The 133,834-nt window shown below is 40.6% G+C and overlaps 5 protein-coding genes across 12 annotated transcripts in view; 3 read left to right on the plus strand and 2 right to left on the minus strand.

Moving 5' to 3' along the window:
- fam124a (family with sequence similarity 124 member A) overlaps positions 1–20,817 on the minus strand; it is a 24,392-nt gene extending 3,575 nt beyond the window's left edge. Inside the window, exons 1-4 of one of the 4 annotated variants that reach the window (XM_076874667.1) lie at positions 20,532–20,816; positions 20,116–20,150; positions 16,001–16,032; positions 3,556–4,328 (exon numbers count right to left, since the gene is read on the minus strand). In XM_076874667.1, coding sequence (XP_076730782.1) covers positions 3,556–4,311 — 756 coding nt within the window. In that variant the 5' untranslated portion in view covers positions 4,312–4,328; positions 16,001–16,032; positions 20,116–20,150; positions 20,532–20,816. Of the gene's footprint in view, positions 1–3,555; positions 4,329–16,000; positions 16,033–20,115; positions 20,151–20,531 lie in introns of all 4 variants that reach the window. The other 3 variants (XM_014409944.2, XM_076874665.1, XM_076874666.1) reach the window with 3 other exon arrangements.
- A 1,850-nt stretch (positions 20,818–22,667) lies between these two features.
- Positions 22,668–26,065, plus strand: tsn (translin). Its single transcript, XM_004568959.4, has 6 exons — positions 22,668–22,865; positions 23,629–23,722; positions 23,808–23,904; positions 24,171–24,286; positions 24,373–24,452; positions 24,759–26,065. Exons 1-6 carry the CDS (start codon positions 22,677–22,679, stop codon positions 24,987–24,989), a joined length of 807 nt encoding a protein of 268 aa, XP_004569016.1. The 5' UTR covers positions 22,668–22,676; the 3' UTR covers positions 24,990–26,065.
- Positions 26,066–26,171: 106 nt separating this feature from the next.
- On the minus strand, positions 26,172–95,244 carry arhgef49 (Rho guanine nucleotide exchange factor 49). 5 transcript variants are annotated; one of them, XM_004568960.2, is made up of 8 exons: positions 94,961–95,244; positions 48,163–48,310; positions 42,409–44,051; positions 36,513–36,708; positions 34,935–35,145; positions 32,379–32,968; positions 29,534–29,679; positions 26,172–29,210 (listed from the first exon to the last, which is right to left on the minus strand). In XM_004568960.2, exons 3-8 carry the CDS (start codon positions 43,989–43,991, stop codon positions 28,382–28,384), a joined length of 3,555 nt encoding a protein of 1,184 aa, XP_004569017.1. In that variant the 5' UTR covers positions 43,992–44,051; positions 48,163–48,310; positions 94,961–95,244; the 3' UTR covers positions 26,172–28,381. The 5 variants fall into 5 exon arrangements, with proteins under 5 accessions (XP_004569017.1, XP_012779497.1, XP_004569018.1 ...); XM_012924043.2 differs by lacking the exon at positions 94,961–95,244 and adding an exon at positions 68,722–68,826 and having other exon boundaries at positions 36,513–36,702; XM_004568961.2 differs by lacking the exon at positions 94,961–95,244 and adding an exon at positions 68,722–68,826.
- A 7,194-nt stretch (positions 95,245–102,438) lies between these two features.
- eaf2 (ELL associated factor 2) lies at positions 102,439–109,537 on the plus strand. Its single transcript, XM_024805523.2, has 6 exons — positions 102,439–102,648; positions 103,120–103,214; positions 103,587–103,723; positions 104,745–104,914; positions 106,109–106,336; positions 108,166–109,537. Exons 1-6 carry the CDS (start codon positions 102,546–102,548, stop codon positions 108,210–108,212), a joined length of 780 nt encoding a protein of 259 aa, XP_024661291.1. The 5' UTR covers positions 102,439–102,545; the 3' UTR covers positions 108,213–109,537.
- Positions 109,538–115,735: 6,198 nt separating this feature from the next.
- On the plus strand, positions 115,736–127,045 carry cyp27a3 (cytochrome P450 family 27 subfamily A member 3). Its single transcript, XM_004568964.4, has 9 exons — positions 115,736–116,159; positions 116,647–116,837; positions 118,200–118,399; positions 120,940–121,137; positions 121,654–121,817; positions 122,995–123,161; positions 123,378–123,459; positions 123,600–123,806; positions 124,595–127,045. The coding sequence occupies exons 1-9, from the start codon at positions 115,899–115,901 to the stop codon at positions 124,751–124,753; spliced, it is 1,629 nt and encodes a 542-aa protein (XP_004569021.1). The 5' UTR covers positions 115,736–115,898; the 3' UTR covers positions 124,754–127,045.
- The last annotated feature ends 6,789 nt before the right edge of the window (positions 127,046–133,834 follow it).

A 133,834-nucleotide genomic window follows, 5' to 3' on the forward strand; every position in this document is an offset into this window, starting at 1 on the left:
GAGTCTCAGTGTGCAGATCAGCTGCACACACTCGTTATTTACTAAAACTATTTTCTATCCATGCGTGGGTGAAAGTTTCAATCCTCTGTCTACTATTAATACATGACAGCACGAGTTCAGCTTTCTGTGAGGACAAAATGCCAGTGAGGAGCCACAGCAGGACGCTGGGTAATGAGGCTGTTGACATGGTGATTATCAGACCCTAACTCTTGTAAGCTTTAGTTATCTGGGATAAGCCAGGTCAGCCGGATATATGACCTCAGGAAGGCAACACCACAACAACGGGACACTAATCCTCAACAATGCTGTGGAAAGCAACACATTTGGACTGTATTTATGTTTATAAACAAAACTCTTCACATGATGAGCTTTTGCTTATGTGTGGCAGTGTGACTGTGGTTTTCAAAACTGCGTTACTGAGGCGACGCTCTAGATGATCAAATAGGGAACCATTTTATGTTCCTGTTCCTCAGACCATGAAGAAAACAGAATCCGATTATAAGAAAGGACGATTTCTTTTCCAGACTTGCAGCATTCTGGAGGCTAAATTTACTAGAAAGCTGGAGCATTTTTGAAGCTGGCATGGTTATAAAAACTCCAGTTGATCAACAGAAACATTTAATGAGCTGGAGAATTTGTTCCTTTAATAAAAATTCATATTAATTTCATATGAATATGGAAAAGCATCTCCTATGGAGCACTTAGTGCTTTGAAGTGTCCAGTCAATAGTCATCCAAAGCAGGTTTTGTTAATGCATTAAATATTATAAGAATTTGTAATTTAGTAACAAATTGATGCCGAAAATTTGCTATGCTATGCTACTGTCTCTCAATGAAAGCAACAAACATATGTTGCATCATATGGATAAAAATAAAGAGAGAAATTAATACAGTGCTGTGCAAAGTCTGAAACCAGCCCTCATTTCTTTATATTTTGCTTCTGAGGAGCCATTGTAGCCTTGTACCTGACCATTTTCAGAGGAAGTTTTTTTGGTTGATAACCCACTCAACACTGACCTATGAATCATCTAAGTATAAAAAAGGCACTTAACTCAAGTGATGTACCAGTGTTGTATCCATGCATAACAGACACCTTAACAAAGAAGCAGTTTTAAATAGTATCTTTAGGTCCTTTGTTACCAAGCAGCCCGTCACAAAAACATAATTTGTTCCCATTTCTGTATTTCAACCTATGAAAAACACCAAAGATAAAAAACACAAAAAATTAAAAAAAATTTGAAACAAGTGATTTTGAGTATACTTTCAAAAACATTTTGTTTTGCAGAATCGGGAGGCCAAAACATTATCTACAGCAGATAAACAGTCTCTGAAAGTCCTGAGCTTAACAGGAAACAGGAAAGAAATCTCATCACTGAAGCCTCATCAGAAATGGTCTCAGTGGAGGTTTGGCTGTCAAGAAGTTAAGGAAGGGAAATGGGGAGTAAAAGCTGAGGTATGTCAAATTACACAAGAACTGGACTGGGAAAAAAATCTGTGGTAACTGGTCTGATGGAGTGAGGAATCTTAATTTTTAAACTTTGGTTCATCCTGTCATCAGTATGTATGGTGGAGGTCAGAAGAGAGGTGAGTATCTACAGCCATCCGTGGCTTCATTTTTCACCATGGCAGTGATCCCAAACACACTGCCAATGCAGCAAACGCAAACCTGGTTAGAAAAACACTGAATGGAATACTCTCAGTCATGGACTGACCTCCATAGAGTTCAGACTTCAACATTTCTGAAGCAGTGCGGGATCATCTTGACAGAGGACGGAACAAAAAGCAGCCAAATTCCAAACAAGAGCTTTGAATGTCCTTCAAGAAGCCCGGAGTAATATTCGCGTACATGTACAAACTGCTGTTGCCTTATATACTGCATTTCCATATTTGTTTACACATTTCAGTAAATTGTTGCACATATTTCCAATTTTCCCAGCAAAGTATAAAGAACTGAGGGGTGGCTTGAGACTTTTACACAGCACTAGATGCATGTGGTGATTTTTATTAGCGAGCCAATGAAAGAAAACAAAAATAGACAGAAATAAGTTTGACAGATTTTCACTATTACTCTAACACGTCAGAGTATTTATTATATACTGAAACGTTACAGCTGCATCTGTAGCTCCAGGTTCCCAGGAGGCTTGTGTTTTCTTGTTGGGAGCTGGGTGTTGCCATTATCCCAGCCTGACAAAATATACATACACTGTGCACAACTTTCTGTGAATAAAAACACTCCCTCTCTGCTTATCTCTACAAAGAGTGTTTTTACAGAATGTAGTTGATGTTTTGGGAGATAATTTATTCCTTTCATATCACTGTGCCTCTGTTTCACTTGCCTACATTTAATATATTTAATGTATTGTAGTCGCTGCAATGTGGAGGTCCATGTGACTTGATTCCAGGTGGCAGCTAAGCATCATGCATATGGCCCATTGTCATGATTTATTAGCTTATTGTTTCTCTCTGTGCCGTTCCAATCCCAGTAATGGACTGAAGCTTAATCGGCTTGAACTTTCAACACTACTTATCTCCGACCGCCTGGGCACATATCCCCCGATAGGTGATACCTTTCCAACAAGGGCCGCTTGATTCATGTCAGTCTTTATGTGGGTGTTTATATTCAAACCCACACAGGCTTTTCCAGCACCTTTCAATATGGAAAGATGGAGGAATTAAATTAAGGACCTACAATAAAATAACTGAATCCTTCTTGTCTGCTGTATGATCTTGTTATTTCTGGATTGAGAATCAGTCTGAACTGCTCTTCTTTTTCTTCCACCTATAAAACTGCCACTTTTGTCTGCTTCTCTTTTACACAATTAAACACAGATTCCAAACACTGCTGCACACCCAAGCCCATTTTCAGTGTGTTTTTCATCTTTCTTTTATTTTTTTACTCTTTTAATAGCATACAGTCGTACACAAAGGAAAGACTTGTGAATCGCTCCTTAGCATCATGTTTCAGGAGTTGAGCAACAACAAATCCTTTTACATGAGACCAGCTGGTTCCAACAACTAATTATAAACTTGCCTCATTTCATCAGATTAAACTGAAATTACTCGTGTAGGTTTTGGTGTATCTGCAGGTATAAAAACATAACACACTCTTTCAAAATAAATCACACCATGCAATTGTGTTGAGTTGTACTTTTCCTATGTTAAAGTTACAGTTCAGTGAGGGCCACTATATTCAAAAGAAGAGTAAGAAGTTCCCATTTGCAGGATTTCACCATGCCTCCATTGTGACACCTCCCCACCGTCCCAGATGCATATTTAGTGGAGACTGACTCAGCAGCTGCAAGACCCCCAGCAAAGACCACAGCAGGCATCATTAAGAGATCGATGTAACATTTATTAATACCCATACAGCACAAAAAGTGAAGGCGGGTAGCAAAGTGGTTTGCAGATGTGCAGCAACTGTGACTATGTAAATAAAGTGGTCCTTAATGAGACAGCCAAATGCGTATTTAAGCTGATGTGGGCAGGAAATTTTAAGGCACATATATATTTAAAAAAAACAAACAAACAAAAAAAAAACAGAATGAAAAACGCTTACCTGCAGTAGGATCTTATTTCCATCGTAGTCCTCCGTTTGCCAGCGCACCTCACTGATTGGGCTGCAAGGGTGTGGCAGCAGGGGCACCAGCACTCCGACGTCCCGGACCCTCACCTCCATTACTGCCGAGTCCAACACCAGGGGACTGTGGCCTCGTGGGAGTCTCTTAAAGGACAGCTGGATCTCCATATCAGGGTTGGAGTACACCACAAAGAAGCAAAAGTCATCCTTCTTTTGTGCAACCCTCCGCTGAAGCAGCAGCTTGTACAGCCGCACCATATCAACATAGTTTTCATGGCGGCAATAGACTGTGAAACGCACGATTTCCTTCCCATAATGGACCTGCCGCACGGCCCAGAGCGGCGTGCCAGGAGACAGAGTGAAAAAGTCCTGACTGCATGGGGTCAACGGTAGCATCCGCCGGCCATTGCTGACTTTTTCAGTATGGTGGTAGTGCCAGGGCGGCCGCTGCAGAGCGCGATGCAGCATCAGTATGTGCTCATCACCGCCGTAGGCCTCCTGGAGGAACAGGATGACCGCCAGGGCTGGCTGGCAGGCTGAAGCTGGGCTTCCATTTTGATGCCGCTTTGCCCGAGGTCGCTGAGAGACGGAGGCTCGCTCTGAGACCCTGAAGAGCTGCAGTTCAGGGTGAACCCACGCCAGCACGGCGTCGGCAGCATGCTGCAGGAACTTGCCCTCGCCGGGGTCAGCAATGAGGTGGATGCTGACAAGGAAGGGATCCTGGAGCTCACCCATGGATAAGTCACCTCCAACAGCACACATGGAAGACAAAGTAGAAGAAACAAGGAGGACAGGAAGAAAATTAGATAAAATGGGTATTTTTGAACTTTATATAGAAATAAGAAGGTTAAAAAAAATATGAATTCTTAAATAAAATGAATCTGTTGCTCCAAACTGTCGAGATCTATCCATCCTTCTGCTAAGCTATTCCTTGGACACTGGGAATATTTTTTCCTGACACATTCACTCTTTTCTTTGTTTACTTCTTTGTTCAAGTTTTCCCATATTTTCTCACTCGCCTTCCCCATTCCCACAGATCTCTAGATCTCAGCTCTCCATTTCACTCGTCCACATCCAACTCCATCTTTCTTACAATTCTGAGGTTTACCTTTTCTCCCCTCTCTCCCTCCCTCCTTTCTACCAGACTCATGTGGAGCAGGGCTTCTCTGTGGAGGCTCATTAGTGCCATTTAGGAGTCATTACTGAAGCCCAGAGGAATGTCCCAGACCGCAGCGGGAGCGATGCATTCAGGTGTAGCCTCTCCCTGAACCCCCGACATGGAAAAGCTCGGCACCGTGATGTAGGTGCTGCAAATCCACTTTTCCTATGCTGCCGACACATTTACGTCAATCAGTCTTTTCTTTCTTGTGTGTTACATGTAGAAACTCACACGGCTGCCTGTTATCTCCATGTACACTCACTCTTTGTTTTGCTACAGTCTTTAATCCGAGTTCTCATGGGACTTGTCCCATTTTGTTTGTGCTTTGGGAAAGGACACACAGGCTACTTTCCCTGGCACAACATACTGTTTCACCATTGCCAAAATCCCTCCGTGAAACCGAGAGGCCAAACAGGGATGGGTTTTGTCTCTCGAGTCCCACCGGCCTTTGTAAAAGGACAGTTTCAACTTGACCAAAGAAGTGACATTTTCAAAATGTCACTCTGTGGTTCCAATGGAACAGACCTAAATAATAGGTGTAGAGGTGCTATGAATGTAGCTGTTAAATATTAAAAGGTTCAGTAAAAGCAAGATGTGGTGGGAAGTATACATTTTGGTACAGTTAATTTATTTTATAACGACCTGAGGCTCGTGTCGGTGATGTTCCACCACAAAACTAATGTTGGTCCAGGCTGTGATTAGTTTTGTGGCATGTAAACACCGAGGATCTATAAGCAGATGTGAAGGCAAATTTAGTTTTAATAAAATGCAATGAAGCCTCAACTGTGACACAGAGCAGCCCTAAATGGCAGTTTGTCTACAGCGGTAATGACATCCGGATCAAGAATGTTCCACAGCAGGTTTAAGCGGGATGTCGGCGCACTGACATCCTGTAACACACATCTACGCGCCTACACAAAGAGAGACGGAACTGCTGTCATTAACGTCACCCTGATCCCTTACAATCACTGTTAACATGTAGCTGGCATTAAAACGCCAAACAAGTGGATGATAGGGCTCTTTAAGGGTATTTACTGCACAGCACATTGTGCCGACACACAGACAGCTCGACGTCTTCACACTCCTGCTGCACACAGCTCTCCTGGGATCAGTTTTCATGAGTCAGAGACCTTTGCCCCAACCATCTTATTTCTGCCTCATTAGAAAACAAACAAAAACAGCAAAAGAACCTAAAAAAAAAAAATCATCATCATAACCATTCCTTTCTTATTTAAAAAAATAAAATAAATAAAAATCTCAGTTTCTTGCTTTTACATTTGTCTTTTTTTTCCTCCATTCCCCAACCCCACACTCTTTCTTCTGCCATTTTTACACATGACAACTTTTGGGGGAATCAAGTTGGGATATTTTCCACAGTTTCCCTTTCTTTTGTAGCACGCAGCAGGAAGCAGCACGCCCCGGCCGTGTGCTCACTAATGGAAATACTGCATGTGGTTTAGGTAAGGAAGCTGGACGGAGCATGCAGGAGTCAACGTACACCGACATCCAAGCAGAGAATGGAATATTAGTCTCTCTCTGTGTTGTGTTCCTTGCACCAGTGCATAAAGCTACTAGCTACATGCTTGCAAAAATCCACTGAAAGGTCAAGATGTCTACATACTGACTTGTTCAAGGGAGACAGATTAGATCAATTAGAAAATTACTGAATAAGAAGCCGTTTATGGGTTTTTAGTCCACTGTTTAAGTTCAAAAATCAAAATGTGTTAGATTCACAGATGTCCCTGCGTTAAAAGCAGCGGAAAGATAATCTGGCAAGCTCATAGACGAGCTGTATGAGCTGCAGTGTTTTGGCCCATCTTTCTAAAATATACAATTCCAATACCTTGTACAAAGTGATACTTTTCTTGGCAATAAGGGTTAATGTGGAGCTGGAAAACAAGAGAATAAATCAGAGATTAAGTCTCCCCAATCCTGTGAAGGGAACGTAAGGCGTTTGTGAGTAAAGCTCTGGAGAAGTGTGTCTCTAAGCTCTTAATCCACTTGAGTCTTCAGGCTAACTGACTCGATTGACTACATACAACTCATGCATGTGCATATCCATCCTCAGCACAAACACAGGATAAAGTGGTGTGAAAACGTGTTTTCCTCCCTTCTTGATTTCCATGTGTTGTGCATATTTGTCAGACTTACATGTTTTAGATTATCAAACTGTTTTTTATGTTAGACAAAGATAACGCAATTAAATGCAAAATGCAGTTTTTAAATGATGGTTTCATTGATCAAGAGAGAAACGTTTCCCAAACCTAGTGGGTCCTGTGTGAAAAAGTAATTGCCCCTCTTGTTAAATCGTGAATTAACTGTGCTTAACCTTTTTTTTTTTTTTTTTTAAAGCAGAGTTCACTTTCATTAAACACACTTAGGCCTATTTATTGGCAGAGGTGTTGAATCAAGAAATCATTAAACAGAACTTGTTTGACAAAGTACAGAAAGGCTAAAAGATGTTAAAAAAAAATAAAAAAAAAGGAACACATCATGGCATGATCCATGGGAGAGTTCAAGGAGAAAACTGCTGTTGACCAGTGGTTTTCTCCTTGAATACTCATTATCAGTTTTTCCAAAAAACATCTTGATGATCCCCAAGACTTTTGGGAAAATATTCTGTGGAGTGACAAGTTTAACTTTTTGGAAGGTCTGTGTCCCATTACATCTGGTATAAAAGTAACACAGCATTTCACAAAAGGAACATCATACCAACGGTAAAGTATGGAGGTGGTAGTGTGATGGTCAGGGGCTGTTTTGTGCCTTGGGACCTGGAAGACTTGCTGTGGTAAATGGAACCATGAGTTCTGCTTTCTACCAAAACATCCAAAAGGAGAATATCCGGCCATCTGTTCTTATTCGTGTGAAGCGCACTTGGGTTCTGCAGCAGGACAATGATCCAAAACACATCAGCAGGTCCACCAAGAAAAACAAATAGAAGACTTTTGAGTGGCCTAGTCAAAGCCCTGACCTGAATCAGATTGAGATGCTGTGGCATGACCTTAAAAAGGTGGTTCAAAAGCCCTCCAATGTGGCTGAATTACAACAATTCTGCAAAGATGAGAGGGCCAAAATTCCTCTGTGGCGCTGTAAAACTGCTTAGGGCGACTCTAACCAGTTATTATGTTTAGGGAGAAATCACTTTTTCACACAGGGTAGGTTTGGATTTTTCCCCCAATTAATATCAAACAAATTCACTTAGAAAATGCATTTTTTTTTGTTTACTTGTGTTATATTTATCTAATATTTAAATTTGTTTGATGATCTGAAACATTTAAGTGTGACACATAAAAAAAAAATGGAAATCAGGAAGGGGGAAGACACTTTTGTACTCCACTGTAAAAGTGCCCATTTATAAAAAGGGACGGTCTTGTCCAGTTCTCAGAGACTTTAACCTTGTCTCTGTGGATACGTGTTAACCAGGAACACATGCTCGCTGCCGTACCCGCAGATGACGACGTGAGATAAAACAACACGCCTTCCAGCGAGCCCCCTCCACATATGAGAGTGATTAGCAGCGAAAACTCAACCTCTCCTCGATGTGTGTATGTGTGTATGTGCGCAGAAGAACTCCAGTCGCAGCTTTAGCTAGCCAGGCCTTCAGTGTAAAAACAAAACAACTGAACTTGGAAATTCAAGATGTGGGCCCCTTTTGTCGTCTGCTGAGAAAGAAAAAAAGAAAAAAAGAAGGGGGGGGGGGGGGGGGGGGGAGTTCCAAATCTCATACATCACTTTGAAATGACAGAAAAAAATAAGTCAAAGATTTATATTAGTGCGAAGACTACATTTATTATGTTTTGGCACCAGTCACTCAAGGTGTTGCTCGCACACAGAAGCTGTTCTCTCATTTAGATTCAAATATCCTTTCTCTCAAGTCTCAAATGTGTGCCGTTTTCCATTTTCTGATAACTATAGAGTACACATACAGTCACAGTGGGGGATGCTGATTTTAAACAAGGAGGTCTGTGTTTGTAAACAGAATCAAAAAGCTCTCTTTGCAACAATTTTTCAGCTCTCCATCTGTGTGACGTCAAAGAGGGTGAATATCGAGTAGCCAATCAGAAGAAAGTTCACTTAAAGGAAGGAGCTAAGAAAAGCAAAACAAAACAGTCAATTACTTGACTGGATATAATAAAGCAATTTTGTGCTCATTACTCAGTACTGCATTTTCACATCATCAATCATTACCTGTCACTTCCCAACAACAATTTGGACATTTTTAATTATAGTAAAACATCAATAAGCCAGGTACTAACTCAGGAAGTTGTTAAACCTACGTGAAACCTAATTATTATTATTAATAACTGTATTTTATTTTTTTATTTAACAAGTAGTAATTTACTTTTTTCGGCCTTGCCCACTCCACTCAGCTGCCTTTCCATCTCATTCTGTCTGCAGTTTGCTGAGTCGAGGTTTATCTGATCATGTCTGAACCAAGCTGAACATAAATGTGAACCCCTTTAACTTAAACAGTTGTTTCATATGACTCTGACAAAAAACAAAACAAAAAATAAATACCCCCACCCTTAAATTACCTAAGCAGTTCTCATACAAAGACTAAGGTAAAGTGATATATTGCTGTCTTCTGAGATAAGAGCTCAGGCTTCTGTTTGGATCTCTGCTTGTCAGCTGCATCTCACACTGTGAGCGACATACATGGGAGAAAAAGAAAAACGCCAAGTCTGCATTTCTTCATGTAATTAAATAAATTAAAGCTGCATGAGTTGACGCAGTGAGAAAGAAAACAAGCTTGTTTACTTTGTTGTCTAGAAGATACAAAAGGACCTGCTATAGAACTCCTATAGAGCAACATAAACAAAGAGCCTTAAAAAAAAAAAAAAAAAAAAAAAAAGGGAATTGCTGACTTCCTTTCCCAGAGCGGAATATACAAAGGGCTCAGTATGTGAACGCCGCCAGCCCTCAAGTTTCACAGAAGATAAAAGCAGTCAGACCAAAATGTAGAGATACTATTCCTGGCTTTAAAGTGCTGTTAGATTCAAACTTAAGAAGAAAGATAGATTGATTAGATAGTGAAGACTACACAGCCAGGATCATGGACGTCATGTGACCTTCATTGGGATGCAAGGGACAAACGGCAACTTGAAAAAGTTGCATTTCCTGCACAAATACCAGGTGAATGCTGTATAGCAGAAATCATGTGCTGAAAACAGTTGAAGAAACAGAACTGTCTGCTGAGAAAGAGGTGACGGAGCTGAACTGTCTGCTGAGAAAGAGGTGACGGAGCTGAACTGTCTGCTGAGAAAGAGGTGACGGAGCTGAACTGTCTGCTGAGAAAGAGGTGAAGGAGCTGAACTGTCTGCTGAGAAAGAGGTGAAGGAGCTGAACTGTCTGCTGAGAAAGAGGTGAAGGAGCTGAACTGTCTGCTGAGAAAGAGGTGAAGGAGCTGAACTGTCTGCTGAGAAAGAGGTGAAGGAGCTGAACTGTCTGCTGAGAAAGAGGTGACGGAGCTGAACTGTCTGCTGAGAAAGAGGTGACGGAGCTGAACTGTCTGCTGAGAAAGAGGTGACGGAGCTGAACTGTCTGCTGAGAAAGAGGTGACGGAGCTGAACTGTCTGCTGAGAAAGAGGTGAAGGAGCTGAACTGTCTGCTGAGAAAGAGGTGAAGGAGCTGAACTGTCTGCTGAGAAAGAGGTGAAGGAGCTGAACTGTCTGCTGAGAAAGAGGTGAAGGAGCTGAACTGTCTGCTGAGAAAGAGGTGAAGGAGCTGAACTGTCTGCTGAAGATGGATTTTTTTTGAAAGAGTACACTGAAGAGTGTCAAGAAAGCAGAGGGAGAACGAGCCAGGAGGATTCAAACCTGCGCCACCGCTCTCAGGGCCCCTGCTCATCTCAGTGAGCCAAAGCAACACTCATCCCAGGGATAGATGTGACGAGAGAAAAAAACGGCATCAGTTCCAGAGTTTGAAATCTTAGAGGAGGACAGATTTCCTATTCTGAAACAAACGTAATTCATGGGAAAACAGTAAATGGTATCAAAAAAATTCTTTCACCGTGAGCGTCAGGAGTGTTTGAAGATATATTGCCACAAGGCTCATGTCTTTGGAGTCCACAGTTTAGGACAGGGGTGTCAAACTCAAATACACAGTGGGCCAAAATTCAAAACTGGAACAAAGTTGCGGGCTAACGTTAATATTTATTGAAATATATTTATTCCTCCAGATAAAAGAATGAATCTTTTCTTATGGACTCAAACACGTTTTGCTGAAAAACTTAATATGGAACAAGCTAAGCTTAATACTAAACAATATATATATTAGCTGTATAATACCAGTAGCCCAGCTCTAATAGTAATTAGGTGTGGCTTCGCGGCCCAAATGTAATTAGGCTGGGCCAGAGTTTGACACCTATGGTTTAGGAGATATGATGAGTTGAAATGTTAAAGAGCTTAATATTTTAGAAAGTATATAAGTTGCGAGCAACTTTTCAGTAACTTTTGTTTGCTCTAGAGCAAGCCATATACTAATCTGAAGGTCGGTGGTTTGATCCCTGACTGCTCCAGTCTGCATGCCAAAGTATCCTTGGGCAAAATACTGAACCCTGAGTTGTTCCTGATTCGTTCATCCAAGTGTGAATTTATATGAACGAATGGGCAAATGAAGCGCGTTATATAAAGCACTTCAAATCCTCAAGTACAACAGAAAAACACTACATAAGAGCCGGTCCATTAACCATTTATACACAACAAGATTCTAATAAAAACACTGAAAAACACTCTTCGGTGTTGGTGAACATGCATTTCTAAATCTTAGTTATGTAGATCGAGCAGCATGTTAAAAGCTCAATATAGTCAGTGCAATTTTAATTCCTCACAGGTTTGAATTTCTGGACCGAGTTCAACATGGATCCATTGAAAAACATCTCAAATCTCCCAGTTCTTCCAGGATCTGGGAATAAGTTCAAAAGATGAGAAACTGCTTTTTCCTGGTTTCACTAGCCCCAAATTATAGCAAGATGACAATTTTTTTTTTTTTTTTTTTTTTTTTTAAACGTAATTTGATCTTAGATCAGAGGCAACATAATGAAGCTAACTATGAATACACTGGTATTTGCTCTCACATTGACTTAACAGATGGCTAGTACCCAGTAATAACTGTCCTACTTCACTGTGCACTCAGTCAGCACGTACATACTCACCCATTCATTATCACAAGGGCCCACAACAAGGCCGACAGACTGAACTGCTTCAATTAAGCCATTAACAAAAAAGCCGACTGCAGCACATTTAGCGCTGTTCTGGCCTCGTGGTTCAACTCTCATTCTGGAGGATGCACATTTGGTAACACTTAATCCAAGCTGCCTCAAAACAGGGCATGGATTTCATACATTCAGCTGGAGAGAAGGCACCCCAACCTTGTGTGTGTGCATTACAAGCTGGTCTGTTACGGGTGGTCCTTGGGCCATCAGGTACTATTCAAACTGACTGTGTTGAAAGTGTTTTGGCTGACATCACCACGAGTGGTTTGCCGTTAAAATGGATACTCGCCGCTGTCCCTTTGAAAGAGCAGTGTGTTTGAGCGTGAACACAAGACGGCGCAGATAAAAGGCAAAGAAGCAATAGACACCACACTCTGTTACACATGAATTTGTAACATGAATTTGTAAAATTTGAGTTAAAAAAAAAAGAAAAAAGAAAGAAACCCATATAAAATCACATACTTCAGTAATTATAGTTGAGCGAAACAAGACCAGCATGCAAGTGCCAAAAACTGCAGTTCCTTAAATGAACACACTCCAGAAGTGAGTCAGTCCCCATGTTTGCAGCCTGATGCATACAACCGTTAAGGTCTCCCTTTCATTTTATGAAGGCTTACAGTTAAGCATGATTATTGGCATGGTCGTGGCTGGGTGGGAGAAGTGGAAAGGTTCCAGACTGTCTGAGATGATATTAAATGGTAAACTTAATTTTTTAAATTCTAACTAGGCTGAAGAGAATATAAACAGACTTACAGGCTTCATACGGCTTTACTTTATAAAATAATCAATTCTTGGATTACTTTTAACTAAAGATAAAAGTTTTTAAAGCTAAAATTTTAATCTCTTGCCAGGGATCTCAGGGATCCAGACAAATGAAGAATGAAGAAACGTTACACTACAGTGATGAAAACCAAAACCACATTTTAAGAAGCAGCTGCTTGTGGCAGCAGTGGTGCTTCTGCTGTTACTTCTTTTCTCCAAATTCTTTGAAGAGTTGCCTCAGCTGGCCTTTTCCTTTTAGCTCTGAATGTATCACCGTTTCTAAAATCTGCACCAGATTATTTTTATGTAACGCACATTTCTTTTGCTTCAACCAACAGACTCATTCTCATTCACAACTGGTAACTTATTTATTCAAATTTAAATATTTTTAAAAGCTTTCATTTCGAGGCCATGCCAGGTGAAGTTGTAAGTTGCTGCTACGTGAAATCTTACTGTGAAAAAAATAAAAATAAAAAATACTGGAGGGGAAAGGATCAGTTGACAAAGAGCGAGCGAGTGAATTCGACAAAGTCGAAAGCTGATGGCAGCTCGCGGCTCTTGCTGTCGAGGTATTGATGTTGGAGGTTTAGCGGGACATCAAGGACTTAATCACCATGGACTTTATGACTAGTGTGAGCTGAGGTCAAAGGTTAGGGGTTAGGACCACCTTAGGAGAAAGTAAATGCACTTCTGTGGAGGCAAAAGACAAGAGGAGACTAAACCAGCATGCACCTCTGTGAAACGAATACATCAGTAGACACTCTGAGACAGGATGTTCCTGATTTTAGAAATTGTGCAAATGTAAGAAAACAGTTCTACACATTTGTTTAATTTGCACATTGATCAGAAAAGACTTACTGGAGGCCCAGGTAATGCCATCCAGAGCAAGTATCTGGTTAGACACCATGTTTCTAAGATTTTTAGTACAATAAGCTCAGTTTTATCTGAGTTTACAAGCAGGAAATTAGAGGTCTTTATGTTTTTAAGGCATTCCTTCAGTTTAATTAATTGATTGGTGTCATCTGGCTTCATGGATATCGATATATATAAAGCAACTTATCAGCTTTTATTGCAGTTTCCTCACTTCTTACAGTGTTACAGGGATGCTGTATGCAAAATTTTAAGAGCCATGCTAAAGATGAATCTGGACAGATGCAAAACAGGTCGTTTTTAGAACTTATACGATGTCTTATTATACAAAGTAAAAGAACAGTTTTCAGCCAATCAGAAACTATATCTTCTTAGACAAATGGTGCAAATTGTTTTACTTTAAAAAAAGGTCCTCTGGATGGATTTCAGTGTGTAAATGTATGCACGGTGTTTGCGCTCAGTAGTAGTTCCTGTCCAGCAGTGGACTTGTGAATGTGGTCACACTCTGTCCTGCAGTATGTATTTAAAGTTCTTGTGTTTTCGGACAGTGTCCCAGTGCACATTTTGTTCCAGCTCTGACCTCCAGTGATGACAATGGTGGGCAGAGGCTCATCTGACACAGCGATGACACAGGAAACAACAGGGGAAAACCAAACCAGACTCTCTCCTGGATCACTGTGTGTGTTTCACTGCTTCCTGGCTTACGGGTGCGGTTCAAGTGGGATAACGCAGCTTCCTGCAGACCAGATTAATGGGCTAATATTGGATATAATCCTCCCATTGTAAAAAAGCCTGGAGACCTGGCAACCAGACTGAGAGCAGGCCACGGCCTCTGCAAACACAGACCTTCACAATCACGTACACTTTCAAAGAAAACTATGGACACACCCACAGTGTGTAAAAAATGCCCAAGACAGGAAAATGGCCTAATGATGCGAGACAATTCTGTCCAAATTTTGATTATTTATTATCCAGATTACTTTTTTTTTTTTTCCCCATTTATTGTTATTTGTGAGACTTGGGAAAGCAGTAACATTGTTAACCCACAATGTGTAAGTTATTATCCAGATTACTTGCTGATGTTTCTCTCATGTCATGTGCACGTTGCTTCAGATTTGTCTACCATACTGGATATGATACAACCACCGGCTGCTAATGAAAAATGCATAGTCCTCCTATTGGTTGACAAGTGATTCCTACAGGTTACTGACCAATGCTTAGTGAAATCAATCAAAAAGAAGGTGCTGTACCAGAAACCTCTTTAATGTTGCTTTGGTCACTATTGGATTGCTGTGGTTGCCGATAGTGTACAACAACACTTGCCAGCTGCTAGTCAAACTGTAGTGAATATTAAGAAACTGCAACTGAGACAATCTGCTAGCATCAAAAGTAATTACACTGAAGTTTTTGCCAGCTGCTCAGGGAATACACATTTTTCCTTAGTCAACACTATTGTTACACATCCAAAATTGTGGAAAATTGACTGTCACATGGTTAGTGACCATGTGATTCATGTGCCTTTAGTTTACTACACAGGCAAAAGCGTGTTCACACAACCAACTATGCAAGTACAGGCAAATAAATGTATGCTTAAACTTGTGACTGGGGCAGCGAATGGTTGTCTTTGTCTGTGTGTTAGCCCTGCGACAGACGGGCGACCTGTCCAGCGTGTACCCCGCCTCTCGCCCTAAGACAGCTGGGATAGGCTCCAGCGCCCCCCGCGACCCTAAAAAGGATAAGTGGAAGCGAATGGATGAATGAAACTTGTGACTGGATTTCTAAGCCTTATAACATAAGCCGATGTCATAATTAATAAAAAATATGGCCAAACCTACCAAAACAAGATCCAAATATTGATGTAAAAAATACACGTATAACACATTTCTACACTTGAATAAATTTATTAGCTGACTGAAAGGTTTGGTTAGAAATGCTTCTTGTCATGGGTGAACAGTTGCTGTGTATCTTAATCGAAAATTGTTGCATAGTTTATCTCATGGGACTGTTGCTGTGTAGATTATAATGATGATGCATCTGTTTACTTACCTCCCTTTTTAGGAGGACATTAAAAGTAAGCTTTTTATGTTTTCCCTCCACTTTGGCTTCTTTACCTCACCAATACAAATGTTTCATTTATCCCTGCGACTGCTAACCATTACTAACGTGTAAAATGTAATGTGTAGCATACAAACCGAGGTGGACAGAGGAAAGAAAAATGTAATAAACAATGTTGTTGTTGCTATACAAATACTCTTCCCTAAAATCTGCTGTGGATCTTACAGGCCACTAAACACAAAGACACAAACACAATCCTTGGCCTGTGAGTGGATTTATTTAGTCAGTGTGTATTAGGGAGATAAAGACCTGAGCCTGAGCTGTGTGTGTTAGCAATACTTCATGTCACTGTTAATTTTACTTACTGCTTGTTGAGGACAAGGGACTGTAATCAGACCTGCAGAGGACAAAAGAAAACAGATTTTTTTAAAAGGCAGAGGAAATGTCGACAGAGAGGACAAGACAGAGAGAGGAGACAGAAGTTTATATTACAATATGAATTGCAATCTACATGATTTACAGGATGACACACTCCTATTTCAGATGAAGTGCTGACATCTGGCTAAACAGTAGGAGAGGTCCAGCTGGAAGGTCAGCAAAAATGCACACAGAGATTTCAGAGTGGTTTCTAACGGAAGGGATAAAAACGCAGGCATTTGCTCAAGTACTACTTCCACTACTGAGATACAGTACAGCTCCTAGCCTCTTGTATTTTACTTGAGTTCTAACTACTGCATTTTCCTAGTTAATTAACACATTAAATAAAACTTCCTGTTTTTTAGGAGCTAACAATCCCACTCAACCAGTAAAAACATCAAAAACGCTCCTTACACACTCACACATTAACAACAACAATAATAATAATAATAATAATAACTATTCTTATCCACATGATTGACATGATGCTGGAAATAAAAGGACGTGTGTGTGCCGGATTTTAATGTGTCATGAATTACTACAACCATATTGTTTCTCTTAATTATAGAATCAGTTCAGCAACAACTTCGTTGTTCCTTCCAAAAATTGGATAAAAAGATTGGTAACACATTCTACCATTAAAGTTACAAGTCATACAACTCAAACTAATGACTGTACAAGCGGAAAATATGCTCACTGAATCAGACATATTGGGAATTTATGACATTTAAAACATAGAAACTACTGAAAGTGTGAAGCCATCACTGGTATTAGCACGTAGATAAAAATAATGTTAATCACACAGTTGATTTAACTAACTTAAAAAACATACTGGTTTGGTTTCCTAGCCAAACCAAGTATGAATAACTACAAGAACTGGCATATAAAGTATGTGGCTCCAAAGCTGGTGGAAATAATGTGTAAATATGGCCAAGTTGAGATAATTTGGTTTTTCCCCTTCAATCTGCTGACAGCGTGTGCACTAGAAATACCTAGCTAGAGCCAGGAAGTGATTAGCCTAACTTAGCACAAAGACTTGAAAGAGGCTAAATTCTCCTGGCTAAATTCAAGGGAAAACTACCCACCCCTCAAAGCTCATTATTTCACTCCTGTATCTTGTTTAATATGTACACATGAGTATAACAGTTACATTTTTATGGCTGTACTTTGGCTTTCTTATAATGCTGGATTCTTTGTATATTGGTTCAAATGACAACCAGTCTCCCTGGAGAGAGGCCAAAACATTTCCAGTCCTTCTGATTTCTGTGCTATGTGAGGCTAGCCATGCCCAGGCTCCAGTGTTTTTGGTTGCACCAGTCTTTATGTAGAGTTCATTACAAGAAAGGGGGGGGTATATTTATGGTTGGGAAAATGTAATTGATGAAGTAAAGGGTCTTCACTTTTTGAAGATTTATCTGCTCTTAAGCTTCAAAGAAAAGATAGAGAATTACATTTCAGCTAATCTGATCTCCAGACAGAGTAAAATTATGACATTTTATGAAATTACATCCAAGACGTGTTTGCCCACATACAACAAGGCTGACTGAGGAGCTAACTCAAATCCTGCAATTAATAATTTGGTGAAAAGGTTGCATAACTCCAGGTTCACATATATGCATTGCAACTTGACGATATTAGTCCCACAGGAGTCCTCTGACAGCCAGAGAACACTGTTCCTCCGCACACTCTGTGAGTCCATCTCTAAACTAATAAAAGTCTCTGGAACTGCAGGAAGCAGAAGAGCAAGTCTATTTCCTGCAGCAGGAGGTTATCAATCTAACTAATGGGCATTAGCGGTGTAGAGAAAGGAATGGGTAAGAGTGAGGGAAGCAGCAGGTGTGAGGACACAAAGGTAAGAAAAGATGATGGGCTTGCAGAGGCAATATAAATATTGGGAAGAACAGGAATAAGCAGAAAATTGCAGCAAAAGGGGACAAAGTGAAAGTCATACTCTCATCTCTGAGTGCACAAAGAAAAATGACAAGGAGTGGGAAAAAAAGTAGGTTTATGACTCTTTGAAATAGAGTTGGAGGTAGTAGTGTGCGCAGTTGCACACTAGTCTGTTTATTTTGATGGCTCCTTTGGGTGTGAGCATTTGGCAGGGCTACCCCTGCAGTGCCGGCTAGCATCCCGCCTGTGGTTCCCAGTCTGGCCGCACTGCCTCGCTTCATCTCCACCCAAAGACAATAAACACAAAGTGAAGCGCAGACAGGCAGCAACCCAGTCATACGCATAAAGTATGAGCGCAGGGTGACCCAGTGGGCTTGAAACTGAGTATATATACGTATATTTAAAAAAACAAAACAAAAAAAACTTCTTTGACCCATGGAAAGCTAAAACAGATTCAGATGCAGAGCGATGAAGAGGGACTTAGGATGGCAAGAAAGGGATGAAGATGAAGGCATAAGCTAACCGAAAACGTTCGACTGTTCCAAGCGGTGACTCATGTGAGCATTTTACGGCCTATCACCTCTAAAGTCAGGCTCTGGTTATATTCAGGAAGGATCTTTATCACGGCTTAAAAGAAACCAGACATGACTGATGGTAGATGGAAAGTCTGTATTCAATAACAACATAACATTATCATCCTACTTCCCCCAGAGCAGGGGTCTATTTACACAACCGTGACGCATATATTCATGTAGGTTTGTTGGTGTTCAGGAATAAAAATTATAAGCATTCTGTTTTTCTCGTTTGACAGAACAGCAGTTATATAAGAACACGGCAGAGACAAAGTCATACACAGGACCGACTCATCTATTTATAACTCACTAATAGGGGGTTAAGATGGACTTTATGACCAACAAAATATTGTTTATTTTATTCATTTATTCAAATGCACTGGTGGAGTGAAAGCGTTCTAAATTTAGTGGATTGAAGAAGAAGAGGTGGGGGATGTGAGCAGGTGGAGGTGGACGGGCCTGGAGTTTGTCATTTAACAAGGATACTTTTCACATACAAGTACTTTTAATGTAACTGATATTTGTCTGTATTTTGTTTTTAACCATTAACAACACAAACATTGATTATAGGCTAAATTCTGAGACGCTACAAGGCTGCGAGTGGTGGCAACAATTAGGTTGGACTGCTTGATATGGTGGCCTCGTATTTTCTTAACCGTGTGCAATTACACAATCAAATGTAAAACCGTGCTTGCACTACTAGATAAACTATTTTATGTAAGCCGTGACTGAAATGAAATCCTGTAATAAGAATATATAGAGTAAATAACAATTAACCTAATTGCATACCGGGCTTTTAATCTTTCTTCCACCATACATCTCCGTGAGGGATCACAAGGATCTATATAGGCAAGGTTAATACAATGTAAAGGCATAAAGAAACCTTGATGTGTAATCTGGGAGTTCAGAGATGTGCAGTTTGCCTGTGACTAATCTGTAAGGACACCACAAGCCCTTTAGCATAGGACATCATGTGACATGGTCATGTGTACATGAATGCCTCAATCGTTCTTCTGGTTTGTCCCGCACATGGTCAGTTTGACTTCAGGGTTTTCAGACACAACAGTTTTCAGACATATGGGACACGGTTTATTCAAACACAACGAGTTATATTTACCTAGACTTAACCAAGCTGCTTTGAAATGTGAAAATAAAGAAAGAAAAGTTGACGACACTTTAACTTCATCTACAAAACAAGCCACAGCTGGACTCTAACCTCAGTCTCCATGGTGAAAGTCCTGTGTTTGGTCCATTTAACCAGCCTTTATCCTGCTGCCTCTGTAGACTTATCATAAAATAAAATAAAAATCTCACTTCATCTTCTATCAGAAAGCCTTTCTGAAAAACCCTGAAGGCAAACTTCTCACACAAACTCACTACCAATTTTACTCTTTACTTAAAACAACAACAACAACAAAAAACAAACTAATATCCCAAACACATTAAAGACATATACGATCATCACGTTTATCGTGTTAAAGCTTCAAAAAAATGAAAGTGAACCTGTCTTTTAATTTTGCGAGACATACAGAGACACAAACACGCACGGAAAACAACTAGTAAATCCTTCACAACAACACAACATCAAATCAGTGACATACCGCAGGAGACAACGAGGCACATCTTTGTTTAATGGCTGCAAAGGAGTAAACAGCGTTAACTTAACACGCTTTCCTGCCAAACAACTTTGAGTTAGATCTTTTTTTAATATTCCGCTAAAAATATTAGCATCCCAAAACAGCTTGTCCCGAGCTTAGTCTGCCTCAGTAGCAAGTGTAATATATAACATTTAAAAAATAAAATAAATAAGCCTGTGAATTTAACTGAGGATCGTCGAGACCAATAAGCCAAATCTCATTTAAAATAAAATAAAATAAAAATGTTGTGTGCTTTCTCGCTTCTTCTTAAATGAAAATGAGAATGCACGTTGGCTGTGGTTAATTTAAAATATTTCCTAATTCCAAAATCCCAAACATTTAGTGAGATATTCTGCATCTGTTGTTTCTCCTTCACTCACCCTCCAGTCTCGGCTCCTGAATCCACGCAGTCATCTTCTGTTAGGACTTTCTCCATCTCAGAGGCTCGGACGCGTAGCATTTAGCTGCATTATTTCAGTGAAAGCCACAAACTGAGCGTTCAAACGCCTGGAGAGACCACACTGAATCAGACGAACAGAAAACGCTCTAAATCCCCGCCGGTGTCTGGGTCCGCACACGAGCAGAGGGGTTTAAACTTGTTGGATCAACAAGCTGACTTTTCTGCGTCAGCGGCGGGCTGACGGGATGCCTTCAGTTGCTGTGGGAAATCTGACGACTACAAGCGAACGAGGCAAACGTTTGGATTGGAGTTTGGATTTTGTTCTCACATGTTTCAGTTTCCTGCTGCCAACATTATACCGGTATTACCGTGAACGGTATGATATGGCCCAGCCCTAATTCATAGTGTCTTCTAGACTAGTGGATCAGTTGAAGGGTCAGATGCATCTCTCAGCTCCAGTTTCAGAGCTGTGCTGAATTTTCCTCCCCTATTTCCTAAAGACATGACTTTCAGATACTGTTCATCTGCTGTAGATAGTTTTTAAGTCTGTCTACTTCTTCCACTTCTTCTTTTGTATTCCACTTGTGCAGTTTATCATAGATTCAAAGTGCCTTGAGTTAGGTGACTTTTTAAATCCTTGAATAATGCATAGGTCAGTATGATTTTTTTTTTTAAGACCAAACAAGCCTCAGAAAATGGTCCGGTGCAAGGACCAAGCTCACCCTAAGAAAGCCTGGAGAGCTATGCCTCAAGACAACTTAAAAAGTCTGACACCTTGCAAGTAAGATATAAAGAAACTGCGGGTGGCTCGAGAGTTTTGCAGTGTACTGTAGTTTAAAATACGAAATCAAAATTATAACCATAAAAATGGGGATAAATATTCTGACGTAATTGTGATTTAAACTACTACTCCAGTATTTTTGTTTTGTTTTTCATTTTAAGAGCGTTGAGCTAAAGACGTTTTTAACTCATAGTTTTTAAGACGGGTGGGTATATCTATATTTTTAGCAGTGTATGTATTTATTAGTGATGAAAATCCAAACTCTCGCACGTAATGAACGATGCACCTGGGGCTGGTAAGGCTGCGTTAACGAGCAGCACGCAAAGGCAACAGTAGCAAAAGTGCTGGTTTGGCGCCGTCAACAGGAAGGATAAGGTAATGCAGTGAGTCTGTCTTCCAGGTGGACCCACTGAGGTCAAAGAAGGGTCAAATTTCCTAACTGTAGACAAAACATTTTTTAGGCTCCCCCATATATCCCCATACTACCTTTAGCTTCCCTTACATTTAATAAGGGTTGCCTGTAAGTGCACACCTGGATTTATTAGGTAAAAATATCACTTTCATTTTTTGGTTTTTTTGTAATAACAAGCTGTTTAAATTTAAGCAACCACAGCATACACTGAAGTAATGAAATAAGCAATGAACAATTATTAATCTATATATTTAAAAAAAAACCATCTGTCTTCTACTTTTAAAACAGAAAAATGCACGATGACGCCGGCACACAGATTTGGTAGATATGGTTATTAGTGTGAGTAGGACAGAGCTCAAGAGTAAAATACGATACAAAATGAAGGAAAGGTGGCAGAAGCAATGGGAGGAAGAGAGGATAGGGCGATGGTTTTATAAGATCCAAAGGAAGGTGGGGGAAATGAGAAGTACAGGCGGAAACAGGAGAGAGGAGACGATTATATCTCGACTGAGATTCGGACACACAGGTTTAAATAGCACATTGTTTTTAATAGGTAAACACTGTACAGGGGAGTGACTGCAGTAGGGAACGGGAAACAATAGAACATGTTTTCTTGAATTGTCAGAGGTATGATATTGAAAGGAGACAACAGTTCAAAAAGCTGGACGATATGGACGTGAAGTTGGACTTGATTGATTTGTTTCGCACGACCTCTGTAAGTGAAAGTTATCGGGCTGTATTTTGGTTTTTAAGGCAGACCCATTTGTTCGAGAGGCTTTGAATTTTTTTTTATTATTTTTATTATTTTTGTCATTTCTGTCCACACTCCACACCAGTTGGTGGCGGTACTGCACCATTTTGCTGTTTGCCAACCGCCAGTAAACCCTATACAGAAGAAGAAGAAGAAGAAGAAGGCTCTGATTTATGCATTGATGACATCATCACCAGGCGCCAGCTGGAGGCGGAGATTGACCGTTCTCGTGCACGTTGATGTGTTGAATAGCTGCGGAAGGTTCATTTTCGGTATCAAGCTTACGGCTGGATTCAGAAGAGAAATGTCTGTCACCGAGATGTTCAGTTACATCCAGGGCTTCCTGAGCGCAGACCAGGACATCAGAGAGGTAAGCACGAACAGCACAGCGTTAGCTCACAGAGACTGCTAGCTAGCAGCTAACCAGAGCCGAAGACTTGTCGTTAAACGTTTAATGAAAATATTTAACCCTGGTAAATGGGACATTATGGTTTAGCTGCATCAGCTAATAAATTTAATTCAGGTCGATAACAGTTCGCAATAAATATCACTTTTACTGAAATCTAAATATCATCAAGCTCCAGTGTTTTTACCACGCTTGTAAAGCGTTTTCCCCCAACCAAAGTTAATTTAAAAATTAGTGAATTTAATGCGGGATAGCTTTAATTCCGAATATTGCTGATTGGTTGTGGCTGTATCGCCCTAAGACAGATTTTAAACCATTGAAAAATATACCCGGGTAAAATAGACAAAAAATAACATTGCCCATTAATAATGTAGAAAATATGAATGTACTGGTGAAGTACAGAGAAAGTCTTTGTGGATACAGAGAAAGCATGTGATAAAGAGGAACTGTGGCACCGTCAGGAATGGCAGAGAAGTATATGAGGGTGGTGTAGGACATGTATGAAGACAGCCAGACACAGGCGAGGTGTCCGGTAGGAGTGACAGATGAGTTCAAGGTGGGGCTGAGATTATAATAGGGATCTGGTCTGAGCTCCTTTTTGTTTGCAAGGGTGATGCACAGGTTGTAAGCATCTTAGGTATTCAAAGTGGCAAAGGTATATTGATTTTATTCGGACTTTAGTAGAAGCTTTAAACGCTTTGTTGTTCTTCATTCCCTCTTTTCACAGGATATTCGTAAGGTGGTTCAAACCTTGGAACAGACCGCCAGGGAAATACTAACAGTACTACAGAGTGTCCACCAACCAAGTGGATTCAAAGAAAGTGAGTGACCCGTGGAGCTGTAGATACTTGGATAAAATGATTTTTGAACCTCTGGTATGATAATCTTCTCTTTTCTCCCTTTTAGTTCCCAGCAAATGTGCGAAGGCGCGGGAGCTGTTCTGCACAGTCAGGACACAAATTGCTGAACTCAAAACAAAATTTCCTATGGAGCAGTATTATAGGTAGGAATGACTTTCTTCTCAACAATTACAGTTATCGCCATGATTATGCAACGCTAATGAGTTTTTGAATGTTTGTTATTTTGTTCATGAAACCAAAACTCGCAAAATTTTGCTGATGTGTTTTTAACTGTCTTGTTTTATTATTAAGTATTTTTAATTTATGTGCCTCTGGCTCCCTAAAGAAACAGGACTCACTGTGAGCAGGATATCCTTAAGAAATCAAGTGTTTTTATCTTTGTTTCTCGGCTTTCTTCTTCTCTCTTTAGGTTCCATGAACACTGGCGTTTTGTCCTGCAGCGTCTGGCCTTCTTAGCAGCGTTTGTTGTCTACCTGGAGAGCGAAACTCTTGTAAAGCGGGAAGAAGTGGCACAGATACTCGGGAGTAGGTACCACTTAATGTCATAAAGTCGAAGTCTCACTGGAGAAAGTCGGCTAATCTTTGCTTCCTCCTCTCTCTCCACCTTGTAGTCGAAGTGGTGCGAGAGAAAGGCTTCCACCTCGATGTAGAGGACTACCTGGCAGGCGTCCTGATCATGGCAAGTGAACTGGTGAGTTTACTGTTAATTGTTATGTTGCTACATGCAGTCATGTTCTATATATTAAATACATTCTAGGAATCATGAGGACAAGCACTTGATTGATTGATCATCAGCAAGTTTGAGCTCCTCTATAAAAGCAGAAGTTTTGCCAGTTTGCAGGTCTGGAGCATTCAGGTGTGTGTTTTGGGGAAGAAAGATATTATTGCAGTAATTTCTGTCCTTAAATCTGGTGGTAAGATTATTTCCAAAATGTTGTAAACAATGATTTGTTGTGTATAAGTTGACCTTAACTCACCATGCTGTTTGTCGATCCAGTCACGCTTGGCGGTAAACAGCGTCACAGCAGGAGACTACAACCGGCCCCTGCGCATCTCCAACTTCATCAACGAGCTGGACTCGGGCTTCCGCCTGCTCAACCTGAAGAACGACCCTCTGAGGAAGCGCTACGACGGCCTCAAGTACGACGTGAAGAAAATCGAAGAGGTAGTTTATGACTTGTCAATCCGCGGTCTGGCCAAGGAGCCCGAGGCCGCTGGTGAGAAGTAGAGCGGCGAGGGTGCGATTGGCAGTGGGAGAAGGAGGGCGTGGTGGCTGCCCCGCCCCCAAGCTGGGAACTCTCCATGGCTGCTGCAGATTGGAGACTTTACACCACCTGGAACATGAGAGCCAGGGATCTGCCTGAGGCCCCAGCAACCGAAGACAGACTGTGTGTGTGCGTGCTTATCGGCGTATATCTGTGCGAATGCATGTGTGAGACGTGCGTCAGGTGGATGGCAGTCTGTCGGAAAGGATGGCAGAGGCGGCGACGCCCCCCATCAGATGATTTACTATCAACGGTTTGATTTGTTGCTGGTTTTGGAAACACGTTCTCAGTCTTCTGATCCCTGTTAAACTGAGCTGGTTTTGCAGCTGTTCACTCTCTTTCGCAACAGTCAAATTTTTATTATTTCTTTACAGTGTATTGATGCTTAATTGTTTAAGATGGCTCAGAGTGAAGCGCTCCAGCCAGGCTCATTTATTCTGTCATTGTTTTTATGTGTTTACAAAGAAAAAAGAAACAAGTATTTGTGTTGTTTACCAGCATTTGATGCCCGGTGTTTCTTAGGACTCTGACTTTATTGTTTAAAAAAAACAAACAAAAAATATCTAGGAGCCTCATTTATAAAGAAGATGGTCCACTCAAACTTGAGATATTAAATCTAAAATCCATAAAGAGAGTAACAACCGATTCATACATTTTTAAAGTGTTTGAACTCAGAAGGTTTTGGATTTCCATCAGTAGCATTTATAAACGAGGCTCTGGGAGAGGACGAGCCAAAGAAAAGACAAAGATGCACTTCATATGACATAAAGCTACTGTGATGAGTCAGGTATGTTCTTTGTTTTCATACAGTAAGAAACCCTTGCAGCGCAGTGCCAACGTCTCTGTGTGTAGTACAGTGTGTCCATTTGTTTTTCATGGAGAGAAACATCTTGAAGGTTTGTTTCTGTTGTGGGCGTCCATGCTTCAGTTTGCTTCGATACTTTAATGTTGCTGAATGGTGTTTTTATATGGAAAAAAAAATCACTGTTTTCCTTCTATATTGTGATTTTGTTTCAAATAAATTGATCTCAATTGTTCAGTGTGTGTTGTTGTCTTTGAAATCCTAAAGATGATGCGAATGATTCTGAGTACACACATCTACGTTATAAAAGACTTTATACAGGAAAAAACAACAACAATAAAGGTTGTGTTTAAAATCTTTTAATATAATGCACAATATATTACACTGAGGAAATAAAACGTCAGGTCTTTCATACACAAATGAGGAAAAGAAACTTTAATGAAACTGCAGGTTTAGTTTTTTCTTTTTAAATCTGAAACTGCGTCCTCCAACAGTACAGGCGTATCGGTGTGGAGCTGAGCAGCCCTGCCCTCCAAAACACAGTGATCGTGCTACTTCATAACATAACAGCATTGGTCTTATCTGGTGGTTTTGGTTTCGATGACTGGGTCGACTTTATAGTTTCAAAGTGCTGGAATCTGCTTCGGTCGACCAGAGTCCCTCTTTTACATCAAGTATGGTCAACAGTAATGACTGTGTAACAGAGTTTTTACCAGCGGTTACACTGGAGAATATACTATTACTGAATCATAATAATAAAGTGCATCAAACAAAATAAAGCTCTCTTAAATAATAAAAAAACAAAACACACCATGAGTAGTAAAAACACAAATTAGAAGAAGACACAGAGGATCAGTCGATCACATCAGCAGTCAGGGACTGTCGAAGGAATAATTATATTGCCTGTAAATGAATCTCGGTCAAGTGACGGAGAGCAGACGAGTCTATTTCAGAGGTTAATGCTACTATGACGGATTGCAAATACTTCAGTCAGTTTTCATTTAACAGTGATCAAGTACCAAGGCACAACAGCTCATCGCTAAGTCACATAACACAGCTGAAACTGCGTCACGACGAGATGGTTTGGATGCTTTTTCTTTGAGGCGTTTGTCGTCAAGGTAGCAGGCTTTTTCAACCTTAACGCCAGAGTTTCACAACAGAACCTTTTTTTTGGTCTCTCACAGCTACACAGAGGGTGGGATGGACAAGAAATGGTGGCATAACTGAATCAGTTAAAGTATTAAAGTCATAATAGATAGTCTATTAACAGAAAGTCAGTGATTCTAAGTGGTTTGTTTACTGAAAAGTGATATTCTTAAAATCTGAATATAGTGAGTCTCCTAAGAAGACTCTTAGGAGTTACTGATGCCAGACCAAATGATTGGTTGAAGAAACAACCAGCAAATCATTCAATAATACAAAAAACTGGTTGTTGATTCTCTGTTATTACATTATTACAACTGTGCAGAGGCCAGTGGTGGTCTCCACATGAGGTCCTGAAGCTGAGGTTGGAAAAACTCTGCACTTAACACACAGGTAGTGTTTGACGTCACCCGGTTTGACAGGATGTTCCAAGAAAGAGGACTGACGAGACTCTTCACAAACTGCTTTCATGGCACTTAAATATAATGACCGTAACAGAGGCGTCCTTAGCATTAGGGAAAGCTTTAGTCGTGCCCACCGACCAATCAGACTCCAGTTAAATGTGCCACATAAAACCCAACGACACAGTAAAGCAGGATTAACACCTGAACGCCAAAAGGAAAACCTCAGGAAAACGAAATGCATATACAGTAGCTACTTACTTTGAAACTGGCAGAGATTATTGCTGTTACGTGAGTTCTCACTGAAAGACGGTGACGCGTACAGGTCTGTACAGCCCGTTTTGAGAGGCTCTACTCCACTGCTTATCTGGCAGTGAAAGATTGCCCTACCGCCAATGTACAGTAGAGGGCGGCACACGGACACAATAGGGCGGTGACGACAAACGAAAACCACCGAACAAAAAGATGTGGACGACATTTCTGCCTTGAGAAATGTTCTTACGTCACACTGTGTTGTATTAAAAAACAGAAAAGAAACTAAAAAAACAAAGATGTTACAATTTTTCCCGTTGCAGTCGGTCATGTTCAGTCATGCTGTTCAACAGACACACGTTACTTACTGAAAAACACAGCTCTGCTTCTCCGAGAGTCTTTACAGTCTTTACAATCAAGGCCGACGAGATCGACCCAAGTTTTTTTCTTTGTTATTCATTTGGTCGTCCAACAATCTGACTTTGCTCTTGTAATGTAACAGTTTCAAATTAAATCTACATACATAATATTTTATGACAGTATGGCGCACTTACAGCTTCGTAACAAAAACAAAGTGCTTCGTCGTTTTCTTGCCCTCATGAGAGTCTGAGATTTTTTCTCTCTTCCCTTTTTATTTATTGTTATTGAATTCTAATGAGTTATGACAGCGGAGTCACTCGGAAATGCTTCCTGTTGTCGGCTGATTTTTGCAGTAGGAGGTTATTTACAGTGTAACAAAGGTGAGTGGTGGTTAGTCTCAGGACCGCGTTTGGTTCGTGTTGATCATGATGTTGGGCAAAGCGTTACGTCTTTTCCTCCAGGTGCCCAAGTCCCGAGCGTACCTCTTAATCTGGTGGAACCACTGCTGGGTGCGAGATTTGTCAGAGGCGCGGAAAACGAAAGACTCCCGCCGGATGTCAAGCACCTCGAATGTGTCCTCGCAGTCAGGATCTGTCGACACCACGCAGTTCCCCAGTCGGATGGGCTCTCTCAGCACTGTGAACTTCCCGCTGCTCTTGTCCTTGATCAGAACCAGCACTCCGTCCCGAATGCTCTCTCCGCCGCTTTCCATCTGATCCCCCCGAGCCACCAGGTCGGCGCACAGTCCCTCAACCGTCCGCTGCGTCCTCACCATCAGCAGGCTCTGGACGTTCTGGAACTTGAGAGCCTTGCTGCCCTTCTTCACCCACTGACCGTCCGCCGGCTGGGACAGCTGGAGCGGCCCCTCCATGACAAATCGCGTGTTTTCCCTCGCCCACCCCACCGTCTTCATCGACACCTCTCGCATCTCGATGTTGATGACCTCCCGGTTCTTGCGGCTGTCGCGGCGGAACGAGCGCAGGGACCAGGTGACCCCGTTGCCCTCCTGCTTGGTCTTCATGTTGATGTGCTCCAGGTGGGACTCGACCCGACTCTTGGCCTCACGGAGACGCGCGTAGTCGGGGTGGCACTCGGGAGTGACCTTAATGATGCGGCTCAACAAAAGCGGGTACTTGGTCACGCGCTGGAGGGGCGCCATAAGGAAGGAGCGCAGGTTCATACGACGCAGGGCTGTGTTGTCATTCTGAGAAACATCCAGGAAGATTCTAAAGAGAGAAGTGAGACAAGAGGACGATGAGAACGGAGACATTCTTACAGTCTGTGTATGTCTTTGGGGAAACTCTTAAAAACTTGATTAATGGAATCATAAGACAGCCTGAGTCATGGGTGAGCTGCAGTTCTGTCTAAAAATATGAATCATTGCAGCTCTGCTCTTGAAATAGAACATCTTCTGAATAAGTGATAACTCGCTGTCCTTTCCATTAAGAATTACACAGCACAGCCGTGGCAGGAACAAGAGAAAGCTCCCACAGCAATTTTGCCATCACACAGAGCCACAGGAAGACCAGTCCTTGTACTTTGTGTGTACCTTAGCAGCTCTTTTTCTTTCTCCAGTGTATTCAGCATGTTGACTGAGGTGGACTGCTGCAGACAGTAGGTCTGAAAGGCGGGCAGCATGTTGACAAACTCCAGAAAGATCTCTCCTATGTACACTGTCAGCAGATCTTCATCTCCCTGAAATCAAACCACAGGAAAGCAACGGCCTTAAAAGTCATTGTCCAAAGTGGTACGTGCAGACTTTATGCTTGGCTCTCGCCTCATCACTTCACACAAGGGTACTAATTAGTGAGCATAGCAGTTATCAGGGAGTGACAGTAATACTCCCAAAAATTATTAGTCCCAGATATACCAGCTGTTTTAAGGTAAACTTGAAACAAATGGTAACTAAGTACAGTATCATACAGAGAGCATTTTAAGACTCATGCGTCTCACTGAGAGAAGCAGAAATGAAACAGAGCTAGGAGAGACACCCTTCAACTGTGATATGAGCGTTGATATTTAGAGTTCTTCCAACAGAAGACGCTTTGCAACTTCCCTGTTTGTGGCGCATGTGCTTGAACAGCATAAATATGTAAATGACTACCTACACATAACAAATGTCAGGGATTTTGTTCATGTCTTATGTGTCTGAAAGAAAGAAATGATCAGCTGATATTTCAGAATACGCACAAACAAAATAAATAAGTAATAAAAGTACCAAAAGTGGCACATATACCGTTTTCTGATGACTCTTTAGACCATAGGTGTCAAACTCTGGCCCGCGGGCCAAATTTGGCCCGCAGCCTAATTACATTTGGCTCGCGAAGCCATACCAAATTATTATTAGAGCTGGCCTACTGGTATTATACAGCTAATATATATATTGTTTAGTATTAAGCTTAGCTTGCTCCATATTCAGTTTTTCAGCAAAACTTGTTTGAGTCCATAAGAAAAGATTCATTCTTAAATCTGGAGGAAGATTTTTTTTTTCCAATAAATATTAATGTTCCAGTTTTGAATTTTGGCCCACTGTGTATTTGAGTTTGACACCCCTGCTTTAGACCTTTAGTCATTTGAAATTCAAGGTGGCTGACATTTTTTAAGAAGGCTGTTGGCTCTCCTTCTTTAAATTTCTTTTAAGAAAATTTCTTTCTTTAAAGATAAGTAGAATGATCTTAATGCTTGACCTTAAAGAAACTTATTTTAGTAATAAGAACTTTATTTATGGAGCATTTTTCAAAACCCTGTGTTACAAAGTGCTTTATGAGTCTGGAATTACTTTTTTTCTAAACAATTTGTAAACAGGGCTGTAGCAACAAAGCTTGTACTTTTGTTTCAGACACATCTCCTGGATGGACTCCTGCACTCTTCACTGTTTAACTCTCACCACTGGCTAAAGCTGGCTCAGGATCTTTCTGACCTGCTCAGAAGGTTAGCAGTTTGATCCCTGACTTCTATACTTAAAGCTTACCTGGCAAGACAATGAACTTCAAATTTCCCCTGATGCATCGACTGGAGTATTTGTGTGTGTGTGTGTGTGTATAATTAAATTGTATGTGCGAGTGTAGTGCTTTGAGATCTCAGTAGAAGCACAACAGTGCTGTATAAATATCAGTCCATCTACCTTGCGTTGTACTATATAAGGACAGAATGCAGAGGGATGATAAGTTAACTGAATTAACTTCAACTAACTCTGATTTATAAAACAGACGTTGGTGACATCATTGCTGTCAAACTTGTTGATGAGGCACTAGGTGTCTCTGTTTTGTTGTACTGTGTTATGCAGACACTAATAGGAGGGTAATAAGCTCCAAGAGCAACACCTGGGCCCAGTGAGCTGGGCTGTAAAAGCTCCCTCCCTCCTGCAGTGACCATGTGACTCCCAGGCTCGGACCAGCACAGCCACAGTGTGTGCTTCAGGTTTATTTTATTATTTGCTCTCCAGCCACCCATGCATGCTCCACACTGCTGACTTTCTGATAAACACACACACTTTTTAGTTTCATTATATTTTTGCAAGTAAATTGTAATTCCCTTCATCTTTTCTCCCTCTTGCTGCTGCAGCCAGTGAGCTGGGCTGTCAGCTAACTAATGTTACTGACTTGTTAGTGTAGTTATATTTGGCTCACAGGAAGATTGGACCAGCCAAAGGGTAAACAGTGCAGAGACACGTGTGCCAGGTTAACCGGTGATTCTAAATCAGCAGCAGGGTTTAGATGCGAGTCTGAACGATTATTTTTCACTCTTTGTTAGAGTGCCCATGGTGTACCCAACCTCTCGCCCAATGTCAACTGGGATAAGCTGTTGAAGAGGCAAATGTTTACAGTTATCAGTAGCACTAACGCTCCTTAGCTTTAATGCTAACCACTGATTTGTTATGTGTTAAGCCAAAATAAGTAAAAAGAAGACTAAAGTGCTCTGTATAGCTGAGACGATGTCCAGAATTGGTGATACTTTACTGCAGGCACTATCATCACTACACAAACAGCATACAGTCACTCATTGTTAATGTAAGCATATTCTTGAGAGCATGATTAATGGTTCCTCTCCTCTACTTGACAATAAGTGACCTTGTTTTCGTCGTCGCTGTGAGAGAAACAAACATTTTTACCTGCAATTGCTTTGAGTGTATACATGTAAATGCGTGTGCTTAAACTTGTGGTTCTGATGTTTGTACTGAATCTCTAAAGTGTACTTCTACATATATCTGAATTTGGACTCAGTAACAGTTAAAAAAAGAAACAATGGCATTTAATGACATTATAAGTGTGACCCTTAAGGTGAATTATGCAACAACAGGAGATGTTGAAATCCGTTTGTGAGCCAGAAGATGCCAACTTTGCTCATGCACAGCTGGTATTTATGTGTGTTGAGAGACAGAGAGTGTGGGTCACCTGGTCAAAGGCCTGATCGATGCTGTCCTGCAGGTGTTCGGTGAAGCGTTCATTGACATCTATCAACTCCTGAACGTTGCTGAACACCACGGCGAGCTGCTCAGCGGTCAGCAGCCCGGCACTCTGCATGGGGCAGTAAAACTCCTCTTTGATGATGCGCAGGTCCTCGCCGTAGCTCGACTCCGTGTTCAGAAACTCCAGGATGGCTTCCTTGCGTTCAATGCGCAGCTTGGAGCAACGTTCGCACATGCGCTCTCCCCGTTCTTTCGAGGCCCCGTCCCTCAGTCCACAGTCCGGACACGGTCTCTGGGCCTCCCAGGCTCTCAGAGAGGCCGACGGTCTCTTCCAGGTGCGGGACAGACCCGGCCCGATGCCGCTGTCCACTCGTTCCACGTCGGCTCCCCGGCTTCTGCGGTAACGGCGAGGCTCGTTGTCCTCTTCGTCGCGCTCATCGCTGAGGCCCACCACTCCGCTGTCTGCACTCAGGCTGCTGATGGTGCTCCAGCGGTGTTGTCCGGTTCGAGTCACGCCCAAGACTGCCTGGCGCTCCTCACCGGGAGGCTCTGAGCGACCACGAATTGCTGCGGGTGCTGGGGAGAGGGATGTGAGGATGATCAGATTCATTAGCAATCAGAATGTTTATGGATTTACCCTCCAGTTTTTGTCAATCAAATAAACGCAGGTTTCTGGGAAAAGGCCAGCAAGGTCATCATTAACATATGTCGTATTGATGGACTTCCTTTGCCCAGCACTAGTGTAATGGGTCTTCAACTGACAGGGAACATAAGCGGGTAGTTTGTGTGTGTGTGTTTGGTGGGAGGACTTGAGGACAGGGTCCAACGGCCATAATGTTCAGTGACAAGCAAGACTCCAAGTTGCATAAGGGATGTAAAAACAGAACAAATGTATTTCTTAAAAGCCTTTTTTTCTTTTTTAAAAAAAGAAAAATGGGATGGGATGTCAAATGCCAGGCTCAGCTGGAGGCTCATTCACAATTTATTTGGATTCACCTCATGGTGAGGTCAGAGGTGTAATGAGGACAAAGAGTTCTGTAAAGGTGCTGGCATTTGTTCACAGGAAGGAAGCATCAAGTCAAATCCCATCACACAGTGATGGGGTCAGTGCCATACACCATAGGAATATGTGCAATGTTTATATGTTGAGACTGTATACAAAGATAGATGACCTGAAAGTCCCCCAAAAACAAAGCCAAAACATCTCAATCACCTCTTTGTAGATGGATGAACCCCACCTGCTCCATGCTAGCAGACAGGAAATAGGCCTAAATACAAACCATCCAGCTTTGTAGGCGACTGTCACTGAAATCAACTGAGTTTACACATGAGGAGTCGTCAATGAGATGGCAAATAACTGAGAGAAACTGAGGGCTTAAATAGACTGGATAATAAGGAAGAGTTGAAACAGGTGAGAAAACATCTGGAATAAATCTAACTAATGACACAGAGGAAGTAGAACTAAACACAACGCACAGGACAAAAGACTAAAAGAATAAAACAGGAAACAGGCACAGGGAAACGAAACAATAGCAAAAGGTCCAAATTGACAACACTGGGTCAAGGATCCAGGTACCCTGACAGAGACAGCTGTAGTGGACATCACAGGCTCTGATTGCAGGTACGTCTCTAATAACCCCAAAATACACCAATCAGCAGTATTCTTTATAACTTTTGGTACAAAATCAAAGCTGAGAAAAGTGGCTACAATATACTGAAGTTCATTCACACTGTAAGGTTACCTACATAGCTTTAAAAAAAAGTTGAGAGGCCCTTTTCCCCAAATTTAAAGTGCTGTTGCCAGTTTTCTAACTAATCATAAGATAATGTTACCTGCCATTGTGCAGTTACACTCAACAACCCACAGCAGTTGAGATGTACATGATTTCTAAAAATCATTTCAAAAACACAGAACATGGACAAGATTTTAATGTCAAAGGTATTATATCTCTTAAAAGTCAAAGTGATACAGAATCCAGAAAGCTTTACTGACATGTAGGCTTCCAGCAGCCTACATGTTAAATAGCTACCTGCCCCCTGAGTTATGTTTTATTTTATTCATTAGGGTCATTCGACTCGAGCTTGGAAATATTTGTGTGGAAGCAAAGTAGAGGCAATAAATGTAAGTGTTTTACCAGTTGTGAAGAATCTCTATTTTGGTGACATTCATTAAAAATGACCTTAGTGATGTTGGCTGGAAAGTTGGATTCAAGGATGAAGGAAGCATCACGTTGATTAGTGTGTGGCTCCTGTTTGCTGAGGTAGATATTTGAGCAACACACACATATTCTTAATAGTTGCATTTTTGTTACAACCCAAACACTTCCAACCAGATTTGACGCATGGACATCCTTTGATGGAAGTTCACCAGTCTGTGTCGTTTCAGCTGCAGTGACACTGAATTTTTTGTTGAAGTCGTCCTTATTTGTGGGATTTTCTTTATCCAAAGTAGCTCCATTTAATTTAACTAAAACCTCAGCAGATTACACACTTAAAGAAGAAGAAGAAGGAACACGATGTGGCACACCTGTTATGCACTTACCACTGTCTCTGTCTCTATCGCGATCTCGACGGTGGCCGTGGAGTCGAGCGGCGGCGGCAATCTTCATCTCCAGCTGCTTGCGCTTGGAGGCGTCGGCCGGCATGGGGTCACTGTAGTGGGGTCGCAGGCGGCACTCACGCTGCGCTCTCACCGTCTCAGCCAGCTCATAGGCTGCGTCCGAGCTGGAGCGCCTGCAGCCCAGACTAGCGTGCTGCCAGTTGGAAAGACACGTGTGTCAATCAAACGGTCGTGTTGCTATAGCAACAGGTGAAAGAGGGCAAAGCTCTCTGAGGTACTAAAGGAGGCAATGACAACAAGACTGAAATTCCAGCTTGCGTGTTTCTGCGTGTGTGTGCCTGTGAGAGCAGTTACCATGCACAGTGTCACCATCTTCACTGGCATGACATCATTACATAACAAATTTTGGTTATCGCTCTGATCCCGGCTTGTAGCACTGACAAGAATCCAAATTTCACAGTCAGTCGCAGCACTAATCGTCTTCCAAGTCTCGTAAAAAGGCTGTAAATTCAGCGAGGCCACGCTTTGAAAATTCTGCTCTTATCGCAACTTCAAACCACCCAGCCTTGAAGATGAGAGATATCCTCCAGATGACAAATTCTTTAGAGGTTAAAGCAAGGAATTCCCCAAACACTGCAGCATTCAGCATGGACAAACACTCCTCGAGTGATCTCTGAAATTCTTTTAGGGTCTCTCAAGCCCCTGAGAATCAACCTGAGATATAAAGTTCAAAGGTCATACCTATAGCATCTTCCTCATCACCCCAAAGGCATCGTCAGCATCCCCTATAACATCCATATAATGGCTTTAAATTGCCCATTATCTTCCTAACCGTAGACACGAATAGAGCAACTAAATATGACTGAAAGGTGCAAGACTTCCATCGCTTCACACAGCTCGCAGCTATTGGATAAAATGAAGGAGAATAATTCATATTCTACTAAATTATCTAATAACACCCGTTTGTCTGGTAAATGCAGAGGCTGTTAATTTAAAATAAAAGAAGGCAAGAAAGAAGCAAACGCACCTCGACATCTGTTGTCTAAGCTACCTAACAGCTGCTGCAACATGCAAGCGAGGTATGACTCCATGTCAGTCCGGCTCTTCTGTTCTGGTCTGCAGATGCAGAGAGGAGCATGATGCTAGCTGCAGCTGAGCCTGGTGTCAAGCTGCAGCCAGCCAGCCAGCAGAGAGAGAGAGGAGGCACGCAGAGAGCAGGAATGGAGCGCTCAGTTACCAGCAGCAGCTCACTGCTGGAGGGGTGCTTAATCCTCCTTTTTTTTTTCTTTTACTGCATCCTCAGTCGCTGAGCTGTAGCAGGAAGACAGACCGCTGCATGCTTGTTCTCAGCAAATACCTCTGCATCAGTATATGTGAGGGATGTGCATGTGTGCGTGTCGCAGTCCCCTTGCTTGTCCCAGTCACCGATGAATACCAATAGATCAGCGCGTTTCTGCACACTGCGAGGCAACGGCAGAAAGCAGAAGCAACCTAAGGAGCGCACGGGGAACGCTGTTAAGACATGAAAAACAAAAAAAGAGAGAGAGAAAGAATCCTTACGCATTCTCCTGCTTCCTCTCTTCCTCCTTCTCCTGCAGGTGCTTCTTCGCCAGCCTTGGCTCCGCAGGCCGTTGCCGACGTTGCCATGGCAACGGCGGAGGGCTGACAGTCGGCCGAGGGGGCGGTGATGTCACAGCCTCCGTCCCGGTCACCTGACAGCCTGACGGGGGTCTCGGCGGAGATCTCTGCACTGCAGCTGGTGAAGAGAGGAGGGAGATGGACGTAGAGAGGAGGGGAGGGAGAGAGATGGGTGAAGAGAAGGGTGGGAGATTGGGAGGGTGGGGAGGGGGGGGGGGTGAAAGGGAAGGAATAGAAAGCAAAAGGATAAGGGGGATAGAAGAAAAAGAGGAGGGAACAAGACGTGTGGGAAAGGTATTGAATGAAGGAAGAGGGGGAAATTATAATTCTGGCAGAGCCCTCTTCTGCTTACAGCATCTCTGTCATTCATTACTCCTCAGTCTTCCTTCTCCAGCTCACATGCCTTTCTTCTTCCTGCTATGTCTTCTCCACCACCCACCCAACCACCACCTCCTCCTTTACCCACCCAGACTTCCAAATCAATCCCTCTCCTCTTTTTGTGGCCACCAAAGCCCACCCGCCAACCCTAAGCTCCTCCTCAGGAGCACAGTAATTAGGCCCACCAGCAGACATTAACACCTGAACCCCACGGACCACGGGGACAATGCCTTTTCGCGGCCACGCACAAACACGTGGAGGCATTATAGTTTTCTTTCATTCCTTTGTCTGACAACTGGGGATTCGTTCTTGCTGCACACAGACAGCATGAGATCTGTGACATCCCAAAAAAGCACACAGTGACAAACTGCTGCACAGGAATTTCACTACACTGGAAATTGCATATCCTTGAACACACAAACCACAAATACATGCCTGTGGGGACTTATACGAGCATTTGTAATAGCAGAAAACAAACAGACCAAAGCAAATACAAATCCACCACAAGATGTGCACCTTAAAAGTGGCCAGGGATCGTTGTTGTGATTCACTTAACGCATCAGTGAATGAGTACAATGAGTTTATTAGAGCTCGTTTACACTGAGTTTATTAGGGGACATTTACTCTACGGCCGAGCCATGCAGTAAATGTGCCCTACTCGGAGAATGGACTAAAACAACTTAAAAGCTAATTATACACAGGCGGCACAAAAGTGCCCTCCAAAAGTCGCTATAAAATCTAATGCTGAACTGCACAACTTTACGCCAGCACAAGAAGTCTGCACGTTTATGTGGTCAACCTTTTAACCTTTATAAAGGCTTAACATTCGGACTGGTAGCTGGTAGCTATCTGCAAGCTTCATAACTGGACCCACTTGTAGTTTCGGTTCCTTGTGAAACATTTTTAATATTATTATCTGACAAATAACTTTGTTTCCTGTGTGGTTAATTTTTCTAACAGTTTGTTCAAGATTAAATTTTAGTAATATTTGAATGTGCTAGCACTGATTAGCAAGTATCTGTGTCTGTCCGATACTGTCTTTGCATGCTACTTGCTAACCTAGCTAGCAAGCTAGTTAGCTGACTAGCACTTTCTCCAAATATGGTCATTTCTGGCTCAACAAAACCATCACACTGAGGCTTGGAAACAGAACTTCACAAACCAACAGGTACTTTCCTCTTTTATATACAGTCTATGTTCATTCCTGGCCTACCCTGTTTATTCCGTCCCTCTCTCTAAGTCCTTTGTGATTTCGTGAAGTCATTTAAATGAAGTGTTAATAATACAGGAAATGTTGATTTGTGGTGTTTTACATTTTGTTTATGCCATTAACTTCAGGAGAAAGAACCAACTGCTATGCTGTATATTGATTTTGTTTTTTCAGCACTGTTAAACTTAACGGTCCAGTAGCCACGTGTGGATACTACCATATTACTGCAATCATTGTAAAAAAAAATGTTGTGACATCAGTTTGACATATTTTTATATATATTTTACTCAAAATAAAGGTGTTTGTGATTTTTTTTTATTAGCTACGCGAGCTTAATTGCCCCAGGGATCACAACCCATAACGGAGTCTCGATGATGTCTGGGCCCTCACAGGGAAAGACAGGCTGTAAATTCCTGATATACTGACTTTCTTCACAAAGGCGTGTATTTGACAAGAACAGAGGATGGTTAGTCTCAAGAATTTGACCCAAGAGTTTAGTAAAACTGGCTCGAGCTTTACTGTAATGTTGAGTGAAATGTCTTCTCCATTGTGTTTTAGTAACAACAACAAAGCATCAATCAGCCACAACATTAAAACATTAACTGGTAGAATAAATAAGATTGATTATGTCGTTATACGGCAGTTTTCCTTTGGGAATCTCTGAGAAAGCTCTACACTGACCCGTCTTTTAATCTTCCCAGACTTAAATCTCTTTGAGTTTTAGGTCTGGGAAGCACAGGCTTGTTCTACACCCTGCAACCCACATCGACCAAAAAATCCCTGCCAAGGTCCTTCGACACCACAAACAGCCCAACAGTGTCTGAAAACCAACTGGTCACAAGTGAGACCCACACAGTAGGTATATCAGTGATAGCCACCACTAAACTTACATAAATAGAGTAGTCATAGTATGTATTCATTCAGCTTGTGAATGCTTCATTACTTGTTTGTTTAATCCATACATTGATGGAAAATGGTAGAAAAAATAACTCAAAGATATTAATACGGCAAATAACCAATAGAAAAATAAGAAATTCATTGGTGTTCTCGGGGCCCAGAACCAGTCGATTCATTGTTTCAGCACCAGCTCTGCTATTAAATTTCCTTTGGCTTCTCTTCAGCGTGTGTGTGCTGACTTAACACGAGGTCTTATTACTCTAATGGTTCTTACATAACAGTGTCTTTCTGAGTTCTGTCCCTCCCAAAGCAGTTAAACTGCTGAGCCCTTTCTGGACATGTCGTAAAAAAAAATGTTTTCAACGTCCTTCATATGCTGCGTGGCAGCTACGTGCGCTTCAGCTCAACTACTTTCTTCTTTGCAGATTAAATTGCATGAAACTCTGGCAACCTGCACGTTGTTTCTCAAGAAACACCAGCACAGCAGATGAAGATGTCCAAATCAAAGCGTGGCAAAAAGCCCAATACAATTAATCCCCCGGCTCTGAAGCATCCGATCGCTTTCCCGTTGAACAAACTGTCATTAAAATGCATTTCTATCACAGTATTAGCTGTCACACTCTGGATGATGCATGGGATCCAATAACCTGTAGTTTAATTTATCAGGAAACCGCTGCATGTGATAGATCAGCACTCAACACTGCACGGCGTGACACCAAAATTAGCCTGGCTGTCACCTTCACTGATCCATCTATCTCTCAAATTAATTCATTTTGAATCTGATTGGGCGAGTGCGATCAATTGAGACGAATACACAGAAAATAGATATAAATAAAAATAAAATCTCATACACGCCTTCTTCTTGACGTCTCTATATAACACTATTACTGCAGAGTGCAATTAACTCAGTGGTGCAGCTTTATGCTTCAGCCTATGAAAAAACGCTCCCAGGTGTAATAATATGAATATTACTGTAATAGCGCAGCTAAAACACAATGCCCTGCACACCTAAACAAAGAGACTCGCGACGGACGTCAGATACCTTGGGGTGCAGCGATCACACAGCATACTGTCATGTTTAATTAACTAATAAATGTCCAAGTATTAAAACATTCACAGAGCCTCGGGCTGTATTTAAATCTCAGGAGAGTGCGGGGTGTGTTGCATTATGGGTGCTTTTTTTGTACATAAAAGAAGAATCCGCTCCGGATGCTGGAGATGTGAACGGGCTTTACGAGCACTGTAATACTGCTGACAGCATCAGCTGAGTAATTGATTAGTGGACCGGGAGACAGTGAAATAGCTCTGCAACTGCTGGACTGACTGTCGGGAAATTTTGCAGGGACATTCAAACTGTTTCCTTTACTGTCACTGTGATTTTTGGGTTTTATTCAAAGCGTTCAGAATTTTTTAGGAAAGAATGCCACAAAATTTTGTTGCAAAAACCAACGTCTCTCACTTGCCTCATCTCTTCATGCTTCGTATAGCCCCATGGTCAGGTCAACGTCTCCCTAAAAGTTTGTTTAAAGAGTCTCAGATTCTCAGATTCAGCTGTTCTTTGTGTTTAGCAGTATTAAGCAAATATTCAACTAAAACCAAAAATGGATGTGAAAAACAATGCATACATAACTAAAATACATTTCAATTAAAGAGGAAATATCCTTAATTTTTGGTATTTGTTAGTTTGGCGAAATTTGTTATCACAACCTCCCCGATGAGGCTCTGATCGACGAGTTTATTGAGACTCTGGATGTCTGCAAGACTGTGAGTCAACTGCTTTCAAAAAGTTCTGCTTATATTATAATATTTATACTAATTTAACTTAAAACTTGTCTCTCGCATTGGTCATAAATACAATCATAATTCAAAAGACTCAAACTAACAAAGAATAACTATAATAGCTGTAATGCTCACAACCAGTGCGACCAAATGCAGGTCCACTGAGCTGCTAGCTAATACTGGTCTTGTTATAAAGATTAAAGGAAAAGAAACAAGCCTGCTGAAGGCATCACTTGGAGCATCTTTCACGCTTTTATAGTCTATAAAGCCTGATCGTAAAAATAAAGTAAAATAACTGTTAGTTGCAGCCTTAGACTACAGCTCTGCTCTCTTACATACTGAACATATTCTGTATCTATACAATCGCACACACGCAGCAGATATTTTTCTGCTGCCTTCATGCAGTCATCCATCATTCTTTCTAGCAGTGCAGACAAAGGAGCGACAGTGAGCGGAGAGTCCAGACTGGCAGGGAAAGATACCGTCTATCTCTCATTTAGCAAAACCAGGCAGTTGGGGGGTGGGGGGGAGTTTATATTTCTCAACTGACCTTATCAAGCAGCTCTTTGTTCGGGGTCTAATATTTACACTGCAAGAAGACCTAAATGGGTGCCCAGTGCTGTAAAACACACCCTACCCTTGTTTGTCCTTGATCAGAATGAACCACAGTGGAGTGAAGCCTGCATTTATTTAGCCAACAGATGACACTGAGAGAGGAGAACCAGGGAAACAACAAGTCTGCGTCCTCCAGTCTGTCACTGCCTCCTCATGCCAGGCTCCCGCCCACAGTCTCGTCTGCAGAGCCAACCCTGTTAGCTCCGACAGCTGTTATCACAATAACTGAGATAAATCAATAATACAACAGCACGTGCGGGCTTAAACAGATGGACGGGCATACACTGATACAACGCTGGAAGTGTACCTGCATATACTTTACAGATAAACACTTCAGCGGTTGTAAGCCCCTACAAGGATCGGATAATGTATATTGTGAGATTTAATTTCTCCATTAGAAAGATTTAACTGGATTTTAAAAGAATGTGCTTATTTGTAAGCACCACTGTATGTACAAAATACACTTTGCTGTACTAGTACTGCAAGTTAAGAGTTAATCATAAACCTGTTCCTTGAGCCCAAAGGTCTTGTGTGTGAATGTGTGTGTGAATGGGTGGATGACTGGATATGTAAAGCGCTTTGGGGTCCTTAGGGACTAGTAAAGTGCTATATAAATACAGGCCATTTACCATTTACCATTTGATCTCTAATAAATAAGGATATATTCTAGATACATTATGTATCTTTGGTTGTGATGGAGCCAATATGTGTGCAGGTGCATGCCAGACAAATAGGGAACAACTCCATAGTCATGGTTGTTCCCACCACTATTATGCAATATTATGTATTTTAACCTATAGACAGTGTTGGGAAGGTTACTTTTAAAATGTATTCCGTTACTCCCCAACACTGCCTATAGACAACATGTTAAGTTTAACTTTACAACAACTAACACATACACAGCACTCCTCTCTCTCCTGCCACGCCTCTTCCACTAACCTCTTCTTGATCAGGTCCAGTGCAGAGCCAATGAGACCATCCTTCATCTTATAGATCTTGGCTCCATAGCTAGACAGTTCGGTCCCGTCCAGCAGAAGAGCAGGGCAGCAGCTGGAGGGTCGTTCCCACTTCTCCCTGCTGGGCGGAAAGGGAACTGACCCAGCAGGTTCCAGACTGCTCCTCCTACGCTTGGCACTCCCATCATCCCCTCCTACGTTGCTGGCCTTTTCCTGGGCCGAGCCACCCTGGGGCGGCAGGGGTGAACGTGGAGAGGGCCCCGTGCGGATGGGAGAGTACGTGCTGGTGTCAGAGATGGAGGAGGGAGCGGGAGCTGCAGTGCCGTTAGCGTTCACAGTGTTGAATGTACGTTTCTCTGAGGACGTGATGGCCTCGGGATTTTCTCTCTGCTTTTCGAAATGAGGGTCTGAAAGGATTATCACACCATCTGATGCTCCTAGGTCTTGCTGAAGGTCAGCTACAGGTTTTTCAGATGGTGTAGCATCCACTGTGGACTCAAGGTTCTGCTTCCTCTCCATCTGCCGCATCCTCTTAAACTCCTCAAAAGTAGGTATATGCAAGCGTCCCAAAGGAGGTCTTCGAGGCTCTAATGTAGAGTCTGATCTGCTTCTGTTACCTGAAATACTGTCTGTTGTGTAGGATGTCTTAACTGCCTGCTGGGTGGATGGGGCGCTGTGGAGAGCCAGGTTGGGGCTACTATTCTGCCGACGGAGCTGTAAACGCCTCAAGACCTCCTGTTTTATCTCCTCTGGGCTGGTGATGCGCATTGTAGTGGGCGGCCTGGAAACAGGACCTGTTGACTTCCCGTGATACACACTCTCCCGTTCCATGGGTACAGCGCACGGGGACACCGTAGGACGCAGTGGGAGGGGCTTCAGAGGCTCAACAGCTGACCTTGCACTCTGAAGGCGGAGTTTCTCTCTTAGGCCCTTCCTCGCATCCCATTCATCCACACCACTTGGAAACAGCAACTGAGGGAAGAGTGGCAGGTCCTTCCTGGGCAGTCCGGGTCGAGGGTAAAACGCCAGGCTTTCTGGGTTGGGTGCCAGCCCATGGGAGCTGTCTGGAGACCCATCATACCAGTGGCTAGTGGAGGTGTAGCGTAAGATAAACTCACTGTCCACGCTCCTGTAGGGAGCACTGCTGAGCGAGCACAGACCAGAATCTGCCAGAGTGTTCCAGTTTAAGTTCTCCATACTCCTGTAAGGCCTGCTGCCATTGCTTCCAGTATGAATGCAGGCTGCTCCCTGACCTGGCTCCATCCCCAGACCGCCCTGTTGGCCGGAACAGTACCTGAGCCCCAAGTTTGTAAGCAAGGTGCTGCTGTTACACCGGGCCATGAGGGGAAAAGGTGGACCATGAAACCCTGGATAGTGAGGGACGCTGGTTCTGTGCCGGGGGAAGGAGGACAGTGGGTCAGGAGACAAGGGGAGGTTGGCGATGCAGGGCTCCACGTCCATGACGAGGTCGAGCGGAGAGGTGCAGCCAGCAGGGGAGCCGGCAGAGGCCGCGACGGAGGAGGTAGAGGGGTAGTCACATGGCGGGGGAGGCTTCACGTCTGGCATGGCTCGGGGCAGAGCGAGCGGCCCTCAGACGTGCAGTGAGCTGGTACAGAGATCCACAGCCTGCAGCAATGAAGACGAGAAAGGACAGAATGTCTTTATTCATGGACCCAAGCAAGAAATTGACAAAATGACTTCACATCTTGGAACATTAGCTCACAGCCTCAAACGTGAATTTCATTACTTTAGATGTTTCCTCTATCATAACACAGCTCAAAATTGAAACATTACTCTTCAGTGTAGATTGTAAAATGACCTTTTAGTACAGATCAGTCTTCTTCAGCCACATTGGCGACTACACAGACCACATGTACTGGATGACCACAACTCTGGACACAGAGACAGTGTCTCTGAAGCCTGGTTCGTTCACCAGAGTAATCACATTTATATCATACAAATGGCGTTCTATCTGCCCCCTTGGGATATTTCTTTTTTTTCCTTTCTCTGCGGCAAGAATAATAATAGAGGGATTATTGCCTGGCTTTTCGGCTATTAAAACATGAGATTGAGAGACAGATAGTGGAGGATAGTGAAAAAAAATGAGAGAACCCTAGTAGATGAGACAAAGATGAGACAGATGAAGAGGAAATGAGTGTGATGTTAAGAGAAAGCAGTAAGCTGAGGGGACAGTAATGAAGATAACTGCCTGGCAGTCCACTGGCGGATGGTTCTGCTTTTTTCCTTCAGACTAACCAGACAGTATAGCTGCAGATTAGCAGCCAAGACAGTTGGCAAGATGGCACCGGGTGTACTGTGGCTCTGTCGCTCTCTTTAATGAGTACAAATAGCAAGTTCACCGCCCAATACAAATTCTCATTCTCCATATCTCACATCGGGTCTACATCACAGTGAGTAGCGCAGGGTCATGGCTGTGATTATGACTATGGTTATGAAACAAGGACTCAGAGGGCTCATCCCTGATGCATTATGTGAATAATAAAATCCAAATCATCTCCAGACTCAGATGCTCTCAAATGCTAAAGCACGAACAGGCCGCCACGCTTCTCCGAGGCTTCGCAGTAATAAGTAAATTGCCATTCCTTACATGGTTAGAGGTAAGCAGCCCTGCGATCCGAGTTAATCAGTGGGCGGTTTCCCTCGGATTTTATTTGTTGGCTGCTAATTAGATGAACATGCTCAAAAAAACAGAAAAAAAGCACGAATCTGTTTTTATAAAACGAATCCTTGTAGCAGCAGAGTCTGAAAGACACACATTCACAAAAACATAATCCTTTTATCTTTATCTTGAACAAGGAGGAGACTGGTGATATTTTTATATATTTCATATTAAGAAAACAAGAGTGGAGTGATTGCACTAACAAGTACTGTGATTATCTAAAGCCGGATATATCTGACTTCTCCTTTTGTCTATTTTTTGTTATGCATTGCACAAGGTCGCATGCTGCTTCTCTACCACGCATGCACAAGTAACACTACATTTTTATTTAATCTCAAATGCACTGTCCTGCTACCTGAACACTTTGGATCCCCATACGTAGATTACTCTGACAATGACAAAAATGTAAGAAAATGTAGTGCAATGTAAGAAAATACTCCTGGTTGAATCACACTCGAGCATGTAAACCTGTGTCCTGCTGGTTTAGGCAACGCTTTCTTTTTAAAGGAAATGAAAGTAGATTTGTGCGTTTTAATAATGCAAACATGCAACAAAGAAGGACGAATTGACTAACACTTTGTTGTAGAATAAGAGCAGCTTTTTCTGTTTGTTATATTACTTCATGTGGCTGAGTCATTCTTCGTGATCCGGGGAAATTACATTATTTCAAGTCCATTTTTGTAGGTTTTGCATGTTCTGTTGCTTTACACCGATCAGTATCTTAATGCCTGTGAATCATTTTGATAGTTTTTTGTATATCCTTGATGTTTGGCTGACAGGTTCTTGTGCACCACGCCCTCTTTTCATTAATGATCTGATCGTTATTAAGTATGTGCATTCACTACCTACTTGCATCCCAAAGTAAAAGAAATCCAGTATTGTTTTTTCTTTTTGCAAAATGAACAGATTTATTTCTATAATCAGTTTTAAATCACTACTTGCAAAACTAAGTGATGCCTTAGAGTGACTTCTCTGTTATTCTGCTTAGAAGACACATACAATATGCATGTGCGCAGTTCAGCTGTGAGGGAAAAAAAATGCTGAAATCTGAAATTTGGCTTTAAATTAGCTTGCGTGTGAGTGTCTGAATAGCAGGGAGCATCCTGCTCGACATGCCTGTGCCTCTCCCTCTCTCTGTGCCTTTCTCTGGTTGAATTACTGCCAGAGTAAATGCTCTCTGGAGGTCTCGCGCTCTCTGCTCCCTCTGTCACCAAGCTAACTGAGGAATAATTCATCCCCACCATCAGGGAAGTAAATCAGTCACCATGTCCAGCATGCACAGGGGCTGATTTCTCGAGATATGATGGCAGAGCGCACGGAGAGGACAGCTTCAAAATGAGGAAATAAATCAATCAAATGATTGGATTCAGTGTCAGAGTTACTGCATTGCTGAGAACGCTGACAAAAAAATCTCCAATTTAATGAATCAGTTTGTGTATTACTGAGTCCTTCAATTTAAAATTATATGGCCAAAAAGGTCTGTGTCTATTTCAGGAACATTTGATTTAGTTTTGCATTTCCCAGTTGGAAGTAGGCCAGTCACTTCTAGTCAAATCAAATATTAATGGCATATACATGCAGTCCTGTAAGTTCACCCCATGATTCAATAGCTTGTGGAACCACGTTTAGCAGCGATAACCTGATAAGTTTCTGTATGAATACCTCACATTGTCTGTAGGTGTGTGTGCATCTCACATTGCTGTGGAGGAACTTTGGCCCTCTCTTCTTTTCAGTTCACTGAGTTTTCCATGTATTTGTTTTCTTACAGTCTCACCACAGCACTTCTGCATCGTCCTGCTGCAACCAACTTGGGCCAAGCTTTAGCTGTCAGACAGACAGCCTCACATTTGTTCATGGTTAACTCAAACAATGCAAGGTTGCAAAACAAGCCCAAATCATCACCCCTCCGCCACCATGCTTAACAGTGTGTGAGAGGCATTTGTGCTGACATCCTGTGCTTGAGTTTCTCCAGACTGTGCCTCTTAAAGCATCTCCACTTTGGTCTTGTGTGCCTAAAGGACGTTGTTCCAGACGTCTTGTGGTTTGTTCAGTTGTAGCTTTGCCATGTTCTTTTTAGAGAGAAGAGGTTTTCTCCTGGAAACCCTTCCAAACAAGCCATACTTGAACAGTCTTTTTCTAATTGTAATCTCACGAACTTTAACATCCTAACCCACTTAAATGCTTCATACCGTCACACTGTAATATCAAAACTTCCCTATAAAAACATTCACCATTTGGGAACTCCCTTTCCTGTGTCAAAATGATGTTGCTTCTCTAGTCAGTGCACACCCTGACTGGACCAGAAAGAAATTCAACTGCAAGAAAGGCTTCACCAGCCATCATCGGTGTTAGGTGATAATCCTCTTGTGAATTGGAGTAAATCTTTAAATTCAAGTTTCAGTGCTTCAAACCTGAAAAGAAGAGGCTACTTTAAGACTGGGGGTCCACATATTTTGTTCAGGTATCTAAATAAATCCATGTCCATCTGGTTATTATTCAGACAAAGGTCGGTAGTTTTCAGTCAGTAGTTTTGTCCTATTGAAACACAGAGCAATTATATCACTATTTGACACAAAATGAGTCACTTTATCTTATTTCAGTCGCTTACACAGTTTATCCCTGTATCCTCTTTTACTTAATATAACACAAAACTGTGCGTCTAAACCACTGGTGACACTGAAGGTCTTTAGGTTCCTCCTTCTCTGGCTCTTTTGCTCAGTTAAGCAGCACCCCATTCTGTTGGCACGATTGAAGAAAATCTAGCATAAAACCTTCACTCTGTGAGTTGCAAGATTTTCCAATTAAACATAAAGTGTATGGCAGTAAGTCGCTTCTGTGAAAAGACCACAACTCTATTTGTGCCTATGTGCAAACACATCATCAGTGTGTTATAAGCGTGTCTTTATTCTGCTGTCAGCACATCTGCTTTTCACTCTGATCGGGCAGAGTTTACCTAACAGTGAGCATCATGTTGCAAGGATCAGTTCTGGAGCGAAATCCTCTTGTTTCAGCCAACAGTTCCTGCTGGCAGCATGCTGTCTGATCTTCTAAACTTACCCCATTTTAATCAACTCTCTATGCTGCTTCCCTCCTCCTACAGGTCATTGGCTCAGATCCCACAGTGCCCAGCTTCCTCTTCTCAGACTCCCCTCAGCACAGCTATCCGTCTGGAGCGTCCAATGAGCCAGACAGACGTGGCCCTGAGCTACAAGTTAACAGAGAGAGAAAAGCAAGAAAAACAGGACATCAATCAATAAGCTGCCATTTCTAAATATAATAATAAACTCCTGGAGTAAAAAAACACGATTGCTCTGCCAGGTGCAGCTATATGTAAGGTCTGCTAGTAAAGGAGAGAAACACAATGGGCATCAGAGACTTCAGGCTTGAATAGCAGATGTATCCTGATACTGTAAAACAAACCGAGTCCTCCTTTTTAGAGTGAATTAGATGTTGAGTCAATTACATAATTAGTGTTCGTCTGACAGGAGAGAGCATCCTGAATTACGCACATCACAAGAACATGTGTGTGTTTAATCAGTTAGGGGTCGTTCATGGACTTCCTCAAAAACACTCTGAGGAGAATATATATATAATATATAAATATATATTTACAAAAGGACAATTTATACAGTAATTATTTTTCATTAGAAATCACAATTTAAAACATTTTTCTGTTAATTTACAATGTTAGGTCCAGACAGCTGGATTTGCCAGCAACATACTGTTATTTTACACTTAAACTACTGTAATCTGCAAAAACAGGTTCTTCCAATAAAAAAATATTACATCACTGTGATGGGTGACATATAAGCTTAGCAGTTTAATACTGTCAGCTCTTTGCTTATTATGAGAATGGTATTTTAATGCTCCTGTAATCTCAATAAACAATGTATTATTATAAAATGATTCAAAGTACTGTGAAATAACCCTCATAACACTAAATTAATGACTTCAATTAAGCATTTAACAAACTAACTGAGGAACTGAAGCAGCATAACTTTGCTCAGATAAATTACAGGTGTACTCAAGGAAAATAAGGTAATGTACCGTGTTATTGTGAAATAGCTTTCTGTCTATATTTTTTTCTCAAATGGGTCAAAATTCAAAAAAGTCAAGCGTATTCACAAAGACGGACATGCAGTTTTGTGCATTGTTATAGCAATTAGTTACAGTGTAGTAAGAGAGGAAACCCATACTGGTTGGACCTACTTTGAAGCCTCAGTGTAAAATTAAACTTTGAAGTTTAAATATCCATTTAGCAAACACAAACGATTAATCAAATTAAATAAGATTATTTAAAATGATCCTGAAATATTGTGGGCCCTTATCAAGAAACACTATTATAATGACATAACAATATATATTAAGAAACAGTCTCAACAGTATCATGTAAATATATTTGAATCTGCACACAACAACATACCAAACAAAGCACCTCAAAGTTTAGTTAACCTTCAGCATCCAGTGTGGAACCACCGTACAACACTTTGCAACTACACCAGCCTCCAGTTGCTTTTCAAGTAATGGGTATTTTTTGAGCAGTAAAGCTAACAATAAAAGCAGTGAAGCAAATGACGTAAATTCCATACATTACTACTACCCAGCAGACATGAACGTAATCTAGGACAACAGGCCAAAAACAACAGAGACTGACCTGATAACACACATCTAAGACTGGGATGAATGAATCTGCAGGCCTGATGCAGAACAAAGTCTAATAAAACAGAAAAAAGCCTCGGCCCACCTTGTGTTAAACCCCAGCTCTTCTGTTTAAACCTCCATCCACCTCCACCATCTTCAACCACATGATGAGAAAATCTACCAGAGACTCATGCAAAGCTCAGGTCACATGATTTCTGACGTTAGCACCCACCCAGTCTCCTTTCCCCCCCTTGCCCCTTGCAGGATGCGGGGAAGTGAAGAGTGCTTTGGCTCCAAAGCTGTGACAAGTGGCTGTCATTTAGAAATGAACCCCACCCCACACTTCCCCTCCTCCATCCCAGGAGTGCTGGATGATTGGCAGGGACTTGGGTAGATCCGCCCTTTTTTCCTTTTTTCTCCCACTCCCCCTCTACACAGGCTCCTGATCCTCCCGGCAAATATGATGCAGCTTTTTCATTCACATTTTGTTTGTCCCCAGATGTGGAGATTTCAAACAGATTTGAATGCTTAGAATTAAGCTCAGTACTGCGAAACAGTGGGTGACACATACTCCCTCTCTCGTTGCCTTTTTGCTCATGGAATAACCCTGCTCTGACAATCCCACTGAAACCGATAGGCTTTACAGAAAGGGAATGAGAAATTGGTTATCGCCACTGACTGAAGTGACCCATTTATTTATTTCTTTTTTCTGTCTTTATCCAGCGAGCATTTAAATCACTGAGCCAATTCCCTGCTGTTCCAGCCCGTTTCATTCATCCTCTCCTCATGGGTGCTTCTGAACCTCCTAAACTATGCAGAAGTGTTTCTGAGCAGACAGAGTAGGCTGTCTTATTACTCATCTCTCTTTCTTTGTGTGTGTGTGTGCGTATGTGTCTGAATGATGAAGGCTGGATGTCTTTCAGATCCTGTGCGGTAGTAGAAGAGGTGATAATAATGTGCTCGTGGTTTTTGACACCTCCTAGTGTTCCCTACAAACATGCAGACTGTGCCTGTCTATCTCATCCAGATCTGTGTGCAGGTGTGTATTTATGTGTGTGTGTCCATCTTTGTGTGTTTATTTATATATGTGTGTGCCTGTCTGGCAACCTCTCAGCTTGACACTAATTCACACACCTCAGTGCTCACATTTCCTGAAAATGCCATGAGTTCATCACAAAACAGATACATTAAAGGATGTAAACATATTCTGGTTGCTGTCATGTTTTCAGGAATCAGAACCATCTTGATTCAAAAAAAGGGAAAACAGGATCCCTGCTGCTGACAAGAGTGATCTATTTTAAAAAACACAACAATAAAAGTTTATCCAGCACAAGACAACACAAATATTAGCTTAAAGCACCACAGGAGCATTGCAGAGGCAAAGCACACAGTCTGCACCTGAGTCTTTTATTTTGAAAACTGGCTGTATTCACTGTGCAGTTTCTTATCTTATTCCGTGCCCTCCTCATCTGCTCTGTACAATCTAATGCAACTTCTGCCAAAAATTTGAGTTACATTGTTAGTCATATAATTTATACCACCCAGAGCAGGGTGCCACATTTGGTGGGATTCCAAGCATTGTCCTAAGCAGATGTGATTGGTCTCCAGTGACCACATTGAAGCCCGAACTAAACACAACCCTGCCCGGTGTATTCCAGTAATTTGCCAATGGTTTTTAAAAAACATTAAAGATGTAGCTAAATGTAGCTAACAAAACTGGTTTAAAATCTACAATGATTTTGTCACATGTGCCTCTAATGCATCATAACACAATAAAACACTTCCTGTCAGTAATTAAGGCCTCATTTTGACTGAATTAGAATAATAAGCAGTTAGCACTGAATCTGTGACTAGATTTTTCAGGGTTTAAATATAATACACTGCAGCAGGCGTCCTAAAAACTCTTTGCTTACAGACCTGTACTGCTAGTAGGGCGATAGCTCAGACTCCAGCATAATTAGCTTTTCATTCTTGCAAACCTTATCCACAAGATGCAAGAAATTCTGCCATCAAAAATCAGGCAGCTACAGATTTGACATTTTGGGGAGTCTGGCAGCTCCCTTTTTTACTCTTTGTGCCTTTGCTATGTTCCACACCAATAGGCAAAAACACTAGAGCACTGTAGGTCCCTCATGTGACACTAAAACAGCACTGACCCATCGGGGCATTCACTAGGGCGCGGTCTGTATCTGGCACCGGGACGTTGGCACCAGATCCTTTGGGTCCCGTGGTTTGCTGGATGGAGCCTTCCTTAGATTGTGCTTGTTCCAGTAGATCCTACAAATGCTCGATTGGATTGTAATTGGGGAAGTCTGGAAGCCAGGTCAGTGCGTTAGATCTTTTGTCGAGCTGTTCCTGGGAAATGTCCAGTGCACTGTCCTGCTGGGCTGAGGAGGTCCACTGACGTTGGGGAGAGCCTCATCAAATAAGGGCAAATGCTTCATCTCCAACAGTCTTTAGGCAGATTGTGCTTAGATTTTCAAAGTAGCTTCCACATGAATGCCAGCAGTTAAGGTTTCCTAAAACAATATTGTGTTGTAACGAGATGATCAGAGTTTTACATGTCAGTGGTTTTAATATTGTGGCTGACTTGGTGTAGAATTAATATAATATATATGTTATTCTAGGTTTATAAGCAAAGTAGTGGGTCAGAAAAGCGTCATAAAAGCTATAATATATATTGTAGTCCAATATAATACCAATGCCCAGCCTTTAGAAATCAGGAGTTTCTAATGATATCAACAAAATCTACACATTCCAAGCATGCTAAAATCATTTAGGGTAATGGTGCTGCTGCTGTCGTGGATTTAATTACCTAACTTTGAAACTTAAGGCATTAAGAAAATTTACTTAAATTTGTCATTCAGAAACGGAAGTTACATCAAGGTCCTCACGTCCTGATGGTGTCTAAAAAAAACTATGAAAAGATTCCCTCAAGCGTTCTGTGAGGTGGTCGGGCTGACTGGGAAAACAATATTTAAACACCCTTAAACCTGACACGGCATGAAAAGGTTTACCTGCTGCCAAAGTGTGCTGCGTCTCAGCAGGTGTCTGAATCAGAAGGTCTGTGCTGTGTGAAATGAAGGCAAGCCAGCGTTAGCACAGCTGGAAAGCGCTGCAGGAAGGCACCGCAGGAGAGTGACAGACTTGCCAGAGCGCACAGCGAGGCCAAGCAAGGGCACACGGTGAGACAAATGGAGACTGATAAATTCAACTTTTTCCGATTACCTCTGTGCGCACTGGCCAAACTGGTTTCAAAACTTCAAAATCAGGCTTTTTGACAGTCACCTAAGGAGCAGAATGTGAAAATCTGGAAGATGCTTTTGAAAAACAGCGACTTAAATCAGCTCAGTCATTGCTGGATGCGCTGTGGCAGTAAACTTCTGAAGACAACTTTCACAGTCAATTAGATCTGTTTGTGTTTGTTGTCCTTTACGCTGCGCTTCACATCAGCTGTGGCGCTGAGTCAAGACACTGCACGAAGATTGTTTTGACAAAGTAAAAAAAACGTTGTGCACAAAACGATAAAAAAAAAAAACCAGACAAAGCCAGATTCAAATATATCTTCATGTCTTCTAAGCCAAGCCAGCGCAGCGCCTTAGAGTACTTCAAATGCGTGGGAGTGCACATGCACTTGAATGTACAGACACACTGCGCTTGCAACTCAGCGTGTGGCAGAAAATGGCAGACTGCTGTCCACACACTGTGTGCCAGCACGCAGCCTAGACTCCAATACAGCTCCAACACAGGCGGCTGCTGTGATATTTCACTTTACACGAGCCCAAAGGCAGCACTCACAAGCGGCACTGAAATACGACCGACTGGTTTCCGTTTTAGAGACCTCTGAAGTCGCAATAACAGCTGCCTGCAACAACAATGACTTCCACGGTGACCAAGGGAGCAGACTTTGTAAATGTGAGGCAGTCTGAGAAAGCTCATAAGTAATAAATCACCACCAAATGCTAAGTGTACAATATCACTGCCTCTGTCCTCTTTTAAGTGGGTGAGGTGGTTGGGTAAAAGTTGTCTGTCTAAATAAAGAAAGCTATGGCACGATAACAGTTTCCTTACACATTTAGGCAAATCAGCAATCGTTTTAAACAAACTGCAGCTCAACTGTGAGGCAGTGATGAATCAGGCTGAGTTAAAACAAAACACACCTCATTGCTTTTTGAAATATTCATCATATGTGCCTCTAGTTTTGCATAAGCGACCTGGATGTGATGCTTTTCCTGCTCGCCTGCCCTCTGTCTTTGTAAGCCATGCACTGATCCACCAGTTTACGTCTCTATCCCTGTAACTGTCGATTCACAGCAAGCTTCAATCCTCCAGAGCAATCTGGCCTCTGCGTTAAAGTCCATTGATCGAGATGCTTATCTGCAGTGTCTTACGTAAGAAACATCTGACCGCCATTTCAATTTTAGATTAATGCACACAAGCAAGATTGAGCCAGAGAGGAAATTCATCTGGGAAAAAGAACTTAATTCTAACAACATGATCGAAATGTTTCATTTTAGACTCTGACTTGCAGGCAAGCATTTCGAGGCATGAACACAAAGGAGTTTCAGTGCAATCTGTGTGGTAAAATGAATATAAAATGAATCAATTAAAACTTTTTTCATCTGATATGATGGAAAATCAAATATACTGTGTTTCTCATATATAAAAACAGTAGAAATAAATAATGGAGGTCCCAGTCTTATTTGTAATCAAGAACAATGGCTCATTCCAGATGAGTCACCTTACATTTGAGACTATTAGAGTTCATTGCTTTGACAGACAGACAGGGCACACACACACATTGCAAGACGAGGGCTGCGCGGGGCTCAGCAGGTAATAAGAAACTAGTAACCTAATGAAGTGAAGTGCCTCTCATTCTCCTGTCAGGGGGAGGATGCACAGAGAAGAGGGAAGAGCACTGAGGAATCAGAGTCTATACATTTACTTCTATTAGAAGGATTAGTTTACTACATGGTTTTAGATGCAAATTAAAGCAATGAAGAGGGAGGCTGAAGAAATTCTAATCACAGAAAGAAGATAAGGGTCTGGATGGAACTGAGTGTGAGCAGCCTCGTGGAAAACGTAGTCTTTTCCTGTCTGAGAACATGTGCAGTGGACTTTGAACCGTTACAGAAAATTTGGATCAACTTTTTAAGGACAAAATATTAATCAAGCACATTTTAATGTAATTTGTTGACTTGAAATCCTCTCAAGAAACTATACCTCTTAATCCCATTTTAGGGGAAAAATTTGAAATTGTAAAGAAACAGCACAATAAGTATGTTGCTAATATGTTTGATACTGCTGTGCCATATCATAGCAATCGCAATAATAATAGTATAAATTTTCATGTAATCACAAAGTGTCATAATGTCATATCATGTCTGAAAGCAAGAGCCTCAGGTGAGGATTCAATACCTATAAAGGGAGCCTCTACAACCTTCAACAAAGCACAGTGCTTTAAAAAATAGGCAAGAAAACGGTTGAAAAGCTGCTGAAGGTGGAAACAACAAACCTGTTTCACCACTTGATGCAGAAACATATGTACAACCAGGCTACAAAGGAGGAGATGCTAGCAGCTGATGATGTACAACCCAAAAGTAAACAAACGACGAGCATTGCTAGCTGCTCTGGCTAGCTGCTCTGGCTAGCTGCTCTGGCTAGCTGCTCTGGCTAGCTGCATTATAATGCAGGCTTAAGGTTAAGTAACTTTAGTTGTTGTTAAATTAAAGTGTAAAAAATGTAAACTTTGTACTTTTACTTTAAATTTCAAGATAAAACACTACCCAGGCTACTTGTGTGCTTATACTTAGCTTGTGCTGTATCACTGGTGCGGCTGTGAGTCAGGCGGTAGAGCGGGTCACCTAAAAATTGGAAGATCTGCAGTCTGATTCCCAAACTACTCCTGTTTGCATATTAACCTCCTAAGACCCGAACTCTTCCATGGCATGCATTTTGATTTTCTCTTTGATATTTGGGCTGATTGGGACCCGATGAATGTAAAAACAAAGAATTACCAGATTTTTATTTTTTACCAAATTTTTGCTTCTAAGAAAAATGAGAGCCACATATGACGATATTCGTTTAAAATGTTTCTAGAATAGTAGCAGTATAATGTCCTCGTAAGTGGATATCAGGCCCTAAATAACCCAAAATGTGATGTCCACAACCTAGGAGGTTAAAGTATTCTTAGAGCAAAATACTGAATCCCAAATGGCCCTTGATGCATGAATCTGAGTGTAAGTGTGTGTTAATGTTACACAAAGCGACAAAAGTGCTTGGATGAGGCTTGTAGTAAAAAGTGGCTTTTTTGTACACTTCATTAATCCCCCAGGGAATTTGTCCTCTGCATTTAACCCAACGCAGCACGGTGGTTAGCACTGTTGCCGCACATGTTTGCATGTTCTCCCCATGTTTGTGTGGGTTCCCTCCGGGTACTCCGGATTCCTCCCACCGTCCAAAGACATGCAGCTTGTGGGGATAGGTTAATTGGATAATCCAAATTGCCACTAGGTGTGAATGTGAGTGCGAATGGTTGTCTGTCCCTGTGTGTTGGCCCTGCGACAGACTGGTGACCAGGGTGTACCCCGCCTCTTGCCCTATGACAGGCTCCAGCGCCCCCCGCGACCCTGAAAAGGATAAGTGGAAGCAAATGGATGGATGGATGCATTTAACCCATTCACCCTGTGAAGCAGTGGGGAGCCACCAATACAGCGCCCGGGGAGCAGTGCGTAGAGACGGTATCTTGCTCAGGGGTACCTCAGGGTAGCTGTTTGGTGGATTTGAACCCCTGAGCTTCCAATCATGGGGTGAGTGCTCTACCTACTGTGCTGTCTCTGCCCAAGATTTATTGCCGTGTTATAATTAAATAACCTTCACTTACTTTTAAATGCTGCAGCAAGAAAATGTTGACTTTTTTCTGTATTATCAGAAATATCATTACTTAAAATTTTCTTGCGCTATATCATGAGGTTTGAGGTAAAACAACAGTAAACAAACACTACTTAGAAAAGGAGTCTGCTTTTCAGCAGTGATGTCCTGGGGAATCAGCTTCATCACCTCGGTCCTTTCAAATCGTTTCACTCACAACACACAACAAGAAAAACATCAGCTCTAATCCACAGAGGTTTTCAGTGGAGTGTTTTCCAGTTTCTTCTTCCAGCTTCAACGTATTCTTTCAAGGGAATCTCAACCAGTTTTCCACATCAAATACGACTGGATGTGTCATAATTCTTTGAAAATAAAATATCTCTTTTGAGGCTCCAGGTAAGATGTGCAATTGAGTCAGCTCCCACTGGGGGTGACAACTACATGATTAAGAGGAAAAAAGCATCTAGAAATGTGAGGAGGAGGTAGCCAAGCTTCTGTAAACTGATCCTTACCCTGCTTGAAGCTAGAAGCTTAAAGCTGTGCCAGCTGATACTAGCATGACCCACCCACACCTCAGACTACACTGTTGGTAGTTAAGCTGCAAAAAGACTCTACGTTTGCTTCCATCTCATCAGCAAAGAGAAATGATGACCTGTGACGAATGGGAAAATGGCACCTGTAGGCTTGCAGATACAGATTGCAACACGATACAACATTTAACCTCTTCAAAGACTTTCAAACGGTGGATTTGTTTATTTAACTAAATGTTTTGGGGCTTAATAGTAGCCAAGCAGCATCCTGTGGGCTTTTTCCACTTAGGGATTTAGAATGAATAAGCAGAAATCATGCCTTTCCAATCTTTAAGCTCCAGCTTCCAGCCGTAAATGAATACATCATTACAATAGACTAGTTTGACAATAACATGGGGAACTGGGTGATGTAAAATAAATATAAATGGTTTTTCAAAGAAAAAAAAAACATCCTGGTATGCACAAGCTGAAGAGTATCTTCAAAAGCATCGTTCAGCATTTCCATTTTACATCTCAGACGCATTCCCACAAACAGACTAAACCCCCCCCCCGGCTCTCTGTTTACCATCAGCCACTGAAATGTGGGTTAATGAGGCACCACCCGGGGGCACTGTCAGCAACACCTATACTACTAGTCTCATCAGAGGGAGGGGAGGCCAGGGAGTGGGCGGGGGAGCCCGCGAGGCTCCGAGCACAGGCAACATCAAAAGGTGGAAGTGTGGAAGAGTACCCCTAATTAGGCAGAATGACTGTGGTATGTGTGTGGACTACAGGTCTCTGTGGAGATATGAAGAGCTGTACAGTAGAGAAGTTTTACTACAGCTGCTGAGTGCTCGTCTCCGCAGGAATCTGAAAACGGTTATTTTGGGCTACATATGTAAAAATAAGAAGTGCACTTTGTTTTTATAGCAGGCCGGCTGGGCGCCGAGCATCAGCGGGAAATGGTTTTAAAACGTTTTAACAGCAAGTGAAAAAAAATGCATTTGATTATGATGGCAGCACAATGGGCACAGGAAGGATGCTGGCTGTCAAAGTTGAACGTGTGATAAAAATGCTAGAGTGAAAATATTGCAAAAAATAAGTCCTTGAGCACAGATACTCGTATCTTCCTGCTCCTCTCCAACTATGTGCAGGGTGTAGATGCAATTTGAGCCTCGATTTGCATGTCTTGTTATAATTGATAGGACTGTTGCAAAGAGATTATCCCCCAGTTTTTTACTAGTTAGTTTTAGTTGGCGAAATTCTCCATTAAGCTTCTTCTTACATAGCACATATCTCCTATCACCCTGTTTGTTGCAGACACACTGTTTGACCACCAAATTGACTGGCTTGGCGGTTTTGTCCAAAAAAATCTTTATCCATTTGAATGAGTTTAGAACATTACTAAACATCAAATATAAGTTGCAGAGTGGCATTAAAGCGCCCCTCCAAGTCAAACTGCCCTGCTGGGCACTGCGTCTTCAGTGGTTCCAGGTCATCTCGGTCTCATTCATATTTCATGTGTTGGGAGGTGGAAATGTTGCAGATGAATAATACAGGCGGCAGATGACCTGAGAGCAAACACTTTGCTTCTTTTGCATGAGGTTTTCCATGAGCCGCACAGCAGATGTGCACGTATTCAAAGAGGACAAAAGAGGAAGTCTTTTCCGCTGAAGAGAGACAGTTCAAAGGAGCAATAATGCAAATGATGACCGCAGCTATCGTGTGATATGAGGGCTTGTAATAAAGATAAAATGATCTGGAAAGACTGGCGCTTTGAAGTGATACGAGACGGGTTTCCACTGAGAAAAAAGCACTGGCTGTTATCTTTAAAGGGGCGCTGTTTAGCTTTACTGTGTTATTTTATTGGATTTTTTTGCCTGTTGATTGGTCTTTACCTTGTAGTTTCATCTGCTGCATATGTGTGTTTCTGTGTTATATCCAGGGCTCTGCGTTAAATCAAATCGAAGGGCTGATTAATTACATTTTATACACTATTCATTTAAACAGTGTTCTTTTCTAGAGAGCCTGCTGCCTCTGAGAATCAAGGCGCAATAAAAAAGACAATAACTAACAGCTAAAATAACAATCTCAATTAGAAAATAGTCAGCACTTTACTCGTGTTGTCATATCAAAAAATGGTGTGATCAATATTGTGCTACACTGTAAGTCTGCGTGTCAGACGCGCATGTTTAATTGATGAAGCAACAAGCCATGTAATTACCTGGTGATTGCAGAGGAAAATAAGCTGTGATAAAAAAATAGGTAGACTCAAGAGTGAAGCTTAAAGAAGGTAAGATCTATTTTCATATATATATGTTTGTGTGTGTTAGCCAATCAGCAGAGTGGCTTTCTATCATGCCACAGCCAGCCTCTCCCATTGACTCACGGAGCGTCACAGATCTCTCAAATTGATGGTATCCATAACCACGGGTATACAAAGCTAACCTTTAGAGCCACAGGTATGTGAAGGCTCAGCATACACACACAAACACACACACCCTACAGATACGAGATCAAACTCCAGTACATCCCTTTTAACTGGGAAGCTGCACTACGGTGATTATGAACCCGTGTGGCAATTTAAAGTTCTGATCTACAAAGAGGATTTTGGATGAACATGAGATCTTTCCCTCTGAGGAGGAGAAATGAAGCGCGCCCATCATCACTGCTGATCTGTGTTACATGATGAATGAACAAATGAGAGCCAAGAAACAGAGACAGAACATGATGTCATAAGTAAGCTTTGTGTAAAGCAGGGAGGAAATGCTGACATTTAAGTGATGCAGAGAATTAATGAATTAGTGTTTGCGCATGAGACAGCTTGCCCAAGGCTGCAACTCTGATGCACCATTTGGAATCAAAAGAACAAAACAACTTTGCGTTCTTTGTTTCTGTGAGGAGTACACAGTACTCTCAGATCTATAACAGACTACAAACAGTGCATTGAACCCACGTTGCACTGCCAGCTATCGCTGTTGATTCTTCCAGTTTTTCATCATCTTCCTTAGTTGTTTGTTTTTGAGAGGCACACCCAAGCTGCAGACTACTCCAGCATGAAACGGGTAAAAGCCTAGGATACTGTCTTCTTCATCGAGACACATTTTATTCCATTTTTTCATTCAAAGCTCAGAAATGCAGGTAAAACGTGACCACCAATCAACAGCTGAACAACCAACTAGACACCAACCTACAAAAACTTTATACAAAAGATCGGCGTAGCCAAAGTATTTGATGTTGTTGTTAAGCTACAACCGTAATTCATTCAAGGGAGTTGTCACCTGCAGGATTTTGTTTGAAAGCAGGTTTACGCCACTGTCACGATGGCTTTACTTTTGAGACGTGAAGGCTAAATCAATATTTTACATCCCGTCAATGAAATAGCTACATGACCATGTTTTTAATGAACTAATGTTTTCATTCATGTCGGTCACACATACAGCACATACATTAAAACAATATTTATCATAATTTCCAATTCACTTGATTTTAGCCAATATGTTCCAGTATATATATATATATATATGTATATATATATATATATATATATATATATATATATATATATATATATATATGTATATATATATATATATATATATATATATATATATATATATATATATATATATATATATATATATATATATATATATATATATGTATAATCCAGTGTATGTTCAATGTTCAGTGTTTAGTGCAATTTGGATCTTCAATTATTGACCAATGAAATCAATGCACGTACTATCTCCCTTAAATGTCTCTTTTTAAAATTACAGGTTAAACATGTATGTTTTTGACCATGTCAACATCAAACAAACAGTGTGCAGGTTAAACTTTGTTTCTAAAACTAAACAGGATTATATGTAGCTTGCAAAGAAGACAAATAAGTCTACAGTACTGTGCAAAAGGTTTAGGCAGGTGTAAACAAAGAATGCTTTCAGAAATATAAATGAATGTTTATTTGACCCAAATGTATTCTGAGACATGAGAACGACCCCAAACATACAGCCAAAGTTATTAAGAACTCATTTCAGCATAAACATGAACAAGAAGTCATGAGTCACTGGACATTGTGGACATCGACGGTCACAACTCATGCATAATGCACCTTTTATATGTATGGACGTGTGCAGGTATATGTGTATGTATATGTATACATATGTACATTTAGTGTGTACATGTGTGTGTGCGTGTGTACATGTCTATACTTATAGATATCTATTACTTATATAGTAATAGTAATGGTAGAATAGTTACATTTATGTCTTGCACATTTTTACAACTCTCTATCCATAATAACATACTGTTGTATATAGTGCATTATCTTACTTATTTGTATTTGTTGTATTTTTTTTGTATTTTTCTTCTGCTATCTGATCCCACAGCGGGGAAATTTGTGCGTTACCTCAGCTCAGGTGAGGTAACGCACAAATTTCCCCGCTGTGGGATTAATAAAGTCTTATCTTATCTTATCTTATCTTATCTTATCTTATCTTATCTTATCTTATATGTATACATATATCATTGTTACATGTATACATCATCCTGTTGTTAAGTGCTTATAAACACTGTTTATAAGTGTTTTTGTCATCCAACTAAATACTGTGACATAAGAAAGAAAGTTGAATTAACCATAAATGTCTGTGTCATACATGAGCGAAGCGAAAAAGCACAGCAGGATAGCTGCTTTTACTCCCTCGCTGAGAAGCAAAGTAGCAGCGTAAGCCTCGGCTGCAGTTGCAGCCAGAAGCTCATAAAAACTGTAGCATTAGAGTGGTACCAAAGTTCACCCCAAACTGCATGGCCAAAGTATTTTAAATTAATGAATGTTTTATCAGCCTATCCACACAGTGAATGTTAAGCTTCAACTCATCAGTGCACACCCATTCAACTTTAATTGGACGCTGACAGTTGCACATGTTAAATTCCCAGTTTTATCAAAGAAGCAGACATTTTCCATCAGACTTCCTTTTTCAAAATCTCTTGTGGGATAATAATGTGTTGTTTGTGAGACCCTTGATACCCACAACCACCCACCCACTTTTTGTGTCTTCTCAATATCAAAATCTAATTTTATTGAAATAAATTTTAGTTCCACTTGAAGAGATTTTCTCCTGTATTAGTAATAAAATACTTCGCACTACTCACAAATTATTTGCATTTTTAAAGTTACAGTTACAGTTTTGTGTATGTGTGTTTCGGGATTTTTAAAGGTTACTAAACAGTATCAAGTAGCTGACCAAATAATAAAATATACATAAATTCTCGTTTTTCACATCTGAGTTAAATAACAAAAAACAGCTAAATATCTAAGCTCCAGGAAAACAAAGCAGTCCCCAAAGATCTAGGAGTTGCTAGAGTAAACCTTTAATCTCTAATCACTTCCCGAGGCAAGAAAATATGATAAAAGAATATGCAGTAAAGTAAACTATCTAGTGATGTAGTGTGGGCAAACATAGATTCCATAGAAATACAATATGACAGTAGCCAGGTTCAATGAAAGGTCCACACACACACGCATGCACACACACACCTATCCCCAGGGTATGTTCCTGTGTCCGTTGTCTTTTCTGCAGGGGATCATAATGACATCAGCAAGAGCAACACCTACATAAACAAAACCTCAACAGTCGCCTTACATTCATATCCACATCCATATGCTCACTTGCACACAGACACACGAACACACAGTCTCTGACCTCATTCCTACAATCTGTCTTCTGGGAGAAAAAGGCAGACGTAGACAAACAGAAGAAAAAATGAATGCTACCAGGTAAAATAAAGGGAGCAAACAGTTGCAGAGCTGAAGAGCCTAAACTGAGTGGAAGAGGAACATCTGATAAAAGCTCACAGAGGAGAAAAGAGGCGGAGAGCTTAGGTGACTATAGAGAGGAAGATGAGCAGAGATTGATGGGATAAGAGAGATAGAGGTATCGCTGCTGTCCCAGGAGTGGCGTTAATAAACAAATTAAGGCTGATAAGGCAGGAGAGGATTTGCTGGGCAGCAGATGGCTGCATGCCTCACCCCCTCCCAATCACCAGGAATCATGAGAGAGAGGGGGATAAGAGAGGACGAAGGTGGATGTTGAAAAAGAGGAATGGACATTGATGATGAAGGCAGTTAGAGTTTTTTTTAAAGAGAGCACTTTTTTTCTAAATCATCCTGTCAGTCAGAGGAAGATAAACAGATTGTGCCATGTTTTATTCACCCACTCTGTTACAGGCAGCTGCTTGGAAAAGAAAAAATAAAATCCTCTTTGACATCAAAATAGGGAAAAATGTTTCAATAATGCCCTGCTGGTCTTAGAAACTTAAGGTTATTCTTAAGATTTGGAGTTGAGAAGCTGAGAAGCATTAAAAGTTTTAAGATTTAAACAAGAAGCACTCAGAGAGCACAAACCTCCGTCCTTGTAGTGCAGTAAAAATCAGATAAAAAGAGGTAAGTAAATAACAGCAATTGATTTGTAATTACATGCACATGAATAACTTGAGCTTATTACATTTTTAGCTCAAGTTACCTTGTTATATTTTAAATCTTTATAGTCATTCAATTCAATTCAATTGTATTTATATAGCGTCAAATCACAACAACAGTCACCTCAAGGTGCTTTATATTGTAAGGTAGACCCTACAATAATACATACAGAGAAAACCCCAACAATCATTTGACCCCCTATGAGCAAGCACTTTGACGACAGTGGGAAGGAAAAACTCCCTTTTAACAGGAAGAAACCTCCGGCAGAACCAGGCTCAGGGAGGGGCGGGGCCATCTGCCGTGATTGGTTGGGGAGAGAGAAGGAAGACAGGATAATACAGTACTTTCTATATATTGACAACACACCACACCACACTTCTAAGAATCATAGTCTCTAAGGTAAACGACCTTTTGTCAATTTTTGACCAATAAATCATTACGTTGACCTTGAAGACCCTTGTACGCATACGCAAAATTTAAATTTTTAATTTCTTTAAACGGAAATCATTTAAAACTTTGAGCTATTGTGTTTACAGGCAGGCTGGCAGACCAAAAAAACATAACTTGCTTGACAAAGGTAATTATATGCTATTAATATGAATACTAGGCTCCTAATACTTGGAGACATATAGGTTGCAGACCGTTCCCCCTATTTAATTTCATTTGTCTTTATTTTTATTTCAAATGAACTGCAACCAGAGCTTACTGAAGCGTAACTAGTCAGCAGCAGTTGGACTACAAACTGATTTCATATCAAAACTACAAAGTTCTGGTGTTGAAAATCTGGTTCTTTGCAAAAGAGCCCCTGTTACAATACTGGCCAGACTCAGTGAATCAGAAATGACTTGGAAGATGCGACTTTCCAAGCAGTCGGAGAAAACATGGCAGAAACGAAACTCTGTGACTCTGTAACGTTAGACAAACTGCTTTTAAATTCAGCCATGTATTCTTGCAGTCGCCTCTTTTTCACCGGATCAATGCTGAACCCTGACCTTGCTGTGGGGGGTGTCAGTGTTTTCCATAAGCCTTTCTTGTCAGCTCATTGTCAGCTCCATCAGAGATACATCGAGCCCTGATTATCGACTGACTGGCTCCTACAGGCGCCTATGAGGATCTGTATGTGCTGAAGCTTTTCTGGATGTCATCACATGACTAACACCTTTTTTAAAGATAGGGAGAGTGAGAGGAGGAGTAAATGAACAGGGGAGGGGGAAGGAAGTAAAGCCCCTTTTCTTGCTCCCCAGGAAGCCAAGGACACACTTATGACTGGCTTAAACTGGAGAGGAGAGGAGAGGAGAGGAGAGGAGAGGAGAGGAGAGGAGAGGAGAGGAGAGGAGAGGAGAGGAGAGGAGAGGAGAGGAGAGGAGTCTTTCAGTTGACATAAAAGACAAAACAGCATCAAGGAAACAGGAGAAAAGAAGAGCAGGGGTTTGGAGGAAGAAGGGATGAGAGCGATGAAAAGATGGAGCTGGAGGGATGTATCTTAGTAGCACAGACAAAGACGTGGGGCTGAACGGGTGGGTGTTGGGACTGGAAATGAAAAGGATGAAGAGCCATTGATCAGCTGTCACCTCAGTTTACAGAGACCTGACTAACAAACATCAACGCTCAAATGCTCAGTAAACTCACTATTGTATGAGAGTGCATTTACATTTATGCAGTTTAATGCACGGCCTGCTGCTGTGTTCTCATCATTTTTTAGATAGAAACAATTTCTAAAATGTGGGTCCAAATGCTGCATGTATCTTATGCAGCCAGTGGAAGTGCAGCACTTCCCCCATCCACCCAAAGTTGGTGCACATTTAGAGTCCTTGCACCTCGCCAAGGTCTTCTGAGGGCTAAAATAATTTCCCCAGAACATAATTTAGACCCCAGTCCTCATGGTGGAAAAGCAATGACTCCCAGAAGATCCTTGTCTTCGGGCAAAGTTCCTGCAATGGATATATATAGTTGAACACATAGCATACTTTGACTAGTACTTCCATCACACATTCATACAAGCATGCATGACACCTTACTCTTACTCTAGCTGTCTGCTCCAAGCCATCGAAATGTGAACATCACTAAAAATCAAACTTGACATCCCACAGTGGGTCCCACTTTACTGGCACCAAGCAGAAGATTCACCCACAAGATGCTCCAATAACAGCTAAGTTTATTTCTCTGATTTTTGTTAGAATAATTACTCTTCCTCATTTTCCTAAGTACACCTAACTATATACCAAAGCACCATTTAATTAGCGCTGAAGAGCCAACCACATTGGACTGTATCTTTCTATAAATGGCAGATGGAAATAGCTAATTACTATCCCCAAGAAACCTTTTGGTCATCCTAACCGGTGGGTACAGACATGATTAGCCTCGTGTGAACCTTTTAAGCCCCGAGTCAAAAGCTCTCTTCTCCCACTCCCCAGCATCAATATCTCTATGCAAACCTGCCTATGTCAACTCAATTTATTTTCCAATTTCCCGCAGGGTGAAAGACTGCCTCCCTCTCTCGCCCACTGTCTACCATCCATCACTCTACAACTTTCCATTCTCTGATGCTTTTCTCTTTTCTCCCTAGGCAGCCATGTGTCCCATCCTCTCCTCTTTTATTTGTCAATTGTCCTCTCAGTTGAAAATTTTAGGTACTGCTGTGTGTGCCTTGTGTGTCTTTGTCAGACAGGCAACTGAGAAGAGAAAGACAGGGGAAACTTAAGCCTTGATTATACTCTGTTGCAGACACGGACAGCTGGAGACATTGCTGTTAGACTTTTTTAATGTGCACTTGAAGTCCGCCGCCTGGTGCCCGTGCACGGTTGGTGCATTGTGATATGAAATCTCTGCAGATGAGTCCTCACGGCCACAAAAAACAGTCAAACGAACGGATGTCGACCCGCGCACTCACAGTCTCATCATCAAATTTATATCACTTGGACCAAAAGGGAAAGTATAATCCAGGCACTGGAGTGGTTATGTAAGTAATGGAACAGGAAGAGGAACATTACGCAGACAATAATTTAACAAATTACTAATATGAAAAGGCTCTAATCCAAGTGGCTGTAGTACCTCAAATAGCCACTAGAGGTTTTTGACCCAAAAGTGAGTCGTTTGTTGTAGACTCACATTACCAGGAAGAAGTGCCACTTTGAATGCCAGGTGGCCATGGCTACTAGGTGGCTTTAAGTAGTGTGTTTTATATAGAGTGTGTGATCTGAAGCCACAAGAAATTTCTAACAGTCTATCTCAAGCAATTTTTTTTGCCTCTTTTAGCTTTTTGTTTTGATTTTATAGCACATTTACTACTTAAGTCCCAACTTTCACTGTCACCATTTCCAGCAACAGCAGCCAGCCGATAAACCTCTTGCACATTACCTGATGTCGAAAAATACAAAATATAAAAAACAGCAAAGACATCCGGCTGTACTTATATTTATCCAGAACCAACAAACAACAACTCCAAAAGACCTCACTTCCTGTGCCAATAGACAATGATTGCCGACTAAGATGAGTATTGATGAGAATTTACTGATACCAATGCCTTTAATGATTCTGCCTATGTGTCCAATTCTTTATCAATTGTTGTATTGATTCTTGATCAATTTTTTTCGTTTAGTGCAAAAGACACCCAACAAAGGCTTTCGGGATAAATTAAACTGCGCTAATATCTTTTGAGCCTTTACACAATATAGAACAAGAGTAGAGAATAGGTTAGCATGTGCAAATCTTCAATGCCTTATGACTGTATCTGTATCTGCAATTAGATGTTTGTGTTTTCTGTTTGCAACTATTACTGCAAATGTAATTATTTAGAGCTTTAGACTGTTGGTCTAAATCAAATTTTCTAAATCAATTTCAGGACATCAACATGGAACCATGTAAGCTACAGCTGGCTGAAATAAACTACTTGAAAAAAGAAATTAAGGAGCTCTAGTCAAAAGTTTGAACAAGTTGGTAAAACAGGTCATTCGTAACGGTATAAGGAGTTTTATGGTGTCATTAGATGACTGCAAAACATACTTTATTGCAAGGAACTATCCCAACACAAGACTAATGTTCATAAGCACTGAAAAAAATTGTTATGAATTTGATCACCCATTCCTTCACCTCTGCTTTACATGAAGCCACAGCCAAGGCCAGTTGATATTCATGCTGCTCTCTAAATAACCATCAGCATACACCAACACAAACACAAGGCTCTGGCCAGCTGCAGAGGAATACACTATCGACCAGACAGGAATTTATCAGCCACCATAATTAATCTTGTGGGAGGCGGGCAGTGAATGTCTGCCTGTGAGTGAATCTCTAAGTATGCCTCAGAGAGACACGGGGCGGGAATGATGGCTCATATTGACGATATCTCTTGTGTAGAACAGCCCCGGTACAAACTCGCACACAGACAGACAGGCAGACAGTCCGCAACACACATACAGGCCCAAAATCTTTAGAGGGTCATCCAGACCTGAAAAGAAACTACTCACATCATGCAACGTTTTCAAAGATGTCTGAGCATCTACATCAGACTGCATCTGTTTATCCTGCTTTTCCTCCAGGAAAGACTTTGCCCTTTTGAGTTACACATTTAGTGATCACACAAGCTCCCAGCTTTAGTCCGATACGAACACACGAATAAGCAAAAGTAGGTTGTAAAAATGGGCTGTACTATCAAAAGAAGCCTAGAACATCTATCTTTGTCCATGCAAAGCATCACATTACACCTGCTGTCATCCCTCGACTTCCCTCCATACAAGGCTCTATGAATTATTGAGCGATCCCTGCATCGTCAACTACTACACCTCCGATTGAGCAGAATAAATATTCAATCTGCTTTCACCATTCATAAAATGACAAGACCCCCTGTTTGCAAGAGACCACCTGCAAGCTGAAACATAGGGAATTGAATGTATGATAATAGCCTCATTTCAAAGGCATTTTAAGAAAGAGGCTCATGCAGCTCTTTCACCAACCAGACCACATGCTTCTTTCCTTTTTGCTCTAGTTTTTCCACCGGTAACAACTATCTCCACTCTGCAGGTCTTTCCAGCACAGGGAAGGATGCATATGCCACAAACTCTTTCGCATAAGATAATAAAGGCCATAAAAGTGAAAAGAATTTTTGTATGTTTGTGTACTCACCTTTGTTACAAAGCAGCGTGTGTCTGTTGCTCGTTGTGTGTGTTATGAGCTCCGGAGCGCAGCGGGCAGCCTATCCTCTCTGTCTCGCTCCCACTGCGAGCTGGAGTAAAGTGCGTGTGAGAGAGAGTGTGTGTGAGTGTGAGCCCTCTCACTGGCTATTGTTACAGAGAAGGTAGCCAAACTGAGCATGCTCCAACATGAACAGCCCTTGCGGTTGGCATGGAAACCGGGAAGCGGCTGTCTTGCTCAAGTTGTGAGGTGCTTTTCAGACACACTCAGACAAATGCAGAGCGAAGTGCTGGCAGGTGCTGGCGCCGTGTCACCATCCTGGCCACGTTACTATGCTTGATTAATCCTTCATTCTCAGCGTTTCAATTCTCGTCAGTCAGAGTAACGTGACAGCTGCTCTGACAGCCAATGACCTGGATCACACACAGAAATTCACACGGCGTCCTGGATAGAGTAATCCACCACAGTATGGAGCTCCGCACCGCACATGATTGTTAACCTAAATGTTACCAGAATCTGTTTGGGTTTATTAGGGATTATCATCCCACCAAAAATGTATCTTATCCAACTTTCCATGCTCTGTCCATAAACCCCAAGGCCACAAGAGTGAACTCATTGTAAAATATTTGTTGCATTTAATTTGCAACAATATTGCATTAGGGTATAAAACAAAGCATGTCTGTGTGGACCATTCATAGTGGCCTGCTGTCAAATTTGTAATTTATTGGTGCAAAAACCTGTCAATAGCTTGGATAAATTATTCACGTTGTTTCTAACATATTTGTATAACCAGCTGTTGAACCATCCTAGGTATAGAAAAGAAATCTTTTGACAAGCATCAGTTCAGACACGCACATACCCACATTTTTAAAATCACAAGCATTGTGATAATATACGTTTTTTGCTCCCAAAGTTACAAAGCCCTCTAGTGGATAAAAGGCTGCTAAGTAGGAAACATCATGATCATTTTGTAGCAGGGCTGGGTATCGTCACTGATTTCTAGAATCGATTTGATTCTGATTCACAAGCTCCTGAATCGATTCGATCCACAATTTGATTCAATTCGATTCGAATCGATTTGAATCTGGGAAATTTTGCCTCAGACAGTCAGAAATATTATAATTCAGATCAGTACATTTACATATTTTTGTATCTATAAAAAGGAAGCTGACACTTTCCAGACTTTATCAAAGGTGTAAGCATCACAGCAGAGGCCTTTGTGTCAAAGTAGCTGAAGATAAAACACAGAAAAACATGAAGGTGATTTTCCTGGCCTGGAATTTTATCAAAATATTCTGCAGTAGATCAAAAACAAAAGGAAACCATTAATCAACTTATGAACATCACCTCTGAAGTTACAGCGGTTTTATTAGAGACACGGCTAAGCGTTTTGCATTTTGTATAATTTTAAAAAGTTTAAATTTGTTCAGTATAGAACGGCAGAAATTAGGTTTTCTTTTCGGAAGTATGTAAAAGGAAAAAAAAACAGCGGCCGACAGCGCTGTAAATAACGGTAGACTTGTGCGTAACAAGCAAGTGAATAATGCAGAAAACAGATTTTTAGATGGGAAACTGTTCTTGAAGTACACAGAGAGAGAGAGAGAGAGAGAGAGAGAGCTGTGCATGAAGTGTGATTTTATTGTGGTGGAAGCAAAACAGCAAAAGTAAGAGGGAATCCATGACGATGTTTATGTGAAGCCTAGTTTGGATCTTCTTTTGCTGGTTCGGTCAATATTGTTTGGAGAGAGATCAAACTAACAGCTTTAGAATCAGCGCAAAAATGGCGTAAACACAAAGCGTGGACCCGCCGAAACATCAGAATCAGCGAGCTGTCGGCTTTCAGCCCCGAGTGTGTGAGAAAGGCGACATCTCACTGATTCTGATCCGCGGGTCCGCGCTGTGTGTTTACGCCTTTGTGCAGAAGCCGTGTACCTGCTCTCATTTACTGTTTTAAATGTTTGGTGGTTGTCGAAATTTGGTGACGTTTCACCTGAGATTCTGGCATTTTGGGCAAAATACATTTATATTAAAAAAAAATCGATTCAGGATTTTAATGAATCGATATCACGTTATCCAAGCCAGAATCGATTTTAATCAATGAATTGATTATTAAAACCCAGCCCTATTTTGTAGCTATAAAGCTACAAAAGGAGGAGGTTGGGGTGGATAAATGGATCAACAAAACAAGGGACTTGAGACTGCTGTTTGCTTCCACTTTTCGTCTGACTGCTAGTGCTTTTTTTTTTTTTAACTGCTGATACAATCATTGATTAAGTCTGATCAAATGGTTAAAGAAACCATGGTGATTTGTGTGGTTTAAAAGGAATACATAGTGTTTTTCTTTTTAAGTAACATTTTTTGGCATGTTTGGCAAGGAACAGACAATTTATGTGTCATAATTTAATATCTGAAAACATTGTTTAATGTAAAGCGCAAATGTATTTCGCTGTTTGGACAATTTGTTGTTAACATGCCAAAATGCATTTTTCCAATATGTATGTTAAGTGAAAGAGTTTCTGGCATACTCGCTGTGAAAGCCTCACAATGTAGACTTTCATTAGATGAAGAAGAACAAAAACAGATACCGATCACTGAGTCTTTCACCTATCCAGAATTACAAAAATCAGTGAATTTCTAGATATTTCTACATTTGCATAAAAGACTTGCCTTCTCATGAAACAGGAAAGGTTTTAGTATGGAGTCTTTGTCTTGATAAAATCAATTTCTTTCATTAACATGCAAATTTATTTACCCAGCAGGGATGCTCAAAATCCAATCTGATGTTCGGTTCTCTCAGAGGAACATGTGTCGTAGGAATAAACTATATTAATAGGCCAAGAATCAAACATTATCCATAAATATAGTGTTCCACACAATAAAGCAGAGCCTCTGCTGTCCTGTGTGTGTGTGTGTGTGTGTGTGTGTGTGTGTGTGTGTGTGTGTGTGTGTGTGTGTGTGTGTGTGTGTGTGTGTGTGTGTGTGTGTGTGTGTGCGTGCGTGTTTCTTCTTCTGGGCATATGGAGAGAGACTGCAGGGGCATTCCACAACCTTCACTTCCCGTGGGAATAACAGTCACGAAAGGCACCATGCAGGCAACAGCCCGCCAGCTAAGCAAATTGCCAAGAGAACTGCTTTTGCTTTTGTTTCGTTTCTTGTACAATTACACCAAAAACCTACACGTTCTATTATTTTTTTTATATTCATACATGCCAAACCTTTAAAAAAATCCCAGTGTCTTTATTTTGCTTTCTTGGTCCAAATTCATCAACCACAAAAGTAAAAACGAGCTACAAAGCAACAGGAGAAAAAGTGAAACCATTGGTGAAACGATTATAAGCGGTCAATGCTGCCCACTCGCCGTAGGGGGTGTGTTCACTCAGCACCTGCTGCTCTGCATCTCAGGGCTGCTTGCCATCAGCAGAACCACACTAAAACGTTCAAAGCTGTTGAAGTGTTTCTCCAATATTCAGCAGCTCTCACACACGTCAAACAATCAATATTGTGACTGCAACGAGAATTAATCACAGGAAGCAGGGAGGTCTGGGTGTTTATGGTTAAGTATATAAATGTACAGCATGTAGTCACTAGCAAACTGGCTCATCTAGAAGTCAGTTTTACATTAAATAATGAGCAATTAGAATCTGAAATGACCCTCCGATGTCACAGAGTGCACGTACTGCACATGATACAAAGAGCCAGGTGCTCAGAGATGTCAAGGACTGTGGGCAACATCTCAATAACATCAAGTCTTTTACTTCAGAAACCTAAGCACAATTACAGTATATTATTATATTACCATTACTAACAAACAGGTGAATTAAAAAAGAATTGAAAAAATTAAAAAAATCTTTAATTAGACACTTAAAATTTTTTTTACCTTTAACCTTTTGTTTGGTTGTGGATAGACAGAAGAAGAAAGAATTATGAACTTATGATTATATTTTTAAAATTTTTACTGAAATAACCATAAAATAACCAATGCTATTAGGCATAAAAGCAAGAAAATGTGTCACATTAATTACAATTTTTTCCTTTTATCCATCCTCTGAAACTTATTTAACGCTGGGTTGCAGGGACAGCAGCCAGGAGAGAAGCCCTGACCTCCCTTTCCCCAGCCACCGCCTCCAGTTTGTCCAAGGGAATACCAAGGTATTCCCAGGGAATATTAAAGATGCAAGCATATTCTCGTTCCACCCTGGGGCCTCCTCCCCAGGACATGCCCAGAACACCTTGCCCAAGAGAAGCCCAGAAGGCATCCTAGTCATTTGCCCACACCACCTCTAGACCTGGCTCTATACCTAATTCACCGCCATTACCTACAGCATGCTGGCAGTCCAGAGACTGGATTGTACTGTTGCCAAATCTTACTGTACGACACCAATGCAGATTAATCTACTGCTGGGTTCTTTAATTAATGAGCAGTTTGACATTTTTATTTCCTTTCTTGTTCAAGAGTTACATGCGAACAGTGACACCTAACAAGTAAGTAACACATAAACACATACAACACACAAAATCATTTACCAATTCAATCCAAAAATCCAAACTCAAATAAAAAAAAGTTGCGGTCTTGGTTACACAATTAGTCCTAATACATAATTAGCACTCACTCAAGGACATCATTATGACTGCATTGAGTGATGGTTTTAGCTAGTTTAGCCGAATCACCACAAACTCCCACGTAGAGTGTTATTATTGGCCCATAGCTTTAGTCCTCCAGATTAAAATTCAGCTGCTTTTAAGCTCTGTTTGTGACTCACCGACTCAAATTTAAAGCCGTTTTCACACATAGACTGCCACCCAGAACTCATCAGCTGTGGAGCTCTATGACTCAAAGCAAAGTCCAACTGATCTCAGGTAAATATCCAAACTATTCACAGTGAATGGGTGGGTATCACGGGTCCCACATTTCCTTTTCTGAGCCACAAGTCAGAAAAGGAAACTGACCTGATTCTCGACACTGTTGGTTATTTATATGGAACAATGGCTATGGCTTTAGTGGAATTTAACCTCTACAACATCAGGTTAATACAATACAATACAATACAACTTTATTTGTATAGCACATTTAAAAGACCAGTGGTACACCAAAGTGCTGTACAATAAAAACAGGAAAATTAAGACAATAAATAAAAGACTATTAACAAAGTACCACATGTGTCATCAGGTTAAGAGCACTAATTATACAACAATAAAAGGGAATATAAGAACAAAGTTACTAAGAACAGATATAGCTAAAAGATAAAGTACATAAATAAGAAATTGAACCAAATATAAAACAGGGGCGCTAACTAGATGGAAAAGCTATGTTGAATAAATGAGCTTTTAAACGGGGTTTAAAAGATAAAACGGAGTCTGACGCACGGATAGCAATAGGAAGGTTGTTCCACAGATTCGGTGCAACCAGGGCAAAAGCACGGTCACCCCTAGATTTAAGTCTAGATCTAGGCTGAGCCAGGAGTAATTGGGCTGAAGACCTGAGGGCTCGCCCAGGGACATATAGACTAAGAAGATCGACAAGATAACGAGGGGCTAAATTATTTATAATTCTAAAAGTGAGCAACAATATTTTAAATTCAATGCGATATTTTATGGGTAGCCAATGCAACTCAATAAGAACTGGGGTGATAGAGGCATGCTTTCTAGTGCCAGTCAGAAGGCGAGCCGCAGCATTCTGGACAAGCTGAAGTCTGTGAAGGAGAGCGGAGTGAAGACCAAAGTAGAAGGAGTTACAGTAATCCAATCTAGAAGTCACAAAAGCATGAATGAACTTTTCAAGATCTTTATGAGGGACATAGTGCTTAGTCTTAGCAATAAGGCGCAGTTGGTAGAAGCTAGATTTGATTACTGAAGACACTTGTTTGTTAAATTTGAAAGAGCTGTCCAGCAGAACCCCGAGGTCACTAACTGAGTCAGAGAAAGAAGTGGCAAAGGAACCAAAGGTATCGGCTGATAGGCCCCTAGGGATATGGTTGCCAAACACCACAATCTCCGCTTCCTTTTCGTTCAGGATAAGGGAATTGTCTGAAAGCCATTCTCTGACTTCTCTCATGCACTCGAGGAAGCAGTGCAACGAAGAAGCAATGTCGTACAAAGTGTCGCAGAACTTCAGAAATAGTGGGTTAGCCAACTGTTAGCTGGCTTATTACCAAGGTGTTACAGAGTGATTGGGCTGGTGGGTGAACCCTGATATCTGGTGTAGCTGTCCTCAAACTAACTTCCAAATTGATTTGAACTGTGCGCTGTGAGCTCCAGTAGATATGTTTTCTTTGCAGACAGGCTCGGTATCTGTACTGCTTGCTGGCTTTGCTCTTTGTGAATTTAACCAACTGCAGTCATCAACATATTGTTGTTGGCTGAGTTATCATGGCTGCTCTCCAACTCCTAACCAGGATAAGCCTGCTTTGCACCAGTCCACCAGAGGCCATTACTGTAAACTCTGAGACTTATTTAAACTGTCCAGTTGTTTTGAACATTTGAGTTATGAATTATCATTCATTTTGTTGTCACATTTCACAGTATCAAGTGGCAGTAATTTCAGTAAAATATGTAAAAAGGTCAGATAGGGAAAAATAATAAATCTAATTAATTACAACATTACACGTGAGCTTTATTTGTTTGTTCACAGCATATCTGAGAACAAATTTATCACACATCAATTTTTTATTTCGCTTTGCTTTATTTTTTCCAAATACAGCCAGTGTACCTTTAACTAGGAAGACAGATTGCATGCCAACGTGCACAGTCTGTGTGTTTGCTGATATTTGTTGTGCAGCTCGCTCTCATTTGGTAGTGCTAACTAGATGCTGATATACATGGCTGCAACATTTTTGACATCTGCATGCATGAATGCATGACGGAGGAAAAAAATGCGTCGAGTGCGTAGATGGGACCATGGGATGACAGTACTCTCTGATTTAATGACACACATGGTATAGCTCTCTCATAGCTCACTTGACTGGTTTATTAACTTGCAAATTAGACTGAATGACTAATTAACTGTAGGCGAATGCTATTGCAGATAATCTTGCCCACTTTATCCCCTCCTCATTACTACAACTGTATAACATATTATTCAGAAGAAAGCACAGGGACATGGTCTGACATTTAAATAGCACAATTCTACTCTTACTGACAACTGAAAGCACTTTAAAGATTGCACATATTCATAAAGCACTTTATTCTATATGCTTAAGCACTTTATCTGCCTATCTAAATCTACCAATTTAGAATCAATTAATGAAACGTGCATGTTTCTGGACAATAAGGAGAGGACTCAGAGGACTCAGAGGATACCCACTCAGGCAGAAGAACAACATGCAATCTTACATAGAAACTGGCAAACTAACCAGGAGATCCAAACCAAGAATCTTCTTACCACTGTGCAGTATATCTACTACTGACTCTTTACAAGCGGCCTCCACAATATAGTCTGCATTGGCTTGTGTTGTACTGGCAACTGTCATTTCTGTTTGAGAGCCCAGACAGACTGCTTTCAATAGAAGCCAATGAAAACGCTCCATATATCTGTATATTGTCGAGTTTGCATCTATGTGCAGCAGTTTATGTCCATGTTGGCCTTTAGCTGTTACTGGACCCAGGTCTAGGTGGTACTGACAGTGAGACTCAAGATGAGATGTATCCAATGAACTGACATGCTCACCCAGCGATATACAGTTAGATTATTTATGAGAGCTCCACCATTGGTTCAATAATTCATAGGGCCCCACTCTGCCGTGGGTGAGTCACGGACAAGCCTTTTACTGAGAAAATAAGCATAGAGAGCAAAACACAACTAGGTAGAGTGAGAGAGATATTTGTGGGCAGAAAACTCAATAAGAACTTGCCACACCATTACTTTTTGAGGTCTGCTAAATTTAGCATAGCTTCCATGACTCAGGGGAGGTTCTACACATGGAGATGAAGGAGGTGAGCCAGCTTTTAGTGTTGAATAAGTATCCCTGGGAGTTTGGAAGAATGTAGCATCCTAAAACTGGAAAAAAAAAAAGGGTTTCCCTGAACCAGCAAGCAGAACGAGAGTGAAGTCATGTCAGTTAGTAAAATTTATTTTACACGTACCATGCCCAGTACAGTACATATGCAAGCGAGTTCCTCATTTAATGTAGATTTAACTGCTTCACAATGGCTGCAACTGTTAGCTCTTCAGGGCAGGAATAATATACTGTTGTCGACTAGATGGAAATGTTTACATTGGAAAGGGGGTTACTGAGTTAATACAGGATGTCGTAAAAATGTCCTTTGTCAATTTATCCGGAGCTTGATTGCTTGGCAACCACAATGCCATTGTGAGCCACAGTGTGTACCTTTGATGCCTAACAATCAGCAGAGTGATGAGTGAATGGGTGGAGGTTGATGAAGGTCACAATGCACAATGGAACACAGTGACACACATACAGAAACATAACCACAGGCTCGGCACACTGAACTATATTTACCCCATGAACTAGGTCTTTGTCCACTGACAAAGGTTAACCTCAGGAGGTTCTGGTAATTAGAATGAGAAATGTGCTATTCAGTTATTTTTATATATTACCTGTAAATAAACATTTCATTTTTCATTCTTCCAGTGAGCTTTTGAAACATACAAAGGGTAATGAAGTTACAAATGCCCAATGATAATAATTACAGTTTTTTAGCACTTTCTATTATAAGGTAAAGACCCTGCAATAACACAGAGAAAACAAACAACGCCCAATGAGCAAGCGCTGGACAACAGTGGGAAGGAAAAACTCCCTTTTAACAAGAAGAAACCTCGGGCAGAAGCAGGCTCAGTAAGAGGATAGCCATCTGCCGCGGCCGTTAGGGAAATATGTGAATGAAGACAGGTAAACACACTGGTGTGTTTCTAAAGTGATTTGAATATTTAAAATAGCACAATTACATTAAATATAAGAAGCAATTCAAAAGATGTAAAAAGTATACTGCATATTACTGTAATTGACTGTATACTATAAATCTCAAGAAGAAATTGGATGCCTACCTCGTACTGCTAATCAAGTCTGGTAACTTTACAGTGTGAAAAATGCAATATATTATGGCTTAGGCTTTGATGCATGTCACTCATTTGTGCACTTGGTGTTTGACTTGCTGATTTCATATTTTGTGGTTGACTGAACACTTGACTGTCTGTGACTGTTGAACCAGAAGACCAACATGAAATATGAAGATCAGTTCTATCACTGTTTAGAGGTGACTGGAAATCTATTAGATCCTGTATTTCACTGCCATTGACTGTAACTTGGATGAGTCATTTACAAGGGGATAGCTCTAAATGAGAATGCAAAACAAACCCCGTAAAAGGGTGTTGTTGGTCACATATATCTTTTTTCAACAGCGGTTAGCCAAATGTGTCCTGGGCAATTATCAACTTCAGCCATGACTCTGCTTTGGTGAAAACTGAATCTCTCAAAGCACAGCGAGCATTTCCACTGCATTTTGTACAGACATTCGTGGCCCCCTGATGAATTCTGATTTCCATCCAGCACTACCAACATTTCAAATCTGATTTGTAAGGAAAGCAGCACAAAGCTTTAAGTCTGTAGCCACGTCTAGTGGAAGTGGAAGTACACACTTTTTTTTAATAAGTTCTGCTGGATGCTGAACACAAACTATTCTTATGTGAACATATTTTGACCTACAGTGTTGAGACAGGAGGCAGCAGGGGAAGTGGCCCACATACGTCAGCTAAAATTGCAGCTTCATTCACTCAAAGTGTGTGTTTCTGCATGCGTGTGGGTGCACAATATCCACAACTCTGCACATAGAGAAAGTTTGACTATCATCTGCGGTTGGAACTAATCCATATTTTTGTCATCAGATACTCTACTGAATGATTTAATTTATGAAATGCAAATACAATAAAATCCAAGAGCCACTGGCCCTTTCCCAAATGCAACCTTTTCTTTCAAGTCACAACAAAAACAAAAGATATTCAACTGAAATTGTTATCAGCAGGTGACTGAAGTTTTGCCACAGCTGCTGCTAGTCCCAAGAAAGCAGCTCTAAGCTCTTAAAACATGAGTTTGTTAGTTAGATGATCAGATCTGCTCAGCAGCAACAAACTAGGCTGTGTGTGTGCTGTTATTGACTGGACCAGACAGTGCACTAGAACAGGTGACCTTCCTGGAAAACGAGAAATAAATGGAAAACAGGGTCATATGTAACCATCGTGACCCATTAACCTCATTCATTATTTAATTTTCCAGCAGCTCTTAGTAGGCCTGAACGGAAAGAGAAGCAACTGCAGGACTCCATTAAACTCCCGTGTCAACTGTTACATAAAAAAACCTTTATGACCTATATTGTGAGATGTGTTGGCGAATGAATATGTGAGTGTGCAGTATGCGCGTATGCACATACCCCGTTTAGCCAAGTATTGGCAGACTTAAAGTCCTGTGTGCACAGAAGAGCTATGCTATCATAATCAGCATGCCTGCAGACACACAGCACGCTGAATGAACCCAGCCCTCCTGATGGTACGCCATGAAATCCAATTTTCTGTCAATCTATTCTTCTCTACAGTTTACCAGAAAGTTCCTCTCTCTGGATCTCTTGCACACCATCTCCAGGCTTCTCTCATCGCTCTCTCCTACAGATGTTGCCAAGGTAATGGATAATTGACTGAAATGTCACTTCATGGAAATGAAAGTAGTGCACTCTTTCCCGACGTTAAGTCACTCTTCTTTATCTGATTGGGACATATCAGTTTGGCTGGTAGTGGCTTCAGGTTTGACAAAGAAGCATGAGGCTGAAATAAATATGTTGCTTTTATTATTAGAACAGGCGTTCAAACACATTTACACAAACCCGCCCGGTCTCTGAAAGCACCTAGCTTCCTTTTATACTCTAACTGCCTCAGGCATGTTTCTGGAATGGTCTACCAAGCAGACAAAGGACGTGTGTTGTATTCTACCCCAAAAGCCAAAAATAATATCAAAAACATCATAATTCACAGGCTGTTTTAAGTAATAAGTAGGCCCATAAAAGAGACCAACTAAGCAGAACTCTACTCAAAGATAAGCCTTAAATTAACAAATAATCTACCCTAATCAAAAGAAAGCTCAACATGTGGCGTAATGGAGTAAACCATTTTAGATGCAATGGGGGAAATAAATACATTTCATTTAAATTTCATGTTGAAAACATTCTCCCCCATGCAATGACAGCAGATGGTTCAGTCCATATGATTGCCCTCTATATTTAAACCCTGCTGCTTCTTTTACTTAAACCAGCAACTGACAGGTAACTTGAGAAAATAGAAAAAAATGGTGAATGCAGCTTATATAAACCAATAACAAAGCAGTAGTGTGTGAATGTATATGAACACAAAATTAATGAAATTAATGAAATATGACTGCCATGTGACTTTAATGACACATTTAGTATTAAGTGAGAATGAGGTAAAAGTGTAAAACCTCATATATATGTATGTGTATATATATATATATATATATATATATATATATATACACATACATATATATGAGGTTTTACACTTTTATATATATATATATATATATATATATATATATATATATATATAAAATTCAATAACACGTATGCTTTAATCATAAATACATAAATTAGAAAGACCCAGACTAGCCTCCCCTGAGCTGTCATTTCAGTCTCCCCTCAGCGGTTCCTAAGCAGGGAACCTGAGCTGTTTTCACTCTTCAGCTCTCCTAACATAAACCGACACTTAAACAGTCCTCCCAAAATATTGACTAAAGTCAATAAAGAATCCCTAAACAATAAAAATAATGTGTGTGTCTTTTCATTTAGCTTCCAATATCAATCATTCATAAACAAGTAAAAACACAAGTTAAGGTAACAGATCCCCTGATCTCCATTACAGGCTACACAGCATGCCAGCATGCGTCTGAATAATTGCTAGTCAATTAGAAAAATACCTAACAGAAGCAGAAACAAGACTGAGCTTTAATCATCTAGTAAACTGATGCCCCGCTTAATATTCAGCTTAAATTAATCACTTCAGTAGATACAGTAAGCACGCAGTTGTTGACATACTGATGCTTCAGTGCAACATATCTGCAGATGGTGCAGTGGACCCAATCCATTTCCAAAACTGAAAACAAACCACAAGTTATGTTGGCTGGTTCGTACTTATCAAGGGAAGCTTAGCCTGAGAAACACAGATCAATGCTGTTCCTCTTCTCATGTGAAACAATTGCTCGTCGAGACTGTGCTGCGTGGGAGGCAAAAATAAAACAGATTAGCCATAAAAATTCAACTGCAGCAATCTTCACAGTAATAGTAGGAAACTCGGGCGTACTTCAGAAACATCAGCATTTACACATCAATGAGAGGGGGCGTGTTGAGACGTATTATGATGCAAAAAAATTCAGTGGAAAGGTCTTTTTTTTAATCTCAATGGTACTGAAATAGGCAGGAAAAAAGATAACAAGCAGTGGCTGTGAACTGTTGGAGGCAGTTAATCAGTATCAGGATGGGGTCTATGTCTGTAGTCAGACGTGACTATGACTGGTTACTGTAACATTAATTCATGACAGTGATGTATGCAAAGGCCTAAAGAGAGAGCATGAAATCGGGGCCAAAATCTCATATCCCGATATTATGCATTTCATATAACACTATATATCATGATACAGTGCATTTTCTGTAAATTGGGAGAATAGCTTATATAATGACCACACAGAAGGGATTATTTCTGTTTTAATTTTTAAATCAGCTGCTTGAGGCACATGTTGTTGTGAATAGTTTATATAAATAAAATTACATTTAATTAGATACTTGAAAATGAATGGTACTAATTTGTATGTATTTTTTTTCTTTTTAGTGAGAAAATCAGAGCAAATGTTGAATTGAAAAAGTTCAGATAAAACATTAATGTATAAAATAGAAGACACTTTTCAAAAACTAAATGATTAAAGGTCCAACATATTGTAATATTCTGCTTGCCTATAGCATTAATACAAAGTCTACAGTATATATTAAATATTAAAATATATAATGCTACCTTCATCAGCATTATGTGAGACCAACTAAACTATAAAAGGCAGAAAAAAACTGCTTAAAAAACACAACGATACAATGCATTTTGTAAGAGACAAAATGTAACCATGGACCTTTTCAAGCTTAAACTATAGCAGCAAACTAAGCCTCACCATAAATATGTACGTTATAACAAGTAAACAACTCACTTCAAGTTAGAATTATAGCATATGTAATATGTAATCTTGCATATTCAGCCTGAGAGCCAGCAAAACAAATGTTCGCTAAACTAGCACCTTGAAAATTTTAAAATCCCATATGACCTACCACGGGTTATTATTACAGAAAAATATGCTTATATTTAGATACTCATTGATGGCTACATGGAGACTGTGAACAAAAACAGTATTTTGGTCACAGGATTATACATAGTGACACACACTAGATGATCCTCATGTGGAGCTTCCCTGAGCCTATCATTTCTCCTGCATGGTCATCAAGAAAAAAGCCTGCCTGCAAAACACGACTGCAAAGTCTCAATGCAATCTCAGATAAAGTGCACCATCAAACTCAAACAGGGCTGTGTAGTTGGGCTCGTCCACATACCAGTAGTAATGCCACAGTGTATTCTGAAATACCACAAAATGCGAAATGACAGACGTTTCATTTTATCATATGATATATATCATCGCATGGCGCAGTCGTAACAGGAAACAAGCAAGGTTGCTGTATGACACACGGTAAAGCCCTTAGAATAGCATTACAGCTTAATGCTAGAATAACTAGATGCCACTGCCGGGGTGTACACATACCTCAGGTTTCCCATAAATGGCTCTCTTTAAACATAAAAATTTCAAAGGTTTTCTATCAGCCTCCACCAGCACCACTGTCAACAAATGACTGTGTGCACCTTGGAAATGTGGACGTTTTCCCCTTCTGCAGGAATCCCCCCGGACACTGACACCATCACTCCTCCTGTGTCAGTGAGGCTTTTTCAAAAGCAGACATCTGGACTACCACCAGAAGGCGTACAGTTAAGTCTATACATGTTTGCACAATGACACAATCCAGCAGTCTATCCATTTTCTTCCATCCATGGTCCAATTCAGGGTCACTGTGTGCCTTTCCCAGTTATCCCGGGTTGAGGGTTGAGACACGCCTATGAGCAATTTAGAATCACCAATTACTCTAACTCACACATGTTTTTTTGGACTCTAGGAGGAAGCTGGTGTACCAGGACAGAACCCATAGAAAGGCCTCAGTTTTGATCCCAGGACCGTCTGCAGCAACATGCCTCGATTTTTATATGTATTTCTTATTTCTACAGCACCAAAACAGATGTGAGGTCATTTGAGAAGAAAAAGCCATTTCTGCTTTTTGAACTCAGTGCTTGCCAATAAGCACATACAATAAAAATGAGCTTTTCATGGAGAAGATTAGGATAAAAAAGAAAAAATCCCCCCAAATATCTCTTACTGGGATGATCTTGTGATTTATATGAAGGCCACATTCCAGGCAGGATTCTAGACAAACAGCAGAAAATAAAAGACAGCGTTCCCAACTGAAACACTCTCACATCCCAATCACTGCACTTACTATAATAATGATTGTAGCATATCTATGTTTGTATGGTCCCCATCTCCTCCTATAAGTGGCTTAATCTTGATGAAACCTTTCATAAAGAATGCCTAGGGCACTGTGAGTGTCTAAAAATATTTCATACAAATCCCACAAAATATGTTATTACATTTAACAGTTTAACTAAGCACTGGATGAAATGTCATAGTATATTGTGATACTCCATTCTGATGTATGATAATGTTCCCTAGTATCAGTAATTGTATAGGTGTTACATAAATGGGCCCCTTTAGCCTTCTAAATACATCTGATGAAAAAAAGTATAGACTTGAAACATAAAAATTCACTTGTGGTGTGTTGGTGAGCACGCAGGAGAACACACAGCTTGCTGTACAGACATGACACAGTCCACTGGAGGTGTATCCAAAACATGATTTGACTGCCTGACGATGCTACACAAATTTTCAAAGCTTCAAATTCAAAATTGTAACAATAATAAAATAATGATATTTATAAAGAAGCTCCTTTAGCCAGATTTTAAACTACCACACAAGTAAAGACAATAAAGGAGTAGAATTAAATAAATTAGAATAAAATAGAGTACAGAAAAACGTGTGTATTCGATTATTTCATTTGTAACAATTCTTCTTGGCAGTTAATCTGGTGCTGTTGGAAAGCCTGTTTATTTTCCTTTAAATGGTGCCAAGGACCTGTCTGCAGTCTGACCTCAACCCCACTGAACACTTGATTGGTTTTGTTCTGCGTTCGTACCAGAGTGACGAATGCGACCACACTAGCTGACTTGTGACATGTGCTGGTAGAATACTGGGATGCTATCCCATGGCAGTGTATTACCAAGCTGGCGACGGTGCCAGGCCCGTTTGTTAAATGAATAAATTGCTAAATTGACAAGTTGTGTTTTTCTTCAGATTTCAATCACCCAATCCAATCAACGGCACCAAACTAGAGTTATTAACATATAAGCTGTTTGTCATTGGCAAAAGATTTGGAAAGTTTTTCTACATACTTAACTCTGCTGCTTAACCGATTTTCCTTTACAAATGTGGTGCAATTTAAGGAGAAATAAATAGGCTTTGCAGCAGTATAAGATTTGTTGCCAAGAAACACTGTTACAACAAAGAAATCACCCAAACACAATTTTACTTTTTGTGGTTAGTTAATTTTTTATTTGATGTCAGTGCTATATGGGAACTGGTGCAACAACATAACCCGGGGATTGCAGGTTTCTCAGCACTCTGGTGGCTATTTATTTCAAATCAAGGTCAGTTTAAAAAAAAAAAGCTGTGCTTGTACAAGGTTAAAAATATTAAGAACAAGAGGGACCGGTCAAGTCCATATTTATTGTCTTTGTTTAGTATTTTTACCGCTATCTTGATACTTTATTTTCTGCAGGTCAGGTTCTTGTAACGTTCAACAGGATAACATTTTTTTTTAAATGGCATTGTCCCTTATAGCAATTTACAGAAGACAGAGACAAATGGGGAGAAAGAGGAGGGTGGAAGGTGGAGAGCAGCAGTTTAATCCATATTTCACCAACCAAATTGCTAAAGGCGAAGTTGAAAATCAGCACAGAGTCTTTAGCCTCTTCAACCAGACACATTCCTCTGAGACCCGCTGATCAACTAACCAACGTCTCTGCACACACTGGCAGCCTGTTCAGCTGTTTTTAGGATAATCCGTCTTCTGGTAAAAATGTTGTCTGAATCCTAATAGTCCGGCGGTAGACACCAGACATAAACATGTGCACTGCAAACACACACAAAATACAAACACAAAAGCAGAATCTGTCTTCGAGCTGTCAGGTGGCAAAGAGGCAGCAGCGGCTTCGAGTCTCATTAGGATTCTGCATCTGGCTTCACATCACACACACACACACACGCACGCACGCACGCACGCACACACACACACACACACACACACACACACACACACCCAGTGAAGTCTCCTCTGAGAAAATGTGTATATGTTTATATAGCTGCTAAAATGCTACTGTCTTGGATGGCAAATCTAACATGAGTAATACCTCACTAATAAAAATGGTCCTGGGCACAGATCTACTAAGTCACAATGCTATTTTTGTCTTTGCTATTTTTGTTTTTTGTGGAACAGACACTCATGGTTGATTTCTAGCGGGTTTCCCGCTGGGAAGGTTATTCCTGTCGACAGAATTCTTTAGAAATTTCTGGTTTCAAAGATCCGATCAGGTGAGAATATTCTGCATCGTAAGGCATTGGGGCTGTGGAAAACATCCATCAAAACTTGTACAGTATATAACCTTTAAATGAATTTTGATGCTATGAAACACTTCCAGGTGATTTTAATGTTTTTAGTAAATATGAAAAAAATAAACAATTGCTATGGAAGACTGAACCTCATGCCATATTTTTTCAGTAAGAGTGGGAATAAGTGGTGTGCTTTCTAACCTCTGACTTAGAGACCTGTTTGCGTGCACTGACAACCTTATGTTGCTAGGTAAAAATGTGTATTCCCCAATCAGTGGCAAGTGGTTGCTAGAGGTTGCTGCAAGTTGCTGCGAAATCGATTGCCTGAGTCATGCAGACCTTGACCATGTCAACCACAAGTCGCTAGAGAAAAATATATATGACCTAACCAGCTGGCAAGCATTTGCTGCCAAATGGAATCAGTCGCAAAGAGGCTGCTGCACCAGAAACATCCTTGTGATTGCTTTAGTTACTTGGAAACTGCCACCGTTGCATGGAAGATGAAAATTTGTCTGCAAACACTTGCCAACTACTCCCTATGCGGAAGTCAAAAAAGTGCAAAGAAAATCTGAAACGGAGAATCTTCCACTTTAAAGTAACATTATGGCTTACTGCTGCAACCAACACATTTAAACACAGGTGGCAAGTGGTCATTGTCTTCTGTGCGAACGATGAGGGACTGCTACAATATGTTAGCAAACAATTTTTGGTGCAGCACTATATACCTCTTTGTGACCGATTTTTACCTGGCAACTGGCAGCAACCACTCGCCAACTGGTTGAGGAGTACAGATTTTTCATTAGTGAGCTGTGGTTGCCTGAAGGGGTCACTGGTCTGTAAGTCTCTGTAACCAGACTTTATCATCTATTTCACAGTGAATGGCATCAACATCCAGTAAGTATTTGAAACCGGAATATAGATAATTATTTTGGTTGCCAATGGTTTATATAATATATATAATTCCTTTAGTGACTAACATTATCCAAGGGGTTGCCGATTGGTCTCTAGGCCAGTGTGACTGGGGCCTAACTAACGAACTACAGGGTGGCAGATATTAATTTAAAAAATACTTAATATTGCAATTTACCTTGATTGATATTTTTTTTTACGTAAAAATGTCCCAGAAAGTAACATTTTTACAGCAGTCTGCTGTAAAGTGGTTGACTTCAAGCAACCACATCTCCTCTTCTATGGGCACCAGGCTAGTACTTTGTCTCAATGAACCTTTGCCCTACTTCTAGTGAAAAAGACAGTAATTTAACACTGATGTAATGCACGGTGCTCGTTTTATCTTCAGTTGTGCTTAGTGTTTTTTCTTATCAGTGGGAGAAAAAGAGAGAACAAACTGCTTGCAATAGAGAAAAAAAATGAAAATTTGGAGAGAGGCAGAACAGATAGGATCACTGGAGCATGCAGTGAAGAGAAGGAAGAGCAAAAAAGAGGCAGAGAAAATGAGAGCGGTGTTACAAATGGCTGCTGGTGAGGGGAAGGGAAAAAGGTTGGATGTGGAGAGTGAGCACAGCTGGAGCTCTGTGTGAAGCCTTACTCATGGTTACACCAGATGATGGGTGGAGAGGGCACGGACTGAGGGAGCATTTACGCTGCCACAGGCTGTCAGCAAGGTTATGCTTTTTAAAAAATGACTGCACTGAAAGGAACCTGCTGCTGCTGCTTGCTGAGGTAACTTGCAAGTAACCACCCTCATTCTTTGTTTGACTCCCTCGAAACCTGCCTTATCATCACTTAACATGCAGAGCTGTGCAGCCAGGTTTCCAGCTAATATGAGAGACATGAGGGATGTATGAAATAACATTTTTACACACATTTTTATGGTGTATTTAAAGGCAGTATGAAGCGCTCAAAGTATAATATGGTCTTTTGCTAAAATGATTAAACACACCTTAAAATATGCTTCTTAAATACCTCTGTTGACTGGTTGTGTCACAGGATTGCAGCTTTTGTCCTTCAGTATGTTAATACTACCTGAATAATAAACCTGAATGGATTATAGAGGCTAATCCACATAATATTATTATTGGATTGATGCTATATTAGAGAGGATTACACCTTGCAGAGAGCACATAGACATTACAAATGAAAGGTGTAAGCAAAGAAATACACGCCTGAAGCAAGTTTGGGGCTTATTTCCTGTTTTCATTCTCCTGTGTGGAGTAATGCAAATGTACAGTAGTGTGCAAAACTCTTCAGTAAGCCCCTTATTTCTTTGTTTTACTTCCAAGAAGACAGACCTCTTTGTAATTTCTTTTAAATTGACATGCTATACAGCATTTGTCACAAATCTGTATTCAAATCGTTATGTATTTAAACGGTTATAACCTGTTATTGCAATGTAGTTATAGTAAAGTAACATATTTCCCCATCTAACATTCCATGTCTGCCTACATGATATCAGCACAAACACTGGCAGTAAGAAAAACAGATGTGAATCGCTTTATATAGCATTATTGTCACTTTCCCTATCAGATCAATCTACTGACCTTGAAATCTTGAAATGCTACTTCCTATATGTTAACATTAAATACCACAATTGTAAGCATCATATTTTCTAAACTTTAAGTCTTTTTGTCAATTTAACCAATAACTTTGAAGACCTTGGTGGATGTAAGCCAGATGTTAATGGATTGTTAACATGACATCACACCCCTACACCCATACAGAGGAGATTCATGCCTATATATCTAAATATAGCCACTTTGTTACTAACAGTCTGTTGCAAAAACACATCATTTGTTATCATTTCTTTAGTTAACTGTACAAAAAAATGCTAAAAGTAATATTGTTTGACAGGCATGAAAAAGTATTTTTGCACCAAGATGATTCCTTGTGATAGGCCAGAAACTATCTGTGTATGATGTGCAGCAGTGGTGTGCAGTGGCTTTTACAGAAAGACAAGCAGGGATGATGTTACCATTTTTTGCTGCCAGTCTTTTATTCTCTTATACATGCCGACTGCCTCCTACAGCTTGCTGCACTGATCCTGCATGTTTTTACCTTTCTGCACTCCTTCCTGCCAGAAGGATTGTAAAATATTATTTGATATATTATATCATCTAATGATTTTCTACTAACTCGCAATGACGAGTGCTAGAGGAGCTTTTTCAGAACCATTACTTTAGCAAAAGTAGCAATAAAATATCATCAAAACGCCTCGCTACACATAAAACTGTATTATGTGCAGTGAGATTGTTTCTGCTCCAGATGTTTAAAGCTGAGCTCATGTTAAATACTTATATAAAATGTTTAATCAACACTATAACATTCTATATAATCATATACTTACAATGGCTATCATGTGAGTACCACTATCTCAAAGAAAAAAACTAACATGCTAATCAGCTCAGCCCTAAATTTCTTTTTTTTTAAGAAAAAAAATTGTTTGATTGGTAGTGGCTCCATTTTCCAACATAACAATGATCCCAAACACACTGCCAGTGCAGTACAAACATACTTGGATAAAACATAAGACATAGTGGAACACTGTCAGTCATGGATGGGCCTCTCCAGAGCCCGGGCCTCGACATTATTGAAGCAGTGTGGGATCAACTTGACAGAAAATGGAACAAAAGGCAGCCAACATCCAAAGGAGATATTAAAATTCAAGAAGGATTGTCTCAGAGAGTTCAAGCTGTGTTGAAGAATAAAGGGGGTCACACCAAATATTGACTTCAAGCTAGAAATGTACAAAATTGCCTTATATACTGTTTTTACATGTATGTTTGCACATTTTAATAAATTGCTGGACCTATTTCCCATTTGCCAAGCAGAAAATACTAAAATGAGGGCGACCTCAAGACTTTTGCATAGTACTGTAGATCATCATGAATGACTTCAGTCTTTAACAGCTTGGCCAGATTTAGAGTCTCTTTATAAAGGCTCATTTTAAAACTTACATTATTATACATCCTAAAGGGTTGATCTGGATTTAGTGTTTTCAGGGGGAGAAACATTTCGTCACTCATTCAAGTGACTTCTTCGGTCTTCTTCCGTGGCTTTTACACCCCAAAACACACTGCAACCAAAAATTGGACCACCCCAAGGATCGGGTCCCCCGACACAAATAGAGTAATATAGTGTACGCTGTGCCAGGATTTACACATCGGGGAAACCAAACAACCTCTGGCGAAGCGAATGGCACAACACAGAAGAGCTACCTCGTCTGGCCAGGACTCTGCAGTCTATTTACACCTACAGGCCAGTGGACACTCTTTCAATGTGGAGGATGTAACATCCTAGACAGGGAGGAACGCTGGTTTGAGCGCGAAGTCAAGGAGGCCATTTACGTGAAAAGGGAAAGACCATCTCTGAATCGAAGAGGAGGCCAGGGTACATCTGTCACCATCTTACAATGCTGTGATTGCAGCCATTCCCCAACTCTCTGTGAATGGTACTCATGGCCATTGATCAGTGGTCTTTGATCAATGGTTCTTGATCAATGGTCATGACAGTTTGCATATTAATGATCAAGGAACTGACCTCACAGCCCATTGTTCATTCAGTGGGTTAGTTTCAGTTATTGTGCAAATGTACTGTTTATAAGATTGGGGAAACCTGCAGTCAGCTGAGACTGAAGAAGTCACTTGGATGAGTGACGGAACGTTTCTCCCACTGAAATCGCTACGTCCACATAAACGGGATCAACCTTTTGGGATTTACTTACAGTACCTGGATTATTGAGCATTATTGTGCAGGATGACTACTACTGATGCACTTAATGTGATTTTGACTATTAAACATACATTTTGATAATTTAGTCTAAAAATCTATCTAAGTCTAAGTTTTTAGGTTTTGTCTGTAAAAGCATAAGTACCGGTAAGTAACAATTACCGACCACTAGTTTAAAGTACAGTACTGAAATTGAAGCTGAAGATGAACCTCAGAAAATAGGAATCAACTCAAAACACCAAACAAAAATACACTACATGTAAACTATGCTGGAGTAAAAACATTTGAAGCCCAAGGCTGGGATTCTCATGGTCAGAATAAGTAAATGTTTGTGGAGAAGGAGACTGATAAACTATCAATGTCATTAGTTGCACTCTTTTTTTCTTTTTTAACAAACTGCTGAATGTGTGTCTGTCCGTGCAAGAGCTTGTAAGAGTTGTGCTTTCTGTGGGCTTATTTGGAGAGATCTTGAAGCCAACAAGCCCACCCTTCTTCGTCAGACTTGACAGCACATAGACCCAAAGCACTTGTATTAGCATTTTATCGAGTGACCTTCCTGCTCTTCAGTCTGCCTCTTATGTTTTCGTTTTCACTCCAGCCTTCCTGTTCCCTCAGAAAACGCAACTAATACCTCTGTATGACCCAACGTGAACTGCATCACTCAAAACTGCTCAACTGGAATAGTTCACTCTGACTTTGAACATTGAAAACTGCAAGAGTGTGCTGCAATATTTTGAGGGTGCGTGCATCCAGCTTTAAGAGGCTTGTTAACTGTTTTACTTTGGGCATTTCTCGATGGTTTCCTAGAAGCACATGACTGTTGCCACAGCTGCCACATTTTTAATTACTCCACTGGTAATTAGGGGTTGCCCATCGTTGGTATAGGAGATCCCGGACTGTCATCCATGCACAACGCCTTTGTTGGTGGTGTTCATGGCTAAAAGGGGGGAGCACTGGGAAAAAATGAATGCTCATTCACACTGTCAGTCAAGCTGCCTTCATGTGGCTGAGCATGCAGCTGTGACTGATGTTCTAACAGGACACAGGGGGATGCATTATAGTTTATCCTGAAGGCAGGACACAAAAACAAAGGAGGTTCTCGGGGGAGAAGAAGAGTTCACTCTATGAGGTTTGAGGCTGCTTGGCTGCCTCCAACATGTTCTTCTTATCATTGTTGTTTTTGCCTTGAATTCCAAAAACCAACATAACAAAGACAAAGACCTGATAAATGCATTCCGATCAAACCTGATATGTGGGTGAGCTTTTGCGGCGCATCATTTGGGATGTATTTTTTAAATTTTCCTCAGTTTTCTTTACAGGTGCTCCCTCTTGAATCAAGGCTGAATGCCTTCTACATGGCGCCAATAATGAAGCAGAAATGTTTTGTGTACGTTCTTACAGACTCTTTTCTGTGTTGTGTTATGATAAAAATGGTAATTTCCTGAAAAAAAAATCCACCTCGGTGATAAGACATTTCTGTGGTGTAACGTAAATCATCTGTTCATTATCTATACTCGCTTACACTGTGAAGGTCATGGTGGCTGAAGCCTATCTAACCTTGGCCAGGATGCTGGGTATACTTTCGACAAATTACCGGGCTTTTACAGGACTGACACAGAGACCCATTTGCACACAGACTTTAATGATGCTCTACCAAAACATCAAAATCAACATCAAAATAAATAAGAACTCTCCAGCAATAAATTTGATTTAATAACTTGAAGCCACAGGACCAAAGATACCAATATATTACTTTAATTCTGTATGTAAATCACACATTAAATATATTTAAACTGATGTTTAGTGCAGTGATCCATGTTCTCAGTATTCATTTTGTTCACCACATGTTGCACAAAATAGCCAATTTGAACAAGCGACAGTTTGAGAGCAATCTTTGGAATAACGTGGTTTTAATTTGTATGGGTTTTCTTAGTATGTATTTCGCTGTACAGCTGCTCCTTTTTTATACATGTATAGTTTTACATAGCCTACCCAGCGACTACAATTTTTCAAATATCTGACATGTTAACGTCTTTTTTTTCCAAACTAAACTCTACTCACAAGCATCGTGCTTGTTAAAGAAATCAACTGGATGGCAAAAATCATTATTTCTACAGAGACTGTAAGCTAATCGTAAACAGTAATCATATGCAAGCTAACACTGCAGTGACACTGTTTTAATTTCCTGGTCATTATTTGTATATTGTACAAAAAACAGAAAAGGCTCATATCATAGAAACTAATCCTTTAATGACCACACTAATGATCATCACTAAGGAACAAAGTAATTGGAAGTGAATGGACTAAAAAAGTGCCTGATCTGAAGCAATGAGTAAATGGAAGGTAATTAAACTCTGTCCAGTCAGGCTGATCTTTCTCCAAAACAAAGCCAGTATTTTATAATGCCTGTCACAAGTATGCGCATTAGTATTAGAAGCCTAGGCCCTTTAGTATACCTTCCACGCATTTCTCCCAGCTTAGCCTGACAGACTCACCTAATATAATTGACTTTGTTTAGCTGGCTGTGCATATCTGTGTGTGTGTGCGTAGCTTGCATGAAGCTGTGAGAGTCTGTAGGTCCACCGCTTGGCCTTTCATCACATCACTGCACCGACTGAGTCCATGCAGAGATCAGATAGGGAGCAATAAAGCCAGACTCTGAGGAGGAAAATCTTTGAGACTCTTCAGTGTGAGACCTCTCGCAGAGCTGAGCGTTAGCCTATCAAGCAATAAACACCCTCAGAGCAAGTTTATCTTAAATTTGCTTAACATCTGTTGCCAACATCAGATGGGCATAAAGTCTTTACGAATGAAAGATTAGGCGCTGCAGCCAGAATCTTCGAATTTTAGTTCACAAGTTCAAATTCCCTAATGCAAAGCCGGTACTGAAACATCTACAATTAAATGTAATCTCCCTACCCGATGATTTACAGAGTGAAACTGCTTGATAGGTTCGTTTAAGACGGCAGAGTCTCAATAAAAGGCTTCAGTTCAATTCTTTCACAGAAAATGAGAACGAAAATGGAAGAGACAGCAATAGTGAGGGTTTACTGGCAAAAGAAATCAATTTGCCAAGAATTTGATTTCTCTTAATGAGTAAATCCTTTCTGCCTAAAAACATACCCAAAGCTGTGCAAGCACTGCACTAAAAGGCTTCAGGGTGCAGTAACTCATGTCCAGTGGGAAATGCCTTTGATAGAGCACCAGTAACAATTCAGGTAGAGTCATGTGGCTCTTATTTTGGTGGGAAAAAAAACTAAAAACACCTCCTACTAAGTCCACAGGCATAAAATATGTATGCACAGCAAGCCTGAGGTCTTTCATACTGTATTTTTTATTTGTAGAAAACAAAGAAAACTGCTGCAAGAGTATAACAGTTTCATTAAAATTATCTGATTGCAGTCTGGATTTTAGCCAGTATTCCCATCAATCCTAGAGGTATTTCCAGTCATGGCTTGGATGACTGCTGAGGCCCAGTCATCCCGAAAAATGCTGTACTAAAGGAGCCCCGAGGGTAAAACTGCGAGACTCCGCAGATTCCACAAGGGAAATAAGATATTACTGCAATGTTTTCCTATTTCATTTACTAAATGGCATCACAGAGCGAAAGCAGATAATGAAGACAAATACAATCACTGTTGTGTAGCTGCGTTGTTCTACACTCTCCCATCTTGGCTATATAACATATTCATTGCTCTGACTCTCCTCACCTGAAAATGTCCCAATTTGCCGTTAAACCAACAAGCACCATGTGCGAGTCAGTTTTTCACTACAAACACAAAAACTGCTAATTTTTGCAAAAAGTGCAATTTGTAAAATGAAATAATTTTTCGTTTATTCATAAAGACTAAAATACAAAATATTTTCTAGTTATTGTGTTCTTGGAATGTAAGAACTTATATATGACTAAATTTCATATCTTGGCTTTGCTGAAGCTATCAATATTTAAAATATGCTGAAATGTTCTAATTTCCATTTTTTATGTACACTTTACTTGAAGCAGAAATTTCATTCCCAAGCTTCAAAAGGCAATTAATTAAATAATAGATACAAGAATAGCCGCACTGGCTCTCTTCCACAGTGTCTTTGTCAGATGGCCCCGCCCCTCCCTGAGTCTGGTTCTACCGGAGAGTCCTTCCTGTTAAAAGGGAGTTTTTTCTTCCCACTGTCGCTGGGTCATCTGTAGGTCGTCTGATTGTTGGGGTTTTCTCTGTATTATTGTAGGGTTCTTACTTTAAAGTATAAAGCACCCTGAGGCAACTGTTGTTGTGATTTGATCCTATATAAGTAAGATGTTTTACTTGAGAATGAAAGAACTCTGAAGTTGTGATTTGCAGTTTTGTTAGTAATAATAATAAATTATTAATTAATCACTCAACGAGCAAAAGAAGTAAAAAAATATAAAGTAGCACTATGGTAATATGAACAGTCACGAAATTAAAAATTTAACCCTGTGTGTGGAAAAAACATAAACATAACACAAAGTACCCTATCCTGGGTTGTTACAAAGAATACTACGTGTATAATTAATATAGTGATGGGGAAAGAAAGCTTCAAGCAGCTATGTGCAGGTCAGTCATACCAGCTGAGGACCAAAAGCACTCACAAATCACTGCAGGGATCGCTCCAGTGACTCTGAACCTGACTGCCTGGTGATGCAGCTGCCAGCATCAATCAGCTGTTACCGCTCTTCTAATTCAAACGACAAAATACATCCTAATCTTTTTACTTACTCAAAGTTACTCCCAGAACGCTTCCCCCTCCATCACATCAGAAGAAAACGTCTCGTTTTATACGTGGGCTCAGATTCACAGAGCAGGTTCAATCCTCGCAGCTCCTCACTATTAAGAATCTGATGCCGGTTGCACACAGACCGGCTCCCTCCAGGTGGATCGATAACGACACTAACGTAAAACCGCGTGCCACACGGCCGTTCGTTCACTCTGTCCCTCCCTCGTGCTCTTTTGATGGATTTCTATCGAAGGATCCCGGATACGCGACCTCTTGCTTTTGCGGCTTTCTCCTTGGGAACTGTGTTGCCTTCAGGTGCTGCTCGTAAAAACGCCTCCTTCACCTTACAACTTTATGATTACACAGTAGTAATCCAATGCACTTCATGTTTCTAAAATAATAATAATAATAACAACAATAATAATAATGATGATGTCACTGTTTTGCCATTAAAAGTTGATTATTTACAATCTGTTTTTTATTTCTAAACTTCAAAGAGCCAATACGTTTTTATATTTGCAAACCTGGTAAATGTTAAAAATCTATGGAGTTTGCAGCTGATAAGTCAAAAATAAAGATCATAAAATATCTAATGCATCTCAGTAATATGTGATGTGTTCAGTGTTGGGAAGGTTACTTTTAAAATGTATTCCATTACAGAATACAGAATACATGCCCCAAAATGTACTCTGTAACGTATTCCGTTACGTTACTCAATGACAGTAACGTATTCTGGATACTTTGGATTACTTAATAGATTAGCATGCTTTTTACAACAACGTGAATGTACTATTGCTGTGTGATTTATTACTATTACTGAAGGTCCGCGACTCCGAACTGTAGTAAAGGGACCTCTGACTAATACAGCGGGGTCCCTGTCGGCTCGTAGCCGAAAAATAGCTTTACTTTGTTGTGTGGGTCAACTTTTCTTGCGAGAGACAGAGAGAGGCGTTGAAAGGCTGCTCCAACGGAAATTATTGTTTCGGAGGAAAACACGAACACAGTGTACAGTCGAGTCTTAATAGCTTACTTACAACTGGGCTCGTCAGGCACTCTTCTTGGCTGAAGTGGTTATTATTACATTTACATGTTTCCAGCTCCCGTTTTTGCTCGATGACAACTCGTACCTTTCCACTCTCCTTTTTCTCCCTCCTCGCGCTCACAGACACATAACGTGTATGGCAGTCCATTCTCCCTGCAACACGGACTACACTGCCCGTGATGCTACATTCTTTAGAGCTATGCTTGTAGCATTCTGCCTGTTAGCTTAGCACAACAACAACAACAACGAAAAGGCGCTCTCTCACCCAGGAAACACACAGAACGTAGCTGTCAAACAAAACCCAAACAGTCCTGACCCGCGACAAAATGAAACAGGAAAGTACCGCAGTGTAATCCATTTATTTCAACAAAGTAACTGTATTCTGAATACCACCTTTTTAAACAGTAACTGTAACGGAATACAGTTACTCATATTTTGTATTTTAAATACGTAACGGCGGTACATGTATTCCGTTACTCCCCAACACTGGATGTGTTACAGTGACAGGTGAAATCGGGTTTAGAGCCAGCTGGTATTCATCAACAACACGTGTGAAATTGATATTTACGACTGCAAGTGAAAGTAGCACTAGCCATAGGACAAGCTCCCACTCTGTCTGTGATTGGCCACGATGAAAAAACTGCCACACTGACCCCCTTCCCCAGCCCCCCTCAAAACTCCAGGCAGAGAGTGAACACATAATGCTTGCTGCCATACCTGTCCATCTGCCTGGGGTTAGTAAAAGTGTTTAATACTAATTTTAAACAATTTTGTGCAGGTTCCTTGCCACTGGGGACTCCTTCAGGACCATCGTGTTTAGTTTTAGAGTTGGTGTGTCCACGGTGTGCCAGATCACCCCCCAGGTAGCGACGGCCATCTGGGACTGTCTAGTGGATGATTTCATGGCTGTGCCTTCACCTGGAGACTGGCGGTCCATCGCAGAGGGATTCCAGGAGCGCTGAAACTTCCCTCTCTGCTGTGGAGCTCTGGATGGGAAGCACGTCCAGACAAAGGCACCCCATATGTCATACAGGAGACACACACATTGATATACACTAAATATTTATTTCATTTCTTTTTTTGTGGTGCCCAAATGTATGCACCTGCTTGATTTTGTTTAAACAATTATTGCACACTTTTTGTAAATCCAGTAAACTTCTTTTCACTTCTCAAATATCACTGTGTGTGTCTCCTGTATGATATTTAACTGACATTTTTTATTGTAACAACCAACGATTTATACAGGAAAATAATGTCTATTAACAAGGTTGCCCAAACTTTTGCATCCCACTGTATTAGTACAGGGAGTGCAGAATTATTAGGCAAGTTGTATTTTTGAGGAATAATTTTATTATTGAACAACAACCATGTTCTCAATGAACCCAAAAAACTCATTAATATCAAAGCTGAATGTTTTTGGAAGTAGTTTTTAGTTTGTTTTTAGTTTTAGCTATTTTAGGGGGATATCTGTGTGTGCAGGTGACTATTACTGTGCATAATTATTAGGCAACTTAACAAAAAACAAATATATACCCATTTCAATTATTTATTTTTACCAGTGACATCAATATAACATCTCCACATTCACAAATATACATTTCTGACATTCAAAAACAAAACAAAAACAAATCAGCGACCAATATAGCCACCTTTCTTTGCAAGGACACTCAAAAGCCTGCCATCCATGGGTTCTGTCAGTGTTTTGATCTGTTCACCATCAACATTGCGTGCAGCAGCAACCACAGCCTCCCAGACACTGTTCAGAGAGGTGTACTGTTTTCCCTCCTTGTAAATCTCACATTTGATGATGGACCACAGGTTCTCAATGGGGTTCAGATCAGGTGAACAAGGTGGCCATGTCATTAGTTTTTCTTCTTTTATTATACCCTTTCTTGCCAGCCACGCTCATATATATATATATATATATATATATATATATACACACACAGTGGGGCAAAAAAGTATTTAGTCAGCCACCGATTGTGCAAGTTCCCCCACCTAAAATGATGACAGAGGTCAGTAATTTGCACCAGAGGTACACTTCAACTGTGAGAGACAGAATGTGAAAAAAAAATCCATGAATCCACATGGTAGGATTTGTAAAGAATTTATTGGTAAATCAGGGTGGAAAATAAGTATTTGGTCAATAACAAAAATACAACTCAATACTTTGTAACATAACCTTTGTTGGCAATAACAGAGGTCAAACGTTTACTATAGGTCTTTACCAGGTTTGCACACACAGTAGCTGGTATTTTGGCCCATTCCTCCATGCAGATCTTCTCGAGAGCAGTGATGTTTTGGGGCTGTCGCCAAGCAACACGGACTTTCAACTCCCGCCACAGATTTTCTATGGGGTTGAGGTCTGGAGACTGGCTAGGCCACTCCAGGACTTTCAAATGCTTCTTACGGAGCCACTCCTTTGTTGCCCGGGCGGTGTGTTTTGGATCATTGTCATGTTGGAAGACCCAGCCTCGTTTCATCTTCAAAGTTCTCACTGATGGAAGGAGGTTTTGGCTCAAAATCTCACGATACATGGCCCCATTCATTCTGTCCTTAACACGGATCAGTCGTCCTGTCCCCTTGGCAGAAAAACAGCCCCATAGCATGATGTTTCCACCCCCATGCTTCACAGTAGGTATGGTGTTCTTGGGATGCAACTCAGTATTATTCGTCCTCCAAACACGACGAGTTGAGTTTATACCAAAAAGTTCTACTTTGGTTTCATATGACCACATGACATTCTCCCAATCCTCTGCTGTATCATCCATGTGCTCTCTGGCAAACTTCAGACGGGCCTGGACATGCACTGGCTTCAGCAGCGGAACACGTCTGGCACTGCGGGATTTGATTCCCTGCCGTTGTAGTGTGTTACTGATGGTGACCTTTGTTACTTTGGTCCCAGCTCTCTGCAGGTCATTCACCAGGTCCCCCCGTGTGGTTCTGGGATCTTTGCTCACCGTTCTCATGATCATTTTGACCCCACGGGATGAGATCTTGCGTGGAGCCCCAGATCGAGGGAGATTATCAGTGGTCTTGTATGTCTTCCATTTTCTGATGATTGCTCCCACAGTTGATTTTTTCACACCAAGCTGCTTGCCTATTGTAGATTCACTCTTCCCAGTCTGGTGCAGGTCTACAATACTTTTCCTGGTGTCCTTCGAAAGCTCTTTGGTCTTGGCCATGGCGGAGTTTGGAGTCTGACTGTTTGAGGCTGTGGACAGGTGTCTTTTATACAGATGATGAGTTCAAACAGGTGCCATTCATACAGGTAACGAGTGGGGGACAGAAAAGCTTCTTACAGAAGACGTTACAGGTCTGTGAGAGCCAGAGATTTTCCTTGTTTGAGGTGACCAAATACTTATTTTCCACCCTAATTTACGAATAAATTCTTTACAAATCCTACCATGTGAATTCATGGATTTTTTTTTCACATTCTGTCTCTCACAGTTGAAGTGTACCTCTGGTGCAAATTACTGACCTCTGTCATCATTTTAAGTGGGGGAACTTGCACAATCGGTGGCTGACTAAATACTTTTTTGCCCCACTGTATATATATATATATATATGTGTGCGTGTGTGTGTGTGTGTGTGTGTGTGTGTGTGTGTGTGTGTGTGTGTGTGTGTGTGTGTGTGTGTGTATAAACATGACAGCACAGCTTAGGTTAGCAAAGTTGCATCTGAATAAACCACAAGATTATTGGAACAAAGGACAGACAAGACTAAAGTGGAGATGTTTGTTATCAGCATGAACACATCATAGAAACTGCGTGCATGGTGGTGGAAATGTCATGGTTTGGGGCTTGTTTTGCAGGCACAGGACCTGGAGACCTTGCAGTCACAAAGTCAGTCATGAACTCCTCTGTATAGCAAAATGTGAGTCCATCTGTCCAACAGCTAAAGATTCGTCCAAACCGAGTCATACGGCAGGACATCGATCCCAAGAACAACAGCAAATCTACAACAGAATGACTGAAAAAGAAAAGAATCAAGATGTCCAGACCTTAACTCATCTAAAATGCTGTTGTAGGTCCTTAAGAGAGCTGTGTATGAACAAATGGCCTCAAATCTCAATAAACTGAAGCAATTATGTAAAGAGGAGTGAATCAAAATTCCTCTGCAACAATGTAAGACTCTCACTTCAGGAATCACTTCAAGTTATTACTGCTAAAGGTGGTTCTGCAAGCTGGTGATTAATGGGGTTTAATCTTTGTTTTTCATAGAATTCTGTGAAAACTTTATTTTCCATGACTGTATATCTAATTTGCAATTCTTACAGCGCATACTGTTATTATTTCACCTTCTTCTTTTTTTTACCCAGTCAAACCTTTTATTGAGATCAAAATCATATTATCAAGAAAGATGCTGCAAAAAGCGCTTCCTCGTAATATGTATAACACAAACAAGAGAAAGCGAGAGCTAAAGAAAGCCGTCACACTGCAGTAATTCACAGATAATAAGACGTGTCTCAAACTATACATCAGCATAAAAACAAAAGGAGTATATGATAAGTCTGTAGCTGTGATCAAAGGTACATTTCACCCGAAGGATACAGAATGAAGGTTAACATCGCTGTATTTATGCTGAAGCTGTGATCATTTAGGTTGTATTGCTGCCTTTGCAGTTTCAAAAACGATTGTGCGAGCTGTGCACTATGAGAAAAGTGGAATGGGTGTCCCATTTCCTTTACTGCAGAATAATCACTTCTAGTCATTAAAAAACCTGAATGCTTAATTGTGCTTAGTTTTTCACGTGTTTCAGGAGTTTCCCAAAAGGTGGATTATATAATCAGATGTAATAATGTATTAAATGTGAACTTTATTGATGATGTGAAGGTCTGAAAATGTGATTGCTAAAGTTACTTAGATTTATCTGTGTCGTTTGCGGATGTATCCACAGCCTTCTGGATTTGGCTTACATCAAGTTGTGGTGTCTTGTAACCGAGTCAGGTTTGTTTAGCTGGCACAATAATAAAACCTTTGCTAATTTATTATTTTTGCACTGTTATGAGGTTGAACATTTAATTGTATGTACCCAACAAGCCTGTACCCATAGTACATAGCTTTGGTTGAGCTTGTATCCCACCCCCCCTCCCTTGCAGAGTGTTGCTGTCATCTCTTTCACCACTGCCACTGGCTTACAACCTGCAGCAACTCTCTATTGTGGCTCAGCCGCTGTATTGTGAACTTGCGGATTGTTGCTTGGAAACAGTAAACCTTACCTCGCAGAGTCCAGGGGCAACCCCCACAGTAACTGATATCACCAGAGGACAGCTGCTGTTTACCTCCATCCATGGAGACAGACTTATGCTGGTATCTTTTTCACATGGGATACAGATACAAAGTAACTGAACTGCTTTACTTCTGCAATCCGTTTGTGGTTAATTTTCAAGTATAGATAAGACTGAAAAAGATTGCCTAAAATAACATGATAATGTTTAACTATTTTACAATTTTTATACTCTAACTGTAATACCACGCTGAAGAGATAACTATTTAGTCCCACTGCTGTCTCAATTTCCTCTCTATTGTCATCTCTTATTCCACTCCCCACCACCCAAACACCAGCTTGCATATGTTGCATATGTTGTCCAACGTGGATAAGAAAAACCATGCTGTGACCAGTTGGTGAAAATGCATTGGTGTAATCATTCCAATTGACTTAGATGCTGATCCTTTAATGTTTGAAGGCAGCAGAGCATATGGCCTTTGTAAAAACGCAGGCACGGCAGGAATTAGGAGGCTTAGGAGTCATTAACAGTTTAGAGAACAGAAAAGGAGATTTTCACTGACACAAGGTTCAGAGAGCTCAGGCCCCCTGAAGCCTGTGGAGCTTGAAACTGCAATCAGTAAGTGCCAGGGCTTTCTGACACATTGTTTCAGTTATTCAGCTAATAGCTCCCGTGATGCTGCTAATTTAGCATACAAGGTACTGGGTAAGTGCTGAAATGCAAATATTTACTTTGTTAAACAGAAAAACAGGTTAAAAACAACATCGAAACTTATAAAGTTAACATATTAAAAATAAGCAGTAGGAATTCGTGTTTTGTTTTACATGTGGACTGCATTTTAAGCAACCTCAGAGTAAACCCTGCAATATGTTTCACTATTAAAGCACCACAGCAATAAATTTGAAATAATTACCATCAATTATTTAGCATACTCGTCCACAGTCTGTCTAGCCTGGGACAAGATGAGTAGATATTTACAATATTTTTTTTCTTTTAAAAACTACTACAAGTTAGCGAATAATTTAATCGAATTATAGTTAAACAACATAGATTTGGAAACACTCAGATTTCTACAGTCATTGCTCGGAACTGAGTGGCCGTTCTTTCACTGATTCTGCCCTGTCGTCAAAATCTTGATTGGCCTGAACCAATCAGAAAATGAAACACTTCGCTTGACGAATCATGACGAACAGTACTTTTGAAGGGGCGGGACTTAAAGTGCCAATGAGCTGGCCGAAATGCTGTCGCTGTACATGGTTATCGGATAAAAAAGAGCAGCGGAAACTCAAAGTTTACAGCTCATGAAACTCACAGAATGAATGGAACGGCTTACTCCAACTTTGACAATCAAGAACATGTGCTGAAATTGGGAGAAACGTTTGAGAAACACCCTAAAAGTGCCTATCACACAGTGCGATGTAAGTGGTGGTTTCACTCGTTTGGTTTTGTGATCGCTAACCGTAGCATGCTAGTTAGCTCATTAGCTGAAGATCCGAAAACAGCTGTTTGGTGTGTAGCCAGTTTAGCAGCTTCGTCAGTTCGTAGCTGTCGACTTACTGGTGAGACATGCTTGTAAAAGTATGTAGTAAGTTAACTCTGAGATATACGTAGACTTTAAGCTCTGAGTTGTCAATATGCTAGATAATGTTAGCCCAGCTTAAGTCTGTACAACACTACCACCTGCTGGTGCCGTTACCCCACTGCAGCACTGTCAAATACATCCGTGGTTTACGTTTACAAATTCAGCAATGTCACTGTCATTATTAGAACATTGTACACGTTGTTATATGTGATGTACATATACATTGTTTACGTATGTGTTATTTTACAAAATCTTGATTTTCGTTTGCGTTTAAAAAAAAAAAAAATGTTGTTTTTAATTGCCACAGATGACTTCAAGCCAGCATCCATTGATACCTCATGTGAGGGGGAGCTCGAAGTGGGCAAAGGAGAGCAAGTCACTATTACGTTGCCTAATTTAGAGGTTAGTGTCTGGTGCTCTAGAGCTTTACACTGCAAGACATAAATGTGGATTTCAGTGGTGGATTATGGTGCAATCTTGTTTTAAGACCTCTTCTGGAGCTCATGTTTTTAACTTGGATGAGTGTTTGCAATCCACAATAGATCTCAACTGTTGCTGATCTCAACTTTCTGTGTGTGTGTGTGTGTGTGTGTGTGTGTGTGTGAGAGAGAGAGAGAGAGAGAGAGGAGCAACAAAATTTTCAGCTTTGTGGTTTAAATTTTTGACAGATTTTTTGAGAAATTGTTAAAATATTCTCTGAAAAAGTAGCATAATAGTACTGTGACATCTAGCTTAAATACATACATACTTACTTACATTTATTTTGCTTTTTAGGGTTCCAGTGCTCCTGTAACGGTCTTCAAGGGATCCAAGAGGCCTTACATGAAAGAGTGCATCCTCATTGTAAACCATGACACAGGAGAGTACAGACTCGAGAAGCTCAACAGCAACATAGCTGTGAAAAAGACGAGGTGGGGTTAAAAAGAAGTAGCACACTAATCTAAAGTGGTATTTCATTTAACCTTGCAAATTTGTGTGGCAAAAAAATTTTGAAAGAATGAAAGGTAGGGCTGCCGTGATTAGTCGACTAGTCACGATTACGTCGACTAATAAAATCGTCAATGACTAATTTAATAGTCCTTCATTTCCCCAGATTTGAAGGGTGGGTCAGGTGTATACTTCGTGGCCCAACCTATCCCAAAATTCATAGCGCGGCCCAGCTCAGTTTCCAACAATGGCGGCAGCTAGTTAGTTTTAATATTACTCTTATTATTCTTTTTGGGTCACAAAATAAGCGTTTAACATATTTTCAGGCGAGAATGTAGCTGTGTAAACCTCAAATATCTGCTCAGTTTATGAAGACACCACATATTTTCAAAAGCGCTCCGACGTTTTCAGAGACGTCTTGTTACCCACCAGCTCCATAGCTAGCCGGGGGGCAAGGCTCACTAGAGCCGGTGAGAACACCGGACTCCCGGCAAATTGTTTTCAAACCCACCGCCGTCTTTCGCTACTCAGGTTAAACATGATATATAAGTCACTTAGATAACTTAAGAATGTTATTGTTTGGCTTTTTTCAGTATTTTATTTGTTCCTGAGTAAATCGGTTTGGCTGAATAAACGTCAAGCTAGATAGCAAGGAGCAGACGGCTGAGTTTATTAAACTTCACCGAAACAATCTGCACATTTCATTAAAATTTAATAAACTATCATCTTGTCTTTATTTTTAGTTAGCACAGACCTTAAAATCTTAAAGCTGTAAGCTAATGATAGTTATATAAGAGCAGATGCTGCTGGTGCAATAAGCTGTACGTTTTACGTCCAATAGATGCATGATCTGATTAGTCGACTAATGGCAAAAAAAATCGTTTGTGGCAGCCCTAACGAAAGGTTAGTTATCAACATTTTTTTAAAAAAAGAAAAAAAAAACCTTAAAAAAACATATTAAAAGCTCCCGCGTGTCCGTGTTTGCCTGTTCTTGTGGATTTTCAGGGCTGAGGGTAGCAGTAAGATTCATTCTCGACTGGAGCAGCAGACCAGTCGTCTGGGCCAGCAGATGAGGAGTAATAACAGCAGCAGTAACAAAACCCCAGCCAGCACTAAAAGTTCTCCACCAAAAGAGAAGACTTCCCCAGCATCCCCAATGGATGACATCGAGAGAGGTAACATGGAGTCACACTTGGTGTGTTTAACTGATGACATCCACATCTGTATCATTTTTATTGGGTTCGGCAGAAGAAGACTCATCTTTTCTCATAGACAAATTAGTCGTCATATCTTGAAGTCTTATGCAGAAATGTTTAAGGATGGGAATTGATAAGAATTTAACGATTCCGATTCCATTATTAATATCACTTATTGATTCAGTTTTCATTGGCTCATTGTCACCACCCTCTCTAAGCAGCATATCAAAGATATTACACATATTACACAGAACACTTTTTTTAAAAGTGTGGGTGAGCATTCACTCAGCTTTAACATCACTCTCAGTTCTTGGCTAGCTAAGTAATGTCCATATCCACACTGCAGACTGCGCCATTATTTTTCTCCTCCAGCACACGAACTGCGAGAGTGCAAGAGCCGATAAGCAGGATTGATACGCAGGCAGACTTAGGATTTCCAGGACTTGGTCTAGTGGGAACCCATTCTCTAGAAGAACCAGTTCTTGATTCCGATCCCTAGAAATATCAGACATATTCACAAACATTCTGTCTCTTTGCTGCTCTTGTTTGCACATTTGCACGTGCACTTTGTTGTCTGCTGTCTGATAACAAAAAAAAAAAGTCTTCCTTAGATAGTTAGATAGTTAGTTTTTTTTTTTTTGTTAATTTATGTTGTAATTTATGTTAGGTCAGTCTGTCTTGTCTCTGCTAGCCAGCTAACTAGGCCTCTTAGTTAGCTAGTTTAGTGTTTTCTGTTAATTTATGTTGTAAATTTATGTTGCATGTAGCACCTTGGTTCCTGGAGGAACGTTGTTTCGCCTCACTGTGTACTGTTAAACTGTATATGGTTGAAGTGACAATAAAGCCAACTTGACTTGAAACACATTTTCTAGTTATGAAGTCACGTTGGATGTGATCCAAAATAAACCTGTAGCTTGTCAGAGTTTTATGGAGATACACTAAAGTAGCATGCTTTCCCTGGCAGAGGACATTAGAAGATGAAATGATTTTCTGATATATTTGTTTTGGCTATTTCTGCATTTTTGGGGCTGGACAAAAGGTGGAATAAAATACTGCCTGTATTTATTTTACACTTGGGACATACAGGTGATGTTCCAGCCTTGAAATTGGAAAGGCAACCAAGATCATTTTAACACCCTTGTCTTTTTTTTCTTTCTTCCCCCCCCCCCCCAGAACTGATGGCCGAGGCTCGAGTCATGGATCAGATGAGCAGCAGTGACAGCTCCTCAGACTCTAACAGCTCGTCGTCCTCCAGCAGCGACGACAGCTCCAGCAGCAGCGATTCAGAAGATGAACGTACTTCCGCGGCACCCTCAGTCAACCACAGCATGCCTATCATCACCAGCACCGACTCCAACAGCCACCACCACGAGAGTGGAGGAGGACTCATGAACACGCTCAGTGAGTAACCCCCTCAGCTTCATCTAAGTTAGACGGACGTCATCTTTACATGAAAGTCGATACCACCTGGTTGCTCCTAAGTTAAAGTTGTCACCATAAATATGAACACATGAATCATACGCACCACAGAGCTGAAAGATTAGTTTTCCATTATAACATGTAAGGGCAGGTTCTCTCTTTAGTGGCAGTTCTCATTATTGTCACCCAGTATGAAAGCAGTTGGAGCTCTTAAGCTCCATCCACATGTCAGTCAGTTCACCTAGCTTTGTAGTTGACGGTTATTAAAGCGTCTGGCTAAACGGATAACCCTGCAGCTAGAGCTGGGCGATAGAACGATATGTATTGCGAAATAACTTTTTCTCGATAGAAAGATTAAACTATTCTGATAGGCCTCATCTCTCTTGTCCTCTTTAAAAAAAAAAAAAGAAGAAGAAAAAAAAAGAGAACAGCGAATCCAAATTAAGTAGTGCAGAGCGGAAACAATCACAGCCGCAGCGTCACGTCACGTGACTTGTCACGTACAGCACAAGTGCCAAGCCGCACATGTGTATTTGTTTGGGAAGCAGCCAGCCGCCGTGCTGCCCGGGTAATGGAGGAAATGAGTGTGCTGACTACAGAAAAATCAACCGAGCGTGACCGAAGGTTACCGAAGAGAAAACAGATGATGGTTCCAATGCCGGACAGATTGTCGAACGGAAGAGCCATAGAAGTTCTGTAGTGTGACGGTATTTCAGCTATTTCAAGTCTGACAAAAAGAGTAGCGTGCACTGTAAATTGTGCCGGAAGCAAGTCTGGAAATACAATAAAGCGGTGCAGCTCAGTCTCTGACTGGAAGCGCTAATTCATCATTCGGCTTTTGTCAGACTAAAGTAACTGTTAAAACTGTTTGAAAAGCTCAGCTATACAACAAGGAGAGATTGAGAATTTCCTTTTAGTTCTCAGTTTATTTGATATTGACAAAAGTTAGTCAGTTTTGTCTGTTCTTCTGTAAAACTAAGATTTATTTTTAGAATTAATATTTTGTTTCTAAGTGGAATTGACAATTTAGTCTGTTTCGTTTGTTCTGTTTTGAAACTTAAACGCTTTAGCGGCTGCCTTTTGTGTAGTTTGCAATATTTGCCTTTATTTATCTGAAAAAGTCTCATGTTCCTTAAGTACATCTACCCTGTTGAACTTATTATGGGAAATAAATATTTAAATAAAAACAAGCTGCTGATTATTTCACATTTTACTTGTGAGCAACGGCACATTTAAATCTTACAAATATAGTTATTTGGCTGATATCGTGATAGATATCGTTATCGCCTGAAATGAAAAAAACATATCGTGATATGAAAAAATTATATCGCCCAGCTCTACCTGCAGCGTATTTCCACCATCAACTGTATTCATTACTCACATTAGTAGCTGCTTCACGCACTCTATTCAGTGTTGTTTTGTCCTTTTTTTTTTTTTCTTTACACCTGTCTTGTCTTTGGCTTTTGTGGTCAGAATTATGATCTGAATGGGATGTGTCAAATACATTTTGCTTTTCCAAGATAATCTCTGTAAATTCTCCATAGGTTTCTCTTGTTCGTGTGTTTCCTTTATCTGTTTATTCATTTCTATTAGTCTGATTATTCGTAATTTTTTTAAGTGTTTAATTGTATGATTTCTTTAAACTCCAAAGTTATAAACTACTGTTGTAGTAATTGAATAATAAAAGGGAGAGGTGAAACAAACCAAACTGTACCATACAAAAGTGATGCAGAGACCCTGTGCAAAGAGTAAACTGAGCTTTAGCGACACATGTATATAATCTTAACTTGCTGTCTGTCCGTCTGCTGCAGAAAATGACCTTCAGCTGAGTGAATCAGGCAGTGAAAGTGACGACTGAACAGCAGGAGGACACGTCTGCCCGTTTGCAGATCTCAGGAGCATTTACAGTGAGGAGTGAAGGAGCCAGTCACAGACCTGTCAGTGTCCTGCTTCCATGAATATGGAACAGTCTTCTCTACATATCAAATGTAATGTGCTGCTTCTCTGCCAGAAATCAGTTTTTATGTCACATGTGTTGCTTTATATTTGTGTGTGAAGAGATGCCTTAGTTGAGAGCGCTGTGATGTCATTAATGTGAGAGAAGCTGTAACATATGATGTGCACTCTGTGATGGATCTCACTGGATGCTTCTGTGTAGTTAAACCGACCGAGAAAATGTGATTGGCAGGATGACGGTGGTCTTCATGTAATCGTCTTAAACAATAACTTGGCTTCCTCAATTCAGCTTAGAAACATGAAAAAACTTTAGTTGTGCTTGGATAAGATATAAGTTGATGGCTTCAGGTCCGTCTCAGCTGCTTAGGTTTGTTTTATTAGAGACATATCTGTGTTAACAGAAATGAAAGCCACGCTGCTTCAGTTACATTGAGCCTTTTATTTTGGTTTACTTAAACTTTTTTTTTTTTTGTAATTTAAAGTTACATTAATTACTTTATTGTTCGGGCCATCACACAAAGAATGCAAGTCTAATGCATACAACTCCACGCTTTGCTTCTTATTTAACTCCTGAGAAATAGGCCAGACTATCAAAACATGGGCTGAAAGATGCTAAAATGCTCCATGGAGCAGAACTGAAAAGTTAGGTGATGATTATCTGTAGCTCAGACCACCTTGCATTGCACTAGTCATGTATTCATTGTTAAAATAAATAATGGTTATTGCAGCCTGAAGTAGTAGGACGTCTCCAAAACCTTGTGGATCATGATGATTTAGTATACAGCTGGGTATTATTTCAGGCAAAGTAGTCCACTATGTAGTTGGCTGACTCAGTCATGCTTTGTAGCTTTAAACCTGCAATACTTGAATCTTTATATCTCTAAATATACTCGACCAATGATTACTTGCTTATATTTTATATATATATTTACCAACCAAGCAACTGGAAGTACGAGTAAATAGTGAGTGTGAGTCTTAAAGAACTTCATGTGCCTTGTGTTGTTTCCTTCCGCCTTTTATAACATGGGGCTTCCTCATCACTGCTGAGCTGTCGCTACAAGCAACAAGCTGCTGTTTATGGTCCAGAATGTCTCTGGCATCCCTGCTGACTGATAGATGGAATGAGAGAGAAATATAGAGAAATTCAGTTGCATGTTTAGTCTAAAGGAGAGAGAGAATTGTTCGAGAACAATTATACAAAAATAAAGATTTTAATGCTTTCCTGTGCTTTGGCGTCAATTTTCATTCATGTGACTGCAACGTCTGTAGCTCGTTGTGCTTTGGCGTTTACTCCAAATTTTAACGCTGATATTTAAGTGTTGCTGATCAGACCAGGTGACCTTTTGCATTGACTTGCTGCCATATGATTGGGTGATTAAAGGTTTAAGTTGTCAACGACAAGTGTACCTAATAAAGTGATGTGAGTTATTATTTTACTGAGATACTTCCTTGTAGAAAGCTATCTGTTACACTGTTAGGTGTATTACTTGTATGATAGGTATTTACATTGCATAGTAAAGTATTACCACAGAGCCAGCAGCAATGCTCCACCTCTCTAAAGGCATAGATGACTATTTTCTCCAATCAGCCATTACGAACACGGCGAGTGTTTTCTGTCGTAGGTTTTCCCTTCAGTGTGATGTAAGTAAACTCCAGCATGTGGAAAGAATTTCAAAGTGAATTCCTTTCTGTGGCTCGTAGAAAGAGTGTGTTAAAACACGTATAGTTTTCTTTTCACAACTCTGTTATGGCAGAGAGCAGACGTATGTTTTTTGGTTCAAGTGCGCACACAACTCTACATAAAAGATTTAAGATCACGGGTAATTTCTCTGTTGACAGACTGGGTGATAGATTAAAGTTGAAAACCATGAATTATTGCAAACAAGTAGAAAATAGAAACGGCAGCATTGATTTAAGCAGATCTGATTTAAAATAAAAAAAATTTCACTACTAAAAATATTTATTCTTGATTGCTGACAGCTATTCCAAAATAGTTCATTGTAGTTAGTTCAATAGTTCTACACCATACGTTTTGTCCTTGCTGTAGAAGGAAGAAAAAAAACTTTATTTACCTGCACATGGGAGGAAAAACTCCTTTTTTCAGAGACCATCTGCCACGGAGTAAGGAAAGTGTGGGGAGAGTAGAGATTACAACAGAAAAATAAACACTCGTTCCGTCAGTTGGACCATTAATTGCAGATAAGAAACGTGCAGCTGCAGAGCCAGCGATACCTGCAGAGCTATACAGGGAAAGCCAGGACAGAGACAAAAAGCAGAAACTACAAGAGAGAATAGAGTTAAAGGTAATTACACGCCGTGATGGAATATAACTGGACGATGAGGGAAAGGGCAGAGCAAATTGCTGAAGGCCAAAATTCCAATTAATGTGCATGTGTCAGTGCACTTTTTGACCAGATTTGTAATTAAAACTTTGTATTTGGGCCTTCAGGAGCTGCAGATTTCAAAATAGAGTTATGTTCACCAACGTAGCTAATTTGATTAGAGTAGCTGCACAATTATTCAACTTCTGCACCAATGTTAACTTTCTTTAAAGCAAAATCTGGATAATTTAGGAAACACGTCTTTTTGAGCCTCTGGGACTAGATGCACAAATAAAACTTTGAAGCTGTTAACATACCACCTACATACAAGGATCCTCCCATACATTCTGTGAATAGGATGAACTTTGACTGTCAAAGGGTTCATGTGGCAATAGCACTGTGGAGCACACCTAGTTGCCTTTGGCATAAATGCCTCTTGGCATTGAAAGTCAGAAAGTTGACACTGAGTACTGATGAAAGGTAAAAGATTAGATAAATAAGACTATTGTGAAGATGGACATTTCATGTCCTTGAACAGCTGGAGAGGAAATACAATCTCTTCAATAATACAGTTTTATGTTATTTGCAGTTGCAATCTTTTCTCAGAGCAAATATAGGCCATGAAATAGAGAGACTCGTTCAGCAGGTGGATTTAAACATAGCATCAATGGAATATCTTTTATTCAATTCAATTTTATTTATATAGCGCCAAATCACAACAAAAATCGCCTCAAGGCGCTTTATATTGTACAGTAGATACAGAGAAAAGCCCAACAATCATATGACCCCCTATGAGCAAGCACTTTGGCAACAGTGGGAAGGAAAAACTCCCTTTTAACAGGAAGAAACCTTCGGCAGAACCAGGCTCAGGGAGGGGCGGGGCCATCTGCTGCAACCGGTTGGGGTGAGAGAAGGAAAAGATTAGATAAAAAAGCTTCACCAGAGCTTTTTATCAGATTTATTCCTTCAATAGTTATTCAATACCAATTTTAATTGCATATTGAGACTTGTTCATTAAAGCTTTCTTCTTTAATTGTACCTCACACCACAGAAATGACATCTACCCAATCTTGAAGTCTCTACCTTTTAAGAGTGATAGAGATATTTTACCTGGCTTTGTACAAAGGTGCCCCCGTTCTAGTATGACCTCTGAGATACAGTCGCTTGCAAAAGTATTCGGCCCCCTTAAACTTTTCCACATTTTGTCACATTACAGCCACAAACATGAATCAATTTTATTGGAATTCCATGTGAAAGACCAACACAAAGTGGTGCACACGTGAGAAGTGGAACGAAAATCATACATGATTCCAAACATTTTTTACAAATAAATAACTGCAAAGTGGGGTGTGCGTAATTATTCAGCCCCCTGAGTCAATACTTTGTAGAACCACCTTTTGCTGCAATTCCAGCTGCCAGTCTTTTAGGGTCTGTCTCTACCAGCTTTGCACATCTACAGACTGAAATCTTTGCCCATTCTTCTTTGCAAAACAGCTCCAGCTCAGTCAGATTAGATGGACAGTGTCTGTGAACAGCAGTTTTCAGATCTTGCCACAGATTCTCGATTGGATTTAGATCTGGACTTTGACTGGGCCATTCTAGCACATGTTTTGTTTTAAACCGTTCCATTGTTGCCCTGGCTTTATGTTTAGGGTCGTTGTCCTGCTGGAAGGTGAACCTCCGCCCCAGTCTCAAGTCTTTTGCAGACTCCAAGAGGTTTTCTTCCAAGATTGCCCTGTATTTGGCTCCATCCATCATCCCATCAACTCTGACCAGCTTCCCTGTCCCTGCTGAAGAGAAGCACCCCCAGAGCATGATGCTGCCACCACCATATTTGACAGTGGGGATGGTGTGTTCAGAGTGATGTGCAGTGTTAGTTTTCCGCCACACACAGAGTTTTGCATTTTGGCCAAAAAGTTCCATGTTGGTCTCATCTGACCAGAGCACCTTCTTCCACGTTTGCTGTGTCCCCCACATGGCTTGTGGCAAACTGCAAACGGGACTTCTTATGGTTATCTGTTAACAACGGCTTTCTTCTTGCCACTCTTCCTAAAAGGCCAACTTTGTGCAGTGCACGACTAATAGTTGTCCTATGGACAGATTCCCCACCTGAGCTGTAGATCTCTGCAGCTCGTCCAGAGTCACCATGGGCCTCTGGGCTGCATTTCTGATCAGCGCTCTCCTTGTTCGGCCTGTGAGTTTAGGTGGACGGCCTTGTATTGGTAGGTTTATAGCTGTTCCATACTCCTTCCATTTCTGAATGATCACTTGAACAGTGCTCTGTGGGATGTTCAAGGCTTGGGAAATCTTTTTGTAGACAACCTCTGAGGCCGTCACAGAGCAGCTGTATTTGTACTGACATTAGATCACACACAGGTGCACTCTATTTAGTCATTAGCACTCATCAGGCAATGTCTATGGCAGGTGGGCAACTCCAGGCCTTGAGGGCCGGTGTCCCTGCATGTTTTAGATGTGTCCTTGAACCAACACAGCTGATTTAAATGGCTAAATTAGGTCCTCAACATGTCCTGATGTTCTCCAGAGGCCTGGTAACGAACTAATCATGTGATTCAGGTGTGTTGACCCAAGGTGAGATCTAAAACCTGCAGGACAGCGGCCCTCGGGGCCTGGAATTGCCCACCCCTGGTCTATGGGCAACTGACTGCACTCAGACCAAAGGGGGCTGAATAATTACCACACCCCACTTTTCAGTTATTTATTTGTAAAAAAAATGTTTGGAATCATGTATGATTTTGTTTCCACTTCTCACGTGTACACCAGTTTGTGTTGGTCTTTCATGTGGAATTCCAATAAAACTGATTCATGTTTGTGGCTGTAATGTGACAAAATGTGGAAAAGTTCAAGGGGGCCGAATACTTTTGCAAGCGACTGTATATTAACTCATATCATGGGAATCACTGTTCCTTCAGATCCTGAACTGAGTTTACTAGGAAATGTGACAAAGGTCAGTGGATCTGTAAGCAAACACCAAGCAAAGTTAATAGAAGTCTATTTATAGCAGATGGACCTCAGAAAAAAACAGATCTGATGTATTTTTGAACATCTTGCAGCTCTAGTACACAGGTGCAATATTATCTGAGATTTCCAGCTATGTTACCTGACATGTGGTAATTGCTTTTTTGTTGTTTTATTGATGTGTCTGCATTGTTTTAATTTTGCTTAATCTTTTGTTTCATTTTCCTTTTGTGTGTGTGTGTGTGTGTGTGTGTGTGTGTGTGTGTGTGTGTGTGTGTGTGTGTGTGTGTGTGTGTGTGTGTGTGCCCAGATAGCAAGGAGACATTGAAACAATGTTTAGTCAATATCAGGTCATTCTATTGAATCAATGTTGAAATCTGATGGTGACATCACTCTTGCACCCTTTTTTAATGTGGAAACAACGTCAGATTCTGATATTGAATCACTGTTGAATTCTGATGTTGATTTTCCATCGCTTTTGCACCCTTGGTTACTATTGAAACAACAATAAAGTCATGATTAAAAACCAGTACTTAACAGGTATTTGTAAAAAAAAAAACGTTGCAAATTACCAGCAATGCTTAAGACAATTGTGTATGATTCACAAATATATGCATATATGCATTTTGTTTAAATAGTGTTAAAATAAAATAAAATAGTGAAAAAGGGATAAATAAGCTTTGGTTTTTGTGTGTCTGTTTTTTTTGGGGGGGGGGGGGGGGGGGTATTCATTAGTTTGAACAAAACAGGTGGTTCTTCTAACTTTAAAATGTAAAGTTTAAAAATGTTTTGTCACACTTTTTATAATAATTGTAAAGCATTTAAGTCAAAATAACTATAAGTTGAAAAACACAGACTAGGCTTCTCTATACTTCCACTGATCACTGATGATGGAGGCGCTGGGTTAAACATTATGACTTTGTTACCAAGTAGAACTCAAACATCCCTAAACATTAAAAGTAGTGAATAAACTTGAATGGCATTTTTGAGGTTTACATACACTCAGCACACTGTGGGTAACAACAACATTCTCTAAACGTTTGCAAACTTTTCAAAAGTTTGAAAAACAGAAATCAATAATCTTCGCCTTTGCTAGGCAGTCTTGCTTCAATAAGTTATTTTGTAACTTTTTTGTTGATTTTTTTTAAACACATTTTTAGCGCCGTGCTCATGTTTGGTTTTATACAGAAGGCTATATGCGCCCAAATAATGCAACAATAAAAACATATAGGCATGAGCCTGACTAACCAGTTATTATTATTAATAACTCCGAACTAATTATTGTTACGGTTATTATAATAATATTTATTATTATTATTATTATTATTATTATTATTATTATTATTATTATTATTATTAGGTTTTCCTGTTGCAATATTTTCAATTTGTGCCAAGTCAAATACTTTTAATTTATAAAGGCCATTTGAAAACGTGTAGAGTTGACTCACAGTGGTTCCAGAAGAGGCAGGTGACTCGGAAGTACGAAGAAAACGTAGTAATAATTAAAAACAGGAGGAAGAGGGCAATGTTGGGGCGGTTATCTGTCTTTCTTAGGTTCCTTAGGTAACACTGTAGCTAACAGACAACAACAACAACAACAACAACAACAACAAAAGCTGGTACGTCTGGGTGGGCAAAACTCTGCCGTCTGATCCGACCCACCCTCACCGGATCCACCAATCCCCGCAAGGCTGTACCTCCAGCCGCTGTCCTCCGGTAGTTTCAGGCTATAATGAAATTTTATTCAAACTGCATTCACGCCTACGAAACGGGCGTTTACGCAACAGTGTTTGACGGTAATTTCCCACAAATAAATATAGGAGTGTGTTTTATATAGCCACGGGTAAGGAAGAGTAAGGAAGCAGACGTGTTTCCACCCCCAACATCCTTTAAAGGAAAACGGAAAACCGGGGCTTTGGCTCAACTCCACATTAACCTTGTTTGTATAGGTTGTGAATTATGAATGTGTTTGACTAATTTATCTTCACCAGAGCTTTATATGTATATGAATAATATTTGTTCCTCTGCGTTTGCGCAGGTTACAGCGTCCTGTAGGTTCACTTGCTGACGTTTATGATAATGTCAAAGTCCACAGTTGTTGGTAGGAGGCTGGTACACGGGCATCGGGTTTGCTGTTTCACAAACAAAGAGGCATTATTTCACCGCTCTCTCTCTCTCTCATACACACACACACACACACACATAGACATATACAGGCACAGGCACCGGGGCTGATTCACTTGTTTAGCCTCCTGTCACGGCACAAAGAAGGGACCGATAAGACGCACTGCATGGTTAAAATGCTCGGGAGATCTCTGATGAACGTCGGACTGCGCGTGAAGTGTCAGCAGCTTAAAGGGATCCAGAGAGTGACAGCGGGACTAAACCCTGCCAACTATGGGGACACCCTCCGCCGCGAGGCAGCCTCCACCAGCACCGTCATGGGTGTCAACAAAATGAAAACTATGGATGATTTAGGCGGACCGAGTTTCATGACTACCTTGTATTGGCTTTTTATAAAGGGATATTTCCAAACGACGCAACAAATGCAAGTAAGTTGGAAAAGAAGGTGAAAACAGAGTTTTCCTTCTGGACTAAGGGTTCAGTCCGCGCCCTTGAACTACAGTGCACCATCCCCTGGAGCTGCTAGAGCGATCAGTGTATCCTGATGACCCCACTGTGGTATTTATTCACGCACAGTTTGGGGTTTAGAATTGAATCTTGGTTTAATAAGCGCTTAATAACAACGATTAAAATCATCTTTAACAAATCCTGTAATACAAATAAATGAATAAAAAGAAATCTATATTAGTTTTCCTTTGAGAGACAGTCACAGTCTTAGGAGAGTTTTCCACAGTAGAGGATAAGTAAGAGATATTTTTTTATAATGAGGATACTCTAAGCAAAGATAAGTATGCACTGATATGTCATGATATTTTCTAATTCCAACAGGAAACTGTTGGTCTCCTTAAACATCATTTACCTCCTGATAACTCTGAACATGCAACTAACCTATTAACTCCCATTATTTGCTCAAAGATCGAGCACAGCAAGATATACGGCCCCCTGTGGAAGTCCAAATACGGCCCTTTGGTCGTGGTGAATGTGGCCAGTGCCGACCTGATAGAACAGGTGCTGAGGCAGGAGGGTAAACACCCAATCCGGACAGACATGCCCCACTGGAGGAACTACAGAGAGCTCAGGAACCAGGCCCATGGACCCCTGACTGAGTGAGTGAAACCATCACAGATCCACCACATCTGTGTCCTGAATCCACACTGCACTGTAACTCTGAGCAGGCTGACAGCATGTTGTTTGTTTTGTTTCCGCTGATGAAATCTGTCTGATTAAGCTGCAATAACATGTGATGTAGCAACTGCAGATCATTTCTTTTCTACAAACAAACAAACACGATACATTGATTTTTTTGTTGTGTCAGTTGCTGTGCGAAAAAACTTTGTCCAGTGCCAAACTTTGCTAGGTGTTCAGGTTCTTTAAGATGGGAGCAAATACGTGGACTTTGAATGCAATGTTATGAACAAAAAAGAAAAAAAATCCATAATATAATCCAGTCAATATAAAATATGTAGGTATATATATATATATATAGATATATATATATAGATGTAGATAGATAGATATAGGTGTATATAGGAGTGCAATGCCTTTAAAAGTATGGATTGACAATTTTTGATATGTGACCTAAGACAGAGGTTACTGTTACTGTTCTTCCTCTTCATAGAGGTTGTGGTTGTTGATTACGCACCTCTCTCCTCTTGATTTTGCCTTGAAACAGTTCTAACAAATTGGAAACTATAATTTAACATAATTTAATCTCACCTCGTTTCAGTTCATACCTTCTGTATGAAATTACTTTGTGGTTAGTATTTGTGATGCATACTTGTTGCTGACAGGGAACATTGGCAGCGTGCAGGGATTCAGTCCAGGCCTGCAGCTCAGGTTTTTTTTTTTTTGGTTTTTTTTAGTGTTAGAGACTGAGACCAATATAGACTTCGTCAGTTTCATATAAAATCTAAAGTATTGAAAGGAAGGGCCTGTGGACCACAATGTTCTTGCAGAATAACAGACACTTTCTCAGCTCCTCATTTATTCTTGTCCGACTTGTTTTAGCAGCACTTATCAGTGTTGAAAGTTAAGACCCTGGAGCAGTACTAACAGGCTTTCAGACACTATTAGACAACCCGGAACTACTCAGGGTACACTCGTTCATGTGCATTTGGATATGTTTAAAGATCTCAAACACCCACTTGTGTTTCCAGAGATTTGCCCATCTGCTATGGATATTTCATTTTGAACAGTTTGAAGCACTTTGGAAACAATAACACTTGTTATTAGTATTAATTCCTTGTTGACTTTGGTCTTTGGATGGGATTTGTTGATAAAGAAGGGAAATATGTAGACTCTTACTAGCCTTGCCTGTAAAGTGAGTCCATTTAAATGTAAGCAAGAATAAGCCAAATACAAATCTATACTTATAGATTGATATTATCATAAAATTATTTTTCAAAGAAGTAATTTTCAATGACTTGCTCTCTGGAGCCTGATTCCCTTGTTTTTAATTTGGTTTTTAGGATGGGGGCCAAATGGCAGCGGATTCGCAGCATCTTGAATCCACGAATGCTGAAACCCAAGCACGTCTCCTCCTATGCCAACACCATCAATGAGGTGGTGACAGATTTTATCTGCAGAGTGAACTGGCTGAGGGAGACCAGTGGACAGGGAGTCGTGGTCAATGACCTGACTGCAGAGCTCTACAAATTTGCTTTTGAAGGTTAGCAGAAAACAAAACAAATAAATGAAATGTTGTTAATTAATCAGCTTTAGAAACTCATGCAGTCCATCTCATTTAGATGCTTGGAAACAAGAAGAAAACAGAGGAATATGCTGTGTAATTGTTCTTGTCCTTGATTTTTTCAAACCTGCAGACCTCATTTTCTGTGTGTCATTCAGTAAGCCAACAGCTGCTTTTTCTTTTGGCCTTGACCGCTGATTAGACACGATAATGTGGTCATATAATGCGACACGGTCACTTTGACTGCGATTGTTTTTAAGTGTTACAGTCCGGTCTCAATCATAAATCTAAAATCCGACAGCAGCACCGTCCAAATGAAATCCATCTTCCAAGATGACACGTTCCTGCTTAGAATGTTGGTGGTGTTAAATTGATCTTATGCTAGCAGATCTTTACACTAAGGTACACTGGCTGCTGGCTGTAGCCTCATAAACAGAATGTGATTTCTTCCATTTCACAGCACATTACATTTAAAGGTGCGCTATGTGAAGCTTGCGTCACATGAACTGACCACATATAAAAGATCGCAGTAGCATCTCGGTGACAAAAGCGAAGGGTGGTTTCCCTCAGATGTCTCGTCTGTGACCTCAGTAAACAATGAGGTCACAGGTCGTTGGCTCCGTGTCAGGTCTAGTGAAGTGGAAAAATTCAACCGGAGTCCAAGAATAAACACAGGGAAATACTAGAGATGCATCACAAGCTCTAAACAAAATGACTTAAGGATAACATACATAAGGAACAAAGACAACCTGAGGGAATAAATACAACAGAGGTGAAAACACAATCAGCAAACTAAGAATCAAGTGGCAGGTCCAAGAAATGAGCGCTCACACTCAGTTTTACTGAATACAGCCGAGTTTAATTATGCTTGCCATCAGAGTCAGAAAGGAGGCTAAAGCAGGGTTTGCTTTGCTGAGTGACTGACGAGTGGCTAATGGTCAATGGGCCTCATTCACAAATATTAGCGTGGAAACATTTTTAATTGGTGCAAAAAATGAGTTTTGCATGCAAATTTACTGTAGCATTTATAAAATACGAGTATCAGTCTATTTTGTTCTCACCACCGTGCATATGCTAGTAAATCAGAATCATTCGGGACCAGCTCACAATATCCATACACGGAGATGATTTATCTGAATTTCAGCAGTGGGATAACATCTCCACACCCCTTCTGGTTGTCTGTCTATACATGACCACCCCCGGCACTACAAGTTGTTTGTACCTGTTTTCGTGCCCCACCCTCCCTCCCTTTTAAATCCATTCACCATTCATTAGTACGTGGGGATCTGCCCGGCCCAGGAGCCTCGGCCAGTCCCCTCTGAGACCTTCCCCACACTGCAGCCTCAATTCATACTCAAGCCATCTGCCATTATCTGCTAGAAATGCAGTCAAACCTAAAATGAGGATGTGGTCCAAGCTAGTGAATTGCATTTTATCAGTGCCTCCAGTAATCTATATAAAGAAACACATTTGCTGCCAGGTGAAGTAGAAAACGTGGTGACTGAGATGAGGTGGAAGCCAGATAAGGTGCAGCTTTCTAAAGTGTTTCCACAGGAGTGACCATCTTTCAGTCATTTCAGCTGAGACAAGAAAAATGTGGAATCAAAGTTGATATGAAAAGATTGGCAAACAACAAGAAAGGAAGGAAGAAAACAGGTGGAGGACAAGGATCATGTGACCTGTCAGCCCCAGATGAGAGAACAATAAAAGCCAGATTATCCAGCATTCATGGGATAGTGCCAAAAACCTATTCAGCAATGACAGAAGTCATTTGTAATGAAAGATAAGAACATTTAAGATACAATAAGATGAGATAAGGGACAGTGGAATATGTTTAAATGGAAAAAGGTTAAATATATAAATGTTTTCTTTATATTTATTTATTTTTATTGCATTTCTGAGCGTTTACCATATTGTGAAAACTGTAAATAATGACCAAAATTTGATAGCAGAATAATATTAATAATTAGTAGCAGCAGCAGCAGCAGTAGTAGCAGTAGTAGTGTTAATTGTAAATACTTGTGTTTATATTCCTAAGTAAGCCAGGCTGTCGTTTGTTTGTATGCATGGTCAGAGGGACTGTACAGAAAAATTCAGGTATGAAATATGAACAAATCTGTGTGCGAAACATTTATACACACAATTAATGTGCAGACATGCGCGTATGCATCAGGAAATGAGGCTCAAATAAGTTCATCAGTCTATCAGGTTTATCATGTTTTTTCTTTTAACTAAATAAAAAGCTGGTGAAAAGTATGTGTAAGAAAACAAATAGAAAAACCACAAACAAAACAAAATTTTTTCCAAGGAAAGCAAATAATGAATGACAAGATGCCGAGATCAGCAGCTCCAAAGGTCACAGAACAGGGATCAGCGAGAGCGACCCTGGACACATTTCAGTGGTCTGTGCTGTTTGCAGGAAGGTTTTTCTATTGTATGCATGTGCTGTCAAATTGATGTTGTTTTGTCAAGTTGCACTGAGCTCTTCTGACAAACTATCGTTTTGTTTTTAAACACAGGAATATGCTCAGTGCTTTTTGAAACCCGTATGGGCTGCATGAGTGAGGTGATCCCCGAGAAAACCCAAAAGTTCATTGTCTCCGTGGGGGAAATGTTCCATCTCTCCCAAGTCGTCATCCTCTTCCCACAGTTCCTCTGGCCCTACCTGCAGTCCTGGAAAAGGTTTGTCGCAGCCTGGGATCATCTCTTCAAAGTTGGTGAGCAACATTAATTTTTAACGAGTAAATAAAAGTGTGGTGTGTTGGTAAATTCACTGCTGAATATTTATCCGCTTTCTGCCATTATGTGATTTCTAAAACCACTTTGAAACATGTTTTCTGTTTTAGTGCAAAAAAACCAAACACCTTTCAGGCTTTTCGTTAAATATTCACGATTTAAAATTGAAAAGACTTTTCTAGTTGTCAGAAATCTGTAGGATTTAATTCATGGAAACATTACCTACTCCCGATTCCATACTGGTTGTGGATCACCAAGGTTAGTTCAGTTCAGGGTTCATGGACATTTTCAAGTAGCACTATCAGCTAATTTCAAGGTCAGCACACACAACACACACAAAGAGACAAAGTCCACCCTACATGTGGCTTTTCACACAATCAGTGTGCTAACAAGATCCCTAACTGTGTCTCTCTTTCCCCATCTAGTGGGCAAACATGTCTTCTCACAGTCTTTTTCTTTTAATTTCACATGAGATAAGATGATGTTGTCTCTCGTAGCTGAAGAACTGGTGAATAAGAAAATTGAGGAGATCCAGGAGAATGTCCACCTGGACAAAGACGTGGAGGGAGCGTATCTCACACACCTCCTGCTCAGTGAACAGATGAACAGCACAGAGATCCTGGGCAGCATCACTGAACTCCTCCTGGCAGGAGTAGACACAGTGAGTACTAACTACACCGCTCCGTCATTCCCAATTCCCAAAATAAATTTGTTTGCATTAAAGTGTCTCCCATTATTCGTTTAGGCTTCCAGGTTTCCATCTTCCCAGAGCCACTTAATAAGAAACAAAAAAAAATGTTAGTTTTCCTTTATATAAAAACAACCCACTGCCACTCACCCTAGATAGAGACGCAGTTATTGGGAAACAGTTTTACTTCTTCTATTCTACTTCTAATTTCTGTTTCTACTATTGCTGACAGTGGAGCTGCTAACATGTTGGTTAATTTAAGTTTTTTTTTCTCTCTTTTCAGTTCCACCTTTTTTCTTTTTGCTTTTGTTTGTTCCTCTTTACTAAACACTTCTTTCACATTAACTCTGTTCTACAAGGTGCACGAGTGCACAGGGAAGGTAGGGGAGGGGCCAGCGATGTGACCAGAATTGATTGGGCATTGTATTGTCAGTAATGAAAATGAACAAATAGGCTGCTGTGCACAATGCACGGTGCACAGCAGCCCTTCAAGCCAGCCTGTATAGTTATATTGACAAAGAAAAAGAAAACTATACTGACCTAATTGTGGCGGCCCATCAGGCAGATTACCAGTCCAACTTTGGAGTATAGCTCTCAGCTACAAGTTAAGAGATAATTTTTGAACATATTAAAAGTCTTCTTAAAGTCAAAGAATGCATATAAAAACAAGAAGTTGAAGTTGACTTAGAAAACCAGTTGTGCTTTTCCACACGGAGGCTGATTTTCTCTAAATAGACTCTACTATATAGAATGATGCCTTAATTCAGCATACAGTTTATAGACTACTCACTGGGCTGATTCCTCTGTAACTACTGCTTTTGCCACACACTGTGCAATGCTGTCATGTCAATCTGTCTTGTCTACGGATTTACTCAAAGCAGCATTTCATCCACTTAAATATGAAATAGCTTTGTCCTGGATTGGAAATCTTCAGTAATATAAATGAGGTGTTCTTGTCTCAGATGCTGCAGATGAGTAATCGTCATGTAAAAACATGAAAGGTATGCCATTCCTTAATCAATGCAGTGAAGTTTTCTGGAAGATATTTCTCAACCCAAAGATCAACCTCCCTGAAAGTCAAACACAAATGGAACATGTCGAAACATTACATAAAACAGAACATTACACTCTGTGTTTCTCTGATTTGCAGACCTCCAACACTATCTCCTGGTCTCTGTACCATTTGGCGAGGGAGCCCGAGATCCAAGAACAGCTGTACCAGGAAGTGATAAGCGTTTGCCCTGGGGACAAGGTGCCAAACAGTGATGACATAGCTCAGATGCCGTACCTGAAGGCCATCATCAGAGAGACACTGCGGTAGGAGGGGAATCTTTTTATTAATAAGATAATAACTAAGGTGAAATGAAACACTTATCTGCTCCTAAACATGGAAGTTAAAGAAATAAAACCACTTAAAAGAATACTTCACCATTTATAGACTTACATGTTTGTAAGGGGTGAGATAGCAAAGAGTTGCATTTACTGAACAAATGGAAACTGTGTTGATGCCTTTCTGCGTTTTGTGGTCGCCAGCCTGTATCCAGTTGTGCCAGGAAACGCCCGCGTCACTGTTGAAAATGAGATTGTGGTGGGGAATCATCTCTTCCCAAAAAAGGTAAGATGCACGTTAAGCACACCTGGCCTCTTACTAGTAAATAAATGCAGTCTTGTCTATACAGCGCCATCTGAAATCAGTTGGGGTTGTTGGGGTTCAGTCATAGCACAATAGCAAACGTCATGGGTTTCCTCTCTTAGACGCTGTTCCACCTGTGCCACTACGCCGTGTCCTATGATGAGAATATTTTCCCCAACCCTCACACCTTCCTGCCGGAGCGCTGGCTCCGAGGAGGGGAGGATAAGTCCAAGCAGCACCCGTTCGGGTCAGTACCATTTGGTTTTGGGATCCGGGCATGTCTAGGTCGGCGGGTGGCTGAACTTGAGATGTATCTCCTCCTCTCCAGGGTAAGAACATCTGTTCCTAATGCTAATGATGCTCCGTGCTTGCTTATAAAGAAGCAACTTTTGCCAACACAGCAGAGTACTTTGGCTTTGAGTTGAGCATGCAAAGCTACTGTGTCAAGTCTTGCCCAGGCAGCAGAGTGGATAGTGATAAAAGCTACTAGATTATACATCTAATCCAAAAACAGTTTGCATGTTTTGACAAACTGTAACTTGCACTTTAAGTTCTTAAAATATAACTTTAAGTGCAAAATTGGAAAAGGTAATGGATAAGGTTTGGAAGGAGTGCTGTGAATTAATACTTTGCTTTATGTGAGTTGCTGAACAAGTTATTATAAAAACTCAACAGTAGCTTGATGCTTACAACTTTAAAGACTTAGAAGCTAAGGTCAGGTTATTATTCCACTGCATATTATGTTAAAGGATCCATACAACTTTATAACTCTAAGACTGCAAGACTGAAATATGCAAACAAACAGGGTCAAAACATTGTGCCGTTGCTTTTTTAAATTTCCTGGAAATCGGTTGTTCTTCAGCTTCATTCAGGGAGCAGTATTAACCTAAAGTAACTTCTCGGCCCATTCAAAGCTGTTTACTCTTTTGTCGGCCTGGGCATGCACATGAATACAAACCACTCATCAGGCTCTTTGACCTGAGTCATCCAAAATACACAGTAGTCAATTGGCAAGCAGCTGGTAATCAGTGAGTTTAAAATTTCTGCTCACATAAATAAATGTCAATTCCATGTTTTTCTTTTTAAAGAGTACTCTTTCTTTTTTGTGTGTTTGAAGTTGATAAAGCACTATGAGGTGAAGCCTGATCCTGCTGGAAAACCAGTGAAGCCAATCACCAGAACTCTGCTTTGCCCTGCTACACCAATCAACCTACAGTTTCTGGGCAGACAAGTTAAGCAGGCGGAGCCAAGAGCAAAGTTAGCGGGTTCTCCGTGAGCTGTTTTTCTATTCAAAGTCTTCATTTCACTAACCACTTGTTTATGTGGAGTTTTATTTCATGAAAACTGGATTTATGTTGTACAGTATATAATGGAGACACACATACATCTTCCTCCACTGCTTACCAATTTAACAAGATAAACTGGATCACATTCAAACATACCTGCCTGGCCACCCTCTACATTGACATCTTCACCCTTCTGCACTCCTTCATGACTGAAGAATTGTAAAATATTACTATTAGTATTACTATAGTTAGATAAATATCTACTATATTATAAAAAAAACGATATACTATTGGCTGAAAATGACAAGCAGTGGAGGAATTTTTCAAACCATTTCATTGGGAAAAGGAAGCAATAAAACACTATGGAAACACCTTATTAAAGAAAAAACTGTATTAGTGGAAAATTGTGCATAAAGTATAAAAACTGTGATAATTATTCTGAAGAAAATTATTTCTCATCAACGTTAAATTGATTAAAATTACTGCTATATATGTTTAAGGGTGACCTAATTTTAAATGCTTTATATTGTGTTTAATGTCCAGCTCCATTCACAAAATATCTTAATTATGAGTTTGTAGTAGCTGTCCAGTGAGGAAGCTGTTCATGACCACAGAAACAAAAGTCTACGTCTTTATTTTGCACATTTAGCATTCAGCAAAAGCAGAATTAAAAGGATTGAGCAACGTGTGACATGGTTAACTGTCAATATCTACAGGGTGATTTCAAATATGAATGAAAAAAGAATGTGGAGTGTTGGCAAAACAGCTGGTTAAACATTTAGACATTCTCATAGATGCTAATCTGAAAGTGCTGGCTGACCCTGCACCTGGTCAACTTGCCTGTTTTTATTAGACTGGACATGTTCAGAGAAATCGTCACAGCTTTCCTTGTTAATGTACTAAAGAAGTTATTAAAAGCTTTTTCATGCTCTTCTTTACATCACATATGTTAACCAAGGGTGTTTAGCAAGAGGGAACTTCTCTGTTATGATGCTAAATCTCTGAAGCTGGTTTGCTTGGTAATACAGACCATAACTGATCTCAGAGCAGTAAAAGCTGAGCTAGCGGCAGCTTGCCTGTCACGCTAGTCTGCCATCGGTTTACTGGCAGACCAGTGGTTTGTCCACAATGCACATGTGCAAACCACAAGAAAAAAGGTTTCTGGCCTCTCAGCTTGCCCAGCTTTAGTCATTGGTAACAGGAGATGGACACACCCTCAGGGACTGACAAAGCTGTGGTCTCCTAGGAGACTGAAATAAGCACATCTTTCAGTGACAATGTTACCAGTGGTCACAAGATGGCAGTAACGTAAAGCCACACATCAAGTGAAAGAGAAGGAGCTTTATAGCAGTGCTGTCTGAGGTGAAAGGAGACAAATCACTTTACTTTGGTGTGTTTTACTTTTTGTGTATGTTCAGACTTGACAACACACTCACAAATACACACACACACAAGCAGTATGTAATCTTGCTTTAATTAAGGAACATGTCTGTCAATGCAAGTGAAGGACTTTGAATGCACATGCAGTACTTGTGTGTGGATGTGGAGGTTTGGTGTGAGTTCATTTATGTAGAAATTGGGGACCTATATCAGCTCACACACCAGTTGATTTGGGACTACTGTCCCCAGTTAGATTTGAGGCACATAAAATATTTGTATTTAGGGTGGGGTTTTTCTGTGTTGCATTGTGTATGTGTGTGTGGTAGTTCTGAATGTTAATGTGCATGGTTATCTGTCTCTCTGTGTTAGCCAGAGTTGCATAAACGGAAGGAAATTAATAGGTGGATATCCCATCAATGATCATGTCTGAAAATAGATCTATACTGCACAGGTTTTTAAAGGCATTTTAACATAAAGTAAACTTTCTTCAGGAAATCTATCATTTTAAGTTTAAATTTTGGTTTTATTGCTGATTGTTGGAAAGTTTTAATGTTTACTATTAGTAGTATATACTGTCGTAGACCAATGCTGCCCTCTTGTGGTCTGTTTTGTCCTTGAAAACATTTTTCATTCACGCCTTACTCATTTTCTTTCTTTGCAGAGACAATAGATTTTTTTTAAGCTTCTTTAATGTGTCACTGTCCAGACATAGCTTTTATAGTCACAATAAAATGATCAGGTGGCCAGTGAGCAAGAAAATGTTTAGCTGTGTTCTGGTGACTTGTTTGAACAGCCATGTGATTGTTATTACCACTTCTATTAGCTGTTCGAAAAATGTTAATCCTACACTTACAAGTCATGACCCTCAAAGTGATTAATAAATCCCTACATGTCAAAAGGTTGTGATTGTTTGGATTCTTTTATAATCTGTTTAATGCTGTATGTTCAACTAGAAAAAAGTCTCTTTTCCCCAGAGAGCTTTGTGGGCCATAACACCTGTAAGGTGCTCAGATCCTGTGAGCTGCAAGCCCAAGAAGAAGAAAAAGAAGAAGACAAATCCTTTTATTGTTAATATGTGCGTAACGAAATTTTGTTCGGTAGCTATTGGCACAGAAGAGAACTCCCTTTTACATACATAAATATACTGTTCATACATATGCAGATACACTATAAGACAAGTGAAACCACACTATCCATGTGTGCAGGTGTGCAGAAATAATATGTGCAAAAAGTCACAGAATTGGATTGCACAGCTCTGGGGAATGAAGCTGTCTCTCAGGCTGGTGGTACGTTTTCATGTTCCTATACAACTTTCCTGAAGGAAGCACGTCTGGCCCTGTTTTTGGGATCTGTCTAGCGTACACCGAGTCCAGATGTGGAAGTGGATTTCCCACAATCCCTTGTGGTGTTTTCATCACCCAGGCCAAGGGTCATACTAAGACAGATGATACTTTCTTTTGTGGCTCTGTAGAAGTTCATGAGCAGCTGAGAAGAGAGTTTGTTCCGTTTTAGCTTCCTGAGGAAGAAGAGCCTTTGCTGGGCACATCACACCCAGAAACTTGATGTTGTCCACACGCTCTACTGCCTCTCCGTGTATGAGGAGAGGACCGTGTTTTGTCTTGCCGGACCGCCTGCAATCCACAATGACCTCCTTGGTGTTGCTGCTGTTAAGCACAAGGTTGTTGTCTAAGCACCACTGTGTCAGTTATTGGACACTCCTCCACTTTGGTCTGAATTGTGCAAAGGACATTGTTTGCACAAATCAGAAATCTTTTGGTTCGTTCAGATTCAGCTTTGGAAAAAGAAGCCATGTTGCCATGTCCTTTTTAAAGAGAAAAGGCTTTCTTCTGGCAACCCAACGAAACAACACCATTCTTTTTAAGACGATATTTCAGTTAGAAAAAACACTGTTTTACAACAGTTATTTTTTTGCCCGAATCTTGGCACCGGTAACTTGTTACCTTAGATACTTCTAAACTTCTGGCTACTACACTGGTTGTCATTAAGCCAGGCTGACAAAAAGTCAGAGCTCTTTTGAGCCAACAATCCCTTTAACGTTAACTAGTAATGACTTCATGAACTTCTTCACCAATAAAATTTTTATCATTAGAGAAAAAATTACCAAAAATCATCCCACAGATGTAATATTATCTACAGCTACTCTTAGTACCATTGATGTTAAGTTAGACTCTTTTTCTCCAATTGATCTTTCTGAGTTAACTTCAATAATTACTTCCTCCAAACCATCAACGTGTCTTTTAGACCCCATTCCTACAAAACTGCTCAAAGAAGTCCTGCCATTAATTAATTCTTCGATCTTAAATATGATCAACCTATCTCTAATGATCAGCTATGTACCACAGGCTTGAAGGCCTAGCTGTAGTTAAACCTTTACTCAAAAAGCATCTCTAGACCCAGCAGTCTTAGCTAATTATAGGCCAATCTCCAACCTTCCTTTCATATCAAAAATCCTTGAAAGAGTAGTTGTCAAACAGCTAACAGATCATCTGCAGAGGAATGGTTTATTTGAAGAGTTTCAGTCAGGTTTCAGAGCTCAGCACAGCACAGAAACAGCTTTAGTGAAGGTTACAAATGATCTTCTTATGGCCTCTGACAGTGGACTCATCTCTGTGCTTGTCCTGCTAGACCTCAGTGCAGCGTTCGATACTGTCAACCATAATATCCTATTAGAGCGATTAGAACATGCTGTAGGTATTACAGGTACTGCACTGCAGTGGTTTGTATCATATCTATCTAATAGACTCCAATTTGTTCATGTAAATGGAGAGTCTTCTTCACACACTGAGGTTAATTATGGAGTTCCACAGGGTTCAGTGCTAGGACCAATTCTGTTTACATTATACATGCTTCCCTTAGGCAGTATCATTAGAAGACATAGCATACATTTTCACTGCTATGCAGATGACACCCAGCTCTATCTGTCCATGAAGCCAGATAACACACACCAATTAGTTAAACTGCAGGAATGTCTTAAAGACATAAAGACCTGGATGGCCGCTAACTTTCTGCTTCTTAATTCAGATAAAACTGAGGTTATTGTACTCGGCCCTGAAAAGCCTAGAAATATGGTATCTAACCAGATTCTTACTCTGGATGGCATTACCTTGGCCTCCAGTAACGCTGTGAGGAACCTTGGAGTCATTTTGACCAGGACATGTCCTTCAATGCACATATTAAACAAATATGTAAGACTGCGTTCTTCCATTTGCGCAACATCTCTAAAATTAGAAATATCCTGTCTCAGAGTGACGCTGAAAAACTAGTTCATGAATTTATTACTTCCAGGCTGGACGACTGTAATTCATTATTATCAGGATGTCCAAAAAACTCACTGAAAAGCCTTCAGCTAATCCAAAATGCTGCAGCAAGAGTACTGACAGGGACTAGAAAGAGAGAGCAGATTTCTCCTGTTTTGGCTTCCCTTCATTGGCTTCCTGTTAAATCCAGAATTGAATTCAAAATCCTGCTCCTCACATACAAGGTCTTAAATAATCAGGCCCCATCTTATCTTAACCCTTGTATGGTGTTCGGGTCTGTGAGACCCGTTTTCAGTTTCTTTCAAAAGAAAAATTAAACAATTAATTATTTTTTCAACCTGAAATTCATTGGCTTTGGCTTATTTTCTGTGAAGAACATAAATCTGAACTAATTTTCAATGACCTCATACTGTACCTCCCCCCACGCATTTACATTACATACAAGGTGTTCGGGTCCACTGGACCCAGGTCTAATAAAAGTGTTGAAAGTGTAGGTCCTGTGTTCCCACACTCTGTCCTCCTCCTTTCTGGTGCTGCTGATAGTGTTTTCTTCCCCTCCTGCTCGCGCACAAAGTTGCAACATTGTTGAAAATTCAACTATCAACACCGTCTGCTCTGACATCTCACACATTTTACCCTCTTTCTTGAGGGATCCAAATTTTATTTTCTCATACCCTGTCCCACCTGCAAATTAGGGGCATAATACTACAAATAAGACTTTGCCAGTGTGGTTCTTTATCACAACTGATCAAGATGGCAAAACATTATCTGCTGCGAGGGCCATCCAATTGATTTTGGAAGAGAGAGGAGCTTCAGATGATGATGTTGACAAAGAGGTTTCAGAATATTTCACATTTCTGAAAATTCAGAGTCTGACAGTGACTTTGAAGAAGAGGATGAGGTTGAGCACCATTTAGTAACAAAACGAAGACGAGTACCCCATCTGCAGCCAGCTCCAGGACCAGAACAAGCCCACCAGACAGCAAGTGAAGAAATAAGGATGTCAATAACTGGTGAAATCGAATGGTCTTCTTGCCCAAGAAATGAGCCACCCTGCAGAGCTGTTACTGTGATAAGCCAGGGCCAACACGGCTGACAGTTACTCATGTGCAGGACATCAAGTCTTCATTTGAGCTTTTCATCCCAGATTCCATCCAGAAAATTATTCTGGATTGCAGTAATCTAGAAGGAAGGTGTGTTTTTGGAGAGAGGTGGAAGGAGATGGACCAAATTTATCTAACAACCCCAAAGGCCTACTTTGGGGTTTTTATCCTTGCAGGAGTTTTCAGGTCCAAAGGGGAATCCACAGAATCCCTGTGGGATGCAGAAACCTTTCCGTGCATCAGTGTCTCTGGAAAACTTCCACAAAATTTCCAGGATTATCCGTTTTGATAACCGAGACGACAGACCAGCTCGACGGCAGAGAGACAAGCTAGCTGCCATCAGGACAGTGTGGGATAAGTGTGTGCACCACCTCCCCCTGTTTTACAACCCTGGGCCTAATGTCACCATTGATGAGCAGCTGATCCCATTTAGTTGTGAAACATGTTGCTTCACGTGTAAATGTGTTGTGTCTTTACACTCACTCCACTTGATTATAACGTATTTATGTTTTTTATAACATTTTATAAAAAAAAATAAATAAATAAAAAAAAACGAGAAGCACATTGATTCATAAATGTGAGCTAATAAAGGTAAAGGAAAAAAATTAACCATGTTTGCTGTTCATATGGCTTGTAATTGGGATGAAGTGAACATCTGTTGAGTAATTTAACATAAAATTGTTTGATAGTGTTAATTTGGAAAGCCAAAAGTCTAGCGGGTCCACCAGACCCATGAACACTGGCTGAGTAACAAAAATATGAACACCACACAAGGGTTAATGACCTTGTAGTACCATATCACCCTATTAGAGCACTTCGCTCTCGCTCTGCAGGCCTACTTGTTGTTCCTAGAGTATTTAAAAGTAGAATGGGAGGCAGAGCCTTCAGTTTTCAGGCCCCTCTTCTGTGGAACCAGCTTCCAGTTTGGATTCGGGAGACAGACACTATCTCTACTTTTAAGATTAGGCTTCAAACTTTCCTTTTTGCTAAAGCATATAGTTAGGGCTGGACCAGGTGACCCTGAATCCTCCCTTAGTTATGCTGCAATAGACGTAGGCTGCCGGGGGATTCCCATGATGCATTGAGTTTTTCCTTTCCAGTCACCTTTCTCACTCACTATGTATTAACAGACCTCTCTGCATTGAATCATATCTGTTATTAACCTCTATCTCTCTTCCACAGCATGTCTTTTATCCTGTCTTCCTTCTCTCACCCCAACCAATCACAGCAGATGGCCCCGCCCCTCCCTGAGCCTGGTTCTGCCGGAGGTTTCTTCCTGTTAAAAGGGAGTTTTTCCTTCCCACTGTCGCCAAAGTGCTTGCTCATAGGGGGTCATATGATTGTTGGGTTTTTCTCTGTATCTATGAAGCGCCTTGAGGCGACTTATGTTGTGATTTGGCGCTATATAAATAAAATTGAATTGAATTGAATTGAATTAATGCCAGCACAGTGTTGGCCAGTGGTGGTTTTGGACTGATGTTCAAACAGCCGGAGATGACATCTACTGTTTCCTTAAGTCTCATCTCTCGAGGTTTGGCATGTTGCATGGGATGTTATACCAGTGGTTCTCAAACCTCTTCTGGTATGCTCCATTTCAGAAGAATATTAATAGAAAATATTAATAGAAAATCCAAATAAACATTTGTTTAAAGTAAGTATATAATACATATATGGCATCATAAAGCTCTTATTCATTTATTTCCTCCCTCTCCGAAAAATAATTCTGGTCAACTTTATGTTTTATGGTTTTTCTCCTGGTTATCTGTGCCCCACCCATGATTTCAGGCTAATTTGTCTGTTATGTTGTTTGCAGTTTTTGACCAGTGTTATAAATGGTGGATCCAGGCAAAGTAATGTAAAAATAATAATTTTTAAAAAAGAAGAAAAAAACTTTTGGAATGAGTAAAGCATATCCTACTTGAAAGTAATCAAAATTGGCTTTGTATGTGACACACTTTCAGTAATTTCGAACAATGGCACTGCAAAGATTTTAACAGTTATTTCTGTATCTGTGAGTTTTAAAATCATGTGTGTTTTCTAAAAGTCCAAGCACATTTTTTAAGTATTAATTTCTATGTAGATCTATGTACATTTCCAATGTAGAGGCCCTAAATGGGCATTCTTAAAGTCAGCAAAGAGGCACAGAAAAGAAGACCAGACACCAGCGAGAGAGGATAAGAAAGACAGACGCAACAACATTGTCATCCCCTATGTAGCCGGTGTATCAGAAAAACTCAGGAGAGTTTTCTCCAAGCATGACATCCCGGTGCATTTCAGACCCAGCAACACGCTCATACACAAACTGGTTCACCCGAAAGACAAAACGCCAAAACACAGACTTAACAATGTGGTGTATGCTGTACAGTGCAGCGAGGAATGCCCAGACCTCTACATCGGAGAGACCAAACAGCCACTTCACAAGCGCATGGCACAACACAGAAGAGCCACCTCCACAGGACAAGACTCAGCAGTCCATCTGCATCTTAAGGATAAAGGTCACTCTTTGAGGATGCCAATGTTCACATTTTGGACAGAGAGGACAGATGGTTTGAAAGAGGAGTGAAAGAAGCATCTATGTCCACTGTGAGCGACCATCTTTGAACAGAGGCGGGGGTTTACGACACCAACTCTCTGCCATCTATAATCCAGTTTTGAGATCCCTTCCCAGACGCCTTAACGCCCACTCACATCCTGGGCCATCTGACCTCAGGAATTCGCATGATAAGGTGGGGCCAGGTTTCACAATGAACACACCCGAAACTCTGGCTGATTGGGACCCACGCCCAGTTTCCCACCTTGGCTCAGGCGATTAGAGGATCATCAGGGGGTCCTTTTGTCCCTCTGTGGGGGGTCACTCCCACTAGGTTTATATCTGGGACTCTCCACCATTTGACCTTAGAACTGAAGAAGCTTCTTGGATGAGAGGTGAAACGTCTTCAAGTAACTTAAAGAAGTCCAGACGCTTTTCTTTGCAAGCTCCTTTGACTATATATGTGTAAACGAAGCATGTCCCCACAATATGAGTTATTCAAGTACACACACACACACACACACACACACACACACACACACACACACACACACACACACACACACACACACACACACACACACACACACACCTTTGTGGGGATATGATCGTGGATGAAACAACAACTGCAATTCCTTTGACATCATGCATTCTCCAGACTTATAGGTTTACCTTTACTATGATTGAATGTCTAAGCCTAACCCTAAAACCCATCCCTCAAACAGCAACCAACTAACACGTGTACTTGGGACACACGTCCACCACCACCACCGCTGATAT

This window comes from Maylandia zebra, linkage group LG16, assembly GCF_041146795.1.
Source record: "Maylandia zebra isolate NMK-2024a linkage group LG16, Mzebra_GT3a, whole genome shotgun sequence".
NCBI classification, from domain to species: Eukaryota; Metazoa; Chordata; class Actinopteri; order Cichliformes; family Cichlidae; genus Maylandia; species Maylandia zebra.

Coding starts and splice junctions, on each gene's coding strand:
- tsn (XM_004568959.4), top strand. CDS start 22,677: ATGACATCATCACCAGGCGCCAGCTGGAGGCGGAGATTGACCGTTCTC. Junction 24,287..24,372: donor AGTGGCACAGATACTCGGGA/GTAGGTACCACT, acceptor TCCACCTTGTAG/TCGAAGTGGTGCGAGAGAAA. Junction 24,453..24,758: donor TGATCATGGCAAGTGAACTG/GTGAGTTTACTG, acceptor TTGTCGATCCAG/TCACGCTTGGCGGTAAACAG.
- arhgef49 (XM_004568960.2), bottom strand. CDS start 43,991: ATGCCAGACGTGAAGCCTCCCCCGCCATGTGACTACCCCTCTACCTCC. Junction 35,146..36,512: donor GAGAGGAAGCAGGAGAATGC/GTAAGGATTCTT, acceptor TCCAACTGGCAG/CACGCTAGTCTGGGCTGCAG. Junction 29,680..32,378: donor TCGATCAGGCCTTTGACCAG/GTGACCCACACT, acceptor GTTTGATTTCAG/GGAGATGAAGATCTGCTGAC.
- eaf2 (XM_024805523.2), top strand. CDS start 102,546: ATGAATGGAACGGCTTACTCCAACTTTGACAATCAAGAACATGTGCTG. Junction 102,649..103,119: donor TGCCTATCACACAGTGCGAT/GTAAGTGGTGGT, acceptor TAATTGCCACAG/ATGACTTCAAGCCAGCATCC. Junction 106,337..108,165: donor AGGACTCATGAACACGCTCA/GTGAGTAACCCC, acceptor CGTCTGCTGCAG/AAAATGACCTTCAGCTGAGT.
- cyp27a3 (XM_004568964.4), top strand. CDS start 115,899: ATGGTTAAAATGCTCGGGAGATCTCTGATGAACGTCGGACTGCGCGTG. Junction 116,838..118,199: donor GCCCATGGACCCCTGACTGA/GTGAGTGAAACC, acceptor TTTGGTTTTTAG/GATGGGGGCCAAATGGCAGC. Junction 123,807..124,594: donor TGTATCTCCTCCTCTCCAGG/GTAAGAACATCT, acceptor GTGTGTTTGAAG/TTGATAAAGCACTATGAGGT.